General features: G+C 39.6%; 3 protein-coding genes across 10 annotated transcripts; all 3 read right to left on the bottom strand.

Moving 5' to 3' along the window:
• Positions 1 to 283: 283 nt before the first annotated feature.
• tle2a (TLE family member 2, transcriptional corepressor a) lies at positions 284 to 47,349 on the bottom strand. 5 transcript variants are annotated; one of them, XM_044130321.1, is made up of 20 exons: positions 46,586 to 47,349; positions 29,296 to 29,459; positions 18,714 to 18,777; positions 15,492 to 15,536; positions 13,463 to 13,525; positions 11,658 to 11,762; positions 10,901 to 11,120; positions 10,506 to 10,522; positions 9,160 to 9,255; positions 8,678 to 8,722; positions 7,083 to 7,244; positions 6,040 to 6,166; positions 5,093 to 5,292; positions 4,653 to 4,747; positions 3,198 to 3,447; positions 2,853 to 3,100; positions 1,870 to 2,017; positions 1,638 to 1,788; positions 1,385 to 1,461; positions 284 to 1,262 (listed from the first exon to the last, which is right to left on the bottom strand). In XM_044130321.1, exons 1-20 carry the CDS (start codon positions 46,607 to 46,609, stop codon positions 1,155 to 1,157), a joined length of 2,409 nt encoding a protein of 802 aa, XP_043986256.1. In that variant the 5' UTR covers positions 46,610 to 47,349; the 3' UTR covers positions 284 to 1,154. The 5 variants fall into 5 exon arrangements, with proteins under 5 accessions (XP_043986256.1, XP_043986258.1, XP_043986257.1 ...); XM_044130323.1 differs by having other exon boundaries at positions 11,688 to 11,762; positions 46,586 to 47,348; XM_044130322.1 differs by having other exon boundaries at positions 4,653 to 4,729; positions 46,586 to 47,344.
• Positions 47,350 to 66,221: 18,872 nt separating this feature from the next.
• Positions 66,222 to 90,749, bottom strand: plpp2b (phospholipid phosphatase 2b). The gene is made up of 6 exons (XM_044130320.1): positions 89,819 to 90,749; positions 70,487 to 70,638; positions 70,067 to 70,329; positions 69,624 to 69,681; positions 67,431 to 67,607; positions 66,222 to 66,642 (listed from the first exon to the last, which is right to left on the bottom strand). Exons 1-6 carry the CDS (start codon positions 89,892 to 89,894, stop codon positions 66,484 to 66,486), a joined length of 885 nt encoding a protein of 294 aa, XP_043986255.1. The 5' UTR covers positions 89,895 to 90,749; the 3' UTR covers positions 66,222 to 66,483.
• A 3,821-nt stretch (positions 90,750 to 94,570) lies between these two features.
• On the bottom strand, positions 94,571 to 109,760 carry mier2 (mesoderm induction early response 1, family member 2). Of its 4 annotated transcripts, none has more exons than XM_044130315.1 (13): positions 109,660 to 109,760; positions 105,841 to 106,009; positions 103,293 to 103,406; positions 102,852 to 102,954; positions 102,227 to 102,306; positions 100,776 to 100,845; positions 100,449 to 100,594; positions 100,160 to 100,241; positions 98,837 to 98,931; positions 98,602 to 98,732; positions 98,056 to 98,183; positions 97,650 to 97,747; positions 94,571 to 96,959 (listed from the first exon to the last, which is right to left on the bottom strand). In XM_044130315.1, exons 2-12 carry the CDS (start codon positions 105,889 to 105,891, stop codon positions 97,692 to 97,694), a joined length of 1,056 nt encoding a protein of 351 aa, XP_043986250.1. In that variant the 5' UTR covers positions 105,892 to 106,009; positions 109,660 to 109,760; the 3' UTR covers positions 94,571 to 96,959; positions 97,650 to 97,691. The 4 variants fall into 4 exon arrangements, with proteins under 4 accessions (XP_043986250.1, XP_043986253.1, XP_043986252.1 ...); XM_044130318.1 differs by having other exon boundaries at positions 97,650 to 97,744; XM_044130317.1 differs by lacking the exon at positions 109,660 to 109,760 and adding an exon at positions 109,333 to 109,407.
• Between the last annotated feature and the right edge of the window lie 12,136 nt (positions 109,761 to 121,896).

The raw sequence follows: 121,896 nt of genomic DNA, 5'->3' as shown, positions 1-121,896 counted from the left end.
CATGCTGTGAGAACACGCTGTTCTGGCTGGTAGGGTTTGAACAAATAGGCAACAAATGCTTCCATTTTTTTTTTTCCTTCTCTATACAATTTGAAACATCCAGATGAAATCTGCCAAAAGCCTGACTTGGAAAACTCGCACTAGTGTGAAATTATTTTAATTTCTTCCATCACACACACACACAGGCAAAGGGTAAAAAAAAAACCAAACAAACAAACAAACAAAAAAAGCAGGACTGTTGGATTTTCAAATCGATGTTCTAAAAGCAACATAGAGGACAATCTCCTTTGCCTTTAGTGACCTTTATTTACATGTTCGAGGTTCATGGATCAGAATGGTAGCTATGAAAATACAGGCCAGTCCATCTGTATGTGCCCTAACAAATACAACGAAAACATGAAATACTGAATGAAAGATGCGCTTACCCTGAAACACAAGAGAACGTGTTGCTTGGACCGACTTCAAAGTCTTGTATTTGAGATTGTTTTCCCCAATTTTAAATGGATGAAAATCGTCTGATTCTCTGGACCTTTCAGAGGAAACCAACTAAGCCCTGTTCCGTCATGTATACATGAAAAAATGTTACAATCATGATGCTGGAAAAAAAAAAAAAAGGAAAAGCAAAAAGTATCTGGAACGTCAGTAGAGCACCCCCACATGTGCTGTGTGCTGATCAGAACTTCACACAGAGCTGGGATGACTCCGGCTTGGACCCCCGTCAGGACAGCTCTAATTAAACCTCCGCCATTCAAATCAGTTCAACTGTTTGCAATTAATCCAAAAGGTAAACAAAAAGAAAAAGAAATGTTTTCTTCTAATTTCTTTTACACTACAGAGGTTTTATTTTGTTGTTTTTTTTCGTTTTTAAAAAAAAGAAAGGTTCTTTGGAGGAGTCCCACATTAGTGTAGCTATAGACTAACCAGCTTTCTCAGAGCGTTAAACACCAAAGTTTATTTTCCAGAGATGTGACTTTGCGTCTCCTTTGCTTCTCTCTCGCTCATTTCTCACAAACGCGAACAAAACGACAAAGTACGAGTTGAGTGTCTCCTGCTCTTCAGACACCGCCGACACCCTGTACAGTCACCGGTGCAGGAAGGGGGCCTCGGCTTGGCCCCCGGGGATCGATAGCTTTCAGTGAGGAGCCAATCAGAGATCAGTAAATGACTTCATAGACTGTGGCCTTCTTGTCCCCAGAGCCGGTGACGATGAACTGGTCATCAGGTGAGATGTCGCAGCTGAGAACTGACGACGACTCCTTTGACTGTGCGGAGAGACAAACAGGAAGGAAGCTTTACAAACTACATGGTTTAAAGAGGAACTGAAGCTCTCAAGTTTGCTGCGTCAAATCTATTGTGTCCCGTGTGAAAATAAAACAGATTCTACCTGGAATATGCTGGATCCGTAGGGCGTCCGCCACGCGTTCAGGAGGTTATCTTTCCCTGTGCTCACGAACCATTTACCTACAGGACAAAACACACACTGCTGTCAGCAGATAAAGCCTCATGGGGAGGTTGGGCTGAGCTACGGACGGTTCCGACTGGCAGAAAAATGGGCTTTACCTCCCTGTGATTAAATAGCCTAAAGTTGTGTTATGTAGTGAATGTAGGTTTTCAGTGTGCAGTGTGTGTGCGCGTACCGCAGTATGCGAACTTGAGGGAGAGGACGCAGCTCTCGTGGAGGTGCAGCTGGTACTTGTCGGGTTTGGAGACGTGCAGCACTTCCACGTTGCTGCTCTCCATCCCCACAGCCAGCCACTCGCCTGTCGGACAGTAACCCAGGGAGAAGATCTGGGACACACAGGGAGGGTGATTATTTTTTATTTTTGTGTTATTTATGGGATGCTACCTTCAGGCATCCTGACTGAGTACCTGTGAGGTGAAGTCGTGCTGCTGCAGCTGCCGGCCCTCTCTCAGGTCCCAGCAGCGGACCGTGTTGTCCAGCCCTCCTGTCCAGAGCTTGGTGCCATCATTGGAGATGTCGATGCAGCTCGCTCCGTCCGTGTGGCCCTGGAACTGCCTGCACAAAAAAAGGACATAAAACCATCAGCCATCAGTGGGTCTTTCCACTAAAGTGGTTAAAATGCAACAGAAGGATCAGTGCTACTGAACAAAGAGGCCAGATTAAAGTAACGCATTACTCTGTAATGCATTACTGACATCACTGCTGGTGGTACAAAGTGACAGAAACAGAAAAAGGTGATATGTTTCCTAAATTTTCTATTCAAGTTACAGAGAAATGGTCAAGAATATCTGTATAAATGTGTGGAATAGGTAGCCGATTATGCCTTCCACATATGAAATCAGGTTACGTTTTGGGCTGTCAGCATTTTAGATGCATGTTAAGATAATATCAGGTCATCTTTCCTGAAGCTTGTCAGTTTATAAACTAAAGGATGGGTCCTCTGGGAGCTTGTCCTGGAGGTTTACTTTCTGTTTTATGAGCAACAGATGCTAATAGCTGCTGCAGCACTGCATGTAGATAAACTGCTGAACATGCAGTAGCAGAAATGTCTCCTGCGGATGATTTTATGGCTCGTCTTCTCTGGAAATTCGGTGATAGAAGATTTAAGACTGCAGTGCTAATGTGGGGAAAGAAAATTTACCCCCGCTCTAATGGTAAAACCATTAATAACCTGGAAGCAACTTTCCAAATTACACTTTATAGAGCGAGACACAAGCTCAGCTGAAAACTAGATATCTACCTTTTTAACAGTTGATTTTGGCAGAACTGCTGGTCCCCACTCCACCAGCACCAACTTACTAAAAACTAATCTGGGCATTTCTTTAGTTTCCATCTGCTCTCCTCATCCGACTGAAAGCATTTCAGACTGATCTGACGTTTCTGCTCCCACCTGACCAGCGTCTGGTTGTGCAGGTCCCAGACGACGATGTTGCCGTCGCTGCAGCAGGAGAAGCAGACCTTGTTGTCGGGGGAGATGGCCAGGGCGTAGCAGGCCGGTGCGGACGATGTCAGCTCCGCCTTGATGCGGGGAGTCGGCGTGGCCAGATCCCAGATGGACAGCGTGCTGGCCTCGCCTCCAACGATCAGGGTCCGACCGTCAGACAACAGCTTGCAGGAGCGGATGTAGTTATCCCGGTTCTGATTGGACACGGAGGGTGTGGAGTACATTAAGTTTATGCATGATGCAATAAAATATGCTGCTGCATTTGGCTTCCACTCTCCCATCATGTCTCACCAGACAGTCCAGCTGGGCCATGGGGCTCTTGCTTCCCGGCTGGCTGATGTCCCACACCTTGACGCAGCCCTTGCCTCCAGTGTAGACGTGGCGTGTGGAGGTGCTGATTGTGACGGCGCACACCACCTCCCCGTGGCTCAGCGTGTGGATCTGACGGGCGTGACGCGGGATGCCCGGGCCCAGCAGGGCGTCGGGGGGGAACGGCACCGGCTGCATCTGGCCGTCGGCGCTCACGTGGAACGAGTAAGCGCTGGGAAGGAGGGAGGAAAATACTCATTGGAAGATGCATTTACTGGGGCGTGCTGTGGTGGCGCAGGGGGTTAGCACACCCCACGTTTGGAGGCCTTAGTCCTCGACACGGACGTCGCGGGTTCGACTCCCAATCCCGACGACCTTTGCCGAATGCCTTCCCCCCTTTCCTCGCCCTCTTTCCTGTTTGCCTACTGTCACAAAAATACGAGCCACTAGCGCCGCAAAAACTCTTCAGAGAGAACAAATAGAAAATGAAAGATGCATTTATGATTGAAACAAGAGTGATGCTTATTTGGATTTGTGTTTAACTGTGCTTATGACCAAGCAGAAAGCTAATACTACTATGTGGTTTGAAAAGTGTTTTGCTACAAATGTTTTATTAAACACTCTACTAGCTTTGCACATAGGGAGGCAGAACCATTCACCCAGAGTTCTTTGCAAAATACCTCAAATTTAATCATACTGACTATTGAACAGCAGTTAATATCCACTTTAAAAATCTTCAAAATGCCAAATATTCTTCTCAGTCTGTCGTTTTCCTCATCAACTCTGACCAGCTTCCCCGTCCCTTAGGAAGAAACGTATCCGCGAAGCATGATGCTGCCAATACTGAGTTTCACAGTGAGGAATGTGAATTCAGGGTGTTCCTGTATTTATACTGACATTCAGTGATATGAAGGTGGAGTCTATTTACTAATCAAGTAACTTCTGAAATCAACTCGCTAATTTTTTGTTTTTAATCTAGTATCCAAAAGGGAGCTGAATGTAAATGCTCACCACATTGATCTGTACAACATTTCACGTACCAAGTACCATATTTCATTTCCAGCGCTTTTGGTTTGTTGATCACAAATTAAATTGCAGTTAAAATATGCTGAAAGTTGTGGTTGTAAAGAGAGAAAATGTGAAAAAGTTCAAGCGGGACGAATACTTTTGCAAAGCGCCGTTTTTGGTCTTTGGTGTGAATGTGTGAGAAACAATCACATAATTTAAAAAAAAACCTGAGAGCTTTTTAAGGATTCTGTCTCTCCTGCTTTTGTTTGAGACTAAAAATAAGAAAAAAAAAAAACCAAAAAAACAATCAAACCAGCTCAGTCTTAACCCGAACACTGAACTGGAAATTCTTTGCTGAACTGAAGGGATCAGTTGCATCCCGCAACTGCAACCAGAGAAGAGTTCAATAATTAGGAAGAGGAAACTCACGGTTTTCCTGAGGCCGACTGCAGGCTGGCCGGAAGCCCGGGGACCCTCATATGTGAGTGTGGAGACTCGTAGCCCACCTGCAGCAGATAAGATGCCTTAGAGTAAAAAAAAAAAAAACTGTCTTAAGGAGAGTCTAAAAAGACAGTGGTTCATAAAAAAGAGCACTAGCTCATTAAAATGGATAATACAGTGACAGTATCTGGATAAAAAGATCTGAATAAAACAAGATAATAAAAGAGCAAAGAGGTTTTTAAGAGGCAAGGTCACAGACTGCCAGATTCTTAAAGATAAATCACACTGCAGCTGCTTTTCCTTTGAAACACTCATGTCCTCTCCATAAATATCCAGATTTTTGCCCTTTCTGACAGCTTTATATGCTGAGGCACCACATATGACAGTGACACTGCAAAGACAAATTATCTGCAGCGCGCCGGCCTCACCACAGGGGACCGGCCGTAGCCCGCAGCAGCTGCAGCCGCTGCCGCCGCCGCAGCTCCATTCATCTGCGGGGAGACCAGGTGGAGGCCGGCGCCGTAGCCCCCCGCCCCGGGCAGATCTCCGTTCACCCCCGGAGGGGGCAGGCCAAAAGCCCCCGGAGGGTAGGCCCCCTGCACCGCCAGGGGATTCCTTAGACCAAGAGCTGGGAGAGAAGGAGACAGAAGAGTGTTCAACGCTCTGGAAAACACTTCCGAACAAATTTGTGTTTGAAGGAAACAATTCAATGCGTCAGTCATTCAGGATACTTCTGTGTGCTTTTGTCACCAGCTTGAATATAATGCAAAATCTATTAAAACAAGCCTTTCAGACAGCTGACTGACGAGCTGGGAACAAGCAGCAGGACTGGACCACTACTGACCCCTGCTGGCCACCGTGGCGTCCTGCAGGGAGGCCGCACGTGGAATCTGTGTGTATCCTCATCCTTTATGTCCTCCGTAGGCACGTGTCGGTGCATTGTGTATATATGCTTGCTCGCATGAATAATAGAGTGTGCAAAATTGGGGCAGACATCGACAAGTGATGTGTAAAAAGAAAAAAAAGAGAGAAAAAGAAACGGTGGAATCTAGATGGAGGCTCATTATGAAGCGGCTCACAGTCACAGTCCATCACCTCTCCTAATCTTTTCATTTAAAAAGTGAAGCACGCTGAATATTTCTGCCCACAGCTGCTTATTAAGTCCAGATGGTGGTCGGCGGCGAGGAGCGAGCTGACGCTCATACCAACTACTGCAGCCCGGCTCACCGACGCTGCAAAGAATAGGGTCACTGCAGGCTGAAGTGCCAAAGTGAAATCCCATTTCTAATTGATCTGTTGAGTGCAGATTTTTAATTACAGAGTTACACAGTTAGCAGCAAAGCTACTGAATGGTTAAACTCAGAGACATGAGTACCAAGTGGGTCGACGCCGGGCTTTCCTGGCACCGGTCTGAACTGTGGGGGGCCACTCGGCCCCGGGGTGTTGGACTCCTGAGACATGGGGGTCCCCGGCTTCATACCAGGGGTGCTAGATTTCTCTCTCTGGAGGACAGGAACAGAGATAAAGGCAGAGATGTGATGGCAGGTAATTCACTGCAGTACATTCATTCATTCAACATTGCTCAAAATATTTTTTGGCTCCAGTAAAAATGACAGAATAAAACAAAAATGCTTTCAGTGCAGCAGCATCTTCTCCCACGGACATTTTTAGAGAAGAAAAATCAATATTTAATGTTAATAGATTTGTTCAGTGGATGATTAAAAAAAACTGTTTATTGTTTAACAAACTCACGAGTGGTTAAATTATTGATTCCCCTTAAAATTCATTAAATCTCACTGTTATCCAGCCAGTGCAAATTGGATTTAGTGCATGTTTTAGTTTTGCTTTGCAAACTTTTTCAGTGTCAAAAACAAACACGCATTAATGCTGGATAATTATCACTTACTGAAAGTCGAAACTGTCTCAGAGAGGCAGAAGCACTGAGCTCTTGATAATTATACAGCTGCTAAAAACTAAAATCAAGGTGTTCATGCAAAAATGTTCATACAAATCTTGTACATTTTCTCTTTTAAATTGCCTTATTCAGCTACATATTTGTTTGTTTTTTTCCCCTCTGGGTATGTTATTTTTAGAAGAACTGCATTTTATAGGGATTTGTACATAAAAGCAATACACACACACAAAATAATTCAACAGTAAAAAGACTGAGAAGGCAAATGAGTTGCAAAATAAAAACCCACAATGACAAAGTGGCAACACAATCGCTGAGGGACGGCCGGACGGTTGTAGCACAATAAGTGAGAAACTACTGATCCTGAACAAAATGGCAAAATAACAGTGTGGCAGCATGAAAAAGCAATGTGCTCAGAAAGAAACACTTTATATGTAGCTGCACATGTGAATGTGGAATTACAGAGAAACACGGAGATTTGATGGACTGCACATATTTCCATCTACCTGTGGGGGATCTTTGCCTCGGGAGGGGGACGGAGCGCTGCTCGATGAAGCCAGGGAGGTGGGGCTGGCCTGCGGGGGCCCTTCCTTACGGGACGGGGGGATCTTGTCTAAACCGTTCTCCCTTGACGAGTACGACTGCACGCTGCGGGGGGACGATGGGTCCTGAATGCAAATTGCAATAATGTATTAAATATGACTAAAAGAACAAAAGACATAGCTCCCGTTTCATTTTTATATTTGTCCTGTTTTGAAATTGTTTTTGCTTTGTTTCATTGTTTGTCGGGGTCGTTCCACTGCGCTCACAACAAACCAAAGACTGCTTAGAGTAAAAACTAAACCATGCAGCTGAAGTTTCTGTTTTGCTTTAAACAAGACTCAGGTTTAAAGTTCAGGAATTTCATTGCAATCTTTAAAGAAAATGCTCTCTTTGAAGAAAAACCAACAAACAAACTCTAAATGAGATTCTTTACTTCACCGGAGCCGCTTGTTTATGGTTTAACACATTTTCTAAAACATTTTGAAGCAGCTGTAGATTTTGAAGTCCTATTTTCACCTGAGAAAAACTTTCATAAGTTTCCTCAAAAATACAGCAGCTCTTCTTAACCTGGACTCATCCATGTTTAACTATCCATTAACACACAGGTAACTTAGAAACTTAGACTGCATGTCAGCCTGAACAAAATCTTCCAGTACCCTAAAAGGACTTTAAACCTCAGTGGATGCTGAACATTCCAACATCAAAATTACGTACTTTCCAGCGTCAAACTTCGAGACTTTTTTTCTTGTAGTTTAAACAGAAGCATTGAATGCAGGATCCACAAGAGAGAAAAAGGACAAGAAAGACAAAAAAAATAAACCTTTTACTGCTTTTTGGCATCTGGGCAAAACGTAGAGTGTGTCCTTTTCCAAACCTGTAACTCTTGTGTTAGTAATCGAGATTTGAGTGTCCTTCGTAAATCCTATTTCTTTGATTTAAGAGTTATAATCCGATTTGTAGAAATGACTAAAACCTGCGCTTTTATTGCAGGTTTTAGTAACTTCAGACTCAACCCGAATCTGAAGTTGTTAAGAGTCCAAAAAGTAGTAAAAAGCATGTTCAGTCAGTAATTTAAAAACCTAATTTCAGACAGACTCAAAAGTTAGAACAGAGGTGTGTCTTGCCAAATCAGAGATAAATGTAACAGAAAAACATGTCAAAGTAAAAAGCACAAAATTCATTAAGTGTTACTTGATTTTTAAGACTTTAAAAAAACTAATCAGAAAAATTCTTCTTTTCAAAACGTTTCAAAGCAGAGTAAAATGTTGCCTTAATTCTTTTTTTTCCATTTGTGCAAATGTGAAAAGTATATTTTTCAGGATGGTACATGCATGTTTTATTTAGTTTTTACTTTTAACACTGCAGGCTGCTTGAACTGCAGCTCAGACTGTGCACCTGTATGCGTTGAGAATGTGTGTGCATCTAAATGAGGTCAGGCAGAAAGCAGAGGTGGGCATCATTATTCCTATTCATGGGATTCTGCTGCCTGTGTTTACACGTTGCATGCTGATGAAAGCGGTCAAGTGAAGCAAACAGAGGCCGGCGGCCGCCTACTAACCTCATCTACCACCAAATTATCATCGCTCTTATCCGCATCGCTGCCCTGCGAGAGAAAGGGGCATAATAAAAAAAATAAAATAAAAATAACACTCCTAGGTTACCTGATGTATGCAGAGAGCATAGACAAACAAACTTGACAGGAAGTAAAGATAAACAACAAGCAGTACAAATGTAAACAACCCTTATACTACTGTAATAGTGTACGGTAAATAAGTCTCAAATCAATGACTTTCTACTTTCAAGCAACATAATTGGCTAAAACTCACTCGACTCTGTGATCTTCCACAGTTACTCCAAGAAAACAGTGCAGAGAGTCAGAACTATAAATATTTTAGATAGAAAGAGTGCAGTTCCCCAAAGTCTGCTGGTCTTCCACTGCACAAAGACACCGTGTCTTTTATCTGTCTCGAATTGGAGGAGTTGGGTGAAACTTTCCTGCGGTTGCTCAAACATTTAAGAGTGTTATGAAAGTGTCCTCACATAGTCTGTCATGAACTCCTTCTCTTCAGCTTTCCTCTTCTTGCCGTTGCTGAGGTAGTCTGTTGGGCGACCCTTGTCCCCGTTGGAGAGGGAGCTCTGCAGAGAGGGAAGGGTTAAAAGGGCAAAAAGAGTGAGTGTTTGTACACGTGAGGATGAAGGATGGAGACGAGGAATTATATAGAGGAGGAGACGAAGCAAAGAAGTACAGAGGAGTGGGAGAAAGGGCGTGAGGGTGGAAAGGGAGGAAAAGGGTGATAATGAGGTGAGGGGGAGTGCATAAATCATGTCAGGCTCATGAGCTGCAGAGATGAATGTGAAAGAATATCAGGCTGCATCGACTGGCCGGCCCACTGAGGGAAGCAGCGGGAGGCAGAGTTTTCCTAACGGCAGTGCAGAAGATAGGAGAGAGAGTGAGCTAAAGCTGAAAACAAATGCAAGCACATTGTGGAATAACATCGCTCCAAACAGGAACGTTTCAAAACACGGTCAAAGAGACAGATGTGACCTTGTGTTTTTAACTTTACTCGACTAGTTTTAGGATACATTTTTACACACATTGCTAGTTTATTTTGTGCAAGTTTTAGCATCTAGCTCCATGACAACTACACAAATCAAGTTCTGTACTTGATTGTTGGAGAAGGAGATAGAAGTGCAAAAAAACAAAACAAAAAAGAAGCAATTTTGAGAGTTAAATTTAAAGCGTAAATGAAGTGGGGGAGAAAAAAAAAGATGAAATGGACTTTGAAATTGTATAATATAAAAACTTATTTAAAGGGACAAAAATATTCTGTGAATATCCTTAAATATTTTTTGACTCTTTGTCATGCTACAACCATAACATCTATGTGACAGACCAATAAGAAGTTGCGTATGATAATGAAGTGGAGGAAAAGTGATATATGTCTTTGTGTTGTTAAATATTTATCCACCTCAAAAAATTCCACTATCACCAATTATCTTAAGATGATAGTTAATTTGTGAATAAAAACTCTTGGTGTGGAAATGAGCAATATACGCAGCAATTTTGCTGAACTTTGTGTTGTTCCATTACATAAAAATCCCATAAACTGAATTTGTAGTTTAATGTGACAAAATATGGAAAGGACTTTAAACACGTTGCTGAGACGATGTAATAAATTTTTAAATCAACTTTTCATCTAACATTTTATAGATATAAACAGGGGTGACGTTTTAGCTCTTTTTTTAACTCCAGGATCTGTGGAAAGAGTTCCCCAATTTAGATCAGGATTCCCACTATGAAAATTAGTGGAGCAAAATGGTGGGAAGGTATGATAGTGCTTCATACAAGTGATTATTAGTGAGGTGGGGGTGTAATTTGCACTCACTGGTCCGGCTTCCCGGTCTGTTCAGGTGAGGAATAAAACGTCCAACACATCCAGGAAGCGTGCAGCAATGCAGCAAGGGCGAGAAAGGACAAAAAAATGCAAATAATCATAAAGTTATTCACCGTAACTTAATACAATGTGCAAAAATATCCCCAGGGAGTATTATTACCAGCAACTATGTCTATGTCCTGACAGCGATCCAAAGGAAAAATCAATCAGAATTCAACCACGCCAAGACTTAAAGCTTACTCTTCTCCTATATCAGCATTGTGGGTTTTGTTTTTTTCTCTTTTTTTGCTTCAAAAATGCCGTCTGGCTCCTGCCTGAACATTGGACTCATCAACCCTTTAAGCTCTGCAACACAAAAAGAATGTCACGCCTCATTTAAAGCGTACCTCTGTGGTGCTCTGCTGCAGCGGCGGAGGCTGCCGCCGCCGCCGCCTCCAGGTGTGCCCTCTCATCTTTGGCTGCAAGCTGGGCCCCCAAAGCACCGGACAGGGCCAGCAGGCCGGACCCGCCGCCAAGTGCCAGACCGGGATGGGGCAGTCCTGATGGGTGTGGGCCGACTGGCAAACCCTGGGCGTGCTGGGAGAGGTGCTGGGCCTGAAGCTGCTGCTGCACATGGGAAAATGAATACAAACCCAGAGAGCAAGAGAGAAAGAAAAGACGAGAGAAACTTGGGTGACTTACAAGGAGTGGAGGAAGTGGTTTCACTGGAAGTAATTAAGAAGAAGAAAAGGAAGAAGGAGGAGAAGGGAACTAATTGCTGCGATGTGCACATAAGGAGAAATGCCAAGGTCAAAGCAGTGGCACAATTAAAAGCCCTGTGGTGAAAATTTTGATTAAAAAAACAAATTTTTTATTAAAGTTTCGAAATAAATAAAAAGGAAAAATGTTTCAATGTTTGCAAAAATCCCAGCAAACATTTAAATTTACTTATTATGCGAGCATTCACGTTTCTTGAACTGACGCTCAGGTGAGGTCTGACATCAAACCTCCGGTTTTGATAAACATAGTTTGAAAAGGAATAATGAGCCGATGAAGTCAGCACATTTTTTGAAATGTAGCACATGCCAACAGGTTGGCTTGTGCTACAAAACGAAAAAGAAAAAAAAGGAGGAAAAATAAAATATGGGAGTATAAGGTACACACGCTCTGAGGCAGAGGGGGGAGCCCACGTACCCCTATCGAAGCATTTAGCTCCCCCATGGTCACCTGTTTGGCGCGCTCCATGGCCTGGACCACCTGCTGCTGGTGCTGCGGATCAAACCAGAACATCAACCAGTCAACGTACAGTCTGCTAACTTTACATAGAAACAGGAGCATTTACTTAAATTAAAACATCATCAAAATGATCATTCATTTCAGAAGTCCAATTCAAAAAGTAAAGCTCGTTTATAAACTCATTACACGCGGCGAGAAATTCCAGTCTTCATTCTGTTAGTTTTGATTATTATGGCTTTCGGCTAATTAAAGCCCAAGAATAGAAATAACACTTGACTAATTAAAAACAACAATTTTAACACAAAAAATTTCTGTCCATATTATGTCTTAAGCAATCAAGGAGATTGTTTATCCATCTTAAAGAGAGTGAATCACAACAAGTTAAGCTGGCTGTTCACAAAGATCATTCATGGAAAGTTAAATGGAAGGAATAAGTATGGTAGAAAAACCTTTTTAGGCAACATGGACCCGGTTTAAAGGGTTATGAAGCGAAGCATATATAAGAGCTTAGGGTAGATTCACAATGCGTGGAAAAAAGTTCCCGTTTGTTCTTCAGCAAACACAGACGTAGCCACGAGATGGACTAGGACCACAGCATTCCTCCTGGTAAACCACTCATTGGAAATCACAAGCATCTTAGCAACGATAAGGAGATGAAATACTGGTTGCAAAAGAGGTTCAAAGTCTAAATTTTACACAAAAGCAAACCTTGCACTTCATTTCTTCTGGAGGAAAAATGCAAAGGAATGGAATCCACGTTCCTTTAGGTGCAGTGTGAAATTTCCACATCATTTCATCTGCTGGTCAGTCCACTCTGTTTTATCAAGCCCAAAGTCAACTCAGCCGTCTACCAGGAAACTTTAGAGCACATCATATTTCCATCAGCCGGCTGGTTTTATAGAGGTGCGATTTTATTTTCCAGCAGAAGATGGTACCCACCCCAAACACACACACACGCCCCAACCCCTACACATACGCACACACACGCACACACGCACAGTCTGGTACCAAAAGCTGGTTAAATAACCGTGATGTTCCCGTTTCTGATTGGGCAGCAAACTGACCGGACCTGAACCCCGTAGAGAATCTCTGGAGTAAGATGAGGAACACCAAACCCAACAATTCAGACAGGCTGCGATTAAACCTGAGCTACCTGAACGCCTCAGCAGAGCTACAGCCTCACCTCCATGTTATGCAGCACCAATGCAGTAATTCATGAAAAGGAATCCCAAATGTGTACTGACTCTGTATTAGATTTATTTAGACCACCTTTTCTGTACATCAACCTTTACTGCTCTTAAATATGACTATAATTTTGTTTGAAAATAAAAAGGGGGTTTACTGTAATTTGCTTTAAGCCGTAATCTCTAAAATTAAAAGAAATAAACACTTGAAACGCTTTGCTTAATGAAAACATCCAAGTTTCACTTTTTCATCTGAATTACTGAACCTTTAAATTTGTTGAGATGTGCCTCAATCAACACATGACAACTTGGACAATTAGTGTCGAATGAAACCCTTCGATGTGCATCTTTTCTTAAAAAATATTGCTCTTTAGTCTAAATGGAGGCACACCGGTCTGTCATCTCCATCTGCAGCTCTGTGTGTTTGTGTGACAGATATTGATAAATGTGGGCATGGCCACTTTTGTGTGGGTTACTGTCACAAAGTATAGACGGAGAACTGAATGCAGAGTGTCTGTGTGTGTGTGTGTGTGTGTGTGTGTGTCCCACCTCCTGCGTCAGAAAGGGGATGAGCTGAGCACATATCACGTTCAACCGCTTGGCAATCTCTGTCTGAAAGAGCCAAAAAAACAAAAAGATACTGTCACTTTGATGAATAAACACACAAACAATCACACCGCCAAGACTGAGCATGTACACAAAGAAACACACACACACGGAGACGTGAAGGTTACGCACACACAGAGTTTTGGCCTGCTTCTCTCAGGGCCGGAGTGGTAAATATTTCAGCTGCTTACATCTGGTCCATGCAAATGGAAACTCTGCCAGAGAGTTTGGCTAAAATATTCATGGACAGCATCTGCTGTGGCCACAACCAGCCCACACACAGAGAGAGAGAGAGAGAGTGGGTGTGTGTGTATGTATGCACAAAGACAAGACACAACAAACTCCATCTTGTGTGTGTGTGTGCGTCTCTGTATGTCTGTTTTGTCTCTGTGTGTTTGTATTTATGCATGTACAGTTTTGTGAGTGTGTGTTCCCCATTCGGTGGAAGGTCTCTGGGTTTGAAGGTCTCCTCTTCTTTGTGCTGTGGGTGTGTGTGTGTGTGTGTTTGTTTGTGTCTGCCAGGATACACTCTAAAACATCGCCAGCAGCAAACTTTTCCTCCATTATCCCTCCATTTATCCATTCTTCCTTACCATCCGGACGGTAATCAGTGTGATGTACACTGTGGTGTTAGCTCTGACACACTCCAGCGTGTTTGGTGGCTGGTCCAACGAGGCCGTTAGGGCCAGTAATGATATGCATGCAGAGATCATGACAGCATCATTATGGCTGCAGGCTGTTTATCTTGTTGACAGCAGCTACTCTTTGAAGTGTGCATGTGTGTGTGTGTGAGAATGCATGCGCATTTCCACCTCCACACAAGCACACACCCTCAGTCTCCCTCTCTTAAGTGATTTATTGATGCTGGACTGAACTCCTCCACTACCCCCACCTCCCCCCACTTCTTTTTTTTTTTCTTACGTTCCTCTCTCATTGCTCTGACTAGCCTCATCTCTCCCAATTGGACTCCCAACCCCTGCCCTTCTTCCCTCCATGCTCTGAATCCATCACCCCTTCCTCCCCCCAAAAGCCTCCCACCCCCAGGGAGACACAATGATTTCTTGTTAGAGAACTTCAGCTACTAAATGACATCTTCAGGAGAGGGGGAGAAAATGGAGAGAACATGAGCAATCTACAGGAGGAGAATAGAAGGGTAGGATGAAATGGGAGAGGGGAAATGAAAAGAGGGGGCGGAGGAGAGAAAAGAGGAGGAATGGGGGCACAGTGGGTTGAGGAAATGACTGTCGAAGGACGGATGCGGGATGAAGAGGAGAAATGGAGAAAAAAGAAACAGAAGAAAGGCAGAGGAGGTGGGGGGGGAATTCAGACTGGGTGGAGGCGGGAGGAGGGGAAAGGCAGCAGTGGCGGCCCGTCAAAAGCGAAGCGATTGAGATGGCGAAATGAAGAAAGAGAGCAGAGAAAGATAGAGAGTAGACAGCAGGAAGGCAGTGACCTGATTTAAAGTGAAATTCAGCATGGAGTGAATGTCTGCGAAGGAGGCCGAGGTGGAGGAGGGGATGCAGACAAATAGGAGACGGAGAAATCAATGAAGCAATGGAGAGAAGAAACGTGGATAGTGTAAATAATAATAATAAAAAAAGGAGAGATCAAGAAATAACAGCATTAAGAAAAAAGGCAGAAAAATGGGGGGGGGGGGGGTGGAGGAGTGGAGGAATGACAGGAGAAACAAACAGGGATTAATGATGGGCAAGAGGGAAGGGCAGAACTCTCCTTTAGCTGTGGTGGAGAAATGAATTCTGGTTGCGGATCTTATCAACGCCTCCGCAGAGTAAACATGCTCTAGAAGTCCGCGAGATTAGCAGTAGAGAAAGAATAAACACTTCTTTGGAACAAAAAGAGTTACTCAGGAGTTGAGAAGGATGTCAGTCAAAGGATGAAAGAAATCAGAAAAATAAAAAACACAAAGTTTTAGGAAAAACGGAGCAAAGCAGCAGACCAGGAGATGACTCACCTGTTTGTGCATTTCGATGTTAAGGCCGTAGGACATTTCATAATACTGGAAGAAAAAGGAGAAGATTAGAAGATCATAATTATGCAAAATAAAGAATAGGACTGAAATCAGTTTTTGTGCTGAATGGTTTTTAGATATGAAGTGGTGATTATTCATTTACTGCCAAAACAAAGATGCCTACAGTTTCATCTTTCAAGTTTAAAATGGCCATAAAACAGATTTAACAAAGATATTCTTTTATTGCCAAAAGCTTAGATAAAAAGCCCAAGATTAATAATGAATCCTCAACGTTGTTGTAAACTGTCACAGTAAAACACATTCCCATCAGAGCTTTACTCCAAAGATCTGCTCAAATACCATTTAATCTTAACCAATATGATATTTACGTTGTGCATCATTTATAGCTGCACAATATCTTGATTTGCAAGCATCACTGAAATTTCAATATGCATCACAAAGGACTGCTGTGATGCAATATATAGAGAGGCTAATATGCATTAAGGGTTTACATACAATATAAACCATACAAGTCAGATGGGAGTTAGCTGAAGAGCAAACTGCCTGCTGATGTTTCTGCTATGATAACCAAGGTTCTTCTTCCAAGCTGCATTTTTGTGATGTTGTATTAGACACAAACACTTCATGAGCACAACTGTGCAGCAGACAGGAATAGGACAGACGCAAAGGAAAACAAATTAGACTTTAACAACCTCACCGCCAGCACAGTCACAGAACATTTTGAGCCTCCGATCCCAAAAATAACACACAAACAATCACTATGTAGTAAAACAGGTGAGTGCTCATTTCTACAAACCTTTATTAGGCTTACCCATAAAACAACAGGATATTAAGAAAAGAGAGATTTTGTGCTTTGCATGAGTCTGCCTATAAAGATCAAATCCAAAAATGCTCCAAATAAAACTACAAAAAATTCAAACCAGTGGAAACTTTTTGCTCCCAGAGTCATCCGACTGCAACCACATGTTCTCTGAGATGCTGCATGTCCCTAAGAGCACATCGCCACTAATTTAACCTCGACTGCTGAAGTCAGAGGCACTGAAACAACTCTAGTGTCACTTCAACCTAAGCCAGAAATACAAATCGATGCACTGAAATTGTGGTTGGACGAACTACAGCGATAATCAGGTCTAATGTGAGCCGCTGGACCGCTGCTTTTATCTTAAAGCATGAGGAGCTGCGATGCGAGACACGCCAGAGGAGATGAATGCCACAGAGATGGCTGAGGATGCCTGCCTTCCCTCAGAGATGGACAAAAAGGAGAAGATTTTAAAGTCAGATGCTTTGAAAAGTGACAGGCTGACATTTGCTTTTCAGTGCGGCTGGTAGTGGGGAGAGGAGATTGGCAGTGGAGCAGCCAAAACAGGCTGGCAGGCTGGAAGAGGAGATGGCAGGGGTCCCCTGTCTCCAGATATTTCTCCTGGCAGTCAGTATCCATATGGGTGTGTGTATGCATGCGTGCGTGTGCAGGTGTGTGTGTTTGTGTTCCAAGCACAAGTCTACAACTGTGTGGGCGTGTTCACCTATGTGCTTTGCATGCTTTGGTGCGAGTATGTTTTAAATCGAGCCATGTGAGTGAGCACACACTCCTCTGTCTGTGTGTGTTTGCCTCTAAGCCTCCATAAAAGATGCCTTCCCTGGCAGCTCCGCCTAGCAGCTCTTTGCCAAGTTTCGCCTGTTGCTTAGCAACATCCAAACTACTCCAAATCATCAGCCGGCAAAGAAGAGCCGATGCCAGCTACCATCTCCTCCCCCTCACAAGCTTAGACTCCGTGCCAGGATTGCCACATAGCTGTTTTTTTGGAACAGCAGGTTCTGGGCAGCTCACACTCCGTCAGCTGTGCTGCTTCTTGGCTCTGATCACAAGTAAATCAAGACTTGGCATGGGGAGGGCATGGCAGACTTAAAAATCAAGGATGAACCAAGGGTTTTGGCCCCTTATTCATACAAAAAAAATAAAAAATAAATAAAAATAATCTGCTGTTTGAGTACATGTCGGAATATTTATTCTTTTGTGTATTTTTTGCCCCTATGATTTTATGAGATGGTTCTGGAAAACTTCAGCTCCATAATTGTGGCAACAATGCAAATCAACCCAAGTGAAAAATGTTCTATAAAATGTAATACACAGAAAATAATTAGATAACAATAATAAAGCACAACATAATTCAGAAAGTGAAAATATTTAGGAGCTGCAGATTCCTTGTATTATTGTACTTCTCCTCATTTTATGAAAACTTGTTGTTTTATCGCTTTTAAAACCATGGACTGCAGACTTCCACGCATGAACACGTGGAAACTGGCTTGTTTGAACTTAGTACAGCTCTCATTCCAGTGCTGTGGGTCCCAACCTCTATATCTGATCGCAGCAAGGGCAACAAACTTCAAGGAACCAATCCATGTACGCATGCAATACTAAGAACGACAACTCATTTTAGTATAAGCAACACATAATGTACTTTATCACACTTTTTACAGTACTAAAAAACAAAGAGGGATAATATTTAATATTACACTTATGTACTTCTCTCATAAGTGTTTTAGTCCTTCCAGGAAAAAAAAATGGGTGTCAGGATTTAAACTCAAAGCCGGTGCCTCTGTTTTCTTCAACTCAAAATGTTTAAGAAACACTTTTTGTATTGCACACATACAGTGAATGTTGTAGTTTTTCAGACACCACTGTAAAGATTACTGCGATTCGACGCAGCTCTAGATGGGATTGTTATAACACGCAGACACACACACAAACCTTTAAGTGACAGCGTGCTGGCCAACTTCAGGGAACTTTCTTTGTTCAACAAATTACTAATCTAATGTTAAAATCTTGTTGCTACATCATTCATTAGTTCATTTATAAAACATTTATTCTGGACAATAAACCTACATACATACGATAAAAAAAGAGTCACATCTTCTTTGCCATATTGTGGATTATGATTACATTTTTAAAAACTGCTTAGAACTACGACTGCTGCTCTGACAGCATTTGGAATAATCTTTTGAAACGAAGTAAAACTGCTCTAAATGTTGGATCACAAAATTGATTTTGTCTGATAAGCAGACAAAATAATTGCATGTGCATGTGTTTTCCAGTTTGAAGTTTCGGGCTAATAAATCCTCTTTTGTCTTTGGCTATGTGGCAAACAGTTGAAAGCGATTTCTGCGACTTGGCACTGCGTCCGGTTTTGGGACGAGGCGTCTCACCATAACGTAGTGTCTTTGGATCTCGGTCTTCTCCGTGGCCAGTTTCTCACACTCCAGTTTCAAACTGCAACAGAGGAGAGCAGAAAACAAACTGTTTGGTGTATCATCCTCCGAATAAAAATACACAATGCAATTAGCGACATAACAAATTACTCCTCCGGCCCTATTCTCATCCTCTCCCCTTTCCACTTCTGTCCCTTCATCGCTCACTGGGGAGGAGGGAGCAGGGTGACTGGAGTGCTGACAGCCCATTATCACCTCAGAGCAGAGCAGAAATAGACAAAGTCACGCTTGGAGCCTGAAACCCAGCCAAGACTGCAGGGAGGCACATCCAAGGTGTCTCTTTGCTCCTCGCACTTCCTCCCTCTCTCTGGACAACTTTCAGTACATCCATGGACCTTCTTTCCCATTTGACTGCTTTCCTAATTATCTGCAAACCCTTCTGTCTTAAGTGTCAATTTGCTCCTCATTCACATTGAATTTTTAATTCAAGCTGTAGCTTCAGCTTTAAGTGGAGCAAAAAAGAAAACCAGAGAAGAAAAGCTTTGTCTTTCTTTCTTGCATCCAGAGCTGCTGTCCTGCAAAAACTGGACCCATAGATAGGCGTTTCCAGGTCCAGACCCATAAATTCGTCCCTTTTACGTTTCCTGCTCATTCTCCCTGAAAAATAATTCTCTGCTGCACCCCACCTCTAAGCTCCTTCCCAAGCAAGCCAGTACATTTGGGCCCTTGGCAGTTTACACCAACTTGTTTGCAGGTAGCAGATTGATTGATTGTGTGGGGGTAAGTAACAGGAGGGTGGGGGGGTTGGTTGTTGTTGCAGAGAGGTGGGACACTGGAGGTGGGTGGAAAGAGGGTCGTTTGGTGGGAGAAAATTAGAATATGATTAATACCGCAACATTACCCCCAGCCGCAACAGGTAATAACGTCCCCGTCCGCTCCCTTCCTCTAGTGCCGCGTGCACACACGCTCATAATTGACTCATTTATCATTGCCAGCCAGTTGAGCAGACAAGGGAGGTGAGGCAGAGAAGCAGGACGACAAGTAAGGAGGAGGTGGTTGAAGAAGTATTGCGAGGATTAAACCCCACACCCGCTCTCCAGATTTTATTACAGTGGAATTGGATTTCTTCAGGATTTTCTCACAGCTGGGCTAAGGACTGGTAAAACTGTTTGTGTGGAGCTACCATTTTTTTTTTCTGTTCAATTTATAACATTAAAAAACTTGAAACGCTTTGACTACTCCCCCAACTTCACATATTGAGCACACACTGTTCTCCATTTAAATAATGAAGAAGTTAAAAATATTTAAGACGACAGCTTACTTACTTAATATTTTAGTACACTTAATTTTTCCACAAATTAGATCCAAGGAAGAAAAAAATTAATATTTAGAAATGCACAGAGAAACCAGGCGTTTTTACAAACTGAGATAAGGGCTGGATGATATGACTGAGAAACGTAAATGGTAAATGACTTGTGCTTCTTATCAGGTTCTTTGGGTCCCAAAGTGTTTTACAATACATTCACATCATACTTCATTAACACATATATTCACACACTGATGGTGGCAAGCTACTGGATAGTAGCCACAGCTGGGGCAGTCTGACAGAGGCGAGGCTGCTGTGCACCAACACCACCAGATCCTCTGACCATCACCAGCAGGCAAGGTGGGTGAAGTTTCTTGTCTAGAGACAAATCGACACAAGGAATCGAACCAGACACCCATTAATTGTGGAACAAAGTACCACAGTCTCCACTGCTGTCCCATGTATCACATTATAAAGAGTTTGACAAATAATTATTGATTAGACGTGAGCGTTAGTCACCTTTCTGATTTGTTCAGTTTCCTGTTGAGCTGATATACTCATTCACCCAACACCGCTATTTTATTTTTAAGCAGTTATCAGACACAGAGGTAAAACCTGAAACTGCTGCTGCACAAGTTACTCAACAGGTTGTTGCTAGACAACCAAAGAGGAGGTGAGTTAGTTGATGCTACTGACATAGTTTAGCTGGCCATGAGAAGTTGAGAAGTTCCTCCATCTACATCCCCCAGAGTGCTGTGGGGTTCTGGACCGGAGTTCAGTAAATTTATTGAACTTTGTATCATATTTTCTATTGATATTGATCCTGTATCTATCACAATATATTACTTATTGCTGAGCCCTAGCCGAGATGATGCTGTAGGTTGTTTTAACCGTCCTTAATAGATTATATTTAAAGCTCAGAATGCATTTGGTATGGTTAAAGTCTACCCTACTGAGTTGTAAAGTACAGCTACTGACCCTTTTATTTTTGACTGTACTGCCAAGTATAAAGACACCATGATTTTAATGGTTCTAACCACCTGCTAACGTCAAACAAACCAGCCCCTTCTACACAGCGCAAATATCCAACTAAATGATAACTTAGTCACCAGATAGCTAGCTGCCAGAGGAGGGGACCACTTTTTAGTTTATGTCACTACCATTATAATTATCCTGATTATTTTAACTCATTTTAACTAGTTTATGAATCAAAATGAAAAGGAGAAAAACCAAAATAAAGTGTCTGAGGAGCAACAACAAATTAAAATGCATAGAATGTGTTTTACAAATGATCCCTGAGCTCTGTGCTTTGGCAGATTGTCGACACTTTGTATTATTCATATGCTAACCGTAGCACAACAAAGTTGCTCTGTTTTATCGGCCTTTTATAGCATGGCAGAAGCTGGATTTGGAAATGCTGACAGAATGTTTTTGGAAATCTCTGATATAGAAAGTATCTGCATCCTCAAGAATATGCATACACACTCGCGTGCATGTTTAAAATGTCCAATGTCAAAACCCACTTGATTCAGCACATTTAGTTCCTGGCTAATAAATCTTAACACGAGTCGTAGACAGAAAATCTCTCTTTACACCTGAAAAATGTGTGTTTGGCACCGGACAACCGCTTTAAAAAGCTGCACTGCTAATGTATAGACATCCACCCACAGACTGACAGCTCTTCTGCTTAGGGAAAGACCTGCAGGTTGCACCAAGAAAGCAATAACCTTTCCTCACAAAATGGACTTCAAGGAATGAAATTACAGTGCGAGTGTGTAACCATTATGTGACTGTGGGAGCACAAAAGATTTAGATGGAGGGAGTAAATGAGGGAGAGAGAGGAGGAGAGAAGCAAGTAGGAAGTAGGTATTTCTTGTTGTAGTGATTGCCTGTAATAATTAGTGTTTGGCAGAGCACCGTTTACTGAGAGGAGGGAGAGAAGTTCCAGAGGACGAAGAGAAAGACAGCAAATAGGGGATGAAACTAGACTGAATGAGTGAGCAGGACAAAGACACACGAGTAGATATGACATGAGTGTGTGTGTCTGTGGTAGGCTTGGACGCTCCAATCTTTCACTGGCGGTGACAGGAGATAAGATGATCAGCTGAATGTGCTACAAATCTGCAGGCAGCCAGACAGCTCTGTCAGTACAGCACAGCAACTATTCACACACACACACACACACTATGGGAGCATCAACAAATGCGCACGGATAGTCATAATAGCATCATGTAGAATATAAACACAAGCACATAGAAACTGTGCAAAAATTAGAATATATCAAATATATATACAGCCAAGTAGACAGAGAGCTGCTAAATAAACAGCAGAGAACACCCACATGCATTAATGAAAGCCTGCAGACAGAGGCGGCCAATTCTATTCCTTGAGAAAAATGTAGTAAACATTTAAAATGGTGCATTCAGTATTGGAAAGAGATCCCAGGTTAATTTGAAAAATCATTGGTTTTATTTTCCAAAAAGGAATTTTCTATACGTCTGGCATAAATAGTTGGACAGTATAAAAGAAAACAGGAGCCTCTAAGTGGTGTTGCAGTCAAAATTATTTTCAAATTATTTAATTTTAGTAAAGCATTATTGGCATTATTTTAAAGACTGTAAATCACACATTTTTGTTGAATTGTTATTTATTCTTTTTTTTTTCCTTTTAGAAAATGTGCCTGTTCCAACTCATTAGCAAGCCGGAATCCAGACTAATTGGTCATCTAACTTTTCACTCAGGTACACTGTGACAATGTTTACTTGTATGTAAGCAGATCTCAACTAAATGCTACAAGTTAAAAACAGACAGACTAGACAACTCTCACAACTAAATACATCTAATTAAATATTAACTAAAAGGTAGAGAACTAAGAGGAGAAAAGTGAAAACATGGGATTCAACAGCATCCTCTCCTAAATATAGTAAAGACAAAAAAAAAAAAACATTTCCATTTTCCTGAAAAATGTTTCTCCTCCATGTTCTTTCATCCCTCATCTTCCCATCATAAGCATTAAGGTGGCAATGTTGAAAACCAAGAAATTAAATTTAAAAAATAACAGTCACATTTTATTCAAAACTGTCCACATGCAAGGTTGGTAAAAATAGTCATTTGCCTCATTTGTCAAATCTGTCAGTCCTGTGATGGACTGGCTGCCTGTCCAGGCATGAGCTGGTTTGAGTTTCCAACAGTTTATTCTTGAGTAAAAATGCCAAGTTTTCATGGTATAACAGAATTCATACCGCCGTAAAACAAAGTATCAAAAACAAATCTCATTCCTTTCGTTTAAAAAGCAGGAGAGCAGTAATTATTCATACTGCCATTAAAATACAGCTTGCAATTCTTTTATCCTCAACAGTTTTTAATTTTGATCATTTTGGTTAAAAAAATATATTCCATATTTGGAAACTCAAACCAGCTCAATATTTTTTACTCATAAATTTAATAGCAGTGACAAAATAATGTCTCTTCTGTAGTTCTGCTCTTTAAAAGGCAACATTGGGTTGAAAACAAGCATAAAATAGCTGGTCTTTGGTTTCCACAGTTTTTCAACAACCAAATTTGTCACAAAATGAGATAAAAACTGCAGTAGCCCTCTTCCATCCCTTTCACCAGTAATGCACAGAAACAAGTAAGGCAATGATAACACTGGTGTACTCTATAGTACCATCCAGTCACTCCAGTGTTTTATCAAAAGACCTTTAAACCCTTTCAATGGAGCGAGAAACAACTTAGCTGGTGTGAAACCGTTTTTTAAAACTGCAACAATCCTCAATATCAACTGGACAATGTCTCGTCCAAAAGGTACCAGAACTTTCACCAGTTTCTCTCATCAGATACATACTGGAGGTCTTTAGTTACCCAATATATGTGTGGGTTTTCTTTGTGATTCTCCAGTCAAAAACATATGTGCCATGCAAACCGGCAGTCTAAATTGACATTGATCAACAAGTCATGTCCACTTGGCTGCAATGGCCTCCTGTGAGCTGTTTGCTGGGACAAGTTCCAGCCCTGCCTTTCTCCCTGAACAGGACAAAGCAGATGGCAAAGAAAATAGATGGATAAGGTGCTTAGTGTCAACTCTACAATCAGACAGATTTTGAGATTAAAACTTGGCACAATGTAAGCATTTTGAAGAATTTGATACATCAAATGCTTAAAAACTCATGCGCAATTCTGCAGTGCCTGTTCAATCTGTGCTTTGTGTGTACATACTGGACTAAAGCTCCAGTGCTGAGCAACAATCCCCAGATGTCAAGTATTAAAAACTGGCAACAAATATAGGGTTAGCCAATTAAACAAAGAAAGAGGAAAAAAATGCTTTATCTTTTCTTGAAAGAGTAAAATACAAAAGAACCAGTTGGTATCAAGAATAAAATGGCATTATATCAAGTCTGGAAAAAAAAAAAAAGATTTAGGACTAGGCATGGATCAGTAAGAAACAATATGTTAACCGTGAATAAAAAAATCATGGGTTCTAAAATTAAATTATATAATACGATCAAAAATTTATTAAAAGCCACTTACAAGCTAGCATGTAGTATGTCAACTGTAGTTTTAAAACAGAAGACTCCTTTCACAAAATACTAAGGCAGAAATGTGGCTCCTTTTTGGTGAATTAGTTCACATATATGGGCAAGCCAACTTTGAGGGTCAATGGAGTAATTAAGTCAAAATATAGTTTGTATGAGCAGACTGCTGCTGGATTTAAACTGTAAACAAGACTCTAAAATCACAGAGAAGAGTAAGAAGGTGACATATACAACACTTACTTACTAAGGTAGGTAAACAGAACATCAGGATCAGAATGCATCGCTTAATATTTTGCAGTGACAGATTAACACATTTGAGTGACTTGACTAAGGTTTTAGATCACAGCTGCCAAGATACCATAGGAGGAATGTTTTGTTGGCCTAAAGCCACAATTTTCAGTCCCAAACAAAAGATTCTTCAAGGAGTTGTGTTATCAAGAGCCCCTTCTCCACTAACACGCTGGCCGGTCAATGTCTAATTTGGTTCTAGCCAAGTTGGGTGGGTCTCCATCGGCAGTGTGTTCCTCATTATGTGGGCGTGAATACTGGCAGGAACGTGGGTGGGAATGTTGGAACGTGACTCTACAAGAGCTGTGGAGGTCATTTTCCCATCTACCCTCATCGGCTAGTTTCTCCAAACATTTGTCGGTATGCGTGTCTGTGGCAGGTTGCCCCATCCAGTTGACACTGAATGCGCTTTTCTGCAAGTACCACCATCTTCGCTTGTCCAGGAACATTAATCCATGGCCCAATTAATGAATGCAATCGCTTGCCCGCAACACCTGAGTTGGCCTGGCTTACGTCACCCCTGAGGTGGTTTAAAAACACTGGATGAACCAAGCAGGATCTGCAAATTGGGACAAATCTGGCCAAAGCTGACTGGAGAAAAATACTCATTTAAAGACACGCCTGTCGAGAAAGGGCTTAAGTCACTTTTCGCACAACTATAGGCAAGAACTTCTGCAATGTTTCCGCTTTGCCGTTTCCCATAAGCACTCATGTAATCAAGTTCTATCGAAATGGCAAAGAGGAAACACTCCTTAGGAATTACTGCTGCTGTACGTAGAACCAGTTTTTCAGGGGCAAAGCAAGACAAACAAGCCAAGTTAAGTTCTCAAACTTAAGGAAGCTTATCTCCAAAATTTAGATTTCAACAAACTATAAGAGAGGAAGTAGTGGCTAGATGTTGAAAAAGGTATGAGTGTATAAGGAATGCTGACTTAACCTAATCTTTTGGATGAGTAGATTAAAGTATATATTATATATATAAAATCAGTATACAAAAATTTAAATAAATCATTACTCCTTGAAGCTGGCATTACCTAGCTTATGCCTTGATACCAGTTAATTTCAACCACTTTTGATTATTTTTATCATCACTTGTACTAATGAAGAAGAAATGATTAATCGATCGACATGAACTTACAATGACACACAGTCAGTGCCTGGGTGGTTACAACTGCCTAGTAGTATTTGAGCAGAGAAGAGTGGAGGAGCTCTTTAGGGATGAGTGGCAGCATATTAGAGGTAAGTGGAGAGCCTATCTGACTCTACAGAGCGCGCACACACACACAACATAGTGCTCGCAGTCACCAAGAACAACCTGTGTGTGTTTGCAGAGACTGAAAATTACAGTAATGAGAGCTCTGTCAGCAGCTCCTCCCGCTTCCCTTCAGTTTGCTGATTACAGCCTGTTTGGATAGTTGAAACACAACCACACACACACTCCCACATACAGGAGTAGTTGGCCCACCAATGACCCTTTAATTAATTAACTCTTCCCTGTCTTTAGCCTAGTTGGTAATTTTTCTCCCCATCTCAGAGAAACAAAACATGAATTTAGAAATTTGCCCTCTGACATAACCCTTGCCACACACCCAGTTAGACACACAACTAGGTTTCAATCCATCAACCCTAATCCCTCCACTGACTCTTCTGCTGTCTAATCCAACATCAGAGTATAAACATCTTCCTTGAAGCAAAACAACACAACCGAGCTCTGCTGTTTCAGGACAACATCTATTTGTGTGAAGATAATTGGAGTCTGAGTACATGCATTAGACCGAAGCCTACATGAATAGATCAGTGCGTCTATTTGTGTGGGCATTGGGGTCATGTTGTGCCTCCAGGGTGAATTGTGTCCATGTGGGTCTGATTACATGAAGGTGCAGTCTGCAATCAGAGATGCAGCTCTGTGATACAACCTGTTGGATTATACAAGGCCACAGCTAATCCTGCCAACTGCTGCTGGTCTTTTCTAAAACTGGAGCCAAACTGGAGTCATGGTCGGTTGGATAACTTATATCCAACAGCCTCTTAGAGTTACATCGCTAAGGGAAGAGTCGTGGGGTATTGTTGAAATGATGACTTTTCTTTTTACAACATAATGGATGTTTTATGACCTCTGAGCAGCATGTGGCTTGAGATGTTGACATGCATGACTGGGCTACTTGGTGATTGAGCAAACAAACATAAAAAGCCCTCAGTCTGCATTAAGAGATGCAATATAACTATACTGGATTCTTACTGCTAATTAAGTCAAATATTTGGACGGATAAATGAGTGGACAAACAAATTGATGGACAGGTGGAAAAAGGTTTTAGATAGAAAATGGGCAGGAAACTAGAAAATATTTGAATGAAAATCCATACTATTCCAGAAAGGGCACGACCCATTTGGAGATAGATATGCCCTGCATTGCAAATGATCTTTTCTTGAAAAGTGAAGCAGCTAAAAACATCCTGAATTAATGAAAGGTGGAAAAGATGCAATTTCAGTGGCGTCTTTTCCACATCCTTATTGCATCAGTCCCTTTTTGTTGACCCTGTTCAGTAGTTTTCTTAGAATATTTATCAAAATCGGAATCAGAAGTTTAGATATCAAAACCGGAAAATCATATTAGCCAGAAAAAGCCTAACTGGTCCAACAGCATATTTTATTAGAGGAAAGACTAGGCCCTAGTCTCAGTTTTGTTGAGTTTACACTTCGGCTTGTGGCGAGCAAAGAAGAGAGAGAAATAAGAGCACACACAAACACACACATTTGTTTGAACAGGGCAACAGCAGCCATGGGGTGCAGAGTTTTTTTTTTTTGTATGTGCGTACAAAAGATGCTTGAAGTGGGATAGAAAGAGACTCTGGTCACCAAAAATCAAAGCAGGATGAGAGGAGAGAAGTCAGGGGGTGCAACCATGTGAAGGGGTGCCAAAAAACAGAGTGGGGGGGATGCTACATAAGCAACCCAAATCCCCACATTCAAAAGTTTTCAGGGAACATTCCTGTACATCAAATTAACCATACAGTCAGTTTGTTTATTTATTTTAAAGAGATTTTTTTATACACCTGCAACAGTGACAGGCTGAACAATTAAATGCATTTGCAAGAATATCACAAAAATATGCAATATCTGACATTTTTATTCAGTTTCCTGCACCTCTTTTTAGAGGACACAAAGAAAGTATACATGTCTGTTATGTGGATTTATATGGCTATAAAAAGATGTGCTGCACAATGTTGCTACCTATCAAGGTAACACTACAAACTTTTATCAATTCTTTAAAAAAACACCACAAAGACATTTACAATATTTGCATAGATAGAATGCCAACAACCAGTGCTTGGACTTTAAGTAAGCAAAGTACAAGCCAACACGGGTCACTGACTGAACAGTTTGAAAATATTACTCCTTATGAACATGATTAGAAAATGCATGAAAAAATAAGTCTGATAATAATGGAGTTCATAGCAAAATTCACAACACCCATTTGTTGAGGCTCATAGTTTGTTTTTTTTTTCAACAAATGATTTCTGATTAAGCCTTATAGAAATACCATAGTCTAATGATGGATTACACTGACAAAAATTTAAGTCTTACTGTACAGTAAAGGCAAAATGTCAACATAAATTTTGTGTATTTATTAAAAATAACTACTCTAATCCTAGTCAATGTGCAGCTGGGTAGATTCATTTAAGAATGCTCAAAAAGTGCAGACTGTTTACAAAAAATGAAGAATGCATAAGACTTTGTCCAAGTCGCATATTAAATTGTAATTACAATACTGAAGCTAAAAAAAACAAAAACAAAAAAAACTGAGGATTAAAAACAGAATTTGAGTATTTTCTGAAGTCGTTCAGACATAGTGATATCACAGACTGATTAAGCTATATTAATAGTTGACACACTGAACTCGACTTGCACCAGTGGTGCCGCTCTTATGGCTTTGCGAACAAAAACTAATGTGTGGCATTTGTGTTTACATTTCACATGCTCTGATCAGTACCAAAGCCTTAATGAAATACAAAAATTTGTACCCTGGCAATATTTAGTCAAGCATACAAACACTCATTATTGTCCATTTTAGACTATATTCATTTTAATTTATTTCATATTAAATGTGACCAGAGTTAAATAGCTTGATTTAAGGTCCCCTGGCTGATTATTTAATTAGTATTTAACTGAAGTGCAGAAATATATTTTTTGTGTTTATCTTTTTTGAAAGTAGTTATAGACTATGTATTGCCAAAAAAAGGCTTCTAATAATTTATAATTACCAAGTCATATTTTCAAATTTCCTATCATCTTTTAACATTTTTAAACACAAAAACAAGGTAGGTCGTTGGTGGACTGCCCTATCTGTTCTACCCTCAGGTATATCAGGTTTTCAGGGGGAAACCCTACTTTCACCAAGCCAAAGTAGCAGAACAGTACGGTGAAAAAAGCCTTCAACTTGCTACACACCCACCTGTGATACTGTGTCTGCAGGAACTGAAACTCCTCCTTTATGCGGTCCAGAGTTTCTGGATAGGTTAGTTTCAGTGACTGGGGCGTCCCTGAGGCTGCTGCTGCCGCCGCCGCTGCCGCCGCCACCACTGAGGCTGAAGACCCCGGGGGTGGCTGAAGAGGCGCCTGAGAGAGGGAAAGGAAAAAAAAAAAAAAGAAATCCAATTTATGGTCACTAATGAGAACACCGTGTGCATTTATAAGTGCAGAATAATTGCCAAAAGGGAGTCACTGTTGGCATCAGAACTCCAAATCCTGTCAACAACTTTGTGGTAACAGCTGAGGAATTTTCTGTGGAAAATGACAAGTGGCAATAAAAAAAAGCACATTTTTGCTTTTAATAAGAGCCAATATCTACAACACAATGTTCAAAACATCCACAGGAAGCCATAAAATGTCAATGCCAACAATGTCACTGCTGATCAATGTCCAGGAGGAGCACAGTCTAATGCAGAAATGTCGTCATTGCCCCCAGAGGCAAATCTGAATAGGAGAGCAGTATTCAGATGCATATATGGCCTTGCCAGTCAAATAAAAAGACTGAGTTAATATCTCAATATTAAAGTAGAGCACCATTTTTTTGTTAAGTGGAGGAAAACCCCCCCCAAAAAACACCTCATCATTACTAATGCCCCACCCCCCCCACAGTCTCTGAAGATAGTCTCTCTTCACTGCAGGGTGCACAGCAATTAGGAGAACACAACTGTAGGGGTTATACTGCGAGACAGGCAGACAAAAGGGAGCTGAGAGACGGTCTAAGAGGGTGGTCGGGTCTGTCCGTCTGTCTGTCTGTCTCTGTGTCAAAATAAGGCGAGAGGAAGCAGACAGTTTTGGGGACAGCTGGCTCATAAGCTTCACAACATCTAACCAAGATGGTGATGTTCACTTACTCGAAGGATTTGATTCTGATTTATCTGATGTTAAAAACAACACTAAAGAATCCAGAAATGTGCTTAGTGCGGGATAATTTCAAGCAATCCAAAACTGGACGACCCTAAAAATTACAAAAATTACAGATCAGCTATTGTGCCAGTTTCAGGGTTATATACTGAGGTGTGTTGCAGATGTGTTGATTACTGTGCTCCGCCCTAATTAAAAAAAGCAAAAACAATCAAACTCAGATGTATAACGCAGAATCCCTGGTGGTTTATAAGACCAACAACACTAACGACGCCCATTTCTCTTCAGATGTGCAGCTTTTGATCACACAAATACAGCCTGCGTGTGGAGTAGACTGAGCTACTTCTCAGCAGCTTAATTTCTTGAGTTCAGGCAGAAGGATACAACTTTCCACAGGGTCCCACGTGAACACCAAGGTTTTCTTATTGCAACATCTTCCCCCTAAGGGTGTATTAAAAGAGTGAAACTCAGTTTTTTTTTTTCTACAAATATTCCTAACCAGTAGACATCTTGTTTCTTCTGGCTGCCAGGGGATTTGATTAAAGTATTATCATCCTTTTCCAAAAGGGAACAAAAAGAAATCAGAAAATGAACTGCATTTTATTCCCGTTTGTAGGGAAATTTAATTTTGCATTTGTCAAACAATACATGTAAAAAAAAAAAAAAAGAAAAACTTTTAAAAGTGGTCATACAAATTGAGTTTATGTAGGCATCAAGTTAAACCAGAGTTTTGACATGTTGCAGTTTCAAAACTACTTGAGTTTTCAGAGTGTCATGCAGTTTGGAGTACTTGGGTGACTGGACTTTTCCAGTTGTATTGAGCACAAAGTAATCCCATCCAAGACTGATTGCAGCACACTGTCAGAGAGCTGGCTGAACGAAAGCTAATAGCTTTTTTCTCGCATTTGCAAAAGACAAATAAAAAAACCTCAGCTGTATGAAAAAGTTTCCATTTACAAAAAAAACACAGAAAGTGACTGTGTCTCGAAACCAAGAGCCCACGCATAGTCCACAAGAAAAGAAAAATGAGTTCTTTTACTCAAAAAGAAAAAGAATAAGAATTTCTTTCTTTCTAAACAGGCAATTTCATATTTCACAAGAGCAGAGCTTCTGGGAAGTCCTCATAGGTCCCACCCACTGCAGGATTTTTTCGGTTTAGTAACCACAACCACTTCAAATTTCCGACCAGTCATGCGGTATTTATTGGTAACCACGCAAGAAAAAAAACTTCTCCACATGAGTGTCAAGAACAACATGATGTCATTTTGTCTTTCCAGCACAGAGTCAAAAAATTTAGATGGTATTGGGCTTATGAGCACCACTCATCATTGGTCTTATTAGTAGAACACACTGTTTAAAAAAAACTTTGCGAGCTCTTACTAAGAAAAGGAAAGTTTGGAAAATACTTTTGTTTTAACGATATGAAACGTATACATCATTCAAAGTGAATTTTATAAAGCAAATTTCAACATGAAATGACAAGAAAATGACCTGCATAAACAGGAAAAAGTCAGGACAAATAAACTGCCCACCTTTACAACTAGAGAAAGAAAAACCACACACACACCGAGTTGGTGCTGGTATGAGAGCACAACACATGAGAAACTTCAGGATAGAGCTGCATTCTGTAAAGTCAAAAACAAATTTTGAAAGTTGATTATGTGTAATATTTGCCTCATTAGAAATATAAACACAGATTTACGTTCAAATAAAAATAGCAGAAATGAGTTCACATCTGAACACTTCTCATTTCTAAAGGAGATAGACTAATAGGCAACTTTGTTTTTTCAAAAACAAAATTGCTAAGTAATTCAAACGTGTTTTAATTATTTGCTAATTCACTATGCAGTGCACCACACTGACTTTAGAGGCTTGTAGTGTCTCTACTGAATGGATGGATTTGTAAAAATCTTAATGATTTTGAAAAACAACGTTCTAAATGTCCATTTGAAATGTTTAAGTGCAAACTGTAAGCATGTCCCAAGGCATGTGATGGATTCCAAAATGAAGGCAGTGTAGTGTACTGAATGAATGAGAGAATGCAGAATTTCATGTGCATAAAGTGCATGCTTTAACTTTGAAAAGCTGGAAGTGTGTTAGTCATGCCAGCTATATTGTTATTCTGAAATAACCTGAAGTCGTTCATTAAGGTGGGAAATATGTTCGGCCAATATTGTGACGCTGCAGTGGACATGAACAAGTTGTTGAGAGCCGTTAATATCTGAAAGTTGCTAATAAATGTCCTGGTAAATAAATCATACTCAATCTTTCACAGATGATAGAATCCTCTTTCAGAATTAAGTCCATGTCTTACATACAGTCTAACTCAACAATAAATATGAGACCTGAGTCCAAGACCAAAGTTGTTGACATTTTAAAGCAGGGCTATTCAAATCCAGGCCTTGTGGGTTGAATCATCTCTGTATGCAGTCAGGTTTCCCAGAGTCCTGCTAATACCCTCCTTAGTTGGCTCATGTGTGTTGAAGCAGACACCTAAAAGAGACTGAAAATTACTTTTAGGGACACTACCCTAGAGGAGTGGAGTTAAAGACCACTCCTTTAAAGCAAGACTGAGTTGGACTGAATGGGATATGCAGAAACAATGTTATGCTTTTATAAAGTTTTGGTTCATTTTCATGCAGCACACCTCAAAAATCAAATTGTCTGAACCATGTCATGCAGTTACAACATTCGCTCATATCACAAGAAGCTGCCACTTTGTCTCTTGGTTCACTTCAGTCTGATGATTGTTTTCCCATTGTAAATGGAAAATCCTGCAATATTGGCAGTAAATGATGATAAATGTGGCGACTGTTAAAAAGATCTAGCATCTTGGACACTAATTCATGTCGGGTATAGACAAGAGTGAGACTAAATCCAATGCTGTGAATATCTTATTGGCTCACCAAATGTTTGCATTACTGCATCCTTTTACAAAATTAATATGGGGTACCATTGCAATGTATTTGTGGAAATTATGCATCCCTAAAGTGAAAGAAATCCATGTTTGATTTATGCCAAAGTTCAAATGAGATTTCACACCTGCCTGAAAGAGAAGGACTGTGGTCTGCTTAAAGCGAAGGAAACAGCTTTGGTGTGAATGTAACTTTAGGTTTTGCACTTCAAGTACGACTCCAGTTCTGGTCTGAAACTTCAGGTGCCACTTCTACATTTACACGCCGATCGTGAATCAGGAAGACCTCTTTCACTGTCAGACCCAATGACTAATCAGCATGATGAATTAACTGAAAAAAATGTACTGACAAGTGGGGATGACAGAGGATGGTGCATCACACAACTAAAAGACAGATGAACTCATTCACTGAGACTTCAGACAAATTTCTAGGTTGAACTGTAGTCACTGACAAGGTCAGGAGAACCAATAGCCAAGGAGGAAAATTTCATTTAATTTATTTAACTATTTATTCATTTCAAACAGGTTTTTAAAAAACAAGAAAACATGTAATCAGCAGGACAAGAGAAAGCATGTACATACATAGCCAAGAACAAAATAAGTAGCTTACCACTGCTTTTCTGTTTGAAAAGGAGTAGAAATAAGTTAACATTTAATTCAATCAACTCTTGACTCACTGCAATGAAATTTACAAACTCAATATTTATCAGAAATTTGTAATTAGAACCATCTCATGGTATTCATATGTCTCTTCAATATACTGTGCTAAAGTACCGGCAAATAAACGATATTGCATAAGCAAAAGGATTACAAACTGAAGAACAAAACAGATGGTAGAAAATGGGAAGTGGGCTCATTGTTCATCTTTCTTTCTAACAAGTTGCTCTCAATCTGTCCCCACCAAGAGCATGGAGCGAAATAAACCCACTAACTTTGCTCACTCTGCCCCACCGTTACACACAGTCAATGGATAAACCCGTTCGTTCTCAGTCTTGCTCACACATATGCACACCTCATACCTGACAAGAAAACATGATAAAATACACAATATCTTTCTTCTCATTTTTCACAACGCTTTGAAGCAGGGTAATAAATCTTCCATGGGAAAAAAGAAGGGCACAAAGGTTTTTACTGGCTTCAATTCCCTATGTATTTTAGCTTTTTTTAAATATATATTTCCACTCATTAAAAAAAAAAATAGAAAAAAAAAAGAAAAACTGAGCACTGAACATAAGTTTTTCCCCAACCTCCTGATGACCAACATTAGTCAGTGCCCACTCCTAATCCAGCAAACTGCTGAGCTGCTTTTAAAGTGAGAGGTCAGGACAATAAGGTGACCTGGTGACCTCAAGGGAATAGATCTGAGCAAAGAGTCTCACCTGATAATCCACCAGCCAGTTATTCAGTCCCTCCCAGCTTGAGAGCAAACAAGAGAAACACCATCTGCCCACAAACAAAGCTTGCCTAGATGGAAATTTACTGTTGCACAAATATAGGCCAGGTCTCTTTGCACCTCCTAAACCTGTAGATTAGGTTTCTGGAGTGCTTTATTGACTTTTTGGAAGAAGAAAAAAACATCTTAACCAGAACATGTTAACATGCAAGACCTTGATTTATTCTGTTCAAAGAAGCTATCCATGGAGGCTAGAGTCTGGGCTCATGCTACGCTAGTTGCATGTCTATCTATAGCTCCATGTTCTCAAAAAACCACACTAACATTTACTCTGCCCATACCAACCACAACTGGTTCATCCAATGGAATTTTCTCACCAAGAAGAGATTGACACAAATACAATTCACTACTGAATCATTACTGTGATTCAGAAAGATTCCCATGACCTTGAGTTGGTAATTAGTACCAAATATGAAAGATTAAAAAAAAAAAAAAATACAGAAAACCTTAAAAATACTCTTGAAAAACTATTCATCTGGTCTAAAGTCTTTACTAAGATACCAGAAAATGTGCTACATTGGGCTCAGTTTTCTCTGGCTATATGGATAAGATGTATAATGCAGACCCTCCCCCAACATATTGCTGCAAACTTGTTTCCATCATTTAAAAGACAAATTACTTAAAATAATTCAGCTGCTTGGAAGAAGTTTCACTGGTCAAACAATGCTGTCAAGATGTGGAAGATAGAGAAACACATCACTCTTAAGATAATAGTAATTGAAAAGTGGGTAGAAATCCAAAGCAACTGACCAGATAATATCTTGTCGTTCAGTCAAAAGCAGAATGTTAATAAAGCATGACAATTATCAAAACAGGCAAGGTCAATTACTTGAAAACTGATACTAAATTCATTTATTCTATGTTTTCTGTCAAGTTATGTTTCAATATTATGACAAATATATCAATAGTCATAATTGGAAAATGTTAATCATTTATATTGTCAGCATTTATAATAATTTACAAGATCCTGAGGGATAGCATACTGCTAGCACTACTTTTTAACTCTTTCTTGCTTTCTAGAGTTTTGATCGATTCGGGCCTAAAAAATTCCATCCAGATTGTGTCTGAGCCCAATCCAACCCAACTACTTAACTTTGATTATAGGCCTCAAACCTGAAGTAAGCCCGACATATTATCTTAATTAAGATTTTGCTGCTTTTGTTTGTGTGATTGGTAGGAAAGGAACAGGGTGTGGCAGCATGCGCATTGTGCAGTGCACACCACCTTTTGGAGTATAATTAACCTATGTTTGAAAACATCACAGGTTGCTGTAGAAAATTGAGAAATTAACAACAGTAGTTTTCAAATACTTGGTCATGAGCATCCCATGTGGGCACTCTGAAAGCCTAAACTGGTCCTTCACTGAGAAAGACATGAGAACTTGTGATTAAACAAACTCTTGTTTGAACTCATCTTAAAATGAACAGATGGGCTGGTTTACCTGTGAGCTGAAACATGGGCAATGGGGAAAATAAAAAATTAAAAAAATTGGAAAATAGCACACTTAAACACACACAATATACTTATTCTGGCCACAATGCATTTAAGAGAAATGGTACAGGATTAGAAAAGTCTAACTGGCAGTTTCAGAGTGATGGTAGAGCGCATGTAGAAAAGCAACTGCCTTTAAAGTGATTAAAAGGTAATGGATCAGGCAAAGCTGATTCCAGTGTAATACTGCGCAAGTCTGTGGAAAATTGAAGAAATAAAGAAAAAATACAAAGCCACAAGACTTTATAGTTCTACAACTGCAGGCTAAAACAGGTGAGAACATCATATCTTTGACCATCACTTATCGCTGAACCTGGGCTTAATTTCCTCACCGAGTTTAAAATAAACCTATAATTTCTGTCAAGAAGGGTTTTTAACTGGCTAATAATCTATGACATATTCTACGCGTGCTTATGTTTACTTTATCATTTACAGTGTCCTGAAAAATTCTAACTGTACCTGTATTTTAAAGTTTGCATCGGTCAGAGAACTTGGTTAAAAGAAAAAAAAGTTGTGGGACCTTCTTTGAGTATATCAAAGTGTGATTGTGTTAAAACTGAAAACAAAGACTCGAAACATTTTCAACAATTTGACCACATGCATAAAAATACAAAAAGGTACCATTACCAGCGTGACATTCCCTGAATAAAATCAATATGTTTTCATTTAAGTTCCCTCTGATTACACCACAAGAACCAAACCACCATGAGCTCACATCCTTGGTTTAAACCCCTCACCCTCAAAACATGTGCACACAAACACATTCATTTCTACGACAACACACCCACACATGCTCACTCCTGACAATAAGTGGATCTGTGCATAGTGCAGTGTTCCACAAGTATTTATGAGCACACATGCAGTTTATTGCAATCAGACATGCCCATAGTGTTCATCTGTCAGCTCAATTATACTATTCAGTTTCCTTATTAAAAAAGAGCCAGCACTGTTTTGATTTATTGCAGCCATCATTTTGTTTATTTAAAAACATCTTTTGGAGATTAAAAATTGTGGAATTGTAATTAAAGACAGGAACAATACTTTTTGTTTCATTTCAAGCTGTAAACAGGCAAGTGATCTAATCCACCTCAAATAATACCACATTGTACTGTATCTCAAAATGGAAGAGGGATTCATTGCACTTCTAGTGTCAGTCTAAAATAAATATTTCTGAAAAGATTTTTTTCATGTACTTTTACTGCTTTGTGTACAGTTACAGACTTTTATTGTTCATACTAAAAGATAGGGGATGGAAGATTGAAACAGGACCAGCTAAAGCCAAGAGGCCAAAATGGCCAAGTGACTAGATTTACCAGTAAGAATTTGGTTTTAGTCTTGAAATGTCTAATAAGGGTCAGACCTGCATCCTGATACTGGATAAACATCTTACAAAGCAAATATGTTTGGTGAGGGAGGCAGGAGGGTGGGAGTGGATTTCACTTCTGCATGAAACAGCTTTTTATTGGTGGGTTGGGGGCAGCACGTTAAACCAAACACCACTTCTAAGCAATGACGAGAAGCAAGAAATTTTGCTTCATTTTGTTATTAACCAGTGCAGAATGGATTAGTTAATAGTTAGGAATTGAAGTGGTTCATAAAAAAATAACTGTTACAGAGGTCTACATATTAAAGGCAGATGACATTGCACAGGGATAAAAGACGGACCAATGAACCCCAGATTTAGGTCGTTTCTTACAAGCACAGCAACAAAGGCTGGTTATGCTTCGTCATTTATTGGAATTTTAATTTTCTGAGCCAGGTTATTCAGATATGGGTTGAAATATAAGGCAATCACTGTTGGCTTATTCCTGAATAAATTTACCTCCCGGTTGACAAAATATAAACTCCTAGGTTATTTTGTCTGTTTTAATTCAGTAAAACTAGTTAAAATAAAATTATGGGTGTAAAGGTCAAGAAAACTAATTTGGACACAGTTAAGCATCGTTCACAAAGGGAATTTGGAATGTAATAAAATTTGTTTTGGGAGACCATAGCCTTACAAAAAAAAAAAAAATAAAAAAAAATAAATAAATTGCAAAGGGCCCATAAATCTAGGCCATAGTATCAAATCTTGTGCTCTTGAACAGTCTAGTAATCACACTTAATGGGTCCCTGACATTACATCCCTTTTATGTTGCACCAGGACTGAGAGTTTGGCCATTTTAGAAATGCATTTTTTTTTTACTCATTTTACATTTGTTTAGTGATACAAAAAATCAAAAAAGAAAAAAAAAAAAACATAAACCTAGTCTATCGTTTAAATGAAATTATGACTATTACATGCTCTTTAGAATCTTACCCAAGAGATTATTTTTTTATTTTGTGGCTCAAATGAAATTTGTAGTAATCCTTTCAGTAAAAGGCCATCAACCGTAGGTACCACCATCTTAAAGTAATATGTTTGAAAGGGAGAAGGAACCATTTTCCACAGATTTTATGAGAAATTCACTCAGAACTGACACCAAAGTGTGTGCAATTGAAGTGAAATGGTAACATAAGGATTCACTCAAGATATATAAAGCCTTTTCTTAAGGATACAAAAGAAAAAGTCAAACTTGTTTCATGTTACACAAATAATCTGATGCACAAATTAACTAAGGTAAGAGTGAGCCAAAAAGATCAGCACGATTTACTTTAAAAGCACCACGGATGTCAGCAAACTTTTACTCCTCAATTTTTCCTGAAGTTGTAGGTCAGTTGACTCATCCCTCCAGCCAAGTCCCAAATGCTGCCAAATGAAGGTCCGTTTCCTTTGACTGGACCAAATTTTTCTCTCACTCAGCTGAACAGATGATTTGATGCTGCCTCCCTTCAGAAGGCTCAACCCATTAGTCCAGCCACTAATTACACTGCTTACCCACATCAGAGTAAACACCCACCAATCTCTCCCTCACTCTTTTCCATCAAACAAACAAACGAGAACACAGTGACAAAAGGAAGGAAAAATGACTTTAATGCACATGAATCCATTGCCGAGACCATGTATCTGGACTTTCCTTAAAAGTATTACAATTTAGCCTCAAAATATACAAAACAGGACTGTTACTCATTGCCACTCATTGAAATTGTTAGACCAGCACACAAACCTCTCATATCTTCACCTCCCCCACTGTACATCAAGTAGCCATCAGCTTGGCCTGCTGCTGAAGAAATTTGCCTGCAACCTCCCAATGATTACTTCACATTGACGGTCTGTGAGGCACCTGTTTCATTAATGCCACACATCTTTTCTTTTTCAGCACCCCCGGCCCCACCATACCTCTCGTCTTTTTCCTCCCACACGCCTCGTTATTCAAATTTCCCTGCTGTCAGCCCGCATTAGCAAAGCACTATGATTTGTCAGCTGCCTTAATTGCTGGAGGTGCCTTCTCTTAATAGGCAACACCCCCTTAGCTTGTTTGCTCCTTCCACGAAGACATGCTTCTGGAGAAGCTTGTGTACACCTTCAGATTTTTTTCCCCTTAATTTCCCTTGGCCTTTTCTATCCCTCTCCCTAATTGCCGGCTGACCGAAGTGGGCAGGCTGCTGATCGATAACTGCACTCTCACCACTGGACAACAGTGGGGATAAAGAGCTAAAAGCATACAAGGACCAGGATAGGGCAGGTTTGATTTCTGCTGGTATTAATGTTTGAGATTCATATTAGTCACTTTAGCCACATTGCCTCTCGTGAGTGTGATCTGACTTGACTTTGTCGGTGTTGGATCACTAAGCTATTAAAGGGTTGGTCTACTTAGAACAACAAAAAATTTGATGTCCAAAGAAAATGTAAAAGTTGTGTTTGTAGAGGTGCAAATTATACTGAATTGCAAGGGCCATCACTATATCCATACGTACAGCACTCCAATCACAGATTACTTCTGTGCAATATTTGGTAGGCTGATAAAAGGCCATGTTCACACAGCAAGTCTTGATGTGCAATTCCAATTTTTCGATGAAATCCAATCTCTTTTTTTTTTTGCCATGGTTGTTCATACTAATAATTAAGTGAGACCACAATCAGACTTCTGTGTGAACAGTTTGCGACTCCAGAGCAAACCATACGAGTAGAAGAAGAATGCAGATGTCACACAGCAACGCATTGTTTACAGAAGTAATAATGTATGGATAGACTTAAAAGTTCCTGAGCAACAGAGCTGAGCGAATTGTCACAAGTCATAAGACAAAAGAAGTTAAGAAAAACGTAAGCAAAACTATTATCAATGGCCTGCAGAGAAGTCTGTTTGGATGTGTAGTCAGAACCAGCAGTGGTGGGATTGTGGATGCACTTCACAGATAACAGACTTCTTTCATAATTTATTTCCATAACAATCACTGCCTTATTCAGCCATTGTAGATCTACAGTGACTGGTTTATTCTGGTGCAGAATTATGACTCACATCTCAAGTCAATGACGTAAAACCTGAATAAAATGCAACATGACCATTTAGACCTCAGGAGTTTTGAAAATAGAATTTAATAGCATCAAGTTAGTAGTTAGTAGGCATTATCTGTAGGTTTCTACACACACACACACACAAAAAAAACTATAGCTGTGATTACATCTTTAAAGTTTGCTGGATTATACAAAAATATAATGAATGCAATATGCTGTTTGAAAATAATGGGTGTATTACAATGATTTTATGAAGAGATTAGTTTTATCTACACTAGTGTACTCTGACTGTATGTTTAGAAATATGTGCTGACTGTTTAGCATATACAGTCAGAGCCATAAAAAAACAAATAAAAGGATTTCTGACAAAAAAAGAAAGTGTTATCTTAAATAAACTTACAAAACATTGACGAGGAAAGAAGAAAAATGAGAATCTATTGGATTTCCCTTAATGGAGGTATTATTGAAATCAACAGAAATGAAGGGATTATAAAATATGGACTGAATCATTAGTTCTAAAATCTTCAACAGATTTTTTACTCACCTCAAAGGAAAATATGGAGAAAGCTCTGGGACAATTAGTTTCTTCACCAATTTGTACGGTGGCCCCAAGGTGCAAACCACTTTAACATTAACGAAGCACAATTACAAATTACAAATACACAACATTAACGAAGCACAATTACAAATGCACAACAACATTAACATGTGGCTAGACCGATGTCTCAAAAGGCCCAGTCACAGAACTGCTCCCAGCTTGACCAGCAGACTGAACCCCTGCCTGTGCTCCGTGTTGCCAGTATAATATAAATACATTTGTAATGTACTGCACACTTTTTTTTCCCTGTCATTTAAAGTGAAATATCTCAATTTGAAGTGTTAGGGTATTATGACAGTTTATGTAAAGAAATAAAAACGAATTTAGTCTGTTAGATTTTGTTCACACAGTGACTATAGCACAGTTGACATATTACACTGTAATAAATATTTTTTAAAGTAAAAATTGTAGCTAAGGTTTGACAACTATTATCAAAGTTTGTCTTTACAATAAAATGCCTAAAACATCAAATAAAGTTACGTTTTTTTATTCATATCTTGAAATAGCAAATGCACATTGAATTATGGAATTGTGTTAATATGTTCATGAATACATCACTGTAAAGGTGTGTGTGTGTTCATCAATAAAATTAACTGATCAGGATCAGCTGTATCAAATTTAATTAATTTGCCCCAGAACAATAAAAAAAAAATAAAAAATCACATCAAAAAGTTTGAAACATTGTCCTTTGTTTTTTTTTTTTTCATTCCTATACATAATAATGTGTGAGAGATTGTGTCAGTGGCATTCATTAACTTGAAATACTTTGCAGAACAGCAATTTACGAGATTCGGTCCATTTACTTGCATTAGCTTGCTGGTAGATAAGTCACTTTCAATATGGCGGACGCTATAATGTATTGCAACAATGGACCGACCCGCTCAAGTGATAACTTTTGGTTCAAAAGCACTGTCGTCCAATCAGCGATCTCTCAGGTCTCCAACTGGGACATACCCTTTCCGTTTTCTTAATGTTGTAGTGCTTCGTTAATTTTGTTGTGTTTTTTAAATTTGTAATTGTGCTTCGTTAATGTTGTGTTTTTAACTTTGTAATTGTCCTTCGTTAATGTTGTTGTTTTGATTTTGTTGGAGTGGTTTGCACCTCAGGGCCACCGAAAAATTTGACTGAAGAGAACTTGTCAAAAAGACAAATGGTAAATTTCATTGTCTGGTTGCTACATCCTTAAATAAAAGCTATACATTCTCCAACTTTTTGTTTTCTTTCATTGTTTGTTTTGATCCATTTCTATGTCAAAAAAAAGAAAGAGTAAAGAAAAGGGACTCAAGCTTCCTGTGAATTAAATATAAATGAAGGTCTGGCTTTTTTTATTAGTTTTGTAGAGTGCCTTTAAGTAGTGCAGACATACCAACATTCATACCACTTTCCCACTTTCGAGTGTATAGTGGGAGCTTAATGGTACAGAACCATATTGCACTCAGCGTTACGATGTCACTTTGTGATGGTAGGGATAATTTCAAGGTCAAGTGACCTGATTATAGTCACTTATTTGACACAGCATAACATTATGCAGAGTAGTTGAATCAATGCAAGATCTGGGAGAAAGAACCACCCAATACCTTTTCAGTTTTAGACAGGTAGTAAGTGACAAAAACCACCACAGAATGCAAACAGAAGGGTTCTGCTTCCAGGTTCAGAGGAAAATGTAAATATATAGTACTTCTCTATATTCCAGTAAAATATTGGGTTAAAAATGATGCCACAATTGGAGAAAATGGTTTCCATTTTTTTTAATAAATCAGCATTTATATATGTTAACAAAAAAAATGCAAAAGGGGATTGTTTACAACTTATGTTTGGGTTGTCCTTTTCCAGCTACAACACAAATTCTCTGTCTGGCTACATGATGATCACAAAAATAATTTCTGCAAATATAATCAAGTAAGCCACTTTTTTCAAACCCTTTTCCTTCATTACAATTGTCCTATGCTTCAGCATGCCAGCCAATGAAAATACATAAAATATAGGCATCAAGAGTCATGAAAGTCCATTCAACGGGTCAAATGTAGTACTGGCAGGATTTCGATATCTGGCACTTTTAATATTCCAATAAATATTGCATCCCAGCAGTTCTTTTTGATTAGTATGTTGCATATACAGCTGGATTCAATATCTTCTACAACGTTTGTTCTGAGGAAATGTACTAAAAACCACTTTAACCAGTTCCTAATGAAAACCTAAGACTACACTTATAATTGCGATCTGCAACGTCTTCCCTGTACTGTCGGTTCCAAGGTAAATCCTTAGGAGGATGCTGCAGTTAGGGTTACCAAACTGGCACTAAAAATGTTTCTGCTTTAATGCCGTTTTGCTAATTAATTCTGTCTGCATTTGTTGGAAAAAGCTGAAGAATCTAAACCAGCACATCAAGCCAGCCACATCCTACACCCGATCCTTGCTCATCTGCTGCCTCTGGCATCAGACTGGATCCCAAAGTCATCTGAGAACATATAAAGATTTAAGAAATGTTCTGCATGGTACTTACCCTTTGGTACAACATATTACTTATTGCTAGTAATATGCAATAATTTGTGTGTAAAAAAAAATAAATAAATTAATAAATTTTAAAACGTTAGAATTTGGCTGTCTCTTACTTGGGAGAGTAATTACTCGCTAAAAAGATTCAATAACACAGTGTTCCTATAAAAAATATCAAGTTTCAACCAGACACCAGGAATCAGGAAGAGGTTCGGTCATAAGGAGCTATAAAGATTAAGGTTAAATTACAGCCAGTTGTCTGTGACCACAAAGTCTCCTTCGGTCTTTAAAAAAAAATAAAACTAAAGACCGGATTAAAAACAAACCAATCCACTGCTGTAAGATTCTAGGACATGTGTGCTAAATATTTATGCAGTGCATGGGTCTAATTCTTTGAACCATTTAAACAGCCACTGATGACAGGTTGCTGCCACCCTTGCGTTTGCAGAGATTAAACAGTTTGCCGGGTTGAGTGGCCCTTGACTGCGCAGCTCAGACGAGAGCTGCTGACGGCCGGAGCACATGTTAGCGTCGAGATCTGCGGCGGGCTGAAACGAAACATGGGGGGCGCTGGTCAGAATGTCCCACCCAGACCCTCCGCAGTCTGCTCCGCTCACCCCGGGATGCCTGCCCATACATTAAGATGTGGTCTGGAGCTCTCACAGGAACACAGCGTGGAGAGGCTGGATGAGAGGGATCGGGTTTACAGTGCAAACCGCAGACCCACAGTCTGCCTCCTGTGCTGCCTTCCTGCACTTAGCCGTACTAAATACACAGCTGCTGGTGTGTGTGCACGCGCGCGTCCAGTGTTTCTGTATGGGCTTCATGTATGGTGGGTGGAGGGGAGATTCAGATTGCTTTTATAAAGCAAAACTAGATGCAGGTGGGGAAAAACATAAATAAATGTATGATAGTTGAGCAATTTCATTCATTCATATGAACAAAAGCACCTTCTAGGTGTAGAACATCTACTTAAAGTTAAGTCATAGTGAGCCTGTACTGATTTCAGCTAACAGGCATGAAACTCAAAACACTGTTGGGGGTAGGGTGGAGGGTGGCATGACTGAGGGATACAGAAGAGGGTTAGGCAAATGAGCATAGCTTAATTGATACTTCTCCCAGTCAGAGGACCAGCGTTTATCCATTTGAGTCTGTTCAAAAAGTGCTCCACCTAAACTCCACTAAAGTAAATTAAAGCCATTTCAGCATGAAATTCTCTCTCCATCATAAAACAGCATGGGTAATTCATATATTTATAAATTTTTAGAGCTATGTTACCAGCTACTAAAAAAGGAACCGTGTGGATTGAAAAATCAGATCAAGCTTCTCATGAGATGGGAAGATAATTTAAGAAAGTGTGGCAACAAAGCAAGGCTGGTTTATCAACAGCTGCGGTTTCTAAACCACAAAAGATGTTTCCTCATATGTAGTTCTCTGCGTTTATGGAGTGCAGAGTATTCTCCCTTTTCTCTTCCTCACATGTGCCATCTTGTTGCATCACAAAGCAGCACATTTTGCTGTTTAAAAACAATTTCAGGACTCTTATGGTGTAGACTAGAAACTAAAGAAGCATCACCCATCATTCTTAATAATGTAGCAGTGTTTAAAAACTGGCAACCAGTAAGTTTTTCTGCCTTGTAGGTTGGTTGCCTGAGCAGATAGTGTGACTAACTAAACAGCTTTTAATCCATGTATTAAACTCTTAATGCATATAAAAAGTAATTTTAGACAGAGATTTACCAAGAAATTGGTCTGAAACTCAAAACCCAAATCTTTTTATAAGGGAATGTACCAGACAACAGTCTTCACTGTAGAAGTTGTTACCGAGAGAAAAACAAATCTCAAAACCAGAAAATACTGTTTGCATTTCCTGCATGTTGAGACATGCCTTTGACTGATTAAGACTGAGAAAGTCAGAAACTTACAGAAGATAACAGAAGAAAAATGCATGCATTGTTTTATTCTTTTGACATTTTGATTAATGTCAATTATGGTGGATTTAGAAATGCTGACAGCCTTCTGAAAATCTCAGAGTTGAGATAAGCATCTGCATTTTTATTTTGTACTGCAGCCACACTAACTGTTGTTCTAAGATTTACAATTTCAACTCTAATTGTTTTTGCCCTTGTTTCAAAGTATTAATACAACTCTTGTTATTGCAATCAATCTCTCACATGGCATGAAGCTAGTATAACTAATAACCAATCGTAGCTGGAAGGCTATAAACAAATATTTTGCCATTGTTACAGTTCTCAGAGAAATCAAAAGGTGCCAAAACCACCATGGGCAAACCAAAACTTTACAACTCAAAACTGAGATAGGAAATTGTCCAAAAACTTTAATGAGTGCATCTAAAAATAAGCATGTTTACTTGAAAACTTGAAATTTAGCAGGTGAGAATTTGCATATGCTACATATCAAATTCAATAGTTATTTGGGGAGCATGAAGACATAATTCTGGTCTTACTCTTTAGAAATAAAGCAGTTCATTCAGATTTTTATTCGCTGTCATACTGAAACAACCTCACACCATATTTAGTGACATTATAGAACAAGATAAGTTCACTTACAACTCCTGGTGAGGGGAGGCACATGCACTTTATGTTAACTGCACAACAGTGTGCAAATAGCCAGTAATGGGTTGCAAATTTTTGACCTGCTGCTGGCATCCAACGATCATGAGATCTACACACAAAGACAGTCAGGAAAGTTGGACCTTGTTTGAGGGGGAAGAAGGGGTTTGGGGGTGTTTCCCCTAATAAAACCACTGACAATCTACCTGACCTCCATAAGAAAACAATATATTCACTTAAAAAATAAGTTGATTTGTCTGTGTTTTAAGTGCAATACTTTTCTCCGCGGTATTTTTTTCTTAAATCTATAAGATAAAGTCCAACAGTTTTGACTTACTGAGTCTTACAAGACTAACTAACAACTCATGAGGGTGTGTAAATGTGTTGTATTTTCTGACTAAAAGACCATAGCCCTCATTAAACGCGTGGAACATAGTAGCTAGCCTACTTACCGGTGGTCGGTTTTGAGGAAACATTGTAGCCGCCGACTTGCGTGTCTCCTGGTGCGTGTTTTGTTTAATTCCTCCTTCCTATTTTGTCTCCGTTTTCGGACCGAAAGCTTCGTCGAGAAATACACCAGCAAGCCAATGTACTGCTGTGACTCTCACAGAGGCATTTGGCCGGGTTTCAAAGATAATGGCAGAGCTAGTCTCGACTCGCTCCTTCCCCTGCTCAAGGCTCCTTTGTTCTGGGTTATATCTCCAGCCCTACGCCACGCCACACCACGCCACGCCGAGCTCAACGCGCAATGAAGGACCGGGGAGAGGAGAGGAAAGAAACCCGGTTACAGGGAGCTGTCTTCCCAAGAACTCAGCTCCGCTTCCAACGATTCGGTGTTTATAATTGTCTCCTTCGATATGTGTCTCCGTCTGAAGCATAAAGGCCAGAATGAGGGGGAAGCAGAGGGGGGATGCGGTTATAGCTTGTGGCTTCCTAGACGGACACACCACCAGCTCACTCAATACAGCCGCAGCCTCTTTTGTCTCCCTCGCTGGCCTGCTCTCTTTTCACACAATCCTCCCAGTGCCTCCACTTCTCCCACTCCCCCTACTCTGCTCTGATCTGATCCCAACCTCCATGGGACCTTGAATTTCAGTTGCCTGGAAAAAAAAGCCCAGGAAGCCTAAAAATGCGTCTTTTCATTCCCCTCTTAAATGTGCTTTTTTTCCATGTTTTAGGTTGCACTTATTAGTAAAGATAATTAATCAGCGCACGTACATGACGCTTTTCTCCAAACAGCCTGGTGATATTTGGTCTTGTTAGTGTTGCTACCCGGTTCAGCCTCGTGCGAATATATAATTGAAAATATATTCGCTCATATGCGACATTTTAATAAAATGAAAATGACTGAATAAAGGGGAGATTCAAAGGAATTGTTGAGGTGATTGAATGAAATCTCCACGTGGGGCTCGGACTCGGCACGGTAAACATTGGCGGAGTGAGCCAATGAGCATTGAGAGCCCCCACGTGGGGTTAAGGTGACCGCTTGCTGATTGGACAGCGTAGCCAGCACAATGGTTCCACACGTCAATCAACGCGATGCAACAACGGCTCCGTGGGGTTAACCCTTTCCTGGGTGCCTGGAGTGATTGAAAATGCGAGTAGGAGGTTGTGTGGTTGGCGTATCAAGATTCTGTGGTTTCCCCTTATTTCTCTCCACAAACCCGGCAATGCATTTAAAAACCCTCGAATATATTCCTCAATTTATGGTGATAAATTGACTTTGCAGTAACACGTACAGTAACACTCTTTGACACTGATAAAACAAACGGTTAGAGTTCAGAAAAAGGGGGAAAAGTGATATAACACTTTGCATACACTTTATCAGGGGGGATTTTAATCTGTATAGTGTGTAGAAAAGCTGGTTTCACAGCTAAAATAAATTAAAATATTTTTCTTAAGGAATCAGCTCATTAGTTAAATTCTAATACTACCATCACACCTGTTCTTGTCTGCCTTTCATTTCAAGGCATATGAAGATAGTGCCACAGGAATATAACACGCCAGCATTGCCTTACTTAAACTCATAGACACCAAATCTAATAGGCGATACCACACATGTGCACGACTGATACAAAATTGACAAACTGTGTTACATATCATGACAAATATCCGAATAAAAAACAAAAAACTTTACCTACTCTCAAATTCTGCAAACACCTGCATCTCAGCGTGCCAAATGCTTGGAACTAAAATCTTAATTAGATGGCGTCATATTCTTTCTGAAATGTAATTCCTGGATGCTTGCTTAGTTAGATATTTGATCCTGAAATATGAAGAAAAATAAATAAATAAAATCCCAGAAACAATGAAGTCCGGGAAAATTAGCACACTCTGTCCAGGAACAGCAGAGCCCTGTGATTTTCTTACTCTTTATCTCAATAAACAAACACTATTCAGGATGGAAATACATCAAATCAACTTACAAACAAAAAATGACATGACCAGACTCATTGCTTCACAAAATCTTAACTTCATCTTAATAAGAATAAAAAAAATTAACATAGTAGAATATGTAGGAAATTGTGTGACATTGGCTTGATTGGTTGCTGAGACAATTTTATGTATCTGATTTGTGCTCACATGACAAAAAGTAAGAACTTGTTTGTGACTGATACATACTTACATTATACATACATTACTTAACTAAAATAATTGTAAACAATGGCAAAATGTATTTTACTTTTGTATACTGTGGCATGTTAACGTCTCCCCCTTATAACCAAAGTTGGGCTGTATGACAACAATAGCTTGAGTTTAGCATTAGCATAGCTGCTAAACTAAAATGGGATCTAGCCATCCATTATCTGTACCCACTTATTTTTGAACAGTCACAGGAGCCAGTGGGGGCTTTTTAATTTGATACATTCGGTCAGCTTGTTGTGTAAGCCATTCAAACCCCCTTACACGCAGTGATTGAATCTTCGTCTGTGCAGACAAAGATCCTGCATTGCATATCATGATGTACATTGTTATTGGGCAGTGCTTTCCTTACCATAGTGCTAATCTGCAATATCTGTTATATTCAGCCTTACAGCTTACTGAAGAAAATGCATGCACCAAATAACGTAATGATGACTGACTGAACCAACGTGTTTGGTTAAATTCTAATCAAATACTTTTGTTGAATAATAATTTTAATGTTGCTAATTTAATTAAATTGTCAACCTTATATTTGAAAAATAACATACCGGATTTAATTTGTATTATTTCATGGTTGGTATTTAATACCCTTCAAAATGTCTTGGCCAATCTGACCGATTGTAAGAAGTGCCAAGCAAACCAAATATCATAATTAAGCACCACAGGCACTTTAATGATAGTAATGAAATATTTGCAAGGGTGTATACAATATGTGCATTCTGTGCCTACAAAAAAAAGAGTACTATTTAAGAGCGTAGGGGTAGGAAACCGCAAAAGAATTGGTATTCTGGTGGCATGGCCCCTTTAGCTGGGCTCATAATTAGAGAAAGAGATATTGAAAAAGCAATTTCTGACAGTGGAAATCACAACCTGCCAGAGGTGGAGTTGGAAAATATAGATGGGTGTGTGCACATTTATGTGAGAATGTGTGTGTGTGTGGGTGTGTGTGTGTGGGTGTGTGTGTGTATGTGTGTAGGGTGGGGGGGGGGGAGACGCAGAGAGAGAAAGAGAGAGAGGAAGAGAGAGAGATGCAAAAGGGGGAGGGAGGTAGAGAGGAGGAGGAGAATAAAGGATGAAGGACAGCAGGGGGGATGCTGAGAAAGACGAGCCAGTGGGGAGGGTTAGGAGATTGAACGAGAGCGGGAGTGCACACACGGGTGATGGAAAAAATGTGTGTGTGTGTGTGTGTGTGTGCGCATGTCTGTTGGCGTGTATGTGTGTGTGTTGATCAGACAAGTGAGGGAATGAAAACGAGAAAGAGAGGAAGAGGGAGGAGTGGAGAAAGAGAGGAAGAGGGAAAGAAAGAAAGATTTTATTGCCATTTTTCCCATGAATTTTAATGCACAGCACTCGCCTCCCTCCAGGATTCTGGGATCACATTTATTAGAAAAAAAAAAAAAAAAAGAAAAAATCATGAGGAATGCAGTGCTTTTCAGTCTGCTGCTGCACAGTGGGATGCTTCATGTTGTGTGTGTCTTTTGTGTGTTGTTGTTGTTGGTCCTGAGAGTTGCAGGATGTACGAGTCTCCACTGCATGGTGCAAGGGTGGGGGTATGATAATATAGATGCTAGAAAATGATAAGTGAAGGACACATATTATTGCTATTGGCAGGTCAGATGAAGGAGTATGCCAGGTGTGTGTGTGTGTGAGTGTGTGTGTGTGTGCTTTGGCTGAACTCCAGTGACTGAACAAACTACAGTTCTCTTCTCACTTCAACAGCCAGAGCATAAAAATGGCTCTTGATGGGAAACTGTAAATCCGGATTTTCATTTATGTTTTCAGATCATTTGTATAGGTAATATACTTTTTTGTACAACACAGATTAAGTGAGTCAAAGCAAACATGTCACTTGTCTCAAACAGAATGCCACAAGAATAAGGACAATTCCACTGAAAGTAATTGTACAAGTCCTACATTCACATGTAGAGGTTGAGGGGTTTGAGTTAAGCTGATAAAAATACCAGACCTTTGTAATAACAAAAAAAAAAAAAACCTCAGATGACACAAAGTATCAAGCTGGGACTGATATTAGAATCAAATGATAACCCAGTGTTGTCAACAATGTGAGCTGAACCAACAGTTTGTTACCATTAGATCTACGGACACGTCGGTTAAACGCTGTCCTTTAGAGGAGTTATTGAGAAACAACTTCAGGATTGTTTTCTTAGTGCAGTAACTTTCACCTGACTGTGACTGACATCGTATCATCACTCTATGTACAAATTAAAGCAATTTAAGTATTATACACATGCTGCTTTTTCAAACAAGACTGTTTATCTCTGTACACTTGTTTCTTTGCTCTGCCTACATATTTTCTGTTGGACTAACATCAAGGCTTTGTGATGGCCACCCAAAACAGATTTGTCATGCATAAGCCACTTTGTAACTATCATTGAGATATGCTTAGTGTCATTTGTCCATTTGGACAACTCGTTTCCTAAGGGCTGATGTCTTGACATGTTGCTTCATTATTTTTGCGTAATGTTATTTCCCGCACAACACAGTCGAGATCTTTTCTCATGATTTAATTTAATAAAAGACATAATTTCCATCCAACTTGTATCTTTGTCTGATCAAGTTTGAACAATGTAGAACACTCCCCTAGTTAAATCTCCCAAAGGGACTCCTGCTATTTTTAAAGAATAACTCTATAATGAGGAATTTTTTAAAAAAAAAAGGTTTTGTTGGCTCTAGTGACCTTTGTTTGAAAGTAGGAACGAGGGTAGTGAGAGAGGGGGAAGACATGCAGAAAATGTCACCAGGCTGGGAGTCGAACCTGCAACCACAAGGACTAAGGCCTCAATAGGTGGGTTATGAAATTGCCCCTGCGCCACCACAGCATCCCATAATGAGGACATTTTGATTTAAAAGCTTAGACACCCTCTTAGGTATAGACAATGACAAATTCACTCCTCTTATTAATTTCTCCTATTTGCATCCCATTTCATCATCATCCCTGTATACTGCTGGGGTAGACTAAAGACCTCTCTACAGCCATGAACGAAACATGAAGATGTTGTTTCTTATTCTTCTTTTGTGAAGAGAAATCTTAAGAGCATACATCAATTTTGAAATTGACAAACTAAAAATTGCCTAAATACTTGGGACAGAGGATGATCATCAATTGTGTAGGTAGATGCAACTGATTTTAAACACAAACTTATTTTCTGTAATGGAGAATAAATGAAATGTTTTCCTTTCTGTCCTTTAAAGACAATGAAACTAATGTTTCATTGTCTTTATAGGACATTCTCATTAGTTTCATTGCACTACTGTGCAATGAAACTAATGAGAATGTGTGTTATATAAGGATAAGTAAGAGGCACAACTCTTTCATTTGAGTACACTGAAATGTACAACTTAATTTTTATTAACAAATTTATTGTACTAACAGTTCTGTCAATATTCAAAAGTACACATACACACATACAAATTTCAATTGTATGAGTCAATGGATTTCAAGGGGAATATACATATATATATATACAAATATATATATATTTTTTCTATCAGATTATTGCAAATCTGCTTTGTGTTTTAGGGGGATAGAAAGGTAAGCCGCTTCAAGTAAATGGTCTGAAATTATCTTTCTACACATTTGAAAATGTAGCATACATAACGTGAATACCGACGAAGTCATGGTGTCACCATGTTTGGACTTCTCCAAATATTCCAAGGCAGGAGGGCAAAATTTTTGAAACATAACATACATTGCAAATAAACATCATCGCAAAAGATGCTAAAGTGGATGAGCTTTTTTCCTGGTCATTGTCTTTCCTCTAAAAAAAACATTACATTAAAAAACTGAAGCGTGAGAGCTGTGTATCTTTGAGGCATTTCTGCAACCAAGATCAATTTTGATAATCTGTCAATACTTCAGAGCATTAAAGGTATTCACAAAAGTGTGTTTTACAGTGCAAATGTGGCTTATGAAGGCAGTCCTTCAAAATAAAGACTAAGACCATTACTTAACACTTTGAAACATACTTCAACAATAGTGTCTACAAATATACAAAGGAAATTCATATCTATCATATTTCTAAAAGTAAAAATGTATTATTGTCTGCAGACTATGGGTGCTTGGCTTGGATGAAAAACATTGATGCTTCCACCTTTTCCTGTCCTCTGAACCTCTTCCCAGTCTGCCCAGTACTATCCGGTTTAAGGCTGAGTGTGGTTCCTGACTAGTAAGGGCCTGAGTGATGGGAAGACAATGCCACAGTGTTGTCACGATGACCATCCCTCCTCATCTTCACCCCCATCTCACCGCTGCCTCCCCTGAGCCCCCCTTCTCCTCTGTTCCTCATCAGACAAGATGGGTGTCAGCACAGAGACGGCATGGTGATTTATTGGTCTGTGCTCCTTAGGGACCCCACCTCCTAGCACTCACTCTCATCCACACACAATCTCAGAGCCCTCCCACACCCCTCTCCTCACACTCCCTCCTCCACCCTCAATTTTTCCCACCCACCCCCGACTCTTCCCATCCGCCCTCCAATCCATTCTCTCCCCTTCTGTCCTCTCCTGCTGCACGGCCCCTGAGGGAAAAGAAAAGGTAATGACCCACATCAGCAGCAGCTATTCTCACATGCACACATACACAGACACACACCTCTTACACCCCCCCAGCAGGCAGATACAAATAAATATCCTCTGTGACACACATACGCACACGTACGCTCACATAAAACAGGCGCTGACACATTTACGCCCACAGGCATGTGTATCTGGGATCTCAGGAATTCCATTGCTGTGCCGTAACGTTATTGTGTTCCTGTTCAGAAATCCTCTGCAGTCTCTGGCCTGCAAAACGTGACACCGAGGCTATTGAAAGTAACTCTTTTGCAATGTTTTCATTTGTAAACAGGACAGTGATTTCATCATAATCTGTTGTAGAGTGTAGCCTTTCAATTTTCACAAGAATTTCATCAATCTGAACAATGGACAGCTTTTAAATTCTTCATAGAAGGGTGGAATAGGATATTTTGTCCCTTAGCTTGCCTTAAGATAGTTGCACAATTTTTTCATACAATTCTCTCAAATGGGTCAGTTTTGAAATAAAACTTTATGTGATGGCAAAATCCCTACACAAAACCATCAGGATGATTCGCATTCTCACTTGTTTGATGACTTTTTTCTCTTTTCAAACGGCTAGGTGAGAAACGCATCGTTTCCAAATGTTGACTTTGAATGCAGGCAGTGAATTCACACTGAAGGCAGAGGTTAAATTTGAGCATTGACTTGCAAATGCTACTGACAGTGCTCTGTGTGTGCTGTCACTCATCACGCAGCAGAGTGATGGTCTTCTGCTCGAAGTGTGCTGCAGGTCTCCACTTTGCCTGAGTGCTGGCAGACAGAAGAGTCTGCCAGCACTCAGTTCAGGTGCTAGTCTAAATGTTTTTGGACCTATTACTGTAACTATATATATATATATATATATATATATATATATATATATATATATATATATATATATATATATATAGACTTATTATGTACTCTTATATTATTATATAAAAATCTGACTTGTCTTGGTTTGTGGATGAACTCCAATTTGAAACCTCATATACGGTGTTGTATTCCCAAGGTTTTTATTTTCTGAGAGCATACTGGCAGGATTGTGGAACACTGCATCATGCTGCCACCTGGTGCTCAAAAAGGAAGTCGCAAGACTTATTGCCACATCTCACACAGAACACGCAGTATTAGGTCTTTATTGCGACTGTTCCAGCGGAATAACACAATATGACAGATTTTCTCCACGCTATTTTCCCACATTTCCTCATTTTCGTGATGGCATACTTAAAGTATTCCAACTTTTCTCTGTACATTAATGTATAATCTAATTACTCAGCAAAGATCTTTTATTCAGTTACGTGTTTATTAAGCCTTAGTTTTCACTTGAGTTAGTTTGCACCTGAAGTGCACTATTTCAGTTCCCACTAAGAACTTCTCCAGTTTAGTGGTAGAAGATGGCACAGTAAATGGTCACGCAAATTTATCATGTTGGATGACCCTCTCACCACAAGGTGTCACTATTACACTATAATCACCAAGCTTATTTTAACAGGTTTTATTATATAGTTTAATATGACGTATTTACTTCTCTGTCTTAAATTTACAATAAATCTGACACAATAATAACTCACATTACAAGGGCTTTACAGTTTCCAATGTGTTTAATGTGACCCGGCAGAACAGACAATAATTAAACAATTAGATTTGCAACATTAGTTAGAGGAAGGCAAGTTTGTTTATGTAGTAACTTTCATGAAGGCTATTTCATAGTGTATTACATAAGAGCAGGGTAAGACATTAAAAACATGAAATGCATCAATAGAACAACTGTAACAATTGAAGTATCACATATATATATTTTTTTCCTTTAAAAGCTTCTGATCTTCCTGGGTGATTGCTTTCAGGATTTTCCTAAAGCAGAAGTTTCCATCTTTTACAAATATAAACTTTCTTGGCTAAACACTACTATTATTCTAACATTTTCCCCTTTTAGTTGGGTTTTTTTCTCGCTTGGCAGGTTTCTGGAATTTTGTGTTTTCCAAGCTAGCTGTCTAACATATCCGGGTCTTCCACCTTCCCCTGCAGTCTTTCTCTGTTGCAGTTGCAGTTCTTTCGATGATAGCAAAACAGATAGCAGAAAATAATTGTAGGAATTCAGAGTGTCAGGGATTACGGATCAATTTGTGACCCCCTAAATGCTTTTGTTCAGCAGGTCCACGGTTTGGTTCTTGACTTTATTAGACATTGTCATGTTGGAAACAGTTTAACAGGAATGTAGAATAAGGTATTTTTTGCAACAGCACAGCTCCCAACAAAAGCTGTAGAAAAATAGACTCAAACCTTTCAATTTGGAAGAAAAATGCATATGCAGAACTTTACACTTACAGTCATTTAATAGCTGCCTCTGTTTGGTATTTTTCTTTGTTAACACACTTCAGGATCAACATGGCCAATATAGGATCCCTATATGGACCTCATGAGAACTCCAAAAGGGATGAGGTCTGTGGAGAAAGCAACATTTCACATTTGTTGCAGAAAGGAATATGTAAAATGATCATTAGGTCAACAGAAACTATCACTATAAATGTTGTGCTGGACCCATCTGTTTTCATTCTCTATAAATGAACAATATGACTCTGTATAATCTAAATCTGGATGCCGAAACAGAGCATATGTCACCTTTGCCAGGTGAGATGGGTGGTCTTTCCACACAAGCTTCACAGTATCGTACTGTGTGCCATATTTCCAAAGCCATTACACAGAAACATTTCCTGATTATTTTTAATGGGAATTAATAGCTAGAAGGTGCATTCATGTGCACTTCCTGTTAAGGTGAGATCATTCTGGTCCGCAATAGGACTTGGGACCGTTTCCATCCCAAAAATAAGGCCTCTGTCACACCGATGTTTGTTTATGTCTTCATGTTACGACTATTCCTCAGGAGAGGGGAATTTGTCCCCTGCTCATAAATCTTTAGCGACTTGCATGACTTGCACGGTTGAAAGAAATATCGCACGGCTCTGTGGCAAAACGAATGCGTCAGAGAGAGTGTGTGTTCAAATAAGTATATAAATTACAGATCAGGATCACTGTTGCTAGCAGAGAGGATGGCTAACGGCCAGATAAACTGTTTCTTCTGTCGCTATGCTCAACCTAAAACAAATGCAGCGTTATCCACTTTGTGAGGCCCCTGTAGCTGAGCTCCTTTGCTCTGAGCTGCTGTCCCAAGACAAGCTGGAAATACCACAAGAACCCAAAGCATTCCTGTTCCACTGTCTCCTTGGGACTTGCTTATTCTTACAAGGTGAAAACCAACCATCTGCAGTGTGTCGGCTCTGAGGTTTTACTACTCGATAATGACTGATGTTTGGACAATAAAACTCTTTCAAGCACATCAAGGACAGAAGTTAAGTCCTCATTATTAATGATGTAGCTGTCATCGCCATCACCTTCATCATATGTCTTGCATTGGGTCCCTCTAATTTAAGATAATGTAATTGTAGTTGCCACAAACCAATCAGCGCTAATTAACCACAGAGGCAGAGTAACCGTGGTGTTGTAGTCGTGATTACGAAAATAAAAATCTACTTCCCCTGAGGCTTAGTGAAAACAAGAAAGTGAGATTGTCACTGATAGCAAATTAAAAACATTCACATCATAACAACAGTCATTTTAGACTACTGGAGGACTTTATGACCATTTTTGGGAATCTTCTTTGTGCATTGATTACTGCAACTAACTTTGGTGTTTCTCTCTCTTCATTTTTTCTTTCCTTTCCACAGAATATAGACCTGGTTCAGTGATTTTACATCCGACTAAATTAACAAACAGCTCTAAATTAAATGAAAAAGTGCATTTGAACCCAATTTAATTGTACATAATTGAAAAAGTCCATCTTGTAAAGTGTCTTTGCAAGACCTGTGTGATAAATTGGCTGCTTTATCAATTAAGATTATGTGAAAAAGTGCTTACCCAGTTACAGCTTCCTTTTGTGTTTGATTTTTTTTTTACATTTAAGTGTGTAAGATCATCAAACAAATGGTAATATCACTTAAAGATAAGTAAGTGTACAAAAGCAGTTCTCATATGAGTTATTCCGTTTTGTCTGATTACGTTGATCAGTCCAAAAGGAGTTATAAAACCAATTTTGAGGCCAAATTATGCTAGCGGACCACGGCGTGAGTCATTATCCACAAGTGGAGAAAACATGGAACATTTGTAAACTTCACCAGAAGTGGCTGATCTACCAAGATTACTTCAAGAGCTGATTGATGACTCATGACAGAGGTCATAAAAGAACCCAGAACAGCATCTTAAGCACTGCAGACCTCAGCCGACTTTGTTAAATTCAGTGTTCATGATCCAGCACTAGCAAAAAGAGACTCCATGAAAATGGCAATAATAGGGGAACTCCAAGAAAGAAAAACCTTTCCCCAACAAGAAAAACATAAAGGTCAGAAATGATGAATGTCGGAAAAATATTCTTTGAACTGATGAGAGACATCTGCTGAGGACAATGCATGATTATGTGTCTCCAAATTGCCCTGGGGTGGCCTCCAGCCCACTGACCACTGGAAAAGGGACTAGCCCCTTGCGTTCCTCCAAGAGTTTAAATTGTTCACTTAAACAGAGATTTGGAAGAAAAACCAATGATTGACATCTTTGAGTAAACATGCTCAAACTTCACATAAGTGTACATTCAATAATGTCTCTTTTTGCAGTTATTAGGAGACAAATGTTATGAGGGAAGCAGGTATTTTGAGTAAAAATCAATAATAATAGCTGTCTTATTCAAGGCCAGTCTGTATCAAAATGCATCTCGTGGGGTTTATCCACATGAAGCTGAAAACTTTGATCATTTGTTCATTAAATAAATTCTGCAGCACAAGGGTTCACAGCTGACTCAGATTACTGGAAACCTTATGGGCTTAATTATGAAACAGCATTTGCATTGTTATTTGAAGTTGTAGAAGGTTGTGGCTGCAGCCACTTTAATACTCTGAACGTAGAGCAGAAAGGGGTTAATTAACTGGTCTTTACACAGAAGCAAGAGTTCTGGCTCTGATGGACTTGCTGCATGGAAGAGGGGAAAACAACAGAGACGACAGTCGCTCATTTCTGAAGGCATTTTAATTGCTACGACGCAGAGCCAAGCTAAAAATGTCTCTGCTGGTTTCCAGCATGAGAATATAACTGAACCTTCTCTCTGTAATCACTGGGAGTCAAAGTTTGAGAAAAAAAAAATTATAATTCCTCTGGTATGCATGAGCGATCATATTCTACAAATTGGAGCTTGTCGGTTCTCTTGAGTTGAGAAGATTCAAAACTCAGAGTAGGGGCAGTGGTTTTCCCCCAGACTGGAGAAGTGACCACCTGCGTGAGAGTGGGTCCAGAGAACACCATGCTTTCTCTCTCCCTGTGCTGAAAATTTTATGTAAACAGTTCCACCTCATTGGGAAACCACAAAATAGTTAAATTCAAGACATGTGAAAGAACAACAGTCTCCCAGTTGTCAACTTCGAATCATGTAAACCACTTCAGCTCGCCCTCATTTCTGTCTCAGTTTCAAACCTCCCGCATCTTAATCGCTCATACTTAATACTCATACTCATACAAAAATATCAGGAAATAGAAACCTCCGGAAGTGAAGGTTTGACGAATTCGTGCAGCCCGAACATTTCACAGAACTTAGACTTTGCCTTTAATTTGTTCAACTTGGAGATTTTCTTTGTCCAGGCACGCTGTCAGAGTGACCGACTGAGAGTCGTGCCAAGATAGACCAAAAATATTCTAAATCTGATCCTAAGATTCCCCTTTAAAACCATCGGCCTGCTGGATGGACAATGGCTGAAGTGGGCTGAATCTATAGCGTCAACCGCAGCATCAAACTGCTGCCAAGCGAGTCTTTTCTGTGATGCTTTTACTGCTTCCAGTTCTGAGGTTTCCCCCAAACCACTCATTTTAAGAACCACTTCTCACGAGACTCACAGCCATTCACAGAAATACATCATGGTGGAAACAAACCATTCATGACTTTTATGATGGTTTCTAAGGAATTAAACTTTTGCTACTTATATTTTCAAAATTGTCTGTATTTGAAGTCTGACGCTGCTTTAAAGGCAACACAATATTTCATCCTTCTGGATTCTAAAGCCATTAGCTCTGACCACACTATTATAAAAATCAATAAATATTTTAGCTGTGCACATTGGCAATCATATAAATCAACATGTTTTTATGTTACAAACGTATAAATAGTGGGATTTGTGTGAACACAATAAACCACTGAAAATGTTTTTCTAGCTTCTATCTCAAGCTTCTATCTTTGATGAGAGATAATTCACTTCCGATGAAGCTTTTGAGGCTTCATCGGAAGTGAATCGTCTCTCACATCCGATAAGAGAAATGTATTCCAGCAAATACAGTTTATGATTTAATGAGACACAGCTTCCTGGAAGCATTATGGATAATAAAAAAGAGAGACTGTGATACATCTCTAACATGATTATTGCCACAGATGTGGACTCATTCAGGTACATCTCAAAATATGAAAATATTGTGAACAAGCATTTTTGAGCTCATTTCCAAATGTGAAACCCATGTATTGGTTCTTTACGCATATAATGGAACAATGCTATATTTTCTTTCCTTGTAATTTTGATGATTACGGCTTACAGACACTGAAAACTCAAAATTCAATGTATCACAAAATTAGAATTTTGCAGTGTCTTCCTTCTGAAAAAATATCTTTATTTCAGTGCATGAAATACCTGATGGGGCCTCCCTTTGTATAGATTACTGCATCAATGTGGCATGACAAGGAAGAGTTCTGGTCACCTTCAGGTCATCTGAATGGTAGAGTCTGTTGTCCCTGATTTTCCTTTTGACAATATTCTATGGATTCTCTGTGGGGTTCAGGTCAGGCTGGTTTAATAGCCAATTAAACACAGTAACTTCATGACTGTTGCAGTATCGGGGGGTGGTGGTGGTGGTACCAAGTCACGCTAGAGAATGAAATCAGCAGATGCCGACAGAAGCATTTCAGGAAGGATGAAATACTCTCAAGTATGGATTTTCTGTGGATTTCTGTCCTCTACACACCCACATTCAATCACAAATGATCAGTGCAAAGGTCCTTATTTAACTTTTTGTCAATATTCACATTTTCTGAGATTTTATGATATGTAAGCTATAATCACCAATATTACAAGAAATAGGATCTGAAATATTTCTCTGCCTGAAATGGAGCTATATAATACATGGGTTTCACTTTCTACAAAAAAATAAATAAATAACCTTTCACAATATGCTATTTCCTTTCTTTGTACTTGTATACTTTGAATCACCAATCAGCAGAAAAGCTAAACAGCAAAACATCTTAATATTTTGTTGTTTTGACATTATGTTGAAAAATAACTCCATGCACACTTTGTCTTCATGGAATGCCAGCGAGTGATATCGTTTTAAATGAGGGACGACGTTGGTTTTCAGCACTGCCGCCAACAATATTCCCACAAACCTCCCTGTGGGTCCAGTGCTTATTTCGTTCCAAACACGAGTGTTTATTTTTCTGGTTCATTCAATGCTCCAGCCTCACAAAGGCAACCAGGAAAACCTTGTTGAAGTCATTCCTTAAAGTTAGGCACTTGGTTTTAATTATTCTTCAAGCACAAAAGAGAAGAAGAAAGAAAAACACGTTTTATGTACAAGAAAGTTACAGGTTAAAACAATAACATGTCAGGATGTTTCCAGAGGTAAAATGTTGGATCCTGTAATGCTAGGGAAGTTAAACCACATGTTACAGTTTACACTGGAATCGGATTCTAGTGTTGTGTAATTGTCAACAGTTTTGTTTTTACTCTAGAGTGAAAAAAATATCTGCACATAAAAAGCAAAAATTTTCATGTGCAAGTAGTCCCAAATAAATAAACCAAAATAGAAGCCAAGGTAAGAGCAAACAAGAGGGATTTAATTCTGTCTTTTATAATTTGTAATATTTTGTTAGAATCCACAAAAATAACAAAGACTCACCGACATGCAAAAATGTTTATTTCTCTAACGTTTTCACTCTTGTCACATTACAACCACACATTTTAATATATGAAGTCTTGCTGTTTCTGCTTTCACCACAACATTTTTTGCCATTCGTCTGGCAAGGCATGCCCATTTATTACGATGTCAGGGGTTGTTCTGTACTTCCCAATTCCAGATAATATTAAACATTGCTCCATGAAATTTTTTAAAACTTGGAATATTGTTTTATAACTAAAACCTGCCTGTAACGTTCCTTCAATTTCTGGATGTTGTTTTAATCCCTAATGTTCCATAATAACTCTTTATATATTACTTATAGAACAGCTGAATTTATACTTTTTTCTAGTAATTAATAAATTACTAGAAAAAATGAGTTGTTGCCCTGGATTTTATCACAAGGCATCTAAATAGAGAGAGATAAAAATCTACTTTTTTTTCATATTTTTCATGTTTCTACATGTAAAACATATGAAAACTGTGTATCTTTTTTGTTTTTTTCTTGCCATGTCTATCCTTACAGCTTTCTTTCAGAAATGTTTTCTGAGGATTACCAAAACAATTCTGGAGTACTATTTTACTGTAGATCATCTTTAAACATTTATCTTGTTATTATCTTCAATTCTTATCTACAATACTTGAGGAAATAGCTATTAATCAAGTGTGTGAGCATATTTTCTTAGAAGGGCTTGAACATGTAGACATAAAGGAACTAGGCTGGTTTAAATCTGTGTGACAGATTCCAGTTCCAAAGACAAACTGGAACGTGTCACACAGTCTGCTCCTACATCAGCTCTTCTGCTTCCTTGTGTGTATCTGCTGCGTCTTCTCGAACCCCCAGTCAGTCGTTATGGATGGCCACTCGTACTGAGCCCGATTTGGCTGGAGGTTTCTTCCTGTTAAAGAGGAATTTTTTCCTTTCTGCTGTTGCTACATGCATGCTTGGTATGAGGAATTGCTGTAAAGTTAATGTCAAAACGCAAGGGACTATCACTCCTCACTGGGTGCAATCTGCTGGGTTTTCTTCGACAGATAAACTTTAAGCCAATTTGAACAAATGAACCGAGATCAGTGAACTGGCCTGTTTGAAATGACTTGCTTGTAAAGAGACAACATTTTATCTGAATTGGTGCTACATACACAAACTGAATTGAAAATTGGACATAAATTGAATTGAACTAAAGCTTTAAATACAAAAAACTGACAATATTTCTCATTTTTATGTATTGAAGTCTTAACAAATATTTAATTCTAGGTGGATAAAAAAATAAAACATTTTGATTGCATTTTTTCTGCTATTTTCCTTTCCTCAAATTATAAATTTTGAAGAAAAGAAAAATTAGTTTTGCAAACAGCAACCTTTGGGATTTGTTAAATTTAGATAAGTGAGTGAAACCAGTAATGGATTGTTGCAAAACTAAAACTGAAATAAGTTGACACAGTGCCTTGCACAAAACTCTTGAGTTGCAAAACCACATTCTGGGACACAGCATGCATGCCAAAAGACATTTATCTCCTGATGGAGCAAAAACTATTTATCCAAACTCCCACTTGTGAAATTCCATGCAAAGGAAAAGTTAGTGAATAAATACAAATGAAAGATTAATACATTTTAGGGTGGAATATAGCTTTATTTAAAACTCTCCAGGTTGAAGACCGTAGACATAACCTACAGGCTACACCAAAGCAAAGAAAATATAAACAACAGGTACAAAGTTGACAGACGTTATAAAGCATGAAAAGTTAAAAGAAAGATAAAACAAGAGACTTTAACCCGTTAAAACTCTTAGTTTGTTTGAATATTGTCTATATCTGCGATGCTTGTCTTGCTGTGTAATATGTGTGCTGAAAACAAGAAAGGGCAGAACCAAACACCACAACCAATATCTGTTGTTGACTCTCCATCTAAAGTCAGAATTCACATACAAAATTATGTCACAGTCAACTTTACTGTGTTAGACACAAGCTGGAAAGGCAGTGGGATTTGGGAACTGTTGTACTGAGTGATCAAACTAATAATAATTAGCTATAAAAGGTCAAAACAATAAATTTCTTCTCATTTTGAACATTCAAACCATAGCAACGTGTTCTTTAAGAGAGGTTGCAGAGTATTGAGTGTGAGAGAAATTTAAAGAGTTACAATCTGGCATGCCTGCAGCTAAGCCTTTGATTACCACAGCTACCACTGCCATGTGTGCATGGCAGCCATGTTGGATTTTGAGGTCAGATTTGGCAAGAAAATGTTTTCATTCCAAGTTAGTATTCTGACTTCAGGGGGCATTAAAGTTGATGATTTCAGATAATTCAGACTTTATCACCCAAGTGGAACAATAACTGCTAGGTGGGATTTTCTCCATCTTCACTTTTGTCTCCATCTATTTTAATTCTAGCCTGAGAAATTAGTAGTCTGTCTGATCTTACTTTCAATCCAGCAGTGATCTCCACAAAAACCTGGCCCAAAACCAGATTCCAAACCTTAATACGAGAAAGAGAATAGGAGATTATGGGCCCATAAAATTTGAGCAGAGCAGTTTTACCAGCTTTAAAAACCAAGTTGAGCCCGTCACTCATTATCACGACGACAACAGCAATCGCTCCGAAGACCAACCATGGCAACTGTCCTAGACCTGGTGTTGAATCAAATAGACAAGCCTGAGTGGCTGAAACTCATCTATTGAATTTGAATTATACAAACATAAAAGTACACAAACAAAAACCTATATACACACTCACAATCATCTTTTATAAAGTCTCATAGCGTTAGTAGATACAGTATTTGTGGCTCATAGTGGCAAGCAGATGTGATTGCACAGAAAAACTTCAATAAAGCCGGCATTTCCAGCCTTGTACAAAGTGTATAGAAAATTTATATTACGCATAAATAAAACAGCCTTTTCAAGTGGCTGTTTTGTCCTTCTTTGACTATTCGTAAAATAAAACAAAATTAAACAAATAAAGAAAAGTTGGTGGTCAAATTTTCAACCAATGTCTTTAGCAATATAGTGGTAGCAGTGTGATGCATTAAGTCGCACTGAACTGGAAGCTGTCAGCATCAATAACTTTACCGCTGCAGTCCAATTTGTCCCACATGGGCAAATATAACACAGGGAGAAATGACTCCCAACCTGTACAAATTAAGAGTCTGTTTTAATACAGAATATCTATTTTAAAGAGCATACAGCATGTCCATAGATGCATCTCATGATTTATAATTTTATTAAAGGCAATTTAGTTCAACATTTAAATGCAAAATGTAAACCTTGTTTTATATAGATTTATGATGCAAAAATGCTACATTTAAAACCTGCATTTTTGTTACATTTGATGATTATAGCTTCTAGCTAAAAACAACAACAACAAAAAAACAAAAAAACAATCCGTCCTAGAAAATGTTAATATTTCTTGAGGCCAATAAGAAAATGTTAAATGTGAAATGGTTATTTTCCAGTCATGCTGTGGCCGGGACAATCATGTGAGCTGTCGAAAAGACCAGGGTAAATCACAAAGCGTGATTGCTAAGATGCTGGCCGTTCAAACTGCAGTATACAAGCTGAGTGGAAGAAAAAAGTGCAGTTTTAAAAATGGGTGCATAAGCAACATGGCTGCTTGGATGACTGCAACCTTGAGAGGAAGAAAAAGTTTTGTGAGTCCTTCGGGGGAGAGTCACAAGGTACGGACTGCAGTTGGAGTCAGTTTTTCAAGAGTCACCATAGATAGATGGACTATGACGTTGCATTCCTGGTGTTAAAATACTCCTGAAGCAAATATCGGAATTATCTCACCCAGGCTAAAGAGAACAATATTTTGGACTACTGCTAAATATTTTAGTGGTCTAAAATCCATCCTAATATAACATTTTAGAGCATTTCATGCTTCTCTCTGCTGATGAGCTATGCATCGACCAAATTATGCGTACACTGTAAAATATGGGAACATATGGACCAATGTATGTTTGCTGTAATCATAAAAATCAGCTGAAAAAAAAGTTTGAAACATCACTGTATGTGATGAATCCATACGAGTTAAGCTCTATGATCTGAATTATTTTATTAAATTACCTGACCCAAGAATTTCAAAGTCATTGAGATGCACCCGTGTGCTTTAAAGCATCTTCCGTTCTTAAAGATTTAGTTTCGTGTCACTGAAAGAAATCCTTTATTTTTAGTAAAGTCTAGTCCTGGATAGTATTGAGTTGTTGCTCATATTGTTTAAGGAAAGTTAAGACAGATGGTTACCTATCTGAGGGCACAGTGGTGTGCAGATACACAGTTCCATCTACATTAACTCGTGCAACATTATCTTGTCTTGAAAGCAGTTTAAGATGTGCTAAAAATGTTTTCTAATACGTAAACAAAACCATATTTTTACAGACATTCATATTTGAGCTGTAATTCTCCCTCACTGCGAACAGGTCAAATCTTTACACACAAAGTTAAAAAACACCGGAACAAATGCAAGCTTCAGTAAGCAAAATTTTCTAACACTACTTTACTGTTTTTTAATCTTTTTGAAAATCTACTTATAGATCTTATCTGTTTCTTTTAAGTTGTTAAAATATCATTTCAGCCACATATTCCAATGCCAAACTGTGAAGTAAAGCTTGTCGTACAAAATTATTAGCTTACTGGATATAAATTAACAAGTGCAGATTTCTCAGAAGCAGGCAATAAGCAGGGGGACATCAGAGTTTCTTTCACAAGGTTGCAAGAAGGCACACACTGTACCTTCCGGGTGTAATTTTCTTGCAGCAATATGAGCAACAATTATTCTATGTGGTTACACTGAACTACTGCTTTGCTACAGTGAGTTTGGAGTCCTCTAAATGCAACTTCAAGAAAGATGCTTGGAAGGCAATGCACTCTCTTCTCCTTTGCAAGGGAAGCAGAGGTTATCGTGTTTTCCTTGACAGGGATGGTGTCCCCTCTTACTCATTCCAGTGGAGCAGATGCAGAGTGAGTGGTTGAAAAGGGAGAAGAGGAGCTGATGAGCACATAAAGTCAAAAAAAAAAAAAAAAAATTTTAACATTTCCAGAATTGGAATGGAGACTTGAACTAAAAGCAGCAGACCGCACAGATGGAGCTGCAGCTCCTGCGTCGGAACCTATTGCACAGGTTTGGGTGTCTGCAGGCTGCAAGCCAAGGGAGCCGACGCCTCTCATCACAAGGGGCCGGGATCGTTGCGGTAGCCGCAGTGGTTGCCGTGCTCAGCGTCTGCAATCTGCAGGCTCGGTTTCCTCTCCGGCTCCTCGCCACTCCCCGCGTCTGGGCTCGTGCCATGTGCATGGCGCTTCTTGAAGAAGTCGGACACAAAGCGAACCTGCAGGTGGAGGCGGGAGGACGGAGATTAGACGGTAAGACTGTCGGTCACTTAGGAGGCATTTTTCTCAGTGAGGATGAAAAAAAAAAAGGCAAGGCTGGAAATTGTGATTACATCTGTTTGGAAGGGTCTGTGCAGCATTGCTAAGTGAACACTTCCAACACTTCTTCATGAGTATGAGAGTTCCTCTCATACAAGAGTATGAGAGGAACTCACAGGGAGCACAGCCAACTTCTGAAGGTATAAAATATTGCCTTGTAGGGTTTCTTTTTGCACGCAGGGAAGTGGAGGCCAGAGACATGCATTAAGGCTACAATTAATCAAACGTGCATATACTTTGCCTCTGCACAATTTCAACCAGCATGGCTGGTTGAAGCGAACACAATGAACATACTGGCAGGGAATCGTGACACACTACTGATGTTTTGCACTCCTTCAACTTCCAAGTTACTGTCGACATTTAATGAAGCTAAAAAAACGCTTCATCAGGGATTTTCAGCACTGGAATGAGTATTATTAACAGTAATAGTTGCATTAAACATCTCACCCTGTTTGGTTTTCCAATCATATATTCCCCACTGTGGTGAGACTTAATGTTAGGATGTCATTAGGTGAGGTTGAAGTTACATCAAACGGGACAAAACGTCAAAATGTGAGCATGTTCCAAGCAACCCAGACGAGATCAAAGACGCCCCCGAGCAGGGTTCAGTTGAGTTATTAGCTGCCTTTTTGGGAAGTCTGGCGTGTTACTGTGTTTGCCTTAATAAGACGTCGTCTAGGAGACTCACGTTGAGCACGGCAACAAGAGCTCCCTGCAGCAGCCCCACCACCACGTCGCTCCAATGGTGCTTGTAATCAGAGACTCGGGTGTAACCCACGTACACCGCGAAGGCCACCAGGAAGAACTGGATGGTGGGCCGCAAAAGTCTGGCCCACTTGGCCGCAAGTCTGGCCTGAACGTAAAGCTGTGATGGAAGAGTAAATGGAGGGAAAGACCAGTTAGCAAAATCAAACATGAAAGACATTATACAAAACAGCTTGGATGTTTATTTTGATTTGCTCAGAATTTTTCAATTTACTCTCTGACCAGAAAGAGTGGCCAGCTTCCGATGTTGGAGTCATGCAAGTCTTAGATCGGACCCTGATGCAGCACAGCTGAATAAATGGTGCAAATTACTCCTCAGAATGTCATCAAAGTCTGCAGAGCAACTCATTTGATTTGGGTATGTCAAACCAGCTCTTGAGGATTGGATTAGCCATATCTGACATAGACGTGTGCTGTGGGGGTTTCAAGCATTGATGAAGCAGGTGCTTCTGCACTCCGTCAATACCATCTCATAAAAATGTATAACATTTCTTTGTGTGTTGTTTTTGTTTCCTGTCTTTATTTTTATGCATTTGACACCAGTTTGCCGGTGGAACTAGAGATTGAAAATAGCCACCCGTCAATAAATCACTTACTGTAGTTTTTAAGTGGATGTCATGCAGGCACAAAAAAGTCAATTATGTGAAAAATGTCTGTGTGCCTACTTCAAAAGTTAAACAGACTTATACCGAAACACGTGTTGAACACAAATATAATTTATATCCACTGTGGATGAATAAACCAGTAAGTGCCGCAGCCTTTTTGAAGGAAACGGTGGAAGCCAAAAAATATATGAATCTGGCAGCTGCATAAAGTATCTCCTCAGCTGCTGTTGAAGGTGTAATAACTGGCATCACACTAGCGTCCCCCTGCCACAAGGCCATATTTTACACTGTAAAACACAGCCCACAGGAGACAAATATGAAGTGACTGCTCAGCTCTGTTCTTTCTGTCTGGAAGTTCGTCAAGTTTTGCTTGGTTGAAAACAGCACACCAATCGATTCGTCCTTTGGCAAACATCCGGCTTGAGACCTTCTGCCCATCGTAGACTTTGATAGGTTTAAAAGGTGTACAGCTAAAAATAAAATCTTGTTTCAAAAAATGGCTGCCACCTGTCTGCAGTCTAATGCTGCTATGAAGGATTTGTTAATGCCTGCAATAGGGAATATTAAGGCAATGAAATATGGAAAATGGTGGACAGCTGAGTGAGAACGCACAGAATGCGATGTTGTTTACATGGAGGATGAGCAGCAGCGCCATTAGCCGAGCACAGCTTAGAGCTGACCTTCAGGAAACAACCACACCAGTTATCCTGCTTTGGATACACTGGATAACAGGGTGGATTATTTACAGCTGCAGGTAAACAGGTGATCTGTTCTCCCACAGATGTAAAAGACTGCAATGCAAACGTGTTCAGGTGGACATAACAGAAGCTCACAGCTCACACCCTTTCATTTATGTGACAAATTGGTCAGTCTGCCTTAAGTGCTGATTTTAAACCCGGTGCAGTAAGGAAAGTAGTGGAGACTGTCTCCACTCGTTGACCAGTACAGCTGAGGGACATTGTTGAGCCAGGAGCTACTCAACAAGCAAGCAACAAGCTCCTTGCTTGTTGAGGAGCAAGGAGCTTGTTGCTCAACTAGCATGAGCGACAGCATGTGTGATCTTGAGAGATCACACATGCTGTTTGATCTCTCAAGATCTGAAGCAAGACCCTACTTCACCAACATCCATCAGCCATGAAATATAACTTTGTTTCTCTTTGTGGTTATTATATGAATGAGCTAACAATAAATTACTTGTCAAATTAAAGAACTGGAAAGGTCACAAAATGGAACACAAATGTCCTATGAAATAAAATTCTGCAGATGTATGATCAGTTCCACTCTGCTCATTTCTCCTCATGAACCCTTGCCTTGTTTTTTTTAAATTATTATTATTTTTTTACGTCTACTTGTTTTTTTAATCTGGGTCCACGGGACTTGTCCATTGATAACACATCTGCAAACACTATCATCTGGGCACTGGAATGCCTGATCCAAAGGCAGGTGTTTGCAGTCTGGCACTGAAAACAGAGATATGTCTACACTGTTTTCAAAAACAAGGTTGCCCTTACCGCCAGGAAGAGCATGCAGTACATTCCAAAGGAGGAGTGTCCAGAGTAAAAAGATAATCTATAAAAAAAAGAGAAAATTAAATTAATCTTCTAGAGAGTTTATTGTTAATGTCATTCAAATTATTCTGCCATTTCCCTGTACATTTATTATCACACAAAGGCATTGTGAATTCAGTTACACATTCTTAAAATAGGCAGAACCTCAATATGTTATCAGGCTTTAAAAGATTGGGGTGATATTGAAACCTGAATAACTATATTAAAATATGGGGTAAATATGCCTGTGGTATTTGGAAGATTAGATGGGAAGTGAACAGGTTTAGTTTTTAAAGCTCTTCTAAAACCAGTTCAATCAGCCTTTTATACAGTCTTATATTTGATCTTTATTGCTCATTGCCTCCTGCCAGTTATGATAAAAATTACAGTCATAGTTGTTGTCCTACCTTGACTCTGTGACTTCAAGAAGCTTGCCTGTGCAGTTGATTTCCAGCACGTATCCTGTGCAGTTCTTCGGCGCGCACACGGCCATAAAGTTAGGCCTCGGACGGCCGATTGTGAACTTGGCAATGTCTGTGAGCGACTGGCTGACAGTTGCGCCAAACACAAAGGTTCCCACCACCTTGTAGAGTGCTGCCAAGTACTGATTAAACTTAGAATTTGAGTAAATTAACTTTTTGTGAACTAGATAAGCTTCTCCAGAGGAGATCTGTGGAAAAGTAAAAAAAACAAAAAAACATTTTTTGTTCAATTTGTATCTTTATTATATTCACATTATTTCCTTAGCACACTATATCAGCTGGATAAGCGTCACCAGAGGTTTTTAAACGGCTGTTTATTTTGTGTCATTCTGGGGAAAAACTTACAATAATGACAGTGCAGGTGATGGTGATAACTCCCATCATGCTGTGGGAAATGGTGTCTGGTTTGAGAGGGTACTTGATGCTCTCGTCGTCGCAATAAATCCCCCGTTGATAAGGCTTGAACCTAATGGTCAAAATGATGGAGGGCAGGGACGCTGAAATATAATCAGAACAACAGAACAGCAGAATAGGTAAGATATTTAGGAAAATGGACATTTCTGAAATAAGACAGCTGAATTTTGCTGCTTTGCACAAAGTGGATAGAATGATGAAAGGGGATACATTCATCCAAATACTTGAATGTCACTTAAACAATTAACAATCGTCAAGCAACAAAAATCAACAATCCCAAATTAGAGCTCTGGATTAACGCAGGCCTACTACTAATCCCTACTGAGAGAGTTTATGAGCTGCACTTTAAAAGCAAGCTCCGTACCAGGAAACCTACCAATTTAAAATGATATGAGAGACGGATTGGCCATGAGAATCAAAGCAGATTTTATCCGGTTTCAATTGTTAAAAGGACAATTTCAAGAACAATGTTTTTTTTTTATTCTAATTTCTACAAGCTTTCAGACGTAGCATACCTTACTATGCTGGGGGAACAAGAAATATTTAGTTGAGTCTCTGACTGTTTACTTGTATTCCTTTTTGCAAGGCTTTTGCTTTTGAAACGAATCAATAAAAAAAAGAGACAAGGAGGGTAAAAAACAAAAAAACAAAACATAATTCTGGTAAATGTCAGGTTGAAATTCCATACAAAGAAATGTTAAAAATAAACAGAGGGAAAAATATTTCTACCATCAGTTGGGTGTCTATAGTGAAAGAAAATAAAATCAGTTCTGAAAAGTCCAAAAACTCCACCATTTCCAAATGCTTTAGTTGCGTCTAAAAATAACACAAAGTAGCAAGCAGAAGCCCAGAGAGAGCATGACGTCCTTGAGTCGTTCGGAAACATCCACCCCCCAAAAAACACACATCAGCCTTTCTCAGCTCTAACATACACCTTTATCCGTTTTCTGCTTTTCACCACCACAATCTATTACAGCTGCCGGGAATTATAACTGCTTCTCTAATGCTGTACCCTTCCTCAAGGTTACAAAACGGAGTTGTGGAGTTGTTTGACTAGGAGGATCCCAAAAGGATGTGGGTGAAAGGTCTCAACCTCAACAACTCCTAAGACAGAAATTATTTATCCAACCTTGGGCTTTAAGGAAGTAGGGATGCTTTCTGTACTTTATGTCAACTGTGTTTCTTTATGAATTCCTGGTTTGAAGAAGTGACACATTTTATTTTGTGGAATTTACTTGTTGACATTTTTGATTTTCATTACATTAGCCAGAGCGAAGCTCTAGAACGTCTTAGCCCTTTATAGGTATGCAATGCTCCACTCCAATATCTACTACCGGGGTAGTCTTGGGGCCACTGTGGAAATACCAGGCAGCTGCGTATTAAATGAAAGAAAAACAGCAACGAAGAAGCACTGGCTTAACTGGGGAAGCCCACTTGCCAATGGTATTATGTTCCTTTGTAAATTCGTGGAGCGTACTCCTCCCATTCTACAGAAAAATGTCTGCAGCTGACATAATTCCAGCGGGTCTTCCAGTGAGGCTGACTGATGAGAAACTGTGAGGAGAGAGACCGAAAGGAAAATACACTTTTCTGTGTTTAACTCCACTTCAAATGATGGATGGGTGGGTGAACAGTCCAGTAAAAATAACAAAGGAAGACGTAATAGTTTTCATGATCATGGAGCCTTAGCTTAGGTAGAGGAATCTTGAATGGTAGAGTCCACAAATCTATTAAGCTCTATAATACGATCATTCAAAAATCCAACATTTGCTTCAACTTTAGCATGCCAGAGGAAAGTTGCGACTGTAAAAACATGAATTAGGTTTTTACCAGTTGGATAGTTAGCCACCTCTAATATCTTTGAGCTGCGCAAAAATCAAGTCAGAGAAAGCATAACATGTGGAAGAAGCCACCAAAAGGAAACTGAAGTTGATCTGCTGCTCATTTTACGGACCTGTGACATTCCACTTCACCAGAAAAACCTGTTCAATCGGATTTAAGAAAGCAAGCAGTGAATCAGCCAATCATATGGGTTATCAAACCAAGTATTAATCAACAAGAAAGGGGAATCTAGAGATTTTACATTGCCAAATGAACTAGTCTAAATATTTCACAAACTGTTGATCTGGAATTTAAATTGATAATCATTGCTTGACTTTAGCGAGTGGTATGAAAAAGAGAAAATATCTGCTGAGTGGCAGGTGAGTGGAGAAAGAATTCTCGTTGATATCAGAGGAAAATAGAAAACACAGTCTAGAATTCACTCAGGCCAACTAAATTTGCAGGTTGGAAAAACATTGTCTGATGTGACGAGACTCTAAGATTCAGACGGTAGAGTCAGAATTTGATGTAAACAAGAATGACTCCAAGCTAACTTCAGGCTGTTCTGTATTCTTTAAACACCTCAGCCATCTGGAGGGTTCTTGCTGACCACTTCCATCCACTTATGCCCACAGCGGATGATGGCATCTTTCAAGTCAGAGCTTCCTTGCCTACTCTAACCTCATAATCCAATATGACTACCACATATAACATAAAGCAGTGACAGCTGCAGTAATTAACAACTTATTTGCACTTGTAAAGTTGAGAAAATCCCACTGGTTTCCTAATTTGCCACTTCAGCACAACTGGGTTGTGTTCTCTTTAGTTATATATTAAGACCTTAAGCTGCAGCACAACACAAGGCTTAAATTGAGCAGTGTGAATTTTTTTTCGTTTTTGTTTTTAAAGACAGTTTGTTGCTGTTTTACAGTTTTTCTTCTTTTGAAATAAGAAAATTAAACACTGCAGCTGTATTTATATAAATACCAAAAACCTATTAGAGATGTCACTCAATAAAATAGTTTTAAGATTTTCAGTGGGTGTCCAACTATTAAAAAAAAAAAGAGCACCAGATTAAAACACGGCTCATTTTTTAGTTCCAATACACAAAAGGCCTTCAATGCATTAGCTCCTGATTTGTCCTATTATGACTAGTCACAGTCTTTTCCATTTTAGTGCGAGACAAAAGAATAAAAAAAAGATTTAAATAGAAGAAAAATAGATTCCAAGAGCTGCTAATGCATCTTTTGGAGAACAATTACAAAAAGCTTTCTTTATTTTAAAAGCAAGCTTTTAAGATTGCTCTTGAATTAATGCCGATGGACTTTTTCTCCGGGGGGAAAAACAATTGTGGAAAACCACAGAAAGTTTTTTGCCCATTTAGTACTTTTACAGCAATTAGTCAGAAGCTAGTTACAGAAAAACAGGATATTAGATTACTGCTTAGAAATTTCCTCTCTGGTTCATCACTCATTACAAGTGCAATAATGGATAGATTTAGTAATAACAAAAAAGCCACATATTGAGGCTTTAGTTGGACGTTTTGCATTTCCACACAACAGGAGATGAGCAAGGTTATCAACAGACCAACTGCACACGTCTCTCTCTTACACCATCAAGACAAAATACCAAAGAAGCTTTTTGCTGTTAACAGAACAAATACAGTGCTTAACAGAATAAAAGGCACAAAAGTATAATTGAACCCTAGAGTAGCTGAGCTTATAGAATAAAAATATACTCATAAATCTATCTCTGATACCCTCTTAATCTTGTTTAGACATGCAAGGAGGTTGGAGATGAGAGGAACATGCAGAGAAAAATTTGGACTGGGATTAAGCACAAGGATTTCTTGTTTCACTGATAACCATGTTACCACCACTCCACACTCTAATCTAATATGTCAGCAAAGAAACAAAAACCACTTGGAAACCATAAATTATTGTGGAACCCTCAATTTAGTCTGCATACATCTGAAACTACATATTTTTTATTTATGTTTATTTATGCTTATTTTTTTAAACCAACCACGCTTTCTCGCAAACGGCAGCTGCAACATCGACCACCTACAGCAATACGAGAACTGCTACCCGGTTTGCACATTTACCAGCCATGTTGTACATGTGTGACTGTGAGGTTGTAAATTTCCCCACATTTTCCCCATTGAACCAGTAAAAGGCTGTCTCAAACAACCACATCCCAACGTTTAGTCAAGTCTGCAATATTTAGCCAAGACCCTGTTTCAGGCACAGCAGGAGGGAACCTTGATGTACATTTTTACTGATGTGGCTTTTGGAAGGCGGCTCGTTCATTTGCATCCTGCAGCCTGTTTCCAGCTGGAAGGAGCAGAGAGCGCTATAAAGAAGATTAGCTCATTTTCTTTTGCAAAGTTTCACATCAGACCCAGATGAGATGTATTCCAAAGAATGATGTTATGACAGTAACTGTATGTGATCTAGTTTCACAGTGTTCAAACACAATGGCAGTGTTCAGAAAGCGCCTCTGGTACTTCTGGTAAACAAATGTAAACAGCCTTGAAATGAATTGAGTGTGACTTGCTTAGCCGCTTTAAACTTTAATAATGACTCTAATCATAAAAATAGGAATGTTTAGGTGAGCACATATAGTGTTGTGGGCAATCATGGAAAACATAATCGAGTCTCTGTTATGCACACAAATTAAACTAAAAGTGATTAAATACTTTTTAAAACTTCCAAGACTTGCTGCTCATCTCAAAAAAAGTGTAAACAAAAATGCATTTTATACATGATAACCATCATTTGTAATCATGTGATGCTTTGCTTTCTCATATTAAAGTATAATTAGCACTTTATTATGCAGTAAAGTTAACCGAACACTTTCCATGTGTAAATAAAATAAATACTTAAATAAACAGAGCTGAGGTTCAGCGAGACACCAACTGAACTAAAACTTAGATACTGAGAGAAAGTTAGAATGAATCACATTTTCCCCTCCTGCTTTCAATTAACTGTTTAAAGCAACAGAAACATAAAATTGGTATAATTTGTTCCTCGAAATATTCCCCAGAAACCACTTTTGTCTTTCCAAATGTCATGTATGACAAAGTCAACACACCCTTCAATCTTAAGAAGTTATATAACCGTAAAACATGTATAAAGATAATTTGAAAAGTGACCTGCATTTATTGGGATTACATTAATCCCCAAAAATAAGCTTGTAATTTATTGCCACGCATATTTATATTAAAATAATCTCACCAATTTCATGTAAGGGCAAAGAAACAGGGCACAGCTATTTGGACATGCATATGCATATTACATAAATCGTCTTCAATCAGTGGTGCGCCAGCCACATTAGATTTGTTTTAGTATTTAACTTGCTTACCAGTAATTGTGCAATAATTAGTTTCAGTCTTCTCTGCTCCAGCACGTGTTTTATGAACCTGCTATGGAAGTTCCAACAACAATTCACCCAAAACATACACATTTTTCTCATTTACCCCTTGAAGGATTTTGTTACTCAGAAATCTTCAGTGAATATCACCTGGTTCTGATGAGAATCGCTGCTGACGGATGAGTTTGCAGCAACGACATGCTAACATTACCTGTCCTTCTTTCCATTTTGATATGACTCATTGATATTTCAGCTGAGGGGTAATTTAATATAATCCTTTATTCCATAGGACCTGTTAACGGTATCAATAAGCATAAATTAATTTACAAGAGTAAAAATGTTGGATATTGTCTCTATTCGATAAACATATGCAATAAAAATAAATAAATCATTATTAACAATAATGATTATAATAATATTCATGTGAGGTTGTGATGCTGCGATAAAACATTATTTTGTTTTAGGGACTGCACGTTTTTAAGAAAAGGTCGTTTTGGCAAATTTTAAAAGCAGCCAGACATTCAAATGAAAACACAAGATGCAAGTTTCAATAATACTCTGTTAAAAGTGCTCCAAAAATCATAAATGTAAATTTTGGATAAATAAAATCAATTTTTTTTGCATGGGTAGCAGTGAATATATATTTGCTCTTAATATAGGTGACGAGAACACGGGAGGCACACTGTGACAAGAAAAAAAAAAAAGTTTCCGACTGACATACAGCTCCACAGCAGCCAAAACATTTTTTTTTTTTATGCAGTAAGGGATGTTTGCATTGACATAATAAAAACAAGCTGAAACTGGAAGGTAAGCCAAAAAGGAAATGCTTGTTTGACCAGATATTAAATCAGCAAGCTTTAATAGGTTAGCGTCAGAGTGACCTATGCAAGCAAAGTCAATACAAGTGTTTGTTTAATTATTACAGCATGGTAAATAGCACCATGTAGCTGAGAAAAGCAGACTTTTTAGGCAACACAAAGCATAGTTGCTTTGCTTCAAAAACTTGCCAGTCTGGAGCCATTAATCACTAGGCAGGAATAGGAAAGTGAAAAGCTTCAAAGAAAGTAACCCGTCTGCAAAAATATGCTAACTTTTTCTACAAATCAACCGCACAAAAGTCTGAATAATTTTTGAATATGTGTTTTTCCCAGTAAGTCATAGGCTAATGCTTGTTTTGGTTTCCTTAATGCTTAATAAATCCCCTTATCAAAACATGGATTTTCCCAGTTAGCAACACCATTTATGGACAAGGAGAAGTCAAGACATCTGGCATTAAAATATTGTCCCGGGGCTTATGGAAAAAAAAAAAAAAAATCATTTTTCATTCTCATTTGTACATTAGGCACCTCCGTGTCACACTTTGGCTTGTAAGTCATAAATTACAAGTTTGCTTCTAATTAAAAAGGCTGAGTGAAAATGATGTAAAGACTGCTGCTGTGGTAAGCCCTGAAAGTGTGTGTGGGTGTGTGTGTGCAGCGCGTCTCAAAAGCACTGGACCCCTGTGGATAATATCTGTATAAGAACAAACAAGCCAGTCTCTTGAAACTCAGACATACACAAATCGCAGACCAAAATAGACCCACTGGTCACACAAAATGGGCCTCCGTTGCACCGCGACACAATCCCACAACCCAAACGGACATTTCTGAAGGGCTGTCTCAACTTTAAAGAGCAACTCTGTCTGATTCAGACTAAACTCAAGACTCAAATGTTTCTGCTGTACTTTCTTTTTCTCTGAACACCTGCTTTGACAGACTGATCTGCGGTCAGAAAGCTGATTTACCGTCTGAAAATTTTAATAAAAGCCTGTTTGAAGTGGCAGGGTGAAACCCACTTAAACTTAAAAAGCCACCCTTGAAAGAGTTTGGCTTCTCTTTTGAAAACGTGTCTTTTTGTTCAGATGACTGCAGATTAGTTGATCCAAAGTGAAGAGGCATCTTGGTGTTGCTCCGAGATGAAATGTCCATAAGGTGCTCATGGGAAGTGTTGTCCATTCTTCATCGAAGCCCATGCGTGAAGTCAGACACTGATGCTGGAGCAGGATGTCTGTGCTTACATAGCGTTAGATCAACACTTTCAGCTCGAGTTGTTTTTGACAGAAAAAAAAAGAGTTTGTATCAATGGTGATTTGGAGAAAAGTAAACACATTCTCAGAGTAGTGCAAAGTTTACGTTCTTGTCAGAGGAAATAGTTTTAAAAGATTTAAGGAACTTAAAAACAACTCAAAGTGAAAATATTAATGTGTTAGTGTTACAAAAATCTCCATAATTTTGTGAGAAATCCTAAACCTTTTAACATTTTGCTTTTACTTTCCTTAAAACTACAACAAAACATGCTAAATATTAGTCCTATATAAAATATTCTGGTATAAAAATATAATGATTCAGTTAGTATCCCAGAGAACTCAGCTTTACAGCGGTTGACAATCCCTAAAGCTCAACAACAATGAGTTTAGGAGCTGAGGAGGGCTCAGCTTTTTCTTTCATGCTTTCAACAAATGTCGAGTTATGCTTTCTTCTTCTTCTTCTTCTGTAAATCTAGCTGCCTCTATGGGTGCTGCTTTATTTAGCCGATGGATGTGCAATTATCCAGGACCACAATCACAAATGTGAGCCAAACTAGAGGCTTCTCGCATCCTCTCTGTTTATTTGCCTGTCTTCTCCTTCCTTGTCCTCCTTCTCATATCCACTTCACTGCCTTCCTTCCTTTCAGAGAACAGGGAGGGGGACATCTTGAGTCAAGCTGCCATGTTGATCTGAAAGTTGCTACAGTGGCTCATAGCAACTCGAAAAATATGCTCCTCTGACGTAAGCGACTGCACCTGCATGAAAATGACTTTCCTTCATTTAAAAAACCTATAGTCTGGGTTTTTATTTTACCTAATTTCAATATCTTTGTGTGTGTGTGTGTGTGTGTGTGTGTGTGTGTGTGGGTGGTGTGAGAGGGTTGTTCCCATGCCCCCGGGGTTGCCCTGCTTCATCTAAGACTTTCCTTCAGGGTCACAGCTGGAACATTCACCCCTCAATCTAACTCCCTCCACTCTCATTTCCTGCCTTTTCCGCATGAAGGTCACTGAATGAGTTTCCTCTTTCTGGATTTTGTTTCCCCGTCAGCCTTCTTTTCTTTTGTTTGCCCTTTTTCTGGCGTCGCTCGCTTCTTCTCATGTTAAGCCATTTCTTCCTTTTTAACCTCTCATTCCCAGATTCCTCAGCAAAACCTTCCAGTCCTTTGGCTCCCACAGATTGAGGCACAACACTTCTTGTTCTTATCTTGTTTTGCATCTTCCTTGCAACAGGAAGTAAGAGTGAATAAAGCATCAGGTGATGTTGCACTTCTTAAGTCAATTTGCAATCAGAAAACAAACCCTCCCTCTCTCTCCGCCTCCCTCCAACCATCTCCCAGGACTGACTCATGTGGAAGGCATGTGCTGAATCTACAGCCTCTGTCGGCGTTGGCCTCTGAAATTCCAGTTCGAACGAGGAACGCCCAGTCACACCAAATCCTCCTGCCGCCACGGCTCATTCTTTGTTTTTCAATCCCAGTGTTTGGCCCCGTCCATACGCATTACGCATGCTTTGCTGCAAGTGGTGCAGATGGAGACACAGAGCTACGGGCGAGGTGGGTAGACCACTGTGAGAGCAGTTAAATCTGTGCCAGCAATCAAAGAGTCTGACTTTGGAGGGGATCAAAGAAGTGGGCCACACAGGTTTATTCCTAAACCAGAATGGTCTGCAGGAAGGGCTTAGAGTTGCTGAGATGTGTGAACGTGCACTGCATGGTGATGACCTTCTCTGATTTTTTTCTAAAAAACAAAAACAAAACAAAAAAACACTGCTGACTATCAAAAGATTTATCTCCTTTTTTTTGGTGTAAAGGGAGTCGAGTTTTTCCTCACTTATAACTACAGACGACTGTACAACAAAATATCTTAACCATATTGAAAACAGCTTTTCAACCAAAGGGCTGATGAGATGACTGTAGACAGAGTTGCACCACTTGCTAAAAATGACACAACAATAATGTGTACCGTATTTATTCATGCTCACAACAATTATCAATAAATATCGATTTGTAGCTGAAGTTTTTTTTTTGTTTTTTGTTATGTTCCTCTATCATGTTTAATTAAGTTCAAATGACACAGACACTGCAGACCCACTACACTGTTGGCCTGAGCTACCAAAAAAAAAAAGGCTCTGGCTTCACCCGAACATTAACTGGAATTCATTTCTAAACGTTTTATACATTTTCACCAATGTTTCTGAAAACAATAAAAAACTATCTGATGCTTTTTGTTTTCATACGCTAAGTGCCGTAAGTGCTTTTTGTTATAAAGAGCTGTTTGAGTGAGATGAAGAGTAACTGGAGCCCATCATCCAGCCGGTTCTGCAGAAGAAGATCGTTTAAAGAGCTCCAGTAAAAACTCCAATGAAAGGAAGATAAAGTAGTCCGTGTAAACTGACTTTTGAACAAACTGATGTTTCTCCCCCGAACCTAAACACAGAGCACAAGAAAGCATTTAGACACCAACCACCATGCAGTCACAAACGGACTTTCTGACTCCAGTTGTCAAAGCTTAATTTCAACACTTTGAGACTCTGAACAAAGAGCTGGATATAAATAAAAACTGCAGAATTTTTGCAAGCTTGTTTATGAGCTTATGAACAAATAACTTTGCTCCTAAAGAATCCTGCTGCTTTCCTGAGCGCAAATATGCAGTTGACAGACAAACAGTCCCACTCAATGAATGGTTTGGATAAATTTGTGGTGTTTTTATCATGTTGTCTTGACTGTGTAAGTGCTATATGATGTGCTGTTTTGTGTGGGTAAGGGAAGGGTGGGGATTTGGTCTTTTATGTTAATTTTTATATATCCATTTGGAAAATTTAATTAAAAAAACAAACAAAAAAAACAACAAAACAGTCCCACTCAAGAACGTTATTTCAGTTAGATGTCAGTACGAAATGAATAAAAAAAATAGAAATCTTACATATTTTCTCACTTTCCATTTAGTCTGTTTTACAATTTAAGTAGCTACAGAAACAATCCAGTTGTGGAATGATGGGAAGATAGTGCAGAAAGTTAACTGCTTTACATGTCTGGGGTTCAAGCAAATTTTGATTAGACAGATTTGAAAAAAAAAAAAAAAAAAAAAAGAAAAGATTTTGACTCACTGACCCAAAATTAGGACATATATATCAGTGAAGTGCGGTCAGGGTTAGTCATCATGGAACAATAATATATAAGGGTAAGATAATTTATATTGCTATCTTCACCCTGTGGTTTGTACTATAAAGTACCTATTTTTCATTTAGCTTAACCAATTCTGACTACTTTTTCTTCAAAATCGCAGAATTTGTGTCTTTTCCCATTCAAATGCTCGGCAATGAAGCCAGTGAGGCAACAGCGAGCTGAGCCTCACCTTCGATTGCTCAACCTCTTGGTAACCGCACTGGGAGCACGTTCCTCCCGTCTGTACGTCACCAATAAAATGGCTAAAAACGATTTATTGTATGAAATGATTTTCCATAATTTAGCTTATGTATATACTGTACAGTGTTTTTTGCCACCAACTGTGTGTGTAACATGTTTCGTGTGCTGAAGAGCGATCAGAAACGGCAGAGAACAGATTCGAGGTGAGGCAGGCAGTTCTCTTGCCTCATGGCAGGGGGCGCTCATGATCCCAGACATTGTGACTCCACAACTGCAGAGCAAGAGACAGAAACAGAGAGCTAGCTATAGATATAGTCAAGTGCAGCGATATATTTATAGTTTTCTCCTCTTACCACACCAATCATTTATTAAAAAAAAAGAATAAAAGAAATCACAAAATGAACATTAAGCCTAAACCCATATTACTGCAACAGACTGAATGTTCTGCTCTTTCTGTGGGAAATATTTGAGTGGTTTCTTTTTGTTTTGTGCGAGAAAGAAGTGGTTTTGAGTTGTACTTTAACAATTTTATAGTCTTTTTGCCTTCCAGCGTTGTCCGCAAGCATGAAATTTCCTTATGTAAACAATAACATGCAGGGGGTCTATATTTGTAAATCTGATTATGATTAAGTCAGTACCTCACCAGCTATGAACCTCATTGCACGTCACTGATATATACTATGCTCTATTGAACACAGTGTACAATCAGATCTTTCACTCAGTGGGTATCCCTTGTCCAGATATCTGCTGCTTTCTAAGTGAGGTTTATTTTTCAAGCAGAATTGTATAAGAAAGCAACAGCCAAGCTCAGGTTTACCAGACTCAAAATCTAGACTAGAGATCTGGAAATCTGAGAAGTTGTCCTCTGCTGGTCAGTAGTAATAATGCAGACAAAAGAAAGATATTAAATCCACGCTTAAATAGGCTTTGCCAGCAACTTTTGTTCTTCTGACCAACTTTGTTTAAAAAGAAATTCTCGGGAACATTGGTTGTTTGTCTGAGGTCCAGTTTCCATGACTGTTGCTCCCCTGAGGAAAACTATTCCCTTAATGCATCCTCACTGGTTTTTCTCTGAGAACGCAGGATAATCAGTCCTCCCAACAAAGACACATGACAGGCCTTGGTTTCCGAGAAATGCAGAAACAGTTTCAATATTGAACTCTCACAAACAACCAGAACACTTGTGGCACGTGAAAATAATAAACTTAACAGCATAACACACCTAGAAAGGCTAAATTGTTTAAATTACCATTTATATCTTTAACAAAATGCAAAAGTCATGCTTATAATTCTTCCATTTCATGCAGCGAGGTGTCCAAATAATGAAAAAAAAAAGAGAGAGAAATATCTGAAGGAACAGGTTTGTCACACTACAGATAATGGTGCAACAAAGCAGGCACACATGGAAACACAAAGGGATGCATATGGGAAGTGGCCTCGAGGAGATATAATCTCACAACAATTAGAGTTTCTTTTACAATGCTCACTGTAGAACGGCTGCAGAGGCTGAGTCATGCAGCAATTAGAGCAAAGATCGCTCCTGTGACTCCTCCACCTGTAGCGCAGCATCTATAGGACCTTAAGCTGTGGGCAGGGAGAGGTTGAAGCTCGTCTGTCTACTCTGTGCTGTGGGCCCACACCCTCTTTGTGTTTGTGCTGAGCATGTACGACATGAGAGGGGGACGGGATATATGCTGAGGAACGACAGAAGGGGAGGTATAGAGAGAGACAACTTCAAAACGAACCTCACAACAAGTAAGACGGCAGGACTGGCAGATAAGGAACAACTTATAAGTCGAAGAGAGTCAAGATCAGTTTAAGATCTACTGCAACCTTTCACTGTGGGGGGACGTTACCGTAAGATTAATAAGCAGACATCAGATAATCCAGTCATGTGTCATCACTAGCTGTTAGTTTGATCTCGACAGGAAAGGGTGTGATTATCAAAGAGCAGGCCAAGATATTGTTAAAGAGGCGTTGACACAAACAACAGCTGGAGGTAATCTTGGATCAATCATGGAAAAATGGAAAACTCTCCAACCCCAAATCAAAACTCAGCTTTTGTTTATGTTAATGGTCAGCCTAATTGCAAGACCTGTAGAGCAGTTATTACACAGCAGGGGCAACCTCATACAAGCTTGAGGTCGGTTGGCGCGGTGATTGCCTGGGTGGGAGACGTGGGCGGCAAAAGGGAAGTGGGGTGAAAAATAAAGGGTGGGGTACGGGGAGCCAGACCGGGCTGTCCAACCAAACCCAGACGCTAATACCGGACATGTTGTCATGTTTTGAGGTGGTGGAGGTGAGGCAGAAACGCAGCTGGACCGGATTGATTGTAAGATAATGAATTTAATGACAAAAAACCAGATCTCAGGGAGCAGGACGACGGAGTAACGAGACGTAGACGTGACGAGGATCCGACAAACACACGGAGACACAGGTGACATTAAATACACATGAGGTAATCAGGAAACGAGACACACCTGGGAACTAATCACGGGGAGACAGGACAACACAGAGACTCAGACACACAGGAAAACTAGAAATAAATACACAGAAAAACACAGAACACAACAGTACCACCCCCTTAACGGGCGGCTCCCAGACGCCCAAAAACTGAAACACAACAAGGGTGGGTGGAGGGGAGTTGGACGGGGGGCCAGAGTCTATGGAAAAAACGAAAAACAACCTATCAAATAGGCGGAGACACTAGGGTCCAAAGTCCAAAAAACAAAAACAAAACAAACCGAACTGGGTGGGCGGAAACACAGGAAGGCGGGAACCACGGAGGAGGTCAGGGGGCCGACCTCGGCGCAGGAGGCGGGAACCACGGAGGCTGTCCGGCGGCCGTCCGCGGCGCAGGAGGCGGGAACCACGGAGGCTGTCCGGCGGCCGTCCGCGGCGCAGGAGGCGGGAACCACGGAGGCTGTCCGGCGGCTGTCCGGCGGCCGTCCGCGGCGCAGGAGGCGGGAACCACGGAGGCTGTCCGGCGGCCGTCCGCGGCGCAGGAGGCGGGAACCACGGAGGCTGTCCGGCGGCCGTCCGCGGCGCAGGAGGCGGGAACCACGGAGGCTGTCCGGCGGCCGTCCGCGGCGACGAGGAGCACAAGGAGTCTCTGGACTGATCCTGGGGGGCTCGGGACTGGCACTGGGAAGGAGCTCGGGACTGGCACTGGGAAGGAGCTCGGGACTGGCACTGGGAAGGAGCTCGGGACTGGCACTGGGAAGGAGCTCGGGACTGGCACTGGGAAGGAGCTCGGGACTGGCACTGGGAAGGAGCTCGGGACTGGCACTGGGAAGGAGCTCGGGACTGGCACTGGGAAGGAGCTCGGGACTGGCACTGGGAAGGAGCTCGGGACTGGCACTGGGAAGGAGCTCGGGACTGGCACTGGGAAGGAGCTGGGAACTGGCACTAGGAAGCTGCGGACTGGCACTAGGAAGCTGGGGACTGGCACTAGGAAGCTGGGGACTGGCACTAGGAAGCTGGGGACTGGCACTAGGAAGCTGGGGACTGGCACTAGGAAGCTGGGGACTGGCACTAGGAAGCTGGGGACTGGCACTAGGAAGCTGGGGACTGGCACTAGGAAGCTGGGGACTGGCACTAGGAAGCTGGGGACTGGCACTAGGAAGCTGGGGACTGGCACTAGGAAACTGGGGACTGGCACTAGGAAACTGGGGACTGGCACTAGGAAACTGGGGACTGGCACTAGGAAACTGGGGACTGGCACTAGGAAACTGGGGACTGGCACTAGGAAGCTGGGGACTGGCACTAGGAAGCTGGGGACTGGCACTAGGAAGCTGGGGACTGGCACTAGGAATCTGGGGACTGGCACTAGGAAACTGGGGACTGGCACTAGGAAACTGGGGACTGGCACTAGGAAACTGGGGACTGGCACTAGGAAACTGGGGGCTGGCACTAGGAAACTGGGGACTGGCACTAGGAAACTGGGGACTGGCACTAGGAAACTGGGGACTGGCACTAGGAAACTGGGGACTGGCACTAGGAAACTGGGGACTGGCACTAGGAAACTGGGGACTGGCACTAGGAAACTGGGGACTTACTGAGGGCAGGAGCGGAGGAAGTCCGTTGAGCAGCCTCGGGGCCGGCTGCGGAGGAAGTCCGTTGGGCCGCCTCGGGGCCGGCTGCGGAGGAAGTCCGTTGGGCCGCCTCGGGGCCGGCTGCGGGTGAAGTCCGTTGGGCCGCCTCGGGGCCGGCTGCGGGGGAAGTCCGTTGGGCCGCCTCGGGGCCGGCTGCGGGGGAAGTGCGGCGAGCCGCCTCGGGGCCGGCTGCGGGGGAAGTGCGGCGAGCCGCCTCGGGGCCGGCTGCGGGGGAAGTGCGGCGAGCCGCCTCGGGGCCGGCTGCGGGGGAAGTGCGGCGAGCCGCCTCGGGGCCGGCTGCGGGGGAAGTGCGGCGAGCCGCCTCGGGGCCGGCTGCGGGGGAAGTGCGGCGAGCCGCCTCGGGGCCGGCTGCGGGGGAAGTAATGGCTCCGTGAAGCGACCAGGGGCCGGGTCCACCGGCGGCTCAAGTCGCTTTCTCGGGGCAGGAAGAGGAGGCGGTGTTCCCGGAAGGCGACGAGGGGCCGGGTCCACCGGCGGCTCACGTCGCTGTTGCCGGGCTGACAGCGGAGGTGGTGTTCCCAGAAGGCGACGAGGGGCCGGATCCACCGGCGGCTCACGCCGCTTCTTCCGGGCAGACTTCGGGAAGCGACCAGGGGCCGGGTCCACCGGCGGCTCAGGTCGCCTGCCTCCCTGGCGGAGGTAACGGAGGGGACCGTATCCGGGGGGTGCCAACACCAGTCGAGTCCCCCGAAAAACCTCCCGGTCCAACTGGGCCAAAAAGGCAGCGACCTCACCTCGTTTGTGGTCGGATCCTTCTGTCATGTTTTGAGTGGTGGAGGTGAGGCAGAAACGCAGCTGGACTGAATTGATTGTAAGATAATGAATTTAATGACAAAAAACCAGATCTCAGGGAGCAGGACGACGGAGTAACGAGACGTAGACGTGACGAGGATCCGACAAACACACGGAGACACAGGTGACATTAAATACACATGAGGTAATCAGGAAACGAGACACACCTGGGAACTAATCACGGGGAGACAGGACAACACAGAGACTCAGACACACAGGAAAACTAGAAATAAATACACAGAAAAACACAGAACACAACACATGTGTTCAGAAAATATCTGCGGTCCCAACCACTTAACCTTCACACCGGGAAATCATTAAAAAGCTACAGATGTGGAGCATCATTGCTATCTTCATCCAAAGAAACAGGGAAAAAGGGGTGAACTAACAGACAGTGGAAAAACATTTGTCTGAAATAGACCAATGGCTTTAAAGACATAGCTCAGATTTTCTGATGTGGGAATCAGCAGTCAGTATATGACCTGCAGAAGACAACGGTCTGGAAGACATGTTGCGAAACCAATCATCTTAGTCTTACTAGGCCAGGAACACCATCTGTTGGAAAACTTCTGCTGCATAAACAAAATATTCCCTTAAAGCACCTGACACTACTTAACTTTGGGTTCAAAGAGTTCCTCAACTAAACTGACTGTAAAATCTCAGCTTTGCAGCAATTTGCAGATCTACGGCCTTCAGTAAATAATCGGACATAAAACAAGCAAATAAAATGTTAAATTCATAACTGTCAAAAGAAATGGTTCTCTCATAGCAATTTCATAGGCTACAATAAAGTTTTGAGTATGAAATCATTTAAATACGGCAGAAATCTCCATCAGCTTAACTGAGTCCGAGGTTCTGGTGCAGTCATTTTAGTCATACAGCATTTCCAAGTTTCAAGTTGGATAATCCAACATAATGTTCTTTAAAGTCAAAATTAGGTCCAATAAAACCTGCGGTTTTAGAGTAGCCCTGAGTTTGAAGCCTAATATGACTGCAGTGCAAATAAAAGTGTGTTTAAAGCCACCAGAATAAGCTGTTTATGTGCACTCCAGATGGCTTGTATTTCATTAAACAGAGGCACAAATAGCACATCAGCTCAATAATTTCAATTCAAATTGCCACGATTTTTCATACCAATTCTTCCAGAATTATGTTTCAATGTTTGCATTCTACGTACAATCCATTCATTATACAGGCATTAAAACGTTTGACGCAAATTGCCTGACTAAACATATAAAAGGCAAAAGCCATGAAAACAACATACTGTTAAAATAATCAAATAAAACAACAACTAACAGCACTGCTATTGGCCAATGTGAAATCCCACAGTTCATCTTTGATAAGCCTTTCTAGCACCCCAGTAAAATCTGCTCCTTGAAAATCTGCTTCTAATTGTGGTGTTCCAGACACAGAAATTAATGGATCTCTGGATTGAACCCTTGTGTTGTCTTGCGGGTCGAAAGTGACCCACTAGAATGTTTAGCTGTGAAAAAAAAAAAACCCCAAAAAACCTAAACCATCTATTTCCAGCTTGAAATTTTATGACTTTTCCTAAATTGACCCCGTCATTAGAAAAAGTGATACTTTGTTTTTTCTTTATATTTCCATGTGGGCCGTACACATTTTTGACCCGTGCTTTCTAAAAGCATTTAAACACCAGAAAAAGATTTCAAAGGTTGTCTTATGTTGAAGATGCTCAACGTAAGAGCATCTTTATGAGATGAAGAACATCTCCATCTCATGGGTTTGTTCTTCATCTTACGCTCAACGTGGGGTGGAAAGGACAGGATGTTTTTTGGCTTATGCTGAAGATATTCAACATCTTATAAGTTCAACGCGTTACGTCGAACAGAAAATGTTCTTCATCTTGTGTCGAGGATGTTCAGCATAAAAACATCTTCACGAGATGAACGTCATCTCGTGAAGATGTTCTTGTGTTGAACATCTCATATAATTATGAGACACAACATGAGAGCTGATGCTAAATTGTTCACAAAATCAAGCAACATTTTGTTACGAGAGGCATTTTTATAATTCACGTCCTAAAAAAATATAAAGGACTACAAAGTTCCAAATTGTGAATTTTGTTCATTGAAGAAAAAAAGAACTAAAGAAATCTGCTTTTGATGGACGTTAAGTATCCAGTGGTTTGTATCCCTCAATATCCCAGGTAGAAATTAAGAACTGAACCGATGGGACTGTCACTAAGCAGATTATTTTCAATACTTTGTCGCATTTTGGAAACACACACACACACACACAAATCAATTGTTGAAAACTGCTTGTTGTGTTTTTTTATATATCTTGTTTTCTAAGAAACTGTTTTTTATGAACATACTCTTTCAGTGCCTGAAATCATAGAATGGAGTTCAACACTTTGGATTTCTGACTTGTAACTAGGCCATGCTCAACTCTGGTCTGATCGGTGCTCAAAAGAAATGATGGCAATAATTTCCAAGTGAAATTCAACATAATTAATTCTCATAAGCTGACTTCTAGCCTGGCCATTGACTTCTTGTGAGCACTAAGAGCTTATGAAACAACATGGGAGATTTGTACAAGTTCAGCTATAAAAATTAATAGGAAGAAGTCATGTATGCATGCTTTTTTTTTGTAATAAATGTGGTTTTATTTAGAGAATTTATTACTTCCTGATTTGGTACAACTTCACAAAAGCACTATCTTACAGAAGGAACAACAGAAGTGAAAGAAACTGACCGCTCATCACTGCTCAACTGAACCCAGATAAAAGAAATAAATAAACTGAACAAAAAACAAAAACAAAAACAGTACCGCATCAAAATATGATCCCAGTGGGGCAGCTGAAAAATGACCTGTACATAGTGATCCTGCTGAGGATTTCACCTCTTTGTTCGTCTTATAGGTTTGTTTATCTTTTAAGAACTGTGTCTGTCTGGGAGCTCTCAGGACTAACTTGAGTGGAAATCACAAATTAATTTATATGTTATGATTTATTTTCTCAGCCTTTTCTTTCTTTTTATGGCTCGTGTAATTTTACCACATTGTTGAAGGAATTATAAACTTATCTCCAGGCTTCAGAGCATTTTTGAGTCCTTTTGCATTGTTTTCCAAATCTTAAGGTTTTGATCAAATTTCCATTTTGAATTTCGTGTTCCTAAACGTCCCGAATTACATCATGATTACCTTCATCTCCGTTTTAAAACTTAGTTTTATTAAAGAGGAAAGAATAAAAATGGCATCTATCTGTAGTCCGAAAAACAGCAATGTGCTGGGCTGCAGCAGAAGCCAAGAAAAAAAAAAAAAAAAAAAAGTAGTAATTGGTTCAGCATTCTTTGGACGATCCTCTGCAGACAAAATATTTAGGCAAATTAGGTGCGCTCACATGCATATCAAATTTCCATAAATCAGCATTGAAGTTAATGCAGCTCTTTAAAGTTTGGGGCCGTTTTTATTACATACTGCCTGAACCACGTCCAGCACAGATCTACAAGAGTTCACTCACGTCGTTGACATAAGACGCGTCTTGATTTATTGTTTATTTGACCAATTTACCAACAGCTGTTTAAAAAGTCGCTGCTGCTGTTACAGAACCAGAAGGACACTGATTTGTAGAAGGAATCTGCAGTCAGAGTAAAGAGATCCGTCTCGCAGATGAATATTTCCTGACAGCACCGAAATTCAAACCTCAGATAAAGTCAGTGGAGATCACAGAGTGACGTGTTGTTAAAAAAAGTTTGTTTTCATGACTTACCAAGCAGAACGCACACTACGTCCATCGCCACGCACAGCCACTTCTTCATAAAATCCGACATCTTCTTATTTTCCATTTAAAAAAAATTAAAATAAAAAATACTTTAAAAAAAATATCTACTTGCTCAAAAGAGTAAGCAAGTGCATTTGTGTCCTCTCGCTTTGAAATCAGATCTATAAAAATAAACCCGCAGAACTGGTTCTTCCGGGATCCTCTTCTTTGCCACTACCTGTGTCGGCTCTGGCCGCAGAGGTGCGCGATTCCTCTGGACGTGTCACGGCGTGTTTCCGAGCGGGAGATACGGAGCGAGGTTTCTGATATCCAGCGCCCCTGGGTGCGCATTACTGCTCTGAAGGAAGAACCCGAGGCAGCAACAGGATCCTCCAACTTCCTCAGCGCTGGAATCGTCCCCGAGTCCGGAGAGTCCGCAGAGTCCGCTCACACCGCCGATCTGCTTCAGGTCCCTCCTCCTCACTTCCTCCTCTGACTTCAGCCTTTTTTTCACCAAGGGAGTGTAGGAGAAAGCTTCCCAGCTTTTCTCTCAAGTAGTGAAGCAAAGACAATTTAGAAAGAGGGGAGGAGGAATCTCCGAGAGCTGTAAACTGGATTAAATCAGCAGCCAAAAGTGAAGAGAGAACGATATTCTGAGGCAAAGGTCTGCAGCCTCCCCTGAACTAGATTGTCTGGATTCTATTCGTACCTTTGTCAAATTGTGACAGAACTAAACAGATGTTTGTTTCAATTAAGGAGTCGTGTTTTGTATCACTTGTACAATTTAACATAAAGAACACCAGTGTGAGATTGCATGTAGGCTATTAGGAGTTGAAGGATCACAGCAGACAGACCAGGGAGAACGTTGGGGAGTAGAATTGGGTTATAAAGCAATATCCCAATATTTCATTTGATCCCAATTGATCTCTTTCATCAATTGTCCCTACTGAGGTTCTCCTTGCCTGACCAAAGGCTGGGAGAGCCTTACTTAGAGTCAGGACTGGGGTAACCTTGAGGAGTTGCAGTACCCCACACCTGCTGACAGAAGAAAGCGCACTCTTTTCTTTGGGATGACCCAGATGAAGGTCACCAGCTGGTTAATAAAGTTGGTTTGTCAGAATGAGACATGTTGCTGGAGTCTCCACATAACTAAATCAAGATATTTTACTCAGATGAATACTGAGCAGCAGTTTCTGGACTTCATGAAAGATACAATATGAAACTGGCACAGTTCACACACCTGACACACACCACCCCCAAGTGTGAAGCATGATGGTGGCTGCATCATGCTGTGTGGAAACGTGTTTTAGCACACACGGGGAAGCTGTTATGTTGATTTAAATACAGTTGCAAAAGACTGAGAGCTGGGCAACGCTTGAAACTCTCACAGAACAATGACCCTAAACATACAGTCAGCTACAGTTTAAGTGACTGAGATTCATAGAAGTTCAGACACAAGTCTGATTGAGAATCTGTCGCAAGAGAAGGTCAACACTTGGAAGAAGATATGTTTTAATCCGACTGACTGAGCTTAAGCAAAAAATGGATGGGAAAATGGAAATTTTTCAGTCGCTACATATGTGAAGGTTGTAGGAACCGACCCCTGAGTTGCAGCTGTCGTTGCAGTTGACATTTAGATTTTTATTTGACGGAAAAAAAAAGAAAAAGAGAAGAAACAACAATAAATGTCCTGTCATTTTCTTTCCGTTTTACAACGCAGCACTGCTTTGTGTTGGTCTGACATATAAAATCGCAATAACATAGGCTACATTTGTAAGCTAAGCTTTTAACATGACCAAAGCGGAGAAGGTTTACGGGGTGCACTTTTGCGAAGAGCTGCAGTTGGGGTTTGAACAAAATTAAAAGACACTATTCCCCTCCCATCATTAAAGGGGAGTCTTAAAAAGCCTGCGGACTGAGAATCTAGAATTAGCATGACTTAACAGCAGCATGACTCCAGCCCCCAGTGACCCCGCTGCCCCGCAGGCATAACCCCCTCGGCAGCTACCATTTGCTTGTTGCATCCAGCCATGTGTGAAAAGCCTTGACTAATAAGTGTGCATTGACACTTAATTCTGTTTGCGTGAGAAACGCCGTGTTTATCCCCTTCAAGTATATTATTCCAGCACTGTGGAGTTAAGCAGATAATCTTCCACACATGTACTCTGAATTGCAACTTTTATTTGACTTTAGCACATAAGCAAAGCGAATTAAATAACCTGAAATCAAATTGCGTGAAGGGTCGCGCGGCTCCAGGCTCGACGTGTTGCGTGAAGCGGATTAAACAGTAACACTTACAGGAGAATAAAGGCGGTAAGAACAAGATGGAAATAATTTAGTTTAAACTGAGACTTCTCTGCCCCCTTGTGGTTGTTTTCGATAGAAGAGTAAAGCCCTTTGCCATCTCTGATTTTTACCTGTAAGAATGTGATTTGGAAAAAAAAGAAAAAAACAAAAAACAAAACTTAACCTCGAGTGCCATTAAAAACAGTTCTTGTCTTCTTATGGATTTGTTCCCGTTTCAGAAGATCAGAGCAAATTTGATATTAGATAAATATCTGGAATAAAAGCAAAATTTCAAATGATGAGCTTATTTGTTGAAGGAAGAAATCTGTCCAACCCAAACTGGTCCTAAGTGACAAAGAACCACCATCTGGGAAGCAACAACTACCATCAACATGTTGCATTTGCCGTTTACAAGCTTTTTACATCACTGCGGGAGAATTTGACCAACTCTTCTTTGTGGAAGCATTTTGTCCAGGTTCTCTTCTAGAATAACGGTCTGGAAAGGCCTTTGACTAGGCCAGACCCTCAATTTGACCAACTAGCATTTTGTCCAGGTTCTCTTCTAGAATAACGGTCTGGAAAGGCCTTTGACTAGGCCACTCCAAGTACTTAATTTTGTCTTTAGCTGGTGTGCTTTGGATCAATACTTTACTGCATAATCCAAGTACATCTTGAGGTTATTAACCTGAAGGTCAGATATTCTACTTAAGGATTTTCTGCAGAGTCCACGGTTCAATCAGTTAGGGCAAAAATTACATCAAAAATAAAGCATTTCCAGACCGTCCCATTACCGCCACATCTGACTGCTGATGTTATTTTTCTTATCTGCCGTTTCTTGAATTATTCCCACTTGGGATCAAGTGGTATTAAAACAAAATTGTCTCTAATTTTTAAATAAAACATTTCCAAAGTAATTAATTAAGGCTAGCTGAACTCAGAGGAGAAGCATTTTATTCGGCTATGATACATTGACATTCTTTTCACTGAACTCAAATGTCAACAATTGTTTTCGTAGTTCCTGTTTTACCACTATGCTCGTACACAAACGGGATTTTTTGTTTCCAAAGAATCTGACATCTGAGACCAGGAGCAAAAAGCAGCACATTTCTGGTCGCTCAGTAAAAACTGACATAAAAATACAGACATCTTGTTCTTGCACATCTTCTTGCCAACTTCATGCTGCCAGACTTGAAATCCACTCATCAGACAGATCCTGAATAAGTTGCAGTAGTGCAATTATTTTGCTGCTTTTCTGCATCAAATACGAGCGATAAGAAGGTAATAAAAACTGGTAATTGTGTTTCATTTTGTTATATTAAGTAGGTAAGACTAGTATAAGGTCGCAGGAGGAAACGAGAGCTGAGCTGCGCTTCCAGGTCCACTTGTGTTATCGGTACCAAGCTCTGAATCAAAGTCAGTGAGACAGAAAAAACTAAAAGGTATTGAAGTTTCTCTCCATGCTTTAGAAGGTGACATAGTGATAAGAGGGAGAATCAATGTGACAGAGTGCTAAATATAAACTGGATACACAAACAAACAAAGGATTTAATACATTCAGGAAGAAAAAGACATCCAAACCAGCGTGATCCGATTTGAAAAAGTAATGTCTCTACCCTTTGAAATCAAAAATATAACTAGACACAAGTTAAAATTCTCTTTCCACGCCAAGACCTGCGCTGGACACGCTGTTCGCCGTTATCAACATTTCATGACGCAGTGGAAAAATGATCAGTGATAATCATGGCATGGTCACATGGCAAAAACTAGATGGAAAATTGTTGAGGGAGATCATTCAGATAGGAACCGCAGGATATTTTTTGACAAATACCGTTTGTGTTACTCATGAAAATAAGCTGCAGTATTCTCTGTATATTTGTATTATTTGATAAGGTTGGAACACAGAAATCATCTAAAGAAGCATCCAGGCTTGTTTGTCCCTAAACCTGGTGATGATGGAACCATGATGACCCTGCTGGGCCACCTTTCTAAACAAACAACATGAAGCAACACCAGAAAAATGTCAGGCATAGTGAGACATGGTGGTAGAAAACGTTTCTAACTTTCTAGCAGCGTTGACTCCAAAATCTTCTGGTGTCTGATAGAAAACTAAAGAGAGAAATGTCATCAGCATAACTGATCAAATTAATAAAAGAATGACTTCAAATGACATAACATTTCAGCTTTAAAATGTTCTAGTGAGAGGTGCAGTGTGAACAAAAAATGTCCTCAGAATCTGAGAAACTTGGAAAACGTTCATGCTCAGATATTACCAAACCAAGATATGGAGTTTCTGATAGTCTTACTAAAATATTGAATGGTGAAACTGGATTAAATGGTGATTGATATCTTTGCAAAATGACATGATTTTCCATTCTTTTTAACCTCTCCATCCAAACGACATCTTTAGGTCAGGGGACCAAATCAAGCAAATGCCAGGACACTGCAAGTAGATCAGATTACATCACTTCAGATTGATTTAAATAACACTACAGTTTAATGTCTACGCTGGTAAGTTTAATTTTACATTTTATTTACAAAATATATTTAAAAAAAGAAATATGATGAAAGCAATTTATAATTTGAATACATGTATGTAACCTATATATATATATATATATGTATATATATGCATAAGAACAAAAAGAAATAAAAGATTTCAGCTCATTTTTTTCTGCCTCCACTGTCTTTACCTGCGTTTTTAAAAATAAAATAAAATAAAACGATGGACTCTGATTTGAAAATGGATCACACAGCCAGTTAGAAAAGGAAATGAGGAAACGAGTGAAGACAGACGAAGTGGGTCCAATTCATCTGCGGAACGTTTTGCTCTTTTAGAGTCGGCAAAATGCAGCAACACATACATATAAACAAGGCTAAAAAAGGGCATTTTTACTCTTATTACCACTATTAGATAAATAAGCAAATAAAGTGTCTGACTGGGACATTGCTTGTCCCAGTCGGACACGAACAACAATTTTTACTCTACGTACATTTCCTGAGCGCTGCTGTTTGTTTACTTTAAAGAAGTTTGCTACATTCAGGCTTTTTTTCTGTAGTCAAAAAAGCAAAGAAACGGCAGGGATGCAAAACAAGAGCTGTGCTACGTTATCAATTAAACCAGAGTAATTTCACACCTGAAACATATTCTGATGAAATAACGATCTCAATGTCGATTGGCAAATGTGCATAACTCAGTTGCTCTTATATATTGTTGTTGGGAGTATTCAGCTAATAATAAATAAAACCCAGCCAGAAACCAGAAGTTCAGGTTGGAAGTAAAGGACAGGTCACTCCTTGGCTGAAAGGAATGTGAACCAGATGAAAACAAACAACTTTGCCTTCAGACCAGAACATTCATCCTTCATCCGGCTACATCCTTAAACATGAAGCCGTTCAAGGATGAGTGTTTGGTACACAATGATCTTGCAGGAACTGACAAACTGTACATGGAGACACAGAAGTCAGTGATACATAAACCTGTTTATATTACATTTGATGTAAAAAAGTAAAAGAATGCACCAATAAGATGTTTTTTTTTACTTCTAAAATTAAAGCATAGCTCCCTAATTTGCATCTGATTTACTAAAAGTCAGATAAAGAAGCTGATGCAGGCTACTGCAGCGGAGTTCATGTTGTTGATTGATGCATTGTAGACAGAAAATAGTGGGTGTAGCTCATTATTATGCATTTCATAAACAAACCCAACAGGTTAAAAGGTTTTGACTTGACAATCACGGTCAAATTTGTCTCAGTTCTCTGGCCAATTAATTCACGCGTGTCAAGTACAATTTAATCAACTTGTTAAAACGGGTAGAATGAAGTTTTAATGAATTATAGAGCTTCTTTATGGCTTCATGTTTAAAACAAATGTATTTATACAATTTTGTTACAGGTTTCATTGTAAATATGAAAAAGTTCTGCTAGAAAACCTAAACAAGACAGGCAGGGTGGAGGAAGAGAGGGGGGGAACATCCTTTCCATATAAAAAAACTTGCCAAGGTTGAGCATCTGATGTGTGTGAAGGAAAATCGCCTGAAACAGTAGCAATAAAAGTGATAGAAGAAAAGAAACAAGAAACAAACCCCAACTTTTCCTTCCCAGAAATAATGATGATAAAAAAAAACAACAAACAAACAAAAAAAACAAAAACTGAATAAGTTACGACTCAGATAATGGATGCGATTTAGAAAACTGGTCTGCAGCTTTCATCCCCTACACTGTGCTTTTACAAACTGTAATTAATAGATATAAACACGATCAACGGCTGACAGTCATAAATTAAAACACTCGGCATTCAACAACGGACGGACATTGATGGTAAGGCCTCCACCAGAGCAAGAGCTCCATCTTTTTTCAGCTGTAAAAACCAATTAAATATCTGTCTGCAGAGCGAGTAAACGGATGATATTCGTCCGTGTACGTTACACTCTGCCCGAACGTTAAAAGGGCTAGGGGTGCAGCAGGCTGCCAAACGCCTGGAAGTTTGATGAGAGAACATCAGGCGAGGAAGCCGAGGTGGAGGGAAGGTTAAATTCCACCTGCAGCCTGCGGGAGGCGTGAGTCCCACCGCTTGCCACGCCACAACCAGGGCCGTCAGAAACGAAGGGCCTGCCGTGCATCTGCAGGTGGTAGAAACAGGAGTTCAGGAAGCCGTGGTCGTCGTCAAGGCGGGACGGCGGGTTTCCACGGCCCCACTCGGAGCACTGGTCAGACGGCTGAGACTGGAGCTGAACCGGAGCCGAGGGACGAGCCGAGTCGCCGTCTCCAAGCTCGGCCATGGATGGGTAAGAGAACGGACAGTCGAACAGCTGCTGAGGACAGTCGTCGGGACACAGTTCGGACAGACTCATCACCAGCTCACCGTCTGGGTGCAAAGAGACAAATTCGGATCGCGTCTGATCAGTAAAACCACCGAGGCTCATCAGACACCAACTCTGTTTTTGATTTTTCCCCATTATTTTTGATTCATTGATCATCAAATAAAAATATTCCATCAAATCTCAATTTAAAAAATAACAGAGAAAATAAAACAAATGCCCTTCAAAGACCGTATGCAACAATGTTAGGAAGAGGAAGAAAAGAAGGAATTTGTCTATTTTGAGTAATGACGCAAACATTAAGACAAATTAAAGTTACTTTATTCAGTTCAATTCAGTTTACTTCTCTATCGCCAATTCACATTACTAAAACAAAATGTTTTTAATGAACTTCAGTCAGAAGATTACCAGTCATTTTAAAAAAGAAGAAGGAACAGCGAGGCAGATCATCAGTGGATAGCAGTGAAAAGATTTCAGGCTTCCGGGAAGAAATGAAATAAATATTTTTCCAAGGGACAACAGTCTGCAGCTCTCTGAGCACAAGTTCGTAGATTCTGTAAAGTAACTAAATGTGGACCCATAAAGGGCGTTACTGACAATGTGTGAGGAAACACTGATGCGCATGAAATTACTGTAATTTTGCAGTGACAATCGTTCTTTAAAACAGATTGTAAACATCAACAAGAGCCAAGTTATTTGTTCTTTCTGTTCACATTAGTTCACCCTGTTTTCTTTACCTGCAGGCCCAGCCTGCTTTCTGTGGCGCGTGTGGACGGAGGTCATGGCTTTAAGAGAAAGCGGGGCGTTCGTCTGCGCCTGGGGCGGCCTTCCTCTTCTGGAGCAGAATGCCGACATGAACCGTGCACAGACAAACATGCACACCCGACAAACACAGACATGCACACGTGCATGCACAAACAGAACAACACGCGACAGTAAGGATGGGAGAAAACAAAGGTGGGGAGACATAACAAAACATAATGAAGATGAAGCAAATGATGTGATCTCGATGCCAAAAAAGAAATAAACTGAAGAATTCTGCACAGTAAAGTCAAAAAAAAACTGCATTTGTATGACTCTTAGGATTTGGTTTCCATTAATGCTGGAGGTTTTCTCTAACATTTTAGAATTTCCGAGTCGTACCTTGTTTGTTTAGATCCAGACTTGTACTTGAAGGAAACCGGGACTCCATTGAGATCTGTGACAGTAACCCCAAAGAATTGTTGCTTCCCTCGAGATCTCCACCCTCTCCATCCTGGTCTCCGTCCTCACTAAAATACAGAAGCACAATCACAAAATGATGTGCAACTTTAAAGTGTGCACACACATTTGACACGGATGATGTCGTGGTCGTCATGGTAGAGTTCACTTGTTGCTACACACACTCAGATGTAACTGATACCAGTAGAAAGAGAGAGAGAGAGGAGGGGTCATGGCAAGCCTATTGGTCACATATTGTGATTAGTGCAAGCTATTTGTGTAATTATTATAATCCCCTCCAACACCCGATGTTATAGCAAAGCTATAATGTCACATTTTCTCCCACTACCATTTGTTGGTTTATCACATAAAATCCAAATAAAATAGACTTAATTTATAGAAAGATTTTTCCCAATATTACAAATAGTCCTCAACAGTCTTCCAGTTTTAACACCATTGAACCCAAAGCATTTCTGCAGAAGTACTCACATGTTCTCTGACTGCATGATGTACTTTTTTCGGCTCACCCTTGTGGCCTGCTGGGTGAAGAACATGTGGCGCTCTGATTTCTTCCACATGTAGTAATACGCCACACACTCACCAACGGAGCGAGTTCGTACCTGCGGAGAACGGTTTCAATCATTTTTAGGAACAAGTATTTAAAACAATCAGTCACACTTTGAGGCTAGATTAAGGATCAAAAGCTCTAAATTTGATCACGAACCTTATTAGCCTGAATGAGATGGAAGTTTTTCCCATAAACGCGGTAGCCATTCTCAAAGTTCCTACACTCCTCCTGGCTCCAAGAACACAGCTCCTCTAAAAGCAGTAAGTACACAGAGAAGTGAGATCCTGCAAACTAGTTCAGGTTAAGCACATGTCATTGATAACAAAAATCATTCACTTCCTGCTGAAAGTCTACCAGCACGCTTCTAAGCTAGAGCGTCACAACTCAACACAATCAAGTTTTGCGGTGGAATAAAGTCAGAGGCTTTTGGGGGAAACAACATGTTTTTACTGCACATGTACCGTAGAAATATAGCTAAAGAATAGTACAGTGGAAACCACTGACAAAAGCAGCGCAACATTTTTAAACTCACTTTCTTATACTAAATCATACTTAACATTTCCAACTCTTCTCCGCTAGGATTACCAAAATTATTTATATTTGCAAAATGGCAGAATTATTGTGAGGTTTTTTTTTTATTTTTAAATTGAGGAGTTTACATAAAAGCAGCCTATCTTTCAAACAATCTGGAAAAACCGAGTTGATGATGTAACGGTTTTTGAAAGATTCTGATAGGCTTATTCAGAGCATTAAGATTAGAAGGAGATACACCCATGGATACATTTAAGGCATTACTTCAAACAAAAATGATTCCCTGTGTGACATTAAGAAAAATAGATGTTATCATCATCACAACAAAAACCTTGTGTGAAATTTTTTTTTACTGAAAATAAATATTGCTGATGAAGACGTCATCAAGTTTAAGCTTGGGCACAAACTGGTATTCTAAACAGTAAATGACCTAAAGTATACAGTCTGACAAGTTACAAAGTCAAACATACTGTTATAAGCGTATATAGTTTCATAAAGTAAAAGTGAGTTATGGCTTTTAAAGTAGTTTCAACTTCTCTCTTTCACATGAGACTCATTGTTCTTTAATTTATTTTGAAACAGTGTTTTAATTCTATGTGTAGCCGCACATCTGGAATGAGTTCCTAAAAAACAGCCAGTGAGTATTTAAAAAAAAAATTTTTTTTAAAACTTGTTAAACAGGTTATTCTTTTTCCGCCAAATAAATACAGCAGATATAAACCGTAAACCACCTTTCAAGCTGACGGCCGGTCGGGAAGCAGATTATATTAAGCAAATGATAAAAAGCAAATGGTCTAAAATGGTCACAAACGTTAGAACTTTGCTAAAGCTTAACAGTGCTATTAGGTTTAACTAGGCGGTTCAATAGCAGGTGTTTCCATGAATAGGATCGTACAAATCAGATCACATAAGAAAAAAAGTCATCCATGACAACAGGAAGAGTCTTACCACTGAATACTTTCACATTGAAACGTAACCGTCTCAGTGCTTCTTCTGCATTGAAGTTGCATTTCACTAGTTCATACAGTGCCTGAATGTTGAGCCAAAAAGAAGGCAGAAATCAAAACTCAATTCCACACGACAAAAAAAAAAAAGAACTAATAACGACTCCTGCTAAATTATCCCAGTTCCTTTGGCTTGTTTAGCAAACAAACAGTATTATAAATTTTAATGCAATCATCTACAGCTGCAAGGAGTGCTGATGTGGATAGCATAAAATGCCACACTGATGATGTACCTGCTCATTGTCTTGGACAGTGGCCGTTTGAGTCCATACCGCCCCCTCCTTGCCACCAAGTCTCTGTGCATTCTGCAAAAATTTCTCTACTTCCTGTACAGGCAAAACCCCGGGCCTCCACAGCAACTGGTCGTCGTTGTTGTAAGCTGGAGAAGCGAAAGCAGAAGAGGAAAATGGAAATCAGGAGAACGATGACAGGTCTGTGCGTAGCAGTCTCTTCTTTTATACTAAGTTTCTAATTTTTAGAATCTCTACAGATAAATATTTATGGTACAAATGTCTACAAGGTCAACTCAACAAATGCACTCCACAAGCAATCATTTTCACCTCTCTCCTCAGATAAATGTGGATTTATTGGTGGGATTTTTGCTTGATACATGGAGCCGACCATGATCTCCTGTAGAAAAAAAAACAACAACAATAAAACGGTTCAAATCTGAGCATTCACTACAAGATGAAGATGATCTTAGAAACACTGGTTTAAAGCAGAGTTTACATAGCAGTCCAAGAGTTTGATAAGATGCAGTATACATTATGCCGCTTCATTTTACCTAGATTTGGTCTATATTTGTTGTGGATAAATAAGAAAAAGCAAATAAATACATGTGAAAAGCTCATTTCTCATTTCAGTACCATGCTGACACTATTTTAAATCCACAATATCACAAACTGATTCAAGTCCAGTGTTACTATATTGTAAATGGATTGGCTTTACTTTCAGTGAGGAACAACTGTTACTGCATCCATCCATCATTTAACACCCAGAGAGAACCCACACATGCACAGGGAGAACATGCAAACTCTGTGCAGAAAGACATTTCTGCACGGAGAAATGACTCCAGGGATATTCCATTACATATCCCATATCCCTGGAGTATGAATATCCAGAAGGGCTGCACAGTGGCGCGGTTGGTAGAGCTGTTGCCTTGCAGCGAGAAGGTCCTGGGTTCGATTCCCGGTCCGGGGTCTCTCTAAATTCTCCCTAGGTGTGAGTGTGAGTGTGAATGGTTGTTTGTCCTGTCTGTTTTCTGTGTTGCCCTGCGACAGACTGGCGACCTGTCCAGGGTGAACCCGCCTCTCGCCCGGAACGTTAGCTGGGGATAGGCACCAGCAACCCTCCCGACCCCATTAGGGACGAAGGGTGATTAGAAAATGGATGGATGGAGGGATGAGTATCCAATAAAAAATAGATAAATTTCTCTTTGATATTTATCAAAATGGGAAGCAGAAGAGAGCAAGTATGGCAGATACAGTTTGATCTGTTAAATGTTCCTTCTTGTTTAGAGGTGAAACGATGGCTAAAATAAAAAATACATGTGAAAACTGATGTATACCAACCTACTTTTTTGTGGATAATTAGTTTTCTGTAAAATTCAATTTCATGTTTGTTTGTTTTTTTTGTTAATAGTCACAGTAATTCAGGGTACGCATGTGTGTGACAGAAATCTTTCATTTTAATTCTGCTGTCTTTAAAAAGGTTCAACAAAGGACTGAGTTTGCAAATTATCCTGTGGCTAGAAAACCAAAGTACCAAACAAAAGTTCTACTTGGGATTTTAACATATAACATAGGTTAATGTGTTGTCCTCAATAAAAAATAGTAACTTGAATTGAATTAAAATCTTCACTGCTTGCAGATGTAAAATGCCCGTATCTCTTATTTAGAACAAGGATAAAAAGATTTAAAACAACTGGACGTGTGATAAGTCTGAATGAGCCCAGTATATCTAGCCACTGCACAGTGACCAACTCAACATGATATCATTCTGAGGAGCTAACCTTGTGCTCTTCATTGGACGGAATAGAAGAATCATCAGTGTCGTCGTCTGATGAGCTGACAGTCGTCGCTTTGTATCCGTCTGACAGAGACAGGAACAGTACAAAGAGGATTATTCAACCCTGAGCAGAATTCCTCAAAAAAGAAAAACATTTCCAAATCAGCTGCGATGTCGAGCCCACCGAACACCTCAAATACTTGGAACTGTTGATGGAAAAGCTTTCTTCAATGCAAGAAAACTTTTTTTAGAAATAAGTGAAGAGAATTGTCCAAATATTAGATTAGAAATTATTACAAGCAAGCAAAGCCAGGTAATTGTTTGGAGATGAAAAATGTTTCCAAGGAACACATCCGCAACTAGTTGTTTAGAAAAGTATAGAAATATTTATCTCTACAAAATAATAATCAAAATAGTGGTGTGGTGAGAAAGATTTCAGGTTCTTTTAGGGAAAAACAAAAATCTGATCTGTGAAATAAACACGATATATCAATGCTTCAAAAAACGTTTTTGTCAGAAAATAACTATAGCTCTTTTAATTGAGTAAAAAAGACAAAACCAAAAATACTTTTGTCAACACTTCTTTTGGTGTGAAAATCTTTATGGGTAATTAGTCCTGTGTGTGTTACCCTGGAGGCTGGGCAGCAAATCTGAGGTGTTTGAGGAGGTGAGGCCATAGGCTGAAGCTTGCTTCTCTTTCTTGCCATGAAACAGGTCCTTCGTCTTCTGATCCTGTAAAAGGCACACAAAAATCAAACAACAATTCTTCAAAACTCAGCAGAACAATGATCAACCTTGTGGTTATTTGAAGCCATCTTTACAAAAAGGCACCTTGAAATTATCACATGAACCAATGAGGAAGTGAAAATTTCGTGTTTTTACACGGAAAAAAAGTGCGATGTTTTGAAATTGTCCTAATGTTTTGGTGCATTTCTGGCTGAATACACAAAAACCATAGACAGCCCAAGTAAATTGAGCCAATAAGAAACCCACAATCGGAACATCTATAGAGAAAGTGTATAACAAATGAATAACGGGACTGGTTGATATATGCTTTGGCTGAATCTCACCTTATCCAGGGTCATATCTGGCAGAGTGGTGGTTATAGGACATGTTTCCTTCTGTGGACTGGATACTTGATATCCATACAAAGCCAGTAGCTCCTCCAAGGGAAGGTCACTGACCTATAGGGGCAAATGACAGAGAAAGCATAAGAAAAAAAAATACAAAAGTGTAATTTAATTCCACTTCAGCTTTAATTCCACAATTCTAATTGTCACTTTCGATTTTCAGTTTCTCAAGCACATTCATGACTTTTTAGGGAGTAAACTTTGATAGAAATATTTTCACAATGTGTGGCACAGACGATTAATATATCAATATGTCATGTTTTCATTTTCAACAAGTCGATGGAGGAGCAAAATGTAAGAATAGCTGTGGCGCAAAAGTGAGAAGTTGCAAACAAATCCAACACTGAGAGGGAAGTTCAGGCCAGCAGCACTTCATGTTCTTCATGCTGAAAAACTCCCAAAATACTGTAACTACAGTGATGTTTGTATGTGAAGGAACTCAGACCCAATCTGCTTTACAACATTACCTGTGTTCATTTAGTTTCGGAGGTATTTATTTATGCCCTGAAAAAAGTCCAAATTAGGTGATTATTTTACAATACATGTAAATATATTTATATTGTGGCACTTTATTTTTTTTAAGCATGTGCAACCTCTTGGATTTAGTTAATTCAGTCAAAAGATGTAAAACCATATCCATGCATGAATTTTATTTAAAAGAAAATTCCAAACAAAGGATTAAATGCACATTACGCCAAATTAATGTCATGCAGTTCAGATGTTTCACAGCGGTTGGGAGAAAGCTTTGGCTCCGTCATAACGCTGACCAGAGCTGCACCGTTTATCGCTTCTTTATTGTGTTCCCATTCCTCAGATAGTTGCTGCTTCTGGTGCTGGGAAATCGTGGTCATTCCGCTCCAGAAGTTAAGAGGCGTTGCTCAAGATTAAGCTTATAATTATGCGCCACCAAACTGTGCAGCTCTCCGATAACACACGGCAATCCGTCGGTTCACTGGCGTGATTGAATTATTTCTTTTTTTTTTTTTTTTTTGGAGTGTGCATTGATGTAAGTCACGAGCCAATCAACAAAAGAAGTCTGCTGAAATTTCGAAACTTTTGAAAAACTTTTACTAAAATGGCTAAATACAGAAAAGAACAGCCCAGGAGAATTTCTCCTGTGGGGATTAATAAAGTAGTCATCCAGTCGCAGATGACGTGAAAATATCTGTTTGTACATCTTCAGAATGCTGCTAACATTGTAATGGAAAACACACTTGTTTTCCATTAAAAATAATTATATTTTTTTAACTTATTCTGGGGAAAAAAAATAAAAAAATCATTTTTTTCTGTTATTGATTCTGTATGGAGACATTATAGCTTTTTATTCTGTCATTTAATTATTTTTAATTAGCAAACTCATTAAATTTTTTTTTAAACTGACACTGAAATTTTTCTTTATAGTCGAGCACGTTTGCTGGACCAGTTTTTGTATTTGCCGTTTCATATAAAGTTTGTAAGACATATGAATTGGAATGGGTCTTAAACATAACACAATTGGAAAAAAAAAAGACACCAAGACCACCATTGTGGTTATTATATAAATGTATATATTTTCTGAAAATATGATGCTACTATTTTTTGTTCTTATCATAAGACAAGAGAAAATAAATCGCTTCTGCACTCGGAGGCATTCTGGGAGAAAATTACAAGTTTTGCTTGCAGCTGGAAGGAGTTGTGCATACTATTAAAAACAGGATTATTTTAGATTTTTCTGTGGGGTGCATCTTTTGTCGTCAGTCAAGTCTTCTTCAGTCTTCTTCTTAATGAAGAAACAAACGCATGTCAAAAAAAGAGAAAAGTGGTTAAAAAAAGAAGAAAAAAGAAAGACAAACGACCAGCCTGTCGGCCATTGACTGTCGATGGCCGTTAAATTTGGCAAATTGTCCCAACTCAGTTAAACCCCTTCAGGAAAAATATAGATTGCTTAGCTCAAAGTTATAATGACAACCTCAAGATTTTTCCAAAGCGGAGTTTTAAAAACTCAGACCCATCTCCACATGTGTCAGGGAAACGATTTGAGACAGGGATTCTGACGCTAATTATTTGAAAAAGCCTTGATTAAGACTGTAATGATACTTGGGTCAGACTGGAAGACCTTTGATAAAACAGATAGTTTAGCTCCCAGTATTTTATATTTACAATTTCGGGGTTTCCCCCCAGGTGTATTATAAGCCTGGCAGGGCACCAGGCTTTACTTGAACCCCCACAAGGATGAGCATTGCTTATTTGTTTAAGTAATTTTAAAATGTGTGCATTTTTTAAGACTCTATAGATGGTGTTCAGGTATTAGTCTTCCAATAATACATAATTATCAAGTGATCTCTTAAAATTTTCTGTCAACTTTAAGCATTTTAAGCCTCGAATTTGTTTTAAAATATAGTTACTTGGGGGAAAATGATTTTCAATTCATTTCTGAAAAAAAAGCCCTAGGTCTTAAAAATGCATCATAGACACAGAAACGTATTTTAAGAGACAAAACTTGACTTACTGTTGGGGATTGTGCAGCCATTTTCATGGAGCGAGAAAGCTTCTCCTCCATATCCTCTATGACTTCTTCCAGCTGCTGTTTCTTCTGCTGAAGGCCTTCATCTCTGTACTTTGCCCACTCTCCACTAGGCCACAGTGTCTGTGCTAATGTTAATATGCTTGTCACCCACCTGCAAACACATATACACATATTTTATGGAAAAAACTCATATAGAAGGGTTTTGCAACACACAAATAGCACACCTAAGGCACACAGTGCAATGTACACACAAACAGCATATGACTGATCCTGCTTCAGAACACTGTAAATCAGCCAGCTGCTGCATTCTTAAAGCATCGTTTTTTTAAGATCTGTTACCAACAGAGCTTAAAATATACAACACCACCAAACTTATCAAGTCAATGGCTTCACAAAAATGAACATGAGTGGCAATGCAAAGTATTTTATATGATACTTTACAGCCATAACAGCTCAATGGCATAGAAGAGCGTTTATGAGAATATTGGACATTTCTTAAAGAAGTGCATTTATGAGGTCAGACGCTGATGTTGGACAAGACTCAACTTGCCGTCTCAGCCCTAATTCATCCTAAATCTATTTTACAATGTTGAATTCCTGCTCCACGCAAAGCTAGCTCATCCATACCTTTATGTACCTTGCTTTGCTCAAGTAGTTCAGTCATACTGAAACAGGAAGGAAATGCTGGTGTCATCTTGTCTATAATTTTGGATCACTTGATAAATCTCTTGGGCAGACTGTAGAGAAACCTATTAGTGAGATTTTCTTCCCTAAGGGTGTTTTCACACCTAATATTCTGGCGGACTTGGTTCGGTTGGGGACCAAAATTGCAACATTTGTTACATTTTCAGCTGCTGCAATTTACTTTCACACTGCCCTGTCAAACAATCCAAACTAATTGAGAAACCTGATCTCCCTCATTTCCTGTCATGGCCAAGAACCGCTGAAGGAAACAACTCAAAAATCTCAGACGAAGACATGAGTGCAACTTCCTTCTTCCCAAAATGTAACCAAAAATGCAGCATCATTTTAGCAGTTGTAGGATTTCTCTTTTTGTAAAGGACTAAGAACTATTTCTCCCTCTAGCATTAGACTCTTTTGTAGTTGTTTTGGTTCTATTGACCCAGAACGCCCTACACTACAGTTGTTTCCTGCTTTTGTAGCGACCTACACTCCAAAAGCAGAAATCCACATATGCATTCGAACTGCGCCACAGTTCACTTTAATCAAACCGAGACCTACGTTGTTAGGCAGACCAGAGTTTGCTTTTTTGGTCCACGTTAAGAGTTCGATTGCCCATTCATACCTCCTGAAATGAACCGAACTTTCAAGACAAATGGACTAGAGATTGACTAGAGATTGACTAAAGCAGACTAAACGTGACTGGTGTGAATGTGAACATGATCTGTATAAAATTCTGCTTTTTCAGTCACCGATACCTACATATTTGATATTTTGATACTTGGCTATGTGCACTATTTTGCTATGTTTGAAAACAGGTAATTTTGCTCAGATTCACCACACTGGCCCTTGATGACTTTAGTTTGACAGTGCTTTACAGGGACACCCATGTTATGTAACAAGACAAACCCAATTTGGGATAGATTATAAAGACTTGGCAGCGGCAACTGCACTGATCTTGACCGTCAGCCATCCTTGACTTGTCCTTAACGGATAGTTGTGAACAACAATTAAAAAACGAACAATTGCTCACTGTGAAGCTTGTTTTCAGGAAGATCACCTCAAAACTTCCACACTAAGCTGCTTTACTATGCGCTATCTTCAGACAAAAAAGATTACAACAGCGGCACACTTGGGGCATAGGGTCCGGAGGGAGGAAGGTGCCACTTTATTTTAAAGCTCACAAAAGGAAACATCTAATCAATTTTTGGTGCTGCTCCATTTTTCCAAACCAGCATCAGCCAAACTCTGCTAGCAAGAGGTTTTTTTTTTGTTTTTTTTTATGTCATTGTTCAAACACCACGACTGGAACAACAGAATAGTTGTTCCAGTACAACTATTCTGAGCTCAGAATAGTTGTACTGTGTCAGCAAGGTCTCCCTCCCTGAAAAAGATTTCAAACCAGAATGAGGTTTCCAGAAGTGTTGCGAAAGCTGGCAAGGCTGAAAAGAAGGCATGGTGATCAGCCAAAGAAACATGGTGCAGCAGTAGAATAATAGATCAAGCTTATTTTCATTTGAGAATGTGAAGATGTCCAGCAGTGTCATTTATGCATCAAGCCATGTCATCAAGGAAGCTTCTGTTTATGGTGATTGTCCTGTACCAATCAGTCAGCCAATGTCATCAAGAACAGTCTTCAGTGCAAAGAAGAACAAGATGTCCTGGATAGCATTGTATCGTCTCCGCAATGAAACCAGCATCATCAAATGTGTCTAAGATTTAGGTAGGTCCATATTGACTTAATATCTGGGATTAGTGTGGCAAGATGTGTTTGTTTTACAAAGGAGCATCAGTGCACCTAAAGTAAAAATAAAACCTCTAGTCACTTCTTTTTTGACCTAGAATATGATATCAAAATCAATTATTTAAAAATGTCCATCTTTATTTTGACAAAAACTTTAAAATAAGGAACTAAAAAAAACCTTGCTTTAAGTATGCACTGTGGATGTGGTTGAGTTGAGCATTAACATACACAATCAAACTCAGGAGTCAGTACACATCTCAAAACGTATAAGACAGAGTTGTCCATCTCCAATCATCAAGAGCTTCTATCCTAATGTTTAGATACATCTCTGTTTAAACACAAATAAATCGAGTGAATGGCTAAATACCAGACTTCTGTAGAGCTCAATGACATCCAAACGTTTGCTGCATAGTAGCTCTCAGTGACAGGAGTTATGAACACTTGATTTAAGGTGTTTCTGATTAACCCTAAATAAGTTTCAGCCATTGGAGAAGGTTTTTATTGACATTAACTTACGCTGGGGACACACTGCTCAACTCTCAGATTCAACACGTTTAGATAAACTTGAGCGTTTACACCAGTAGACTGATTTCAAAAGATGTTCAAAAGTTTATTATGTTTCCTGCTAGGAGGAATGTTTTTCTACATAGCCAGTTATGGGCCTGTATTGCACCTCATTTACAAGGAGTGCGGATAACTAAAAAAGTAAAGAAAACTTTGGTAACAGACACTATATGGAAACCTAACAACCAAATCCTTAAATCAGATAAAGTGCCAGCAGCTCCTAAATGTCACAACCTACTTTCAACGACACCAAATGTCCTGTAAGAAGCTGCTTTTTGTCCCAGCCCCATCGGGCGCTGTCTGTCTGACCAGGGGCGCTTTCCTGTGACTTGGTGCTGAACATCTCTTCCTCCAACCGGCTCGCTGCGAGAAGGAAACTACTAGTTTACAATGTTTCCGAGAGGCACGGTGGAAGTTCACCGCCGCCGAGTCAAGTCATGTCTCCAAAACTTTTCAACTCGACCCACCCTGCCGAGAAGACGCACCTGAAAATAGTTCAGCACCACCGCGTCGAACCCGGCCCAGGGATTCCTATTGTTTTCTACTGCCGTACTATCAAGGCAGAGAGGGGAATGGCTCTTTAACACTAAGAACGCGGAGAGAGACGATCTACGCCGGAGAGGCTCTCCGTTTCTTCCCCCCACCTCAGCTTCCCGGTGCTAAAATTCCTCGTAGCTCTCTTTCAGCCGCCGCTCAGCAGCCGGAGAAACCCTCGGTCATACCGGGAGCCGTCGGGGTTGACATAGGTCCTAAATTCGGCACAGTTTGTCTAACATTACGGCTCATTAGATTCCTCGTTTTCGCTCACTTACCTCCGCCATTCCGTTTCTGCGCAAGCTTACTGTTGCCCGGATGTTGTATGTCTGCTCCTCTGTACAACTCCGTTTATTGCCGCAACGACTCGGCAAGAGCAGTTTTGCCTTAACTTTGTTTGACTTAACTCCACTTTTTCTAAGATTTGTTTTTTAAAATTATTTATATGTGGCAAATAATGTTTTTTTTAATACTTATGTAAAATTGTTTATTTTGAAAGACACCTACAGCGGCCGCTACTTTCAGTATGAACTTAACGAAATCATTTGAAGCTCTTAACATTTTATAACATTCTACTTAAAGCAATTTCTTAAAAAAAAAAGTTTATAATTAAAATCCGTTTTGCATATTGAGCAATAAAACAAGTTCATGACATTAAACTGTTGTTTCTTCTGTTTTTCTAGTTTAAACGGAACAAATTTTCCATCCATCCATCCATCCATTTTCTGAACACCCTTCTTCCCTAATGGGGTCGGGAAGGTTGCTGGTGCCTATCTCCAGCTGCGTCCCGGGCGAGAGGCGGGGTACACCCTGGACAGGTCGCCAGTCTGTCGCAGGGAACAAATTTTATAGCATGGAAATCTACGAGATTTAAATTCAGCACAATTTGCATTTAGTGTACTTACACCAGATCCATGTGGTTTGACATTTTTAAAAGTAAAGGCCGTCTATATGCTGACTATATTCACGGAGGTGGAAACTCAACATGTTCAGAGTAGATTAAAAATGCCATCCTTCTGAGACCCTACTCATTAATTTGTGCCCCTAACTGTGGGCATTTTTTTCACCCTACTGTACTATTATAGTACATCCTAGCTTTCGTCATGTGATAGGCTTAAATGCTGGGAACTCACTTTCCCCAAACAAAATGGACAACTTACCAGCAACCACATTTTATGAAGACAGGAGAGGAAAGTCAAGTATTTAATCTTTAGCGATTTTTCCCTCCTGTATTTTTATTTATTAACATGTTTGCTAGCAATATTTTTGACCTCTGAAAGAACTGATTGATTTGAAGAGTTTCACCTAGGCTTCAGAGCTCATAATAGCACTGAAATATCAATACTAAAGGTCACTACTGAAAAGAATATTAAGGAAAAGAATGGATACATTTCCTCTGTATTGCTGATGATACTCAGCTATATTTATCCATTAATCCCGATGAATTCAGTCAGTTAGACTACAAGAAAAACCTGGATGACTCTAAATGTTATTAGATTCAGATTGAAGTCGTCTTTGAAAAAGAAGCTGCTTAGATTTTCATCTAATCTGGATGACATTAATTTTGACTCCTGTACTAAACCAAAGTGACCAGGACATGCAATTTAAATCCCATATTAAACAGGTTTCCAGGATTTCATTTTCTCATCGCCAAAATTAGAAATATCTTGTCCAGGAGTAATTCTGAGAAATTAGGCTGTGCATTTTCTACTGCGTGGTTTGACTATTGTAATTCTTTACTATTAGGAAACTCACAAGAGATGGTTTAAAGCCATCAGCTGGTCCACAATGCTGCATGCAGAGTTCTGATGAAAATGAAAAAGAGAAATCATATTTCTCCTATTTCCCTTCATCACCTCCCTGTTAAATCCAGAGAATCATTTTAAATTCTCATTTTCACATATACAGTCCTCAATATTCTTCATCTAATAGTAAAGGTAATTTTATTTATGTAGCACATTTTCAGCAACATTGGTTACCATGAACCAAAACCTACATTACCAGAAGCAGAAGTACATATCCTTGTTTCATCCTCTGGATTTTGTCAAATGTGCAGTTATTGCAGGACTTGTTGAGCAAGTTTTCTGGAAGAACAGGAAATGAAGAGTTTGTTGGCATGTCTGTAACATAAAATAATATACAGAAGGTGGTTACGTTTTTATTGGTAATGCTGGAAAAACATGCCGGCTTGTCACTTTTTAACCACAACTTGGAGATGTGAAGACTCACCATAAATATGGCAAAAAAGAATTTGGAGTTTGATGGTGTAGACATGAGGCATTCAGCTCCACTGTAATCTGTTTTCCTAACTAACTACAGTAGCAATCCTCCTTGGTGACGTTTCACTTCCAGAGAAAACTTAAATGTTTGTCAGGGCAATTTCTTCAGTGAACTACATGCTAAGTAAAATAAGGAATAAGGGTGCCGCTGTTGATAAAAGGGTGGATAGATGGATGGATGGATGGATGGAGGGACGGATGGATGATCTGAACAAAGAAAAACACTGTAAGGAAGGTGTTGATGTAAATACTAAGTTTGTAACAAACCCTAAAGTTCTTATAGGCATTTCTATTCTCAGGTGTTTTAAAATCCACATAAGCCCAGGAGACAAACCTTTGGGTGTCAAAAAAATTAGTTAAAACACAAATGGAAACTGCCTGGAAATTTCCAAAGCAAATATTTCTTCCCAGTACAGTCTGGGTTTTCACCCATTGACTTGGATTCCTTTGGTAGACTTTCTACTGGGCCAATCATCAAACAGAAAGAGAAGTTCTGAACAATGTCACTTCTCTCTTTGCAGTGAAGGATGGTTGTTTAAAGTCCAGGCAATTTCCAGAAAGCTTCATAGCACAATTGTACTGGGGCTTTACATACTGTATGTGAGGGTCAAACTTTATTAATTGGGATGGGTGAGCTGGTCTAGGCCTCCAGGAAGCAATCGTTTCTCGATAGTGGAGAGCCCAGATGCTAGTTTGTACAAAGTGAATAACATGGAGGCAGGGGCTGGTTTTCATTTGACTAAGTGGAAATATGAGTAAAAAAGGTTTGATTGCTGCAATGTCGATAAAGATTTTCACATTGACTTTTGAGAAAGGTACAAATACTCCTACAAATAACTATAAATGTCTCTTTTTATTGCAGTTAAAACAGGTTTATTAACATTATATCTTTTTCAAAATGTTTACATTTTTATTATTTTTTAGTGACGCCTGTGTCAGGATCTTGGTTGTTTGATGGGTTTTCTTGGTTTATAGTTTTGCTAGTTATTCTTTTGATTGGATCAGCATTGTTTCTGTTTTATTTGAGATAATCTGTTCTTATTTCAGTTCATGTTATTTATTCTTCATGTTTAGTTGTTTTTTATTCCACTTAAATCAAGTTTTGCCTTTTTGTTACTCCTTGATACTTTGTGCCATCTCTCCCCTCCCTCAGCCTGCTTCCCTGGTTCCGACTGTAACCTGCACCCGATTATCAATCAGTCACTTGTTCCTTGTCATCAAGCCCCTCGGTTCAAAATCTAATCTTACACACTTTTTTTCTGCTGGGTTCTTCTGTTCTTTCCTGGTACTCAGTTTCCATTGTCTCCCTATTTCTAATGCCCTGGTTTGCTATGTTTTATCCACATTTGATTCATAGTATTTATTCCTCTGGTTTAGTTGTTCTTTATTCCATTTAAATCATGTTTTGCCTTTTTGTTTCTCCTTGTTTCTTTGTACAATCTCTTCCCTTGCCTGGTCCCACTTCTCCAGAAGATACAAGTTAGTCCCAGACTATCCCACTATCAAAACCATAGTTTTGGGGGATTTTTGATCAGTAATTGGTATTTCCATTAGGTGTCATTTCTGCTCAGTTTCTTTCTTATTGATGTATCTTAAATGCTTATACAATTATGTTTATGGCCTCCTGGATATGATTACAATGCATAAATAATGTTAACCCTTTCCAGTCTGAGAAGTCTCATGTTCTCATGTTCATCTGTTCTTCAGATGTGTTACTTTCTTAAATCTTCTAATCAGGTGTTCTTACAACTAAAGAAATTAAACTCAATTTTCCACAGAAATGTTGTTAATGACACTTAATTTATGATTTAACAAGTGGAGTGATTGATTTATTACTTTTAGGACTAGGTCTGTTTGCCCAGGTTTTTCTCTTTAAGGAATTATCATCTTTCAAAACCTCTAGGTTATATTTAATCAGATTAGCAGATTCTATTTGTCAAATACTTTTTAATAGCACTGTTACTGATAAATGTGTCAGTAACAGAATTGCAGAAGAGGTTAAAGTTCCCATGACACAGAGAGAATAAGACTTATGAGTCACTGAATTTGAAAAGCCTAATGAGAAACTGGGCACTAAACCCTGAGCTACAATTGCTGACCTGTGGCAAAGAGTTCCAGGACTTCCAGTTCCAGATAAAGATGTTAGACAGGGATTAAGCTTTGAGTCGGTTGTTGCAACTATCTATCTTTTTAAACGGATTTTCTTCCTGGTATACAACATCTTGTAAACTCAATGTTGTTTTTAGTCTTCCTGAAACTACATAGATAACTTGTCTTGCTGACTGATATACAATTCAAAGCAGTACAGTTTCATTTTCTGTTTATGTGAACTCAGTCCAATTGGTGTGTTTATCTGTCTTCTGAACACTCCCATTTGCCTGGATTCTTGTCAGTCTCACTTTGTGACATGTTACTCTTTCCTCTATCTGCTTGCACTAAAATATGCTGGGATCTGTGAACTACTGTTCTGATTGGTTGCATCCATTGTATTTATTGTTGTAAAATTGCAATGGAAAGGATAGACAAAAGGTAACATATAACTTTGCATTCATGTAATGTTTCATAAACATCCAAAGTGTACAGTAGAACATTATGACAAAGGAGTTTGATTTAATATGTATAACATCAAACTGAAATACAGATGGTGGGCTAAGTATGGCTATGTTTTTTTTTTTTTTTTTTAAAGAAAATACTATTTCCTCAAATACTTTCTGTAATAAGAATGTATGGCCAGATCAGTCTAAGATTGAGTAATTTAACCACAATGACAAGAAGTATTTTGGAGGTGTCATGATAAAAACACTGGCAGCATGTGGTGGTGTGACAAAGTGGTTTCAGTGTGTTTACCACTTGTCCCTTATTCTTATTTCTGATTCATTTACTCTTTCTGTAGCTAGTAATAATGCTTAAATTTAAACATTACTTTGCAACTTTGCTTCCCTCACCATCCCAGGTTTGCTTGTTGTAGCATTATGTTGCAGTTTCCATCTATGTATATGTTTTGGTGAAAGCTAACACTTCTGGACCTCTGGATAAATGTTTATTTTGTTTCAAGGTATATTTATGGTAAATTATTTATTTTCCTTTTTTACTTTTTTGTTTGTCCCTTGTAGATCCTGCAGCAGGGCAGGTGTATGGGAGGGGCCGGCCCAGTATTTCCTGCTTAAATGGCTGGATGATGTCATCTATTACATAGCTGGGTTCTACCAATTAGAGGGTTTTCTTTTGTGCATTATATTGTTTTTTCCCCCCCTTCTTTAAAGTAACCTTTTGAGTTGTCCTTTATTACATGGTTTATTTTCCAGACCATTTAAGATGAGTAGATGAGTTTGTAAATTAGATTAATGATCTTATTCTTGTTTCTGTTTAGATTTTGTTATTTGGTTTGACCTGTTTCACTGTGGTTTAGTTCAATCAAGTGCAGGTGTTATCATCAGAAGAATGTGGAACCCGTTCACCTTTCTGACCCTTTGACCAGTCTACTTCACAGGTGGCACGGTTGATTACATAATGAAGATGGGGAACTATCTCAAAGCAACAGGACAATGAGCGCAAACATACATCAAAACTGGTTCTGGAATGGATAAAACAGGAAGAAAAATTAATATGCAAAACTCAATTTTGGGTCAATATCCAAGTCCAAGTTAAAAAACAAATGAAAAAACAAACCCTTCAAATGAAGGGAATCATTTATAATCTGAAGCATCCAGTTAGAACCATGCCAGCAGCTTGCTGGCTGTAATACCACACATATATGTATATATGCGTACTGATGTATATATTCTTTTTATGTCTCTGTGGCTCAAAAGAAATACTCAATACGCTCAAACACATGCAACTAATCCTAAATAATTGACCACAAGTGTAAAATTATTGACATTCATGTCCATAGGGAGCACATGTAAATGTCCAATCATATTTGTTTGGAAGAGTCGTTTCAGTTAAGAGATAAACAATGGAGTAAGATATTTTTGTTGTGTTTATTTGTTACTTTAACATATGACAAAATCAGTTATTTTAGGCCTAGAAACCCTGAGGCCCAACAGTAAATAAGGCCCAATAAGATCATGACAACAGCCAGCAAGACTATGGCTGTGGTCTCTATCCGTGACCGATTTCCTGTATTTGGGTGTGAGTCACCACTGAACTGTCACAAGGATCTGTCACAAATGAAGATATCGTACACTTGCCTCAGAGGTCACAAATAATGTGATCTAGTGGTACAAGTATACCAGTGGTACAACATTTCTCATGAAAACATCATGAGAAATGTTGTGTCATGAGAAATGCTGGTGATGATATTTGCTTTCCATGTTCCAAAATAAAAATAAAAATTATACACATAAATGTTTTATAGGATGGCACAGATGGTAGAGCTGTTGCCTTGCAGCAAGAAGGTCCTTGGTTTGATTCCCGGCCCGGGGTCTTTCTGCATGGAGTTTTCATGTTCTCTCTGTGCATGGTGGGTTCTCTCTGGGTACTCCGGCTTCCTCCCACAGTCCAAAAACATGACTGTCAGGTTAATTGGTCTCTCTTAACTCTCCCGAGGTGTGTGTGTGAGTGTGTGTGTGGTGTGAGTGTGTGTGTGTGTGTGCATGGTTGTGTGTCCTGTCTGTTTCTGTGTCACCCTGCAACAGACTAGTGACCTGTCCAGGGTGAACCCCGCCTCTCACCCGGAACGTTAGCTGGAGATAGAAACCAGCATCCCTCCCAACCCCACTCGGGTACTAAGGGTGTTAGAAAAAGGATGGGTGGATAAATGTTTTATGCCTACAGACGCTGTATTATCAGACAAAAATAAATTAAATAAACACAAAATGCAGGTTTGAAAGGATCATTTTGTCTATTAAGGTCAAACAAGGACCCAAACTATCTTAGCCATGTTTGAAACAATTAGCACATTCCCAAAGGAGATGGATGAGCTCTCCGAAAAATAAAGAACGTTTTGTGTTTGTTTGTTACAGAGGAAATTTAGATTGATTGTCACGGTAATGATTTCAGTAATGCCATCCAGAATACAAAAAATTTTGTAGTTGGACAATGATACTAAAATTGGTTAGCACGTGATTCAAAGTTTCATATTATAATTTAAAGGTGGAGTTTATTGTTTTGTGTGCTGGGTTGGGTGGGTGTTTTCAGAAACTCTTACCTTATTTGATCATCATCCAAATTTAAAATACATTAATACTGCAATTTACAGTAGATTATTCTACAGTCAGGAAAATACAATTTGAAAATATGCCAGAGTAATGACCGTAGAAAATCTTTTTCAGAGTTTTTTTATGACTGTCTTCAGAGTCAGAAGTTTACTCCCATCAGGATTTCTACACCTTTGAAGAATTTAGAAACATCCAAGTGACAATGTTATGATGTAAACTTCTAACAAGTCAATTCACAACATTCAAGTTAAAGTGAGGCCCTCCTTTAACACATTTCTCCCTTGAGTGAAATTTTGGGATGGTTGCAAGAAATCAGCCAAAATATCAGGAATAGAAGTGTGTATCTCAGCAAGTTTGCTTCATCATTTGGAATAATCTGCAAATGTCAGAGGGTGCATTCATTTGTTTGAACAATTATACATAAGTATAAAGATCAATGGGATGCCCATCAATCATAATATTTGGAAAGGAGATGGGTTCTATCCCAGAGAAAATTGCATTTTAGGATGAAATGTGTGTATCAGTCCCAGAACAAAAGCTAAAGGCCCTGAGAAGATGGAGACTGAAGAAAATTACAATCCCTCCATTGTCATTATCCAGAAAGAAACTGTACCGGTATGGGCTGAAATGCCATTCAGAGGTGAAAAAGCTATTACTCCAAAAAGATTCATTTTGCAAATGGAACACAGGTGTTTTGGAGACATCTCCTGTCTTCTGATTAGACAAAAATCTATATGTTCTGCCATAGTGACATCTCATGATATTGAAAAAGCTTACATAACAATCCATATGGTTGAGGTTGTTGGGTTTTTTTGTTGTTGTTTTTTTGGCTGGAGGAACTGGTGCTCCTGACTAAACACATGGCATCATGAGGATAAAAATGTGGAGATATTGAAGCAATATCTGAAGACAACAGCCTGGAGGTTAGTGTCTGGGCACAAGTGGGACTTCCAGATGAACAGTTGTTTTTATAATTTAGATTTTAGTTTTTAAGACAATGAGATAAACTGTCTAATCAGTGCCTGAGATGAATGATTTCATATCTATTTTCCACAAAATAATATTGGCTTGCAGTATTGCCCCCTTTCCACAAGGTGGCAATGCTGTCCTGAGCATAAGTCATTTTATTCTGACTACTGCAAGTGCAAGTTTGCACATCCTATTTTTTTTTTCAACAAAATTGATGTAGCTTTTTACATTATGAAAAAGCTATGACAACTTTTATAAAGTTACCATAGCATAACTTTATAAAATCTTGGTTTTATATTTGCACAAAATACCTTTCTCTTACTGGGAAAGGAGATCATAAGCAGTGAACTGGATTCCAAACCAGTATATTTCCATTGTGTGCTCATGGTGTCAGTCCCACTTAATACGTCTGGATGAGTCTAAGCTAAAGACTTGAATCCCACCCAGAACATTTGTGAGTCAGAGTGTACAATAGTGTAACTCTGACATTCTGGTCAGTACCTTCACTTTGTTTGCTCTCTTTCACCCTTTCTTTCCCACTCCCTCCCTAGACAGGATGTTTGTGTCTCAGCGGAGTAGCAGCAGACAGCGAACCATAGGAAAGCTGATGATCAGATAGGGTGGTTGTGAAGCACCCAGCTTTCCCAGCGATGTGAAAGATTAACTAGGATTTAGGACTTCCATTTGGATTGCCCCCCTACACTGAGACACTGAAAGGACAGCAAAACAACATGAGGCCATTGGGCCACAGTGACCCAAACAGCGAGTCCTCCTCCCCATCCCCTGTCATGTCCAACTGCCATTTTCAACCTAACATCCTATATAAACAAGGCTCTAATTGTGAGAAAAAAGAAAAATTACTCAGAAAGGGAACAACGTTGTCCATGGAGAAGGAAATGACCAAAGTGACCCACTTCTCATCTGAAACAGACACTGGCCAACATGTTTGAGTAATGATGCATCAATTGTCGGTAAGCCGTTATCAAGGCTCATACCATTATTTCTTGCCAAGATATTCAGGTAACAAGAATTATTATGCCAGCAGGTGATATGAGACTCAAGAGGATTGTGTTTCCATGTATTGTAATGCTTTTCATGTGGACTCATGGATGTTAGCGTTAGAGGCCTGTGCTGGGCAGTGGCCTGTCCAGCACAGGATCTGCTTAATGTCAAAGAAACCTGAAACAGTAGGAAGACTTACACCTAAAAGAGGAGAAGTAAAGAAATCAGCGTGGGCATAGTTTAAATAAACAAGTTGTTCAATTTATTGGGCCTTGTAAATTAATTTTCAATCATTACAATCAAAATATGCATTTTTATGTTTTCTTATGGGAGATGGAAGAAAAAATGCTATACGCTTAATTTATTTTCATAGATAAGAATCTGAAAAGTGTGGCAAGCATTTCCAGGTTTTATGCTGTATCCTATTTTCTGGATTATATGTAACGTGTTGTTTGTTTTTTTTTCAAAGTTTTGCTGGCCCTGTACGACATTTTCTTCCTCTTTGTGACACACCTACCCACTGTTACATTAAGTTTTAATTCATACTGATGAACATGAGCCATGGAGTAAACATTACAGTTACAGTTGAGAGGAAAGCCAATTGTGGGCAGAAAGGAATATGGCCAGAGCTCGTGGAACAAAACCTCACATGGTACTTAAAGAGCTTACTACTAGGAGAGGCTTGTGAATGGTACAGTTGTGTCTCAATGTCCTAGAAGTTGCTAGGCAGATTAATATAAATTATTTTTCAGGCAGACCTTGTTGGTGTTACTTCATGCTACGTAACCTCCTCTGCATCACTCCGGATTTACCCTGCATGCTCCTCAAACCTCCAAGTCAAAGTCAACAAGTTTCCATAAGTCTGCTGAAGAGCAGGTAACTTAACACAGTGTGTCACCTCTGGATGGTATCATTAACAAATCATTTTTCCACAGAGGTTGAATTTGGGTTAATAGTTGTCCGGCAGACAGCTTGTGCCACCTGAACTGTGTATTTCTGCTCCTCCAGAGTAAACTTTGGTATCTTGACTACTTTTCTGACTAATGCTCTCCTGGCATCAGTCTAAGTGGAAGGCTATGTATTATTAGTACCATTATACCATTTTCTTACTGCTGTGGGGTAAAGGATTCAGCAGTATTTCATGATAAGTAAAAAGTTGGTGATTTTGTTTTATAACCTAACCGTTTTATAGCCTAACCTTGACAAAAAACTTTTATCTTTATACTGAGAATATGACACACACATTTTGGCTCCAGGCACAAATTAGAGTACTTTTGAAGGCAATTCATAGGACTGGATTTTATTTCAGAAGATTTAACTACGGGAGATGAATACAAAAACACCCAAAGTTTAAAAAAAATCAGCTGAGAACCATGAACCGTTTTCCGTCCACTTTACTGTTGCGTGTCAGGTTGTGAAATTCTATTACAGGAAATCACAAAAAAAAAAAAAAAAAACACATCAGTTGTTTTTGTCCAGGTCATTGTTGTAAATAACAATTTGTTCTTATTAACTTACCTTGTTAAGTAAAGGTTAAATAAATTAAATAAATAAAATTTTGCAAGGCACTGTGAGAAAGTGCCAACAGCTCACTTTTAATTATTTCTTATTTTCACAATAACTCAAAGTAAATTGAAAACCCTTTGAGTGAAAAGACATGTTTACTCCAGGATTCATGCATGGCTTCTTTTCTCTTATCGTGAAATATTTCTGAACAAGAAGTTTTTATAGAAACTGTGGAGGGCAGTTCCTGTGTCACGCAACACACTCTAATAAAAACACAGGAGTGGAAAGATGTGTGCAGCTCTGCCCTGTCCTGTTTTAGACTCCCTCCACCCTTCAAGCCCTCCATATCACTCCCTGTTCTCTGTAAATTCCCCGGCCAAGCCGCTGGTTTCCTCACCCAATGCCATTTTTGGGCCTAATTTGCTTCAAAAGTAGCCGACGAGTGGAAATGGCATTAAAACATATTCAGCAAACTCAGAGTAAACATGCCACAACGATGTCCAACGGATCAAAGAAGGTAAAAGAAGAACCTTAAAAGTGTATCCAATCCCCCTCGCACAACCAATTTTCTGTTGGATTTCTTTGCAGTGATGTTTTACTTTTTTTTTTGTCAAACCCCACACAAGAGCCTGAGTGTGAATTAAGCCTGTAAGTGGTATAATTAAGAAAGTAACTGACTCTAAGACACATGGGCCTTTCACACCGAAGACTCACTGGTGAGTGTACACACATGTGCCATAGATGGAGCAGACAAACAGCCTTCTGTTCACATCCAGAGTTAACCTGCCATCATAACTAACCCCATTTCACCACCATACAGTCATAAAGGGCTGGATACAGTGTTGCAAATATAATGTTCACAGGGTCTCAGTCCTTTAAATTATCAAAATTTAAATGCATGAAGTTCAAGCTCTTTGCACAGTACAGGAAGTATAATTTAACAAATTGTGTTCCCAAAAATCAGCTTCTTTACAGGGAGGTAATTTAGTTGATTTTCCATTAACCCAGCTCGTGTTTCATTCCCAACAGAAATGTTTGCACTCGTAATGCTCCAAATCAGCTTGTAATATCAGCAAGTGCCTTTGTGGAGACAGTCTCATGGCAGTTGGCAGTAAGTCCATAGAGAGGTCATGTCTTTATCTTTTGGTCCTCATCCACAAAAAGCAATTCAGCAGGGTGAGAGCTGCAAGGCAGGAGAATGAATTCCAGCAGGCGCAATAGTCTGGAAAATACACCCTTTACAATGTTTTTCTTCACTCCATCTCCTTTGCTTGTTTTTCTGATAGAGTTGTCAGACTGATAACTTGGATCAAACTGTTCTTCAAGGATTAAATATGTAAGATAGACTCAAATATAAATCCACAAGATGAGAGTCTTTTCTCCCTCATCATTTATAACATTTCAGTTGGTATAAATATCATTTAAGAAGCTTGAGAATCATGGCTTGAAAAAGTGATGGCTGTGTCTGATATTTATATTTACTTTCCTGTATCCATGGTTTGATTGTTTTGTTAAAGACTCAAGGGAAAATGGCTGGACGTCCAAGGCGAGGGCACTTTTTGTAAGCGGTCTTGTGTGTGTGTGGGTGTGTGTGCGTGTG

The sequence above is a fragment of the Gambusia affinis genome, linkage group LG10 (genome assembly GCF_019740435.1).
Source record: "Gambusia affinis linkage group LG10, SWU_Gaff_1.0, whole genome shotgun sequence".
NCBI classification, from domain to species: domain Eukaryota; kingdom Metazoa; phylum Chordata; class Actinopteri; order Cyprinodontiformes; family Poeciliidae; genus Gambusia; species Gambusia affinis.
This window is presented reverse-complemented; position numbering and strand designations above follow the sequence as displayed.

Bases quoted from the DNA above. Each gene is read 5' to 3' on its own strand.
- tle2a (XM_044130321.1), bottom strand. From the start codon at position 46,609: ATGTTTCCTCAAAACCGACCACCG. The intron at 11,121-11,657 runs GTGTGTACCTTA...TCCCATGTGCAG, and splicing joins TCCCCCCTCTGCCTCAGAGC to CAGCAGCTTCAGGCCCAGCA. The intron at 8,723-9,159 runs GTGAGGACACTT...TTTCTCTCGCAG, and splicing joins AGGAGTTCATGACAGACTAT to GGCAGCGATGCGGATAAGAG.
- plpp2b (XM_044130320.1), bottom strand. From the start codon at position 89,894: ATGGAAAATAAGAAGATGTCGGATTTTATGAAGAAGTGGCTGTGCGTG. The intron at 67,608-69,623 runs GTAAGGGCAACC...CTTCCATCACAG, and splicing joins ACTGCATGCTCTTCCTGGCG to CTTTACGTTCAGGCCAGACT. The intron at 66,643-67,430 runs GTGAGTCTCCTA...CTCCACCTGCAG, and splicing joins CTCTTGTTGCCGTGCTCAAC to GTTCGCTTTGTGTCCGACTT.
- mier2 (XM_044130315.1), bottom strand. From the start codon at position 105,891: ATGGAGGAGAAGCTTTCTCGCTCCATGAAAATGGCTGCACAATCCCCA. The intron at 103,407-105,840 runs GTAAGTCAAGTT...TTGCCCCTATAG, and splicing joins TGGCTGCACAATCCCCAACA to GTCAGTGACCTTCCCTTGGA. The intron at 100,595-100,775 runs GTGAAAATGATT...TCGCTTCTCCAG, and splicing joins ACATTTATCTGAGGAGAGAG to CTTACAACAACGACGACCAG.